This window comes from Aquarana catesbeiana, linkage group LG03 (genome assembly GCF_042186555.1).
Source record: "Aquarana catesbeiana isolate 2022-GZ linkage group LG03, ASM4218655v1, whole genome shotgun sequence".
In the NCBI taxonomy this organism is placed as follows: Eukaryota; Metazoa; Chordata; class Amphibia; order Anura; family Ranidae; genus Aquarana; species Aquarana catesbeiana.
The window spans coordinates 713154530-713298708 of record NC_133326.1 but is presented as its reverse complement, the minus strand read 5'-3'; the positions used below and the strand labels follow the sequence as shown (position 1 = coordinate 713298708).

The following is a 144179-nucleotide window of genomic DNA, read 5'->3' as shown; positions in this document are numbered from 1 at the left end:
CCTAAACCCCCTTCCTGCCCAGACCAATTTTCAGCTTTTAGCGCTCTCACACTTTGAATGACAATTACACGGTCATACAATGCTGTACTCATATGACATTTTTATCATTTTTTCCTCACAAATAGAGCTTTCTTTTGGTGGTATTCGATCACCTCTGGGTTTTATATTTATTTATTTCTTTTTAATTAAAAAAGTCCGAATAAAAAAAAATACAAAACCGTTTTATGTTTTGTTAATAAATTTTGCAAACAGGTAATTTTTCTCCTTCATTGATGTACACTGATGAGTCTACACTGATGGGCACTGATAGGCTGCACTGATGGACACTGATAAGGTGACACTGATAGGCACTAATAGGTGGCACTGGTGGGCACTGATCGGTGGCACTGATGGGCATTGATAGGTGGCACTGAAAGGCACTAATAGGTGGCACTGATAGCTGGCACTGATAGGCAATGATGGGTGGCAGCGATGGGCACTGATGGGTGGCAGTGATGGGCACTGATCAGCGCTGGTAGGAGTCACTGATAGGCAGCACTGCTAGGTGACACTGATGAGGCACCACTGGTGGGCATTGATAGGTGGCACTGATATACTTGTGGGCACTGATTGGTGGGCACTGTGGGTACATATGAGGCAGCTTCGCCTCTCCCTGCTTGGGATCAATGTCCCTGCAAACAGAAGCCGGCGATCAGCTTTTTCTTCTCCTCACTCTGTCAGCGTGAGAAGAAAAAAAAATGATTATCAATCCTCTGTTTACATCACGTGATCAGCTGTCATTGGCTGACAGCTGATCATGTGGTAAGGGATCGACCCCTTACTCGGATCTGTGATCACCCGAGTCTCATTGACTCGGGTGATCACAGCGCGCGCCCTGCAGGAGGGGGGTGCGGCCAGATTGCAAAGGGGGGGACGTCTATTGATGCCCTCCCAGCAAAGCAGATCCGCTCTGTAGCCGTCATTTGGCTATAGTCCAGATCTGAAGGAGTTAATATATTACAACAATACCGCTCACCGCATCTTAATTTGGGAGGTGTTTTAAACTCGGCCTTCCAACCTAACCTGGATCACAGCAAACAAAATCAAAATTCAAAAACATTGTCAAAAACAACCATAACTCACATAAATAGTTTACAACTGATCGATTCCTGGAGAGCATTAAATGTCGGCGCTCGTGAGTATACCTTTTACCCTCACCCACATGACTCTATATACTCACCTATAGATTATATATTCTGCACTCCAATAATCCTAGCCGACTCCCGAGACCCCTCAATACACCCTCGTTCTTGGTCAGACCATCAAATCACAACTTTTAATACTCAATTTATAGGCCTTACCTCTACCCCATATTCATGGAGAATTAATGAATCAATACTAACAGACCCCACACACAAACCGGAGATTGTATCAGATATAAAAGATTATTTTACATCAAATTCTACCCCAGATATCTCTCCAGCTTCATTGTGTCTCGTCCATAAGGCAGTTTTCAGAGGCCTTCTCATTAAACAAGCTTCACGATGCAATAAAATAAAATGGGAAAACATTCCAAAGATCTTCACAACCTCTATAAAATTCATAGCAAGTCACACGACCTGAACACATACATATTAACCACTTCTGGACCGGCTCACGATGTTATACGTCGGTACTTTGAAGGAGGATATCGTTGTTATGGTAGCAGCTAACCCCGGTATCCTCGTCTTCAGTGAGCGGTCCGGTTTAAGATAAAAGTGTTCTCTGCGGCGGATTCACCGTGCCCTCCACCGCTTAACTGAGCCGTCGCCTGCGGATGAGGCGATCACATCTGTCCCCTGCCTGGGTATGGAGACGAGTGAGGGGAAGATGGCCCCCAACCGTCTCCATATCACTGCAGGGCGGAAGTGACATCAAAACATCACTTCTGCCCATAGCTCTTAAAGGGCCATTTTTTTTTATATAAACAAAAAAGTCAGTGCTACTACCCATACATCACATAAAAAGCAGAGATCCCAGGTGCTCGATCCACAGTTGCCGGCTGAGTAGGTAAATGAGGAAAAGATGATCCGCACTCCGGTGATTGCTCTAAGAAGTATAATATTTATTGACAAGCCACAGTGACCAAACGCAAATAAGAACAGTTGACGCATTTCAGCCTATAATTCCTTAGTCATAACCCATTTTTTTTTTTCATTTTTTTAAATTAAAACAAAATTTATTTATTTTTTTATTGCATTTCAGTGTAAATATGAGATCTAAAGTCTTTTTGACCCCAGATCTCATATTTAAGAGGACCTGTCATGCTTTTTTCTATTACAAGGGATGTTTACATTCCTTGTAATAGGAATAAATGTGACACAATTTTTTTGTAAAAATTTAAAAATGTAAAAAAAAAAAGTTTAAAAAAACAATTAAAAAAAATTTAAAAATTTAAACGCGCCCTGTCCCGATGAGCTAGCATGCAGAAGCGAACGCATACGTGACTAGCGCCCGCATATGAAAACGGTGTTCCAACCACACATGTGAGGTATCGCCACGATCAGTAGAGCGAGAGCAATAATTCTAGTCCTAGACCTCCTCTGTAAGTTAAAACATGCAACCTGTAAAATTTTTTAAACGTCGCCTATGGAGATTTTTAAGGGTAAAAGTTTGTTGCCATTCCACGAGTGGGCGCAGTATTGAAGCATGACATGTTGGGTATCAATTTACTTGGCGTAACTTTATCTTTCACAATATAAAAAAATTTGGGCTAACTTTACTGTTGTCTTATTTTTTAATTAAAAAAAGTGTATTTTTTCCAAAGAAAGTGCGCTTGTAAGACCGTTGCGCAAATACGGTGTAACAGAAAGTATTGCAACATCTGCCATTTTATTTTCTAGGGTGTTAGAAAAAACATGTATAATGTTTGGGGGTTCTAAGTAATTTTCTAGCAAAAAAAACCTGTTTTTAACTTGTAAACAACAAATCTCAGAAAGAGGCTCGGTCCATAAGTGGTTAATTTTCCCAAAAACATAACGAGTTAGACTCATTACTCACATATAAAGCAGAAAAGGCTCTTCGATGGTCAAAAGTAAAATGTGTTCCTGTCTAGTAATCCATATTCTACAATGTTTGCTCGCAATCTTAATCAATCCATAAAACCCACCCATGTTTATAAACTAAAAAAAATAACTCAAATCAATTGGTCACCCATCCCCAAGAAATATTATCTATATTCAAAAAATTATATTCCGATCTCTTCTCTACCTCATCGATCGCGCCCACAGCGATTTCCTGGATAGATAAAATCCCTATTCCAAAGCGAACCCAAAACACAAATAGAAGCTTTAAACGCCCCATGTACAGAAGAGGAAATACTTCTTATAATAAAATCCCTAAAAAAACTCAGCCCCGGCCCAGACGGATTCTCCTCATTCTATAATAAACAATATCAACAATTGTTAACACCAAATTTAACAAAATGATATAATAACATCCTTAAAGGAGAACAGTTCCCAAAGATTGGAGGGTTATTAGATCTCATCACAGGATGGACTGTGGAGGTCTCATATGTAGAGCAGTGCCAACGTCCTATTTTAAGCCTTAGAAAAAACGAAACAGATGGACTTTGTAGGCACCAATCATAAAAATCAATGTAAACTTTTATTTATACACAAATTTAAAAAGAATCACATAAACGTAAACATTTTTTAAAAAACGCAGTACATTGTGGAAATTGGTATTATATGTCACTACATAAATGTATGAGAACGGATCGAGGAATAGCCCCTATACCAGAGGGAGGGATAAACCCCTTCCGTTCCCATTAAATAACCTCAAACTTATATAGCTCGGTATGGCTCTACACGTTTCGCAAATTTGAATGCTTCTTCAGGAGCTTGTTTGGGTTACCTGTAATGGGAAATAATAGAGAAGGACATACACCAAAAAACAAAAAAAACAAACATACAGTAGCATATTAATATTATTTTTGCATAAAGACTTTTCAATAGTGCGTCTCAATCAGAACCACTGAGTACCGTGAGGAAGCGATCCCAAAGGCCCAAGATTCAACACGCATATGGTGACCTGTGATAACATGCGGGGAGTGAATAAGTGACCAGCACTTATTCATGGGTTTGCAAACCTGACATGTTTCGTGACCAGCACTTATTCATGGGTTTGCAAACCTGACATGTTTCGTGACCAGCACTTATTCATGGGTTTGCAAACCCATGAATAAGTGCTGGTCACGAAACATGTCTGGGCGTAGCCGTCTGGCAATCTAACACTTAGATTAGAGGAAGGAGTGACGGGTGACAGAGCGGGGTTCGGCCGAGGGATGGGTCGCTACAGGCCCGTGAGAGGTACTCCAGCTTCCATACTCCCTGGGTCCGCCGTGGCCGTGTGCTGTGGTTTCGCTTTGTATCCTGTTCAGTGTGCCGTGCTGTTTTCCATACTACTGTGAAGTGTGTTTTGCCTACCAGTTTTTATTTGAATGTGAGTTCATTTGACGCAGTTTTAGTGTGAATAAATTGATCTTTTTAATGATACTACACTATTGGAGCATTTTTTTTATCTCATATATGAATTCACGATTATGAGGAGGAAAGCCAGTGTGTAGCAGTGGAGATCTGGAACACATGTTAACCCCCATGAGAGTGGGTTGAGGCTCTGTTCGGCCAAACACGAGAGTGGGAGGCCTTAATAGCTGGTGAGTTTGAATTACAGAAGGGAGTGGAATCACGTCACTGAGGTGTGGTGAAATTTGCGTATCACAGCAGAACGATTTTGAGGACACCTACACTTTCTTCTTGGAGTGGTGTTTTCTTGTCACACATTTTCATCACTATTTTTGTGGACTATTTTTGGATTTTTTGGATTTCACTTTGGACTTTATTTATTTATTATATTATTTTATTTTTAGTTTTAGTTTTCATATACAATTTTATTTTTAGTTTTTATATATATTTTTCAAGTGATTATATATTGTAGGAACTATTTGTATTTTTTCACGTGGTGTATGGTAATATATATTCATCACATATTAGTTGGAATATTGGGGGGCATTTATTTTGTTGTACACACGGGAGTGTTCTATTCATTTAGATCACTAATACTTTATGTGTTATAAGAGTGAGTGCTAAGTTATGATTCATCACCTTTGAGATTCAGCACATCTCTAACTCACCCCAAGGTACTAAGAACGGTGGGGTTTCAAGCAAAATTTTTTTATTTTTTTTTCTCATCATTGTTATAGTCTGCACCATTGGAGGGTGGATTCTGTTTATATAACATTAGATTAGTTACAAACATAATACAAGACGCACATATCAACTCCAGATCTGTGTTATTACTTAGCCTTCATATTAATAAAGCATTTGATAGTATACATGTGCACTGACCAAAAATTTGTTTTTTTTAATTTTCATTTCATTCGTTTTTTTTCGGAAATTCGGAAAAATTAAAATTCGGATTTTCGAATTTCCAAATGTCGCATTTCCAAATTTCCAAATTTTTGAATTTTCAAATTTCTGAATTTCGAATTTTCGGATTTCTGAATTTCTGAATTTTAAATGATCGGATTTTCAAATTTTCTAATTTCCGAATTTTCACATTCCCGAATTTTCAGATTTTCGGAAATTCAAAAATTCGAAAATCTGAAAAAAAGAAAGATAATCAGTAAAATTTGAAATAATAACTAACTATTAAATTATAGGTATTTGAATTCCCTTTCAAATTTGGCTGTTTGGCATTCGTTATTTCAGATAATTCGTAACTTATAGCCTAACAGCCAAATTTGAAAGGAAATTCCAATACCTATAATTTAATATTTATTATTAGTTATTATTTTAGATTTTCGGGTTTTTGAACTTTCAGATTTTCATTCTTATTCTTGCATTTTCAAATTTCCAAATTTTAGAACATTTAAATTTATGAAATTTCGATTATACAAATTTCCAAAATTTCTAATTTTCGAAATTCCTAATTTCGAATTTCCGAAATTCCGAATTTTCGGAAAATTGGAAATTCGGAAATTCGAAATTGCGAAATTTGAAAATTCGGAAATTCGTAATTTTGTAATTTCAGAAATTTTGGAATTAACAAATTTGTCAAAATTTTTAAAAAACTAAATGGATTGCACATGTCTATTTAATGGTGTATCCTGGAATTTCCTCAATTTAGTGATGCAGAGATATGTCTTCATAGGTGAATTTCTCCAGGCCTTTCACACTCTCTATCATAACCCATCTACTAGGATTAGATTGGCTGTATTTCAGACTTTTTCATGTTGGTCAGGGGCACATGCCAGGGATGTCCCCTCTCTCCCTTACTGTTCACATTAGCGCTTGAACCCTTAGCTACAGCAATACGGCAACACCCAGATATCAAAGGTTAGAATTTAATAATAACACCTATAAATTGAGTATGTATGCGGACGATATGATTTTATTCCTCACACAACCCAATACAGCTTTACCAAATTTATGATATACTCTTAAATCATTCTCATCACTATTGGGCCTGACAGTGAATGTCTCCAAATCTATTGATATGCCCAGGGCCACTGATAGGCCAGTACAACTGGCCCTGTTGTACCGGGCCGGGCCAGCAGGGGGGCAACCTGAACACAGAACAAATTAATGTAAAAAAAAAAAAATCCTCCAGCCACCACGACCAAACATTGCCCGTCCGAGTCATCCCTCCCCCCTGCAGGTGGCGACAGGGGGAGGGACTATTTTTCTATTTTGGGCGCACAAGAATGTCTCTTCCGCTCCCCGCTCCTCATACTGGCTCAAGTCCCGGCCAGCACGTCCTTCCCTGGCACCGCGGAGTGATTCCTCTCCCTCTGCTCTGTTCTTCACTTGGCTCGAGAGAAGAAGCAGTCAGGCGAGCGGCAGCGCCGGCGGCAGAAGAAAAAAAAAAAAAACAGCTGGCATCTGACTGGAATAGTTTGTGGACACTCGCACTCCAGTCCAGACAGCAGCAGGATCAGGGAGGAAGTGACTCCTGGGGCCCGGCTAACAAAGGTGTGTGCTTGCTTGGGGGGATTTGAGATCTACTACTACTGCAGCAGCATCTATACATTACGGCATAGGCGGCATGGGTGGCACTGTCTGCAGGTAGCACATGCGTTATGGGCCATAATGCATGTGCTGCCCACAGACAGTGCCACCCATGCCGCCAACGCCGTAATGTGCTGCAGACAGTGCCAACCATGCTGCCAATGGCATTATGTGCTGCAGACAGTGCCAACCATGCTGCCAATGGCAGTATGCCATTGACGGCATGGGTGGCACTGTCTGCAGCACAATATGGCATTGGCAGCATGGGTGGCATTGTCTGCAGGTAGCACATGTGTTATGGCCCATAACGTATGTGCTGCCTGCAGAGACAATGCTACCCATCTCGCCAATGCCGTAATGTGTGGCAGAGACAAAATATCTGGCATTTATGAGCGTTTTTGAGCCTCAAAATTTTGTGGGAGTATAAAAAAAACGATGAAAAGCGCAAATGTTAAAAAAAAAACGCTGCTGCAAAATGCAGAAAAATTCACGTTTTTAAAGCGGCATTCTACAGATAAAGCTATTGGCGTTTATATCACATCCAGTGTACATGAGGCCTCAAAGTTCATCCTTACATGCTCCGATTTAATCGTTCCGGTGAAAGTGTCATTTCTCAAAAAATCACTCCCAGCTAATAGTCTTGGAAAGGTAATCCACAGGGACCACCGGGGACACAGGAAGTGAAGCAGATGGAAACCAAGCCTCCATCTCAAACAGGAAATGACACAATCCTGAGGTCCCGAGACTTGGTGTTCTGTTCTGTCAAAAGAGCCAACTTGTCAAAATCTCCAATTACGTCACTTCCGGTTTCTCTCCAGCAGTAGTAAATCCAGATTTTAATTACTTACCCCTTTTCAATGAACACCAGCAGCGTATACACTACAGTATATGAGGACTTGGTTGTTTTGTTGAACAATGAAAAATGCCTAAGCAGTAAAAAAGTTGTCCCCACCTTGGAGGCAGCCATGTTGTTGGTTAGTAGTGGGCGAAATAACAATGCCCACTCATTATATTGTCTACTGTAGTGTATACGCTGCCGGTGTTCATTGAAAAGAGGCAAGTCGTCAAAATCTGTGTTTACTACTGCGGGAGAGGAACCGGAAGTGACGGAATTGGAGATTTTGAGGAGTTGCCTCTTTTGATAGAACGCCCAGAAGTGCCAAATAATCAATCATTCCCGGTCGGGGACAGGCACACATGGACCCCAGCAGCACCACCCCACCCCCCCCCCCCAAATATCACTTTTTGATTTTAAAAGGTGTTTATTTTGATTTTGTAACATAAAAACAATAAAAGAAGGACTGTAATTACAGATGTGTAAAGTGCACATAACAGAACCACTTACATAGTAGGGAGAGTGGATCAATTTTAACAGTCCATAAGAAACTGAAATACCCCAGTAACACAAACTCACACATTCATACTTGCACTCACTCAAAGGACCCCATGAACAATGCGGAAGAAGGCGTGGGCTGAAAGGGGGCCCACATCTTTCCAGTGCAATAGGATGGTTTTACGTGCATAAAATAATAGTATACATAGCAAAGTCCTGGATTGGGTGTGGTGAACATGGTCGTTGAGGATTCCCAAAAGTCCCACCTCCGGGGTGTGAGGTATCGGTAGACGTAGTTTGTGGTCAAAGAAAGCAAATAATTCCTTCCAGAAGGTTGAAAGTCCGGGACAGGTCCAAACATATGAAAAAAGTCAGCAGCATTCATATCACATCTAGTACATGCAATATCCTGTCCCAGACCTATCCGGACTAGCCTGGCTGGGGTGTAATGCAGGTGGTGTATAAACTTAAATTGTACCAGTATGTCAGCAGTGCTAATTATGTCCTGAAAACATATCTCAGTTGCTTCTTCCCAGTCTTCTTCAGAACGCTCAGGCATAGACAATGGTCATTTGCGATGAGAGTTCTGAAAAGGATCAGCTCCCACCAGCTGGAGGCGACCATAAAAGGTCGTCACCAGTTTGGCAATTTCAAGGAACGACAGGAGGTCTTCAATAGATGTTTCCGTGGGCTCAATGGCTGTGACCCAAACTGTGCCCAAATGGCGTGTCTGAGCAAGAGATATTTGAAAAAGAATTTATTATCCAGGTCATATTTGAGTACATCAAAGGGTAGTAAGGTATTCTCTTCAACTATGTGGGTCAGATGTGTAATACCAAATCGACTCCACCATGTTGAGTCTGGGTGACCGAAGAGCTCAGGGAGGTTGGGGTTCCTCCACAGAGAAATCTGTGGCGAGATATCCAGCGAAGACTGTGTCAGAGTTCCCCCCTCCCTCCAGGCAATAAAGCTAACCTCAACAGGGTAGAATCTGGAACCACCCGATCTTTTTGATCTATGGAGTTCATCCCACAGAGAGGTAGGAGGTTCAAAGAGGGTCAATAAAAGTGGCATAGCAGGAGTCAGTGGGTCAGAGTGTAACCAAGCATGGACATAGGTAAGTTGGGAAGCAAGGAAATAATTTCTTAGGTTTGGGCAAGCCAGGCCACCCGCAGCCTTTGCCGCCTGTAAGGAGGACCTGGCTATACAAGGTTGGCGGCCATTCCAGACAAAGGCGGAAAGAGTGGAGTCTATTTTCCCAAAGAACTTTTTAGTGAAAAAGACTGGGGCAGCTCGAAAACAATAGAGAAAATTTGGTAGAAAAATCATTTTAAAAATGTTTGTGACCAAGATTAAAGGGCAATGACGACCAGGTATGAAACCTATCTATCATTTGTTTGACTATAGGAGTAACATTAGGTTCTTCGTATTTAGAAATATCAGCATGTATTTGAATACCTAGATATGTAAACGAGGATGTCAACTGAATATGCAACCCTTGTAGATAATCAATGGGGAAGGGGGGCCTATAAGAAAGGCCTGAGATTTTTCCCAACCCACCTGTAGTTCCGAAAACCACACCGAACTCCTCTATGACACACAGCAATTTATGAATCAAACTCTCTCTACCGTTCAAATATATAAGGGCATTGTCCACATAGAGAGAGATCTTCTCCTCTCTAGGAGAGCCCGCCCCTTGTGGCGTCACATGTCAGAAGGGGCGGGCTCTCCGGACGACATCATTGGATGGCCACCTCACATGCCTATATAAGAGGCGTCGGACAGCAGGGAACATAACAACTGAGAAACACAGCTTTGTGACAAGACCAGCTTTTTTTTGTTTTTTAGCGGGTAACCGGTGACTGGCGAGGAAGAAGAAGACGGAGGCGACGTGAGGAGGTGGAGGAAGAAGACGACGACACCGGGAGATGACAGCACGGGGAGAAAATTATGACAGAAAAAGGCGAGGGCACCGGCAGAGACGGCGACTCAGAGCTATTTTACTAATAAAGAAATTGTCAAAAACAGGCTCTTGTTTCACTGCTTTTTTGGTGAATGGGTAGGGGTACGATGTACCCGATACCCATTCACATAGGGTGGGGGGCAGGATTTGGGGGTCCCCTTGTTAAGGGGGGCTTCCAGATTCCGATAAGCCCCCCGCCCGCAGACCCCAACAACCACCAGGCAAGGGTTGTCGGGAAGAGGCCCTTGTCCTCATCAACATGGGGGCAAGGTGCATAGCCCCCCTGCCCCAAAACACCCATCCCCCCATGTGGAGGGCATGTCACCTGGTATGGTTCCGGAGGGGGGGGCGCTCGCTCGTCCCCTCCCTTTCCAGTGCTGCCGGGCGGCATGCTCGGATAAGGGTCTGGTATGGATTTGAGGGGGGGCCCCACACCGTTTTTTTGTTTTTTTATTTTGGCGTGGATATCCTCTCTGAATCCATACCAGACCCAAAGGTCCTGGTATGGACTGGGGGGGACTCCACGCCATTTTTTTTGCCGGCAAATTTTTTTCAATTCAGCTTTCAGCGGGGGATCAGGAGTTCAAAGGCCTTTGTGGTGGACACACTGGTGGCCCTATGTGATCAGTTCCAGCTAATATACATTTCAGTGGCAGCTGGTGGTCAAATATTTTGGAGGGGGGCGGCCCCTCACTCGCACCAACCGCTCCCCAAGGCAGGCTCTTGCACTACATAGTAGTTGGCAGATCTATAGGAGATTGCACAGACTGTATTGTTAGGGTTGCCACCTGTCCGGGATTCACCCGGACAGTTTGGGTTTGGAATCAGGCATCCAGGTTTCAGACTGCCTAAAACCCGGACACATGATTCAGACTGGACTATGGCCTCCCAGCAGGGTTGCTGGCTGCAGTTGTCTGAGCTGAGAGTGTCTGTTACACTCTCTATCACACTGCCCAAAGCCAACACTAACAGTTCCCCCCACATACAGACGGGAGAGGAGAGAGGGCTCGATCTGCTCCTCTTCATCCTGTCCCTACCCCTCTGTGTCTGCCCACACTCCAATCCCCGGCGCTGTGCCTCAGAAGTGGGGGGCTGGAAATTTGAAGTCCAGCAGCCTCAGATACAGCTGGATATCAGGTATTGACTGCCAAGGGGTGAGTGAGCTCACTATCCATCCCTGTCTGTGACTGAAGTCTCCCCCTTCTATCTCCTGCCTCTGAGTGAGTACACTAAGGTAAATCAGGGTTCTCAGAGCACCCCTTATATCACAGATCCCCTTTACACCGGAGGCCACAGTGTTCTCCCTTACATCAGAGTCCTCACTGTGCATCAGAGTTCTCAGTTTTCCCCCTTAAATCAGGGTTCCCAGAGTATCCCTTATGTTGGAGTCCCCAGAGTTTTCCCTTACATCAGAGTCTGCAGAGTCCCCCCTTACAATGTAAGGTTACTCTGCGGATTCAGATGTAAAAGGGGAACTCTGCAGATTCAGATGTAAAAGGGGAACTCTGTGGACTCTGATGTAAAGGGGGAATCTTGTGATTAACTTCATATGATTAGAAATGTTATTTAATTGCAAAATAAATGTATAGTTTATACTATAAAAAAAATAGCTGTGCGCCACTAAAGTGTTTGAGTTTGACTTGAAGAATGAGTGTGATGTGTGCTGATAATGAATCAAGTGCAATCAATGCTACGAAAGGTCGGGTAGCACCATGTGATCAGGTGACACCTTAAAATACATATATATATATATATATATATATATATATATATATATAGCAATAACTCTCGGTGGAGCTGCTGGTTTAAAGCGGGCCTGTCCTCTATGCTCTTCACCCTTCTTAAATTGTTCAATCCCCTTGACACAACTGTAGTGCAGTGTTGTAATAATATGAATATCAACTTTAACCCACAATACACTCTTATAGTTATATTTACCTCTACCTGGGTGCTGGTGACTCCACCTGCAGGAGAAATAACAACACTGCACACAAACTTCAATAATAACCAAGAATAACTTATTTCTTTGAGTAAATAATATATTTATATCAAGAGTTATTACAATGACTATACTATCACACCAACGTAGTGCAACAGTATAGGAAATGGTTATGACAATTGGTAACATACACAAATTTACCTAATTATATATATATTTGTACCAGAGAGCTCCCCCTGCTCTAAACCGTAAAGTCACTATTCTTTGTAACTAAATGCAGGCCCCTGCAATAAAAAAGATAGTCTTGACGTCTTCAGTCTTCGCTAGCTAAGAACTTGTAATTGTAATCCACAGGGGGTTCCTCTTGGGTGTTGCGCAGTGTAAGGGAATACACTAAAGCAGTAATAATCCGGCAGACTGACTAAGTGTTCTTATATAAAGAAGACAAACATCTAGCATCCGCTCTTGAATACTGAAGTCTATGCAGATGTACTGTTATTCCAACTTAACTTGTTCTGTGGGACTATCAGTCCCAGCAACACTCTGTAACAGTTCTAAGTGTGTGTGTAGTATTAAACAAACTTCCGGGTGTTAACCCTCTCACCATACGGGATCCAGGCAAATGGATGTCTCCGTTTCAGCAGTTCTCAGTTCGTATGAAGGCACCACCACGCCGTCACACTGTTCCGTTCACTAACGACTAGGAGTCCTCAGTTACCTCCCCACGGGTCTCTGGAACGATCACTTCTGCTGCTCCAGCACACTGTGATACTATGGCAGGATCCTTGCAGCTGCTCCGCTCCTTCACAAAGTAGGCCGCAACCCTGTGGGACACACACACCCACAGAGTTCTGCTGGCAGGCCACGCGTCCCAGGAACAAGAGACCTAAGATGGCCGCTCCTTACCCTTTTGTATCCTCCCACAATGCAGTTCAGTTCTCCTCTTGTCCAGGAGCATTGTGGGTGGGTCACAGCTAAAGTTCCGAAGTAAACAATCAATCACCTCCATGTCACTTCACTTAATCATGAAACGTAAAAGTATTGTACCTTTTCAATTATCCACAAGATGGCACTATACAACTTATGTACTGCATAACAAACATATGTCTAAAAACAAAAGTTGTCAGCGCTACATACTCCCCCTGCTTTAAATCTTTGGTCCCCAAAGATATGTAAGACCTTGTTCCTGCTACACATCTTAGCCTCTAAACGAGTGCACAGGACCGACAGAGGAGCCTCCCACCAATTCTCAGGTGTTGGAAAGCTACTCTGTGTACCCACAACTGTCACCTTAGTATCAGATACAGATGTGCCAAGGGGTGAAACAGGGCTCTCATTATCCAGATTGACTAAGGAGGAACTAGGCTCATCAACATTTCTTTTGCTGGTAACCTTTGTTGTCTCAGAACACTCGCCCAATGTATCGTATGTTAGTCTCTTAGGTGGGCGAATGTTCCTCTTTCCCCTTTGTTCTTTTGGTGTGTCCTCTATTTCTGGATGGACACTATTCTCTTCTACTTCAGTGGGAGATAAACATTTCTCAGCTTTTCCGGACAATGGCACAAACTCTGGAGCTTCTGGCCTGAGAGCCTCACTACTCTCCTCGGCTGTTGGTGATGAAACACTTGCTTCAGTTTCGGGTATATTAGATGACCACAACCAGCTAATGTCCATGTCTCTCTCCTCACTGTGTTCAGTTGTCAAAGCCCCAGACTGGAACCTAGTTACAGGCCATTGTGCAACTTCTGATGTAGATGATAACTCCTCCTGGGGAATTATCCTGACTGCATCAGTTAGGGGCGAAAGGTGATTCCGATGCCAAGTTTTTGTTGGTCCAGCACTTCCTTCTGGCCTAATTTCAAATACTGGAAGTCCTGGGAGCTTGTTACATACAACATATGGCTGTGATCTCCAGCGATTCGCCAACTTGTGCTTGCCAGGAATTCCTTAATAGGACTCGGTCACCGGGTTGAAGATCTTGAACCCTCACTTTGAGGTCAAATTTTCTTTTATTTCTACTCCCTCTGCTGTCTGACCTAGTCCGAGCCCTCTCGTAAGCAACCTTCAGACTCTTCCTCCTATTTGTATATCCTCGATGAGAAGCCTCTGAGGTGTGGTCCAGAGAAGGTGATTATCCTGTGATGTCACTCTTGGTGCTGTTATATGCATGTACTAAAGTGGCAATATGCTTACTCCAGTTGGGCTTTTGCTCAGAGTTTAGTGTCCCCAACATATTAAGAAGAGTTCTATTAAACCTCTCCGGCTGAGGGTCTCCTTGTGGGTGATAGGGTGTAGTTCTGGACTTTTGAATTCCCAATAGATCCAGCAACCTCCTGATGAGTGTACTCTCAAAGTCCCTTCCTTGATCTGAGTGGATCCTCTGTGGTAAGCCGTAATGGACGAAGAACTTCTCCACTAATGTCTTTGCCACTGTGACTGCCTTCTGATTCTTCATGGAGAAAGCTTGAGCATATCTGGTAAAATGGTCTGTGACTACCAGAATATTTCCTTGCCCACTCAAGTCAGATTCTAGACACAGGAAGTCTATGCAAACTAAATCCATGGGACCTTGACTTGATAAATGACCCATTGGGGCTGCCCGTTGCGGCAGAGTCTTTCTCTGGATACACCTATGGCAGGAGTGACAGTAACTCTCCACTTCTTTCCTCATGTAAGGCCAGTAGAATCTATCTCTTATCAACTGAAGAGTTCTTTCTGACCCCAAATGTCCATGACAATCATGTAGAGCGATTAACACTGTCTCTCTGTGCTTCTTTGGCAGAAACAGTTGCCACTTCTGCTCCGGATCTTCAGAGGGGCCCCTTCGGTAGACCACCCCTTGCAACAACTGCAACCAATCCCACTCTTTGTGTAACAACAGAGTTTCTTTTCGGGCGCTTCTCAAAAGTGAATCAGGGTGTTTACCCTCCAGAGCTTCCAATACCAAGCTGCAGAGTGGATCTTCTTGTTGATCTTTCCTAAGATCTTTCCTTGATAACTTAGGTAAACCGTCTGCAGCAATCTGGGAGACATTACAGTAATACCTGGGTACTCCTGCTGTAGTCACTCCAATCTCTTCTGCTCTAGCTCTACCTTTCTCCTGCTTTTCTGCTCCTTCACAAAGGGCTCTTACCCCTTCGGGGGCAAGTTGAGTTCAATCCTCTTGGGAGCTCAGGGGACTGTGGGGTCTTCTTGACAGCGCATCTGCATCTCTGTTGCCTACTCCCGGTCTGTATTTCAGGCTGAAGGAGAATGTTGAGAGAGCAGCCAACCACCTATGGCCGGTGGCATCCAATTTTGCGGTGGTGAGTAAGTATGTGAGGGGGTTGTTATCTGTTTTAACTACAAATTCGGCACCATACAGATAATCTCTCAACTTGTCTACCACGACCCACTTCAAGGCCAGAAACTCAAGTTTATGAGTTGGGTAGTTCTTCTCAGCAGGAGACAGGCTGCGGCTCACATAAGCAACAGGCCTTAAATGTCCATTATGATCCTGATAGAGTACTCCGCCCAGCCCATCTCGGCTGGCATTCACATGCAGTTCATAGGGCTTGGTAGGATCCGCATAAGCTAACACTGGAGCAGTTGTAAGACTTTTCTTAAATTGACTGAATGTCTCTTCACATTCCTGAGTCCACTGATCCAGGATAGATTCCCTTTTCTTCCGAGGCCCTTCTTTTTGTCTCCCAGGTTTCTCCGAATCCACATCAGCCTCTTCCTGATTCTTCAGTAGTTCTGTAAGTGGGTGGGCTATCTTTGTGAACCCCTCCACAAACCTCCGGTAGTAGGAGCAGTATCCTAGGAAAGACCTGAGCTCAGTCACATTCGTGGGCCTTGGCCAAGAGGTAACAGCTTCCAATTTCTCAGGGTCAGTTGCTATCCCTTCTTCAGACACAATGTGCCCCAGATAGTTTACTGAAGATTGATAGAACTGACATTTCTCCATTAAAAGTTTCAAACCCTCTTCATGTAGCCTCTTTAGAACCTTTTCCAGTCACTCTTCATGCTCTTCAACAGTTTGGCCAAATACAATGATATCGTCTAAGTATACTAAGACCTCAATTAAGTTCATGTCGCCTACTGTCTTCTCCATGAGCCGCTGCAAAGTTGCTGGGGCCCCAGACAGACCTTGTGGCATCCGGTTGAATTCATAAAACCCCACGGGGGGTGATGAAAGCAGTCTTGTCCTTATCCTCAGGACTCATGGGGATCTGATAATAACAACTCTTCAAATCTAATACACTGAACCACTTCGCCCCTGACAGGCTCTGTAGGGCATCTTCTATACGAGGGGTAGTGTATTGATCAGGAATGGTCTGTCGGTTCAGAGTCCTGTAGTCGTTACACAGCCGGAGTGACACATTTTTCTCCCTCACTACCACTATCGGGGAGGCGTATGGACTCCTGGACTCCTTGATAATCCCAGTCCTTTTCAGCTCAGCCAGTTGTTCTCGGAGTTCTTCAAGATCTCCCAGTGGGATCCTCCTGACCCTTTCCCGAAAAGGTTTGTCTTCTTCCAGCCGGATCTTGTGCTCTGCACTCTTGGCATACCCCACATCAAACTCACTCTTTGAGAAAACTTCCTTCCATCTCAAGAGCTGGGCTTTGGCCCTCTCCATCCAAGCAGGCGTAAGGGAGGTGTTCTTCGGTTAGAAATTCTCTATGGGAATCTCCTCTTCGGGTCTCCTTTTCACATCTCTTGACGAAACTGGGGTTGCTTGATTCGCCTGCCCAAGCAGCATTCTTGCTGGTATCTTCACAGGCAAGGCTGTCGTGTTCCGAACACTAACTGAGACTCTCCCCCTGCTTCTCTTAAGTGCCTTAGTAGATAACACTTTTGGGAGTATCTCCAGACCCACATCTTCTTCCTGAGTGTCCGTCTCCAAGACAATGAAAGGACCAGGTTGTCTCCAGCTCAACTTGACAGAGGCTCTCATGCATACCACTTTGCCCGGTTGTAGCAGTTCTTCACCTCAGTCTAAACGCTAAACTTTTCCCACCCCTTCTGGTGGGGCCTTCTGTTCGTGTACTATATTCTTGTACACTTGGGTTAGCATGGGATGCACCTTCATGGCCAGGGGACTTTCCTTCTGTACAAGCGGTGTCAGAAATCTTCTGACCAGATCAGTATTTGTTCCGATGATAAGGGAACTTTTATGAGCCCCAGGGGGCCGAGGACACCCAACTGCCAGGGTGTCAAAAGTCTCTGCCTTTCCAGCCACACGCGGGTCAAAGGTAAGTTTGATAGGGATATACCCCTCATAGGGGAAGTTCTGGGTACCTAGGCCCCATATTTCCAATTCTTCCAACTTTTGCAGGGGCAGATGCTTGAGATGCTTCATGTAGAAATCTTTATACAATAAGGTCACTTGGGCTCCAGTATCCAACAGTGCCTTGGCGTAGATTCCTTCTACCTGGATGGGGATAATCGGGGAGGGCCCCACTAAGTTGAGGGGAAATTCACCATGAGTGTGGGTCTTCCTTTGCTGGTTAGTGCACATCTTGACTCCTCGTTTCCATGGCCGCTCACTCAACTTCATTCCTCCCCTTACTCCCAAAACTTTGGGAACTTGGGTTTCGTTGGAGTTGTCGACAGTTACAAGGCGCCCAGCTGACTCCTTCACTGGGGCCCTCTGAAGTTTTCCACCGGCTTTTGACGTTGTACTGCTGCCCTTGTACTTGGGCACACGTTCCCGAAATGTCCAACCCCTCCACAGTTGAAACAAAGTCCAGATCGGCTTCTGAAGGTGGGCTCTGATACTCTCTTCAATTTTTTTGTTTCTCCATTGGGTGGATTTGGGGGTTTGGTGGTCAGCAAAGCCATAATTTCCATTAACTGAGCCACCTGAGTCTTAAGAAGCTCAATCTGGGGATCATCCTCCATCACACTAACTGTTCTGACTCCAACAGTGTGCTTTGGTTCTTAAATGTTCTCCTTCTTCCTTTCTAGAATAGCTTCTTCCTCCTGTACAATCCAGATTAGATCTGAGTACTTCAATATGCCTCCATCTTGGCAAGTTCTTAACTGGAGGGTGATTGGGTCCAAAGGCCGGGCACCCCTTAAGACTTGTTTGGCTCGAATTTCATCCACCTTACAAGGATCTAATCCCTTCAGTAATATCTGGTGAATAATCCTGTCCAGCCGTCTCATATATTCTGACAACTTCTCTCCAGATTCCTGATAGGTGTGTTCTAATTGGTAAATTAGGTCAGAAACCTTTTCAGTACGTCCAAACACATCTTGCAGGATATCGAAGTAGTCTTGGGCTACACAGTTCTGTTTGCTGAGCTTTAAATTTCGAATGGCCTCAGAAGCAGGCCCTTTGAGACTCTCAGTAATCCGCTGTTTCTTTTGTGTTTCAGGGATGTCCCACTCATCCAGCACCTGCGTGGTCTGTTCCAACCACTCTTCAAAGGTGTCTTCACCTTTGGGTACAGGCCGTTGGCCCGAGAAAATGACCCAGTTTTCGGTACCCAGCCCCTGAATAGGTTGGGTTCCCTTTTTGACATTGGGACACCAAATTTCCCAGGGCTGTGATGAGTTCTGGCTCAATTGAAGCTGGTGCTGACTGTGATGGAACCTTGATTTCTGCTGAACTCATTTGGGAGAAGGTGGCAAGTTTCTTCCCTTCTTCCCTTGGGTGGGTCAGATAAAATTTGGTCTTGTCAGCAAGTTCAACACTTGCACCCTTGAAATGTTCCGGAACTCCCTTCCTCCACTCCAATAATGCATAGGTGCGGAATGTCTCATGATCGGGCCTTACTGCGACCACCTTGGCTCTTTGTCCTGGGGATAGTGTTTTTACCACTTGGTTGATGTGTTCCTTCTCCCAGATATCTCCCCAGAGTTCCATGGCCATGCTCGCTTCTGAGCGGGCGCCTTCTGCCTCACACCACTGTGCCACAGTGGGGGGATCCATTGTAGGGTTCTTAAGGGGGTGCTTGGCTTTAGAGCGATAGTTATCCCGGATGAGCCCCCACATGTTGCAATAACTCTCGGTGGAGCTGCTGGTTTAAAGCGGGCCTGTCCTCTATGCTCTTCACCCTTCTTAAATTGTTCAATCCCCTTGACACAACTGTAGTGCAGTGTTGTAATAATATGAATATCAACTTTAACCCACAATACACTCTTATAGTTATATTTACCTCTACCTGGGTGCTGGTGGCTCCACCTGCAGGAGAAATAACAACACTGCACACAAACTTCAATAATAACCAAGAATAACTTCTTTCTTTGAGTAAATAATATATTTATATCAAGAGTTATTACAATGACTATATTATCACACCAACGCAGTGCAACAGTATAGAAAATGGTTATGACAATTGGTAACATACACAAATTTACCTAATTATATATATATTTTTAACAGGGAGCTCCCCCTGCTCTAAACCGTAAAGTCACTATTCTTTCTAACTAAATGCAGGCCCCTGCAATGAAAAAGATAGTCTTGACATCTTCAGTCTTCGCTAGCTAAGAACTTGTAATTGTAATCCACAAGGGGTTCCTCTTGGGTGTTGCGCAGTGTAAAGTAATACACTAAAGCAGTTATAATCCGGCAGACTGACTAAGTGTTCTTATATAAAGAAGACAAACATCTAGCATCCGCTCTTGAATACTGAAGTCTATGCAGATGTACTGTTTTCCAACTTAACTTGTTCTGTGGGACTATCACTCCCAGCAACACTCTGTAACAGTTCTAAGTGTGTGTGTAGTATTAAACAAACTTCCGGGTGTTAACCCTCACACCACATGGGATCCAGGCAAATGGATGTCTCCGTTTCAGCAGTTCTCAGTCCATATGAAGGCACCACCAAGCCGTCACACTGTTCCGTTCACTAACGACCAGGAGTCCTCCCCACGGGTCTCCGGAATGATCACTTCTGCTGCTCCAGCACACTGTGATACTACGGCAGGATCCTTGCAGCTGCTCCGCTCCTTCACAAAGTAGGCCGCAACCCTGTGGGACACACACACCAACAGATTTCTGCTGGCAGGCCACGCGTCCCAGGAACAAGAGACCTAAGATGGCCGCTCCTTACCCTTTTATATCCTCCCACAATGCAGTTCAGTTCTCCTCTTGTCCAGGAGCATTATCTGTGGGTCACAGCTAAAGTTCCGAAGTAAACAATCAATCACTTCCATGTCACTTCACTTAATCATGAAACATAAAAGTATTGTACCTTTTCAATTATCCACAAGATGGCACTATACAACTTATGTACTGCATAACACACATATGGCTAAAAACAAAAGTTGTCAGAGCTACATATATATATATATATATATATTTATTTTATTTATTTCAGGTACTTATATAGCACCGTCAATTTACGCATCGCTTTTACATATATATTATACATTCACATCAGTCCCTATACCCTCAAGGAGCTTACAATCTAAGGTCCCTAACTCACATTCATACCTATACTAGGGCCAATTTAGACAGGATCCAATTAACAACCAGCATGTTTTTGGAGTGTGGGAGGAAACCGGAGTACCCGGAGGAAACCCACGCAGACACAGGGAGAACATGCAAACTCCAGGCAGGTAGTGTCGTGGTCAGGATTCGAACCAGCGACCCTTCTTACTGCTAGGTGAGAGTGCTACCCACTGCACAACTGTGCCACCCGTATATATATGTATACTTTTGTATTTTAAGGTGTCACCTGATCACATGGTGCTACCCGACCTTTGATAGCATTGATTGCACTTGATTCATTATCAGCGCACATCACACTTGTGTTTTCACAAACACTCCTAACACTTCCACTAACCTTCTGCACATTTCAAGACAATTCTTATTGTGCAGGTCCCCTTTTTCCCCTAGGTTCATACCTGGGGTACATTTGTATCTCTAGCGCTGCACTTTTCCCATTACACATTTACACACAATTTAGTCTTATTGTTGGTGCTGGCAGCTCATCTTTTCTATATTAGTAGCGCAATAATTTTCTATATTACTGCATTGTATATGTTCTGCTGAAAAAAAGACATTTGGACAGAGTATGGCCAGCTTTAGGACAATACCAAGAAATAAACAGTTTTCATATAGGAACAGTGGTGGCCCGTCCATAGGGGGTGCTTGGGCGGTCTATGGGAAGCTTCCCGGCCTGCAATCAGGCTAGGAAGCTAATTTGCCCGTGTTTAGGGCGTGTGCAGGGCGCAAGCTGTGCGCCTGCACACACTCCCACTCTACTTTGATTGGTCAGTATGCCTACAGTAGTGGCTTGAATTGGCGCGGCAGGTACCGGAGGAGAGGAGAGTGGGCGGTACTATTTGCGTCACTATGGGGGACAGGACACCGGAGGAGAGGACAGTGGGCGGTACTATTTGCGTCACTATGGGGGACAGGACACCGGAGGAGAATAGAGTGGGCGTGGGCGGTGCTATATACATCACTTCCTGTTTCTAGGCTCGGATTCTGAGAGAGCGGCGCTATTGAAGGTAAGTGCTGGCCATCTGCTCTCCTGAAACCCGGGCTGCGGCATATGCTCTAGCCAGTTACCTCCAGCCCCCACTGCCAGCACCAGCAGCACCCCCCCCCCTTGCCCTGGAGCTGCGTCCACTCTCCAGAGTCCCGCCAGCAGTGCACACTCTCCGATCGGCAACACCTGTGACCTTCCCCCGCCCCCGATGGCTCCCGTGACTTCAGTGGTGGTGACTGCTGCTAGACACACAAAGGACAGTCACCCGGAGACAGGTGAGAGCCTAGGGGGCATGAGGGGTGTAGGTGTCCAGGGGGCATGAGGGGTGGTAGGTGTCCAGGGGACATGAGAGGTAGTATGTTCCCAGGGCTGGAAGCTAGCAGAGTATAGGGAGCCAGGGCCAGCAAGTGCAATGTTCTGTAGACTTGCCAGTATAAAGGGCAATGTTCTGCAGATATCCATTATATGGAGCAATGTGCTGCAGAGTTATCACTATAGCTGCCTGGCTGGTGAGATACTCTGCAGAATACAGTATATTACAATGAGTTTGTTCACATTGCAATGAATGTTCTGCAGATATGCCACTACAGAGAGCAATTTTCTGCAGATATGCCACTATACAGAGCAATGTTCTGCACATATGCCATTATACAGAACAGTGTTCTGCAGATATGCTATTATAGGGAGCAATGTTCTGCAGACATGCCCTTATGCGGAGCAATGTTCTGCAGACATTCCATTATACGGAGCAATGTTCTGCAGACATTCCATTATACGGAGCAATGTTCTGCAAACATGCCATTATACAGAGCAATGTTCTGCAGATCCTTCACTGTATCTGCCTGGCTAATAAGATACTTTGCAGCATACAACATATCACAATGATTCTGCTCATTGCAGTGTTCTTTATATATGCCATCATACAGTGCAATGATGAAGATGGCAGGTGTAATATATGGGGATAGGGATGATGGGTGTATAATATGGGGATAGGGATGATGATTGTTGGTGTATATTGTGGGGATGGGGATGATGGGTGTATTATACCAATGAGAAATGCTATATACCAGGCTTAGTGAGACATGCTATATACCAGGCTTAGTGAGACATGCTATATACCAGGCTTTGTGAGAAATGCTATATACCAGGCTTTGTAAAAAATGCTATATACCAGGCTTTGTGAGAAATGCTATATACCAGGCTTTGTGAGAAATGCTATATACCATAGAAATGCTATATGCTATACTCTGTGATTCTGGGCTGTATACTCTGTCCTGTGATGAGCTGTCCTGAGCTGTATACTCCTGAAACTATGAGTGGAAGCAAGTGGAATACAGGGGATGGAGTGGGTGGATGCTATAAGGGGTGGGGCTTATAAGTGGGAGGGGTCAAAAAGGAGGGGCGGGTCTGGCACCCCCCCATCCTAAAACTTCACCAGCCACCACTGTATAGGAGAGTGGAGGGATAGCCAGGATATACACATATATTCACATATCCGTGATATCAGCTGTCGTGTACTCTGGCCTTCCTATTAGGCATTTGATTTACTCGGAAATGCGGAGCATGTGACTTTTATTCGAGTTTAAATGTAGCGACATCTGATTTGTAACTTGGGGAGGCGAATATTCCTAACAACTAGGAGTAAGTCCATAAATAGTTATCAACAGTGATCCCCCCCCCCCCCCACGGCTCTCGATCAATCACAGTGGCAATCCGCTCCGGGGTAGGACTCCTCCTAGAAGAGCCTGCTGCTGCTGTGGCCGATGCTTCTCCTCCCGGCCGAACAGGAGGCGGGTCCTGAGACCCGTTCTAAGACTCCCGGGTCTCAGGACTGGCTTCCTGATTGGCCAGGAGGAGAAGCAGGAAGACATTAATGAATATTAATTTGCTAATGTCACACAATTTGGTGGGCTCAGGGCACAGTGCTCTGCACCCCAAGCCCACCATTTTTTAAGCCAATCACGTGCTTAATCACGTGCTTAAAAAAAAAAAACCCACATTGGAATCTATTTACCTGGCACCCTGCATGTAGATTAGGGGACTGGACGCATGGATAGGGGGGGCGGCACCCCTGTGCCCCTAATGGATGGGCCGCCACTGATGCATTTTTTATTTGCTACAGATTTTCTCTCAACAGCTTTGCAGGATCGAGATAGAGGGCATTCTAGCCATCTTAGTGGAACCATTTTGGCCAAGAAGGAGTTGGTATTGGACACCCTCCAATTCCTGGGAGACAATCTGTGGTCATTTCCAGACCAATCAGACATGCTGTCTCAAGGACCAGTGTACCATCCTGCTTCATGGTCGCTGGCTTTAACACTTGGCTTTAAAAACCCAAGTCATGAGTGTTTAAGGTCTCTCTGACTCTGTTATTTCTATGCTGCTTAAGGCTAGAAATCAACCTCTCACAAGGTCTATCACCTTGGAGGGCTCTGTATAGCTTCTCTGGAACAGTAATTCCCTTAAGCACCCTGAAGGGTCAAGTCTTAGCATTCTCTTTCAGAGACTGATGGTCACTTGTTCCTTTTTTAACCACTTAAGCCCCGGACCATTTTGCTGGCCAAAGACCAGAGCACTTTTTGCGATTCGGCACTGCGTCGCTTTAACTGACAATTGCGCGGTCGTGCGACGTGGCTCCCAAACAAAATTGACCAGGGCCGGACTGGCCTACCGGGATACCGGGAAGTTTCCCGGTGGGCCGGCTGCCTGGCTGCCCCTGAGGCCGCAGTGAGGGCAGCGGCACCTGAAAAAAATACGGCTGCGGGGCCGGGCCGATATGCAACTGCGCAGGCGCCAGCACTGTTCCGAAGCTAGCTGTGCTCAGGAAAGCCCGTACACGCTTGGCAATTTTCGAAAAGGCGGGCGCATGTGCAGTGACATGATGGCACAGAGCGGTGCCATTTTTAAAATTAAAGCAGTTAGAGCGCTCAGTGAGGTCTCGTCTGGTGGCTTGTGCCTCTTCCTACATCCCCCCACAGCCTCTAACCTCCTGTCCGCCCCCCCCCGCAGCCTCTGACTTTCTGCCCCCCCGCAGCCTCTGACCTCCTGTCCCCTCCCGCAGCCTCTGACCTCCTGTCCCCCTCACAGCCTCTGACCTCCTGTCCCCCCCCAGCCTCTGACCTCCGGTCATCCCCTCGGCAGCCACTGACCTCCTGTTGTCCTCTTCGCAGCCTCTGACCTCCTGTCATCCCCTTCCGCAGCCTCTGACCTCCTGTTGTCCCCCCGCAGCCTCTGACCTCCTGTTGTCCCCCCCGCAGCCTCTGACCTCCTGTCGTCCCCCCTGCAGCCTCTGATCCCCTCCCCCCTGCAGCCTCTAACCTCCTGTGCCCCCCCGCAGCCTCTGACCTCCTGTCCCTCCCCCCTGCAGCATCTGACCTCCTGTCCCCTCACATCCTTTGACCTCATGTCTCCCCCCTGCAGTCTCTGATCCCCTCCCCCCCGCAGCCCCTGACCTCCTGTTCGCCCTCCCGCAGCCGCTAAACTCCCCCCTGCAGCCTCTGACCTCCTGTCCCCCCGCAGCCTCTGACCTCCTGTCATCCCCTCCGCAGCCTCTGACCTCCTGTCCCCCCCCCCGCAGCCTCTGACCTTCTGTCATCCCCTCCGCAGCCTCTGACCTCCTGTCATCCCCTTCGCAGCCTCTGACCTCCTGTCATCCCTTTCTGCAGCCTCTGACCTCCTGTTGTCCCCCCCGCAGCCTCTGACCTCCTGTTGTCTCCCCCGCAGCCTCTGACCTCTCCTGTTGTCCCCTCCGCAGCCTCTGACCTCTCCTGTCTTCCCCACCGCAGCCTCTGACCTCCACTGTACCATCTTCAGCCTCTGACCTCCCCTGTACTATCTGCAGCCTCTGACCTCCCCTGTACCATCCGCAGCCTCTGACCTCTCCTGTACCATTCGCAGCCTCTGACCTCTCCTGTACCATTCGCAGCCTCTGACCTCTCCTGTACCATTCGCAGCCTCTGACCTCTCCTGTACCATCTGCAGCCTCTGATCTCTCCTGTACCATCCACAGCCTTCGACCACCTCTTGTCTTATATCACATCTGCAGTCTGGAGAGGAGTCAAGAGTGGAGGTGTGGCAGGGAGGGGGGCCATGGGAGAAGTCAGACATGTATGGACTGTGGAGAGGAAACTACGGGATAAAACCAGAGCCACCGAGCTGGAGCCGACTGACTGAGCGCTGTGCGGTGCACCTGAGAGGAGGTCAGTGAGAGCGCCGCCAGGTCAGCCTGAGGGGGGGTCACTACAATATTGTAAAGGGGCACTGATATAAAGGTATATATCAGTAAACCCCCTTACCTTAGTGTTTTCTTTCTGCGGAAGGTGGTGTCTGGTCGCCAGAGTCCTCCCTACATTCCCAGAGTTCCCCTTTACATCATAGCAGGTGCAATGCTAGGGTGGCAAAAAGAAAAGGGGCTTCAGCCCGAAGTCCAAGGCTGGCACAGTGGGGGGGTGTTTCTAGTGGTGCTGGGTATTTTGGCTGGGCGGTGGGGTTTTGTGGCGGGGGGGTAAGCTCACTTGCTGGTTGCTGCCTGGCTTAACAGTGCCCATCAATGCTGACCACTAAACTGACCTACCTACCTGACATACACACACTGACCTACCTGACATACATACACTGACCTACCTGACACACACTGACCTACACTGACCTACCTGACATACACTGACCTACCTGACATGCATACACTGACCTACCTGACCCACACTGACCTACCTGACACACACTGACCTACATACACTGACCTACCAGACACACACTGACCTACCTGACACGCACTGACCTACCTGACACGCACTGACCTACCTGACATGCACTGACCTACCTGACATGCACTGACACACACTGATCTACCTCACATACACAAACTGACTGACCTACCTGACCAGGAGGAGACAGACTTCATGTGACCAGGTACTGCAGCAGCAGCTCAGCCGTGGTGCTGGTGTGTGAGGCAGCTAGAGGAGAGGAGGAGAGTCGAGCGCCCAGCAGGGATTGATGTGGCACGGAGGCCACAATGTAATTCCTGCCTTTTGGAGCCTTCTTTTGGAGCCTTCTTCCTGTTCCAGTCACAGCAAGAGGACTGAGGTTGGAGGAGTGCAGGCTCTGAGAGGCGCCGGGGATGCTGGTCAGGGTGGCGGTGTCTTCTCTCTCTCTCTCTTTCTGTCTCCCTCCTGGACTCTTCCCTGTTTGATCCTGCTGCTCTGCACTCCACGTCACCACTGGACCAGCAGTGGGACACTCCAGTCCATGAGTTGCAGGCCAGGCCCCACGAGCACTAGTGAGAAGGAGGAGGAGGAAGTGCAATCCTCCTCTGCTTTGAATGCTGGGCAGTGTGGGCACAGTGGGCAGGAAGGAAGTTGCGGTCGAGATGTCTCTGGTTGCTAGCCGCTAGGCGGCTCTGGCAACCAGTGACCAAGAGTAGAGTCAGGTGGAGATGGGGGCTGGAGCTGGAGCCAGCGCTACCACGGCTCAGTCCGCCCCTGTCCCCTGCATTCTGGACTGGGACAAGAGACTGGGGGCTATGGGCCCCAGACTCGGGGCTGTAGCCCCAATAGCCTAGTGATGCCTATGCATCATAGTCTACAGGATTCCACCTTACAGTGCAAGGGGGAACTCTGATGTAAAGGGCAATGCTGCAGACCCTGATGTAAGTGAGAACTCTGATGTAAGGGGGAATGCAGTGGACTCTGATATAAGTGGGGTCTCTGGTCACCAATGCCCCCCTTTTATATCAGAGTTCCCCCTTAGATCATGATCTGTAATGTTCCCCTTTATGTCAGAGTTCCCTTGCACTGTAAAGGGGAATCCTGCTGATATAAGGGGGAACTCTGTGCTGGGTTATACTAATCTGACCTTCATGTAAATGGAGAAATATGGTTTTTGACTTTTGTTTAACTTAAACACATTGCTAATAGCTTTAGCTACATGTCTATAGTTTAAATATTGATATTTGCACTGAAAACTGCCATTTTAGGCACCTTTTTTTTGCAGGGTCAGTAAAAAATGTGCCAGTAAATGCCATGATTTTTGCCAGTAAAAAATTGGTGCTGTTTGTAAATTCAATGTCTCTCTTATCTATATATAATACACTCTTCATGTGCTTTAAAATGCATGGTTTTCCCTTTTGTGAACAAGAAAATAATGACGTTATGCGGTTGGGCTGTTATAAAATGCTATGGGGCTGGTATGAAATTATTTGCAGGGCTGGTTTTTATTCCCAGTCCGGCCCTGAAATTGACGTCCTTTTTTCCCACAAATAGAGCTTTCTTTTGGTGGTATCTGATCACCTCTGCGGTTTTTATTTTTTGCGCTATAAACAAAAAAATAGCGACAATTTTGAAGAAAATGCATTATTTTTTACTTTTTGCTATAATAAATATCCCCAAAAAATATATTAAAAAAAACATTTTTTTTCCTCAGTTTAGGCTTATCCGTATTCTTCTACATATTTTTGGTAAAAAAATCGCAATAAGCGTTTATTGATTGGTTTGTGCAAAAGTTATAGTGTCTACAAAATAGGGGATAGTTTTATGGCATTTTTATTGATATTTTTTTTACTAGTAATGGCGGCGATCAGCGATTTTTATCGTGACTGTGACATTATGGAGGACACCGGAGAATTTTTACACATTTTTGGGACCATTGGCATTAATACAGCGATCAGTGCTAAAAAATGGCATTGATTACTGTAAAAATGTCACTGGCAGTGAAGGGGTTAAACTGTAGGTGGCGCTGTAGGGGTTAAGTGTGTTCTAGGGAGTGATTCTAACTGTGGGAGGGGGAGGGGCTGTGTGTTACACATCACTGATCGCTGCTCCCAATTACAGGGAGCTGTGGTCAGTGTCAGTGTCACTAGGCAGAACGGGGAGATGCTTGTTTACATTAGCATCTCCCCGTTCTTCCTCACCGTGAGAGGATCACGGGTATCCCCACGGACATTGGGTCCGCGGGACCCGCGGTCATGGTGAGGCGCATGCTCGCAAGCCGCCTCTTAAAGGGCAATGTACAGGTAAATTATCTGCCTGTACGTGCCCTTCTGCCGCAGTATATCTGCATGAGGTGGTCAGGAAGCGGACTTTGTTTAAGGGGTGGCTCACATTGCTTCCACTTTCATTCACCTGTGTCACAACGGGATCTCAATTTGGTCATGTTCGCTCTACAGAAGCCTCCCCTTGAGCTCATTCAGGATATTCCCTTGGCTGACTTTACTTGTAAGGTGGGTTTTATCAGTGTATCATGTCAATGAGACAGATTTCAGAATTAGCAATCTTATCCACTAAGGAACCCTTCCTTGTTCTTCACAAAGAAATGGTGGTCTTTAGTCCCTGGGCCTCCTTTCTCCCTAAGGCAGTAGCGTGTTCAGCCCCATCCAGCTGCAGTGTATGTCAGCCTTTCAACAGGCTGCAGGAAGCAGGTCTAGATGCTGCACCTGTGGCTCCTGGGAACACTAATATCCCAGAATTGGACACACTTGGACTAAACGTCTAGTGTGCAAGGGGCCTTAGGCTTCATGTAAATGGGACGTTTTTACAACCTCTCCTGAACGTTTTAACTTGTCAAATACAGTAGTAACCCACGTTTAAAACATTCGTTTGCCACGTTTACTTGCCGTGTATAGTGGCATTTTGCCGCGTTTGCATTCAGAAGAGCTTAAAAAAAAAATAGCCGAAGTGCGCATGCGCGAGAGCTCCGTAATGGCCGCCTAAGCCCGGAGCTCCGCACCACCCCGGACCGACGAGCGGCATAACCCTGGCCCCAGCAGGCGGAGGACCCTCTCAAGCACTCCCCCTGCTCGCGGAACAGCGGGGGAATACGGTGAGATGGCCGGCACACAAGCTCGCTGAGATTTGGGCCCACAATTTGCAGCAGTGGCGGCGGACGGGTGCACCAAGATGGCCGCCGACGGGGACACAGCTAGGCCTAACCCAGCCTCACTTTACAAGGGGACAGAGCAACGTCCCATTCTCACCCCCCCGACCCTGACCTATGCCCAGGCAATACAGGGAGGCCACAACACGCTCCAGACTGCGCATCAGGGCATGCACCAGCACCAAGCCTCACAGGGTGCTTACAGAGAGACTCACAGCGGTGAGCAGGGGGAAGATGGCGCTTCTCCCTCAGGCATATCCCCTCACCTCCCCTCTTCTGCAGGCACCCCACCTGGATACACATTTAAGGACATCTCTGTTATACAAGAAGAGCTTTTCTCCAAATTCTCTACCCTCTTAGAAAAGGGCCTGGCCAACACAGCCTCCCAGATCACAAATGCTATTAAATCAGACCTCTCTAGCCTGGGCTCTAGGATGGAGGCTATGGAAGACAAAATTGACCATACAGTCGCCAGAACCAACCAGAATGCCGCACACCTACAGTCAGTCCAAGAACAGCTAGAAACGGCCCTATCAAGAATTGATGAACTTGAGAACAGGTCCAGGAGGTACAACTTCTGAATTAGAGGCCTTCCTGAATCCTTTACGGATATCCCCCTCACGGTGCAGGACTTTATCTCGGACCTCATCCCCAACATCCCGCCGCACAGGCTAGAGCTGGATAGGGTGCACAGAGCCCTGGGTCCCCCGAGGAAGGACGGGTCCCCAAGGGACATAATAGTAAAGCCACATTTCTACGCTGTCAAAGAGGAGGTAATGAGACAATCTCGCCTGAAGCCCAAGCTCCAACATCAGGGTCACCAAATTCAGGTCTTTGCGGACCTCGCTCAATCCACCATCCAAAGAAGACGCACCCTCAAACCCCTCCTGTCAGTGTTGTTGGAACGAGACATCAAATACCGCTGGACATTCCCCTTTGCAGTAAAGTTTTCCATACAAGGCAAGACCTACACTTTCTCCAATCTCCCGGAAGGTGAAAAACTTTTCCTCTCCCTCAAGCTGATCTCCCAGGAAGCCCCCATGGAACTCTCCTCATCTGCCACGGGCTCATCCAAACGCCCCCCCCCCCAGGCAGCCCAGTCTCCCCTCTCTGGATCAAGGGCCCCTCTAAGAGGAGCAAGGACGGCAAGCCCCCTTAACGGAGCGCGAAGGTCCCCTTCTTACACACCCAGACCTTCCACGGTCTTTCCTGTGAGGGACGGCCCCCCTCCTTTGAATGAGCTAACGCTCCTCTTTCTAATCCCAAGACCCCAACGGGGCTTCGGTCACAGGTCATTGAATTTGTTTTTACAGATGGGACAACATCTGCTGTTGAAATCTCCTGAAGTGACTAACCTACGGAGAACAGTTCCCGAGATCCCTTTGCCTTTTCGAAGCGGAAGAGAGATCTCTTTCTATCCCGATCTGAGATTTAGAACACTGAGACTTCAGTTCTCCATAGCTCTCAGTAATCAATTTTCTTTTCAGATCCAGGCACAAGGTTGCAGGTCGCTCACAGCAGATGGTCATACTTTTCCCATGTTATTTAATTATCTTTTCCTCGTTGTTTCCTTTTTATTATTATTTTTTCTGGGTTCTTAGCTCTGCCTGAATCCTTTTTACAGTCATCGCAAAAGTTCGTATTGTACTGAGATAGCAGTATAAAATTGCACTTATTGAGACGAAGATCTTACACCACGTTATGCAATTAGTGTTTAGTTACGGTTACTTAGAAGTATGGGTCCGGGGTGGTACCCATGTGCCTCCTCTCACTTCAAGGGCAACCACTGTGCTCCCGAAGAGTGAGACTTCTCTCGCCCATTACGGACGAGGGAAGATTTAAAATGGAGTTTAAGCGGTCAGACACACCGCTACCCTCCACGGGTCCTTCTAGAAGGCCCTTGTCGCTATTGTTATTGTCATTATTGTTGTTGTTTTTCTTGTCTACTTGTCTCTCCTTCTTCCCTCCCTTTCCTCTCTCTTCTTCTTTTTCTCCTAGCTGGTTGTTTGGAGATCCCCCGGCTCCTCCCACACGCTGTTATAGCACGGACCCGTCCCCCTTCTCGTACTCGAGGAACACACTCCAACATAAGGTAGGCGGCTGCAGTGCCGGTGATCACTCTCCTCTCTGTTCCCATGACTGATCTAGTGTCTAAAGGTCTGGATCTCAGGGTCGCCTCTCACAACGTTCAGGGGCTCAACTCACCTAGGAAAAGAAGGGTTGCCTTGGACCATTACAAATCCCTCAAACTAGATGTAGTACTCCTACAGGAGACGCATTTTCCGATTCGGTACAGTCCCAAGTTCTTACACGCCTACTACCCATCTTTCTTCCTTGCCAACGCGCCAAACAAAACCAAAGGTGTAGCAGTACTTTTTTCTAAAAATAGTAAATTTAACCATATCTCTGATCTTAAAGACCCAGAGGGCAGGTTCATTCTTGTAAAGGGCACTCTGGAGGGAGTACTATACTCCATAATTTCTTATTACGCCCCTAATAAGGGTCAAGCATCCTTCTTCCAGAACCTCTTTGCAACACTCAGCCCCCTCCTGGAGGGAAAAGTCATTTGGGGTGGGGACTCAAATGTAGCGTTTGACCAGGGTCTGGATAAAACCAACCCTCTCAAAGGAAGACTAACACACCCCACTAAACAAAGCACCAGAATAGCTAAAATTATTCACTCCCAGGGGTTAGTAGATATTTGGAGGGAGCTGAATCCCACGTCCAGGGACTTTACTCACTTCTCCTCTCCCCACCAGACCTACGCAAGGATAGATCACATACTTATTCAGACTAATCTCATCCCTCTTTCCTCTAAAGCCAAAATCTTAGACATAGTCTGGTCGGACCACTCAATGGTCCTCCTGACTTTGAAAAATGTGCTATCGCGTAGCGGGGGCTCTTACTGGAGACTGAACGAGTCTATTCTGGGGGATCCAGTTCAAGCCAAATTAGTAGCAGACGCGATTAAGGAACATTTTCGGATAAATGATGTGGGCAACATCTCCCCCGAAACACTGTGGGCAGCCCACAAGGCCTCGGTCCGTGGCGAGCTCATCAGATTAGCCACTAAAGTTAAAAAGGAGAGGCTGATAGACATTCTTAGGCTGGAACAAAAATTTATAGCCTTAAAAATTGAACACAAAAAATCCCCGTCTAAAGATCTTAACGATAAATTAGACACGATTAGATTGGAACTCAATCTAGCTTTAACAGCCAAAGCTGAAAAACACATTAGATGGAGCGGTGCTAAATTTTACTGCCACAGGGACAGAGTCCGGACAATGCTAGCCGCGAAACTCTCCCCCAAGTTCCAATCTCGCACTTTCCCCAAAATGCGCATAGCCGGTCAACCTCCCACGGCCAATGCATCCAAAATCATGACAGCTTTCCACGAATTTTACAAAGCCACGCAAACACAGAGCGACAGTTCGACCACCTCCTTCCTCTCGAATATTAAACTACCCTTTCTTTCCAAAGACCATAGAGACCTGATGGAGGAACCCTTCTCCTCAGACGAGATAAAGGTAGTTATCAAAAACCTCAAGACAGGCTCGGCCCCAGGGCCGGATGGCTTGTCAGTCCCTTACTACAAAAAGTTCGGGGGAAATACTGGCCCCATATATGGCCAAATTTTTCAACTCTAAGAGAACGGGTTCCCCATTAGACCCCCACCTGAACACAGCTTTCATAACAGTAATCCCCAAACCTAATAAAAACCACGAAGAAGTAGAGAACTATAGGCCCATTTCCCTTATCAATAATGATCTCAAGATACTCACTAAAATCTTAGCCAACCGACTAGCCTCCTTTATCAAGCAGTACGTTCACAAAGACCAGGTAGGCTTTATCCCAGGGAGGCAGGGTCCAGATCAAATTAGGAGAGCGGTAGACATTGTCTCCATTCTCCAATCAAATTGGGATGGGGGACCAAAACAAGCAGGTATGCTGTTGTCTTTAGATTTACATAAGGCCTTCGACTCGATGGAATGGCCATACCTATTCTCCCTCCTGGAGAGATGGGGTTTCGGGGCTAGCTTCCTAGGGGTACTGCGATCCCTCTACTCCAACCCGGCAGCAATAATCTGACTACAGGGGCAATACTCCAAACCCCTTCAAATAGCGAGAGGGACGAGACAGGGTTGCCCTCTCTCCCCTCTCATTTTCGCCATGGCCATCGAAACACTGGCAATAGCGATTAGATCAAACCCCAATATCCACGGCGTATCCTGTGGGGAACAAGTCCACAAGTGTGGGCTCTTCGCTGATGATATGCTCCTTTTTATAACGTCCCCTATCACCTCACTCCCTAATCTATGTAAACTATTGAAAGACTTCTCTAGCACCTCAGGCCTCAAGGTGAACTATTCTAAATCTTCAGCTTTAAATATCTCCCTGCAGTCGGATACGGTATCCGCACTCCAAAGCTCCTTTGATTTCAAATGGAATGACCAATGGATAGATTATTTAGGAATCAAACTTCCAGCTAGAACGGAACAACTATACCCTCTAAACTTTCCGCCAATGTACCGGAAATTAACAGCTGATCTGGGAGCTTGGTCCAAGGGTGAGATTTCTTGGCTGGGCAGAGTTCACGCAGTGAAGATGACTGTTCTGCCCAGACTACTATACCTTTTCAGGGCCATCCCGATAAATATAAACAAAGAACATCTTTCCAATTTTCAAAAGAAGATCACCAAATTTATCTGGGGGGGGAGAGGACATAGATTTCAACAAAAAACCCTATTACTTCCAAGAGATCAGGGTGGCATGGGGGCTCCTCAGCTTCTCTGGTACTTTCAAGTGGCCAGGCTGGCCCAATTGTCCACGGTTTACTCCAAGGCAGAAAAGCCAGATTGGATTCAGATAGAGAGACAGGCTGTCCCCACATACACCCTGGACTATCTCCTCTGGACTCCACACAAACAGAGACCCCCAATTCTTTCCCCATCTTTATCTCAATCATTTCACATATGGGATAACCTAAGGAAAAATTTGGCCTTAATCTCAGGATGCCTTCCTCTAGCACACATCTTCAATAACCCTGACTTTCCCCCTGGGTTGGATATTAAGGCTTTTCGTTGGTGGTTGGACAAGGGACTGTATCGAATCGGACATTTTTTTCACAAATGAGGGTCCTATCTCCTGGGAGCAAGGTGTAAGGCAACTGGAAATTCCGAACTCTGAGCACTTCAGATTCCACCAAATTAGACATTTCCTCTGTCAACGTTGGAGAGGAGGTATCCCCTCACACACCGCCTTTACGCCATACGAACTATGGTGTGGTCGCTCTTTTGAACAGAGGGGGGGGATTTCCGTCATCTACCAGTCACTAGCCTCTCACCCCCAAAAAAGCCCCTATATGCTTGACTGGGAGAAGGATCTAGCTTTTGAATGGGAGATCTCTAAATGGAGATGCTCCTTTGACAGAGCCTTTAAAGGCATCAAAAACATTTCCTTAATCGAAGGAAGTGTCAAGGTTATGACAAGGTGGTACCTCACACCTGTCAAGCTCTCCAGAATGTTCCCAACAGCTGACCCCAAGTGTTCTCGAGGGTGTCAGCTCTTGGGCACAATGGCCCACATCTGGTGGGAATGCCCCAGATTAAGGCCCTTCTGGAATAAGATATTCTCCCTGATACGGAAAACGACACAGATCCAAATCCCGAAATCCCCGACCATAGCTCTTCTTAATGATAACTTTCCCAGGATGCCGAAGAGCTCACGTAAACTGATACACTTCATCCTCTTAGGTGCAAGACTCACCATCGCTAAGGCTTGGAAACAGCCCAAAGTCTCGGTGAAAGCGACAATCCACAAAATCTCGTGGATCATGGCCCAAGAGAAACTGGCCAGCATCCTAGATGATAAAACTAAGCAATTCAAAGCCATATGGGAGCCCTGGGCAAAGTTCATCGGCATCTCTCTCATACCAGGAGTCCCACCCCAAAACTAAAAGGGGTCAATTTAGGAGGCGGGGGCCCCTCTAGACAGCCGGCTAACCTTCCTTTCTCACTTTTCCCTTTTCCTCTTTTTCTCTTCTGCTCTTTCAGTTGTACTTCTCGTCGATCGTGTCCCTCTGCTGGGGGAAACTAGGACAGATCAGCATGTAATGGTTGTATTGTTTTTTCTGATCAAAATTCCTTCATATTGAGACAAACATCACTCTTTTAGTTGCATGGTTCTCACTGATAGGTTATAATTTTCAGTAATTAAATTGTATAGATCCTTGAGACCCTAGGGCCCTAGGTCAATCCCTGGTTAGGAGAGGAGGGGGGCTCACACTGTGCACAGCATGATCCCGTTAGGGGTGCCGGTGGGATCCCCTAGTGCCTCTCTAGTCGACAGACAATCCCCTCAGGGGTCTCTTTCTATGTTTACACCAGTTACAAGGTCTCAAGCATTTGTTCCTATACGCCATGGTCGGACATTCTCAATGGGCCATATAAATGCAAATTTTCTAGCCCCAGCAGGCGTATCTTATGTATCAGCGGATGTTACATGATATGTGATTTCAAATCCTGTTTTTTTTCATTTTCTCTTGTTTTTGTATAAAACCAATAAAAGATTTTGAAAGAAAAAAAAAAATAGCCAAAAATAAAGGCCTGTAAACTAAACGTGGTAAACGCGAGTTACCGCGTTTAGAAGCGTTTTGCGTTCCTAAAAATGCCTCTAAACTTAACTTCCTAGAAAGGACTATAAACGACCCTGTGTACATGGACAGATAAGATAACATAGAGGAGGGTTCAGGGGCTGTAGAAAAAAACTGCCAACTGCTCCTAAACATCCATCTACCAGCAGCAGTGTACATGAGGCCTTATGCCCCGTACACACGGTCGGATTTTCCGATGGACAATGTCCGATCGGAGCGTGTTGTCGGAAATTCCGACCGTGTGTGGGCGCCATCGGACATTTTCCATCGGATTTTCCGACACACAAAGTTGGACAGCAGGAGATAAAATTTTCCGACAACAAAATCCGTTGTCGGAAATTCCGATCGTGTGTGGCCTGTTCCGACGCACAAAGTGCCACGCATGCTCAGAAGAAATTCCGACACGGGACAGCTCGTTCTGGTAAACTTAGCGTTCGCAATGGATACAACACTTTCATCACGCTGAAATGTTAAAAATGGTTTAATACAGCGCACTCTCTTCTTCTTTATAATGTGACAAGAATTAAGTAGTTTTGCTGCTCATATTCACACACACTTCTCACAAACTTTTCTTTGTGTTTTTTTATTGGGATTCCCTCAATATATTGTTATTAGTTGTCACATCTGACAGTTTTTTTTTTTTTGGATTTTCAGCCTTTTTTTTTCTTTAATGTTTGGATTTTTTCCAAGGTTGATCTTTGTTCAATGTTATTTTTATTTTTACTACAGAATATTTTTGTGTGTGTTTTGTGTGTCAAGTTACCCCAACACCATTGATATATTTTATTATTTAATCTCCAGGAGATTGTTTGGTGTTGGTGTCCCTTGTTAATTTCACATTGTATATTTGAAATGTACCTGAACCCTCACAAAAAAACTGTCATTTTTGAACTAAAACACATAGGAGAGTATAATTCCAAACAAAAATCCTTTATTAAGGGATCAGAACCAAACAAAGAGGAAGGCAACACTGGATCAACAGGAGAAATTAGTGAAGCCTGGGACCCCCACGGCAGACAACAATTCTTCAACATCAAAATTGGTGGCCTGAGGAGTCCATATCTAAGGGAGGGCAGTCTGGTCCGGGATTCGCAGAGATCTGGAAAGCAGCAGATGACATCGGTGTCCCCAGGCTGTGGTACCACAAGAGGCTGCATCTTTTGGCCGACCAGACTGAACCCAGGGCAATCACTCTCTGGTCTTCCTTCCACGCTTCCTTCCGGGCTGTGGCTGTGCAGTTGGAGATGTGGCAGGAGGAGGAGTAGGACCTGGAGGAGGAGGAGGACTGGGAGGACCTGGAGGAGAAGGAGGAGGAGGAGGAGGACCTGCAGGAGGAGGAGGAGGAGGAGGACCATCCCAAAGGTGTGTCTGAGGTGTAATTTGGCCCCTCATACCTTTCTCCAGAGCCTCCGATATGAGGGCCTCACACATTACTTTTTGGCCCTCCTCCATCCTCTGCATTTTATATGCTATGAAGGCAGCAATGTTCTCCTGCATGGTGTGGGGTGCTCCCAGGACCTCTGTAGCCCTCCAAAAGAATCCTATAGCAGCCTCCTCTAGGGTACTCCTCCTACTGCCACTTTCTGTTTTCAGGGGGGGTGGAGGGACCTTGATATCAGCCAGCCGGCTCGGCCCGGCCACCTCCTGGCTGAGACTTCCCTGTGTATGAAAAAGGGACATGGTTGTAATGTTTTGCATCATCAATCACAATCCTAAATTAGTACTCCCAACTAACATCTAGTTAACATCATTGATTGTACAAGCAGAAATATTTAAAAAGAATGCTATACCTGGCTCAATCTGGGCTCCTCCACATTTCGCCTGGAAGGCCCAGGTTGGGCATCAGAAGCCTCAGCCGGGGGGGAAGGAAGCGTGGAAGGAAGACTTGAGAGGGATGGCCTGGGTTCAGTCTGGCCTGCCAGAAAGTGCAGCCTGTCGTAGTACAACATCCTGGGGACATAGATGTCATCTGCTGCTCCGGGTCTCTGTGAATCCAGGACCTTCTTGCGCTCCCTCAGATATTTACTCCTCAGGCAACCAATTAATTTATTTAAATAAGTGATGTCTGCCGTGGGGATCACCTGCTTCACAATTTCCAACAATTGCTCCAGTGCTGCCTTCCTCTTTGCTTGGTTCTTGAAATGGGGGTGGTTAATCTCCCACAGACAGGGCAACTCCCTTAGGATCTCTAGGAATACTGACATGAAGTCATTATCTTTGAGTAGCATATCCATGTTCACTGCAAGACACAACACAAAACAAAGCCTAATGTCAGACAAAACTCTCCTAATCTTGTTACAATATAGGCCTCAATGTAGAAGCAGTATAGGCACAAGTTTGTCTCTTACCTTCGTTCTTACGATCGGCGCGTCCAATGCTCCTTCCTCCGCTCACAGATCGTATGTAATACGCACGCGTGTTACGCTTTATACACACTGCGCATGCGTGTAACTCCGCCCGCCCCTGACGTTCTTTCTAGTCTATTCCCCGCCACTTTTCGTTCGGCGCAGTGGGTGAAGAGCATGATGGCGGAGTTACAGCAGGTGCATGCTAATTCTAGCAACGAGGAGGAGGAGGAGGAAAGCCCGGATCCAGGCACGTCCCGATCCAGAAGGAGACGTTTTAAGGCCACAAATATGTCGTTTGGGGAGATGTTGGAGATGGTCGACATCATGAGGAAGTCCGACTATGATGGAAAATATGGGCCTTACCCCCACCCCAACATCCGAAAGGCCAAGATCATGGCGAAAGTGGTCAGGAGTCTTGAGAGGAATTTCGGGGTACAAAGATCTAAAGATCAGCTCAGGAAGCGGTGGTCGGACCTGAAGTTGAGAGAGCCAGAGCAGTACCGAAAGATCCGGAGAGTGCTGCAAAAAAGTAAGTAGTTGTGCTGTGTTCCTATTCTTTCTGTCTTTATTCCGTTCGTTCTGCTCCATATGCTTTTATTAATTGTAACGTTTAAAAGGGCAACTTTAATGTTCATGGGCCCATTATTCGTTCGTATCAAACATTTTTCTTTCGGCCTCTAGAACACCATTGTTTAGGCCATATGCATTTTCACACATTTTTTGAGGCCTACTTGGATGCCAAATATTTGTTTGTGTAGATGGGTTTGTTACTAGAATGAAATGCCAACTAGATTGTGTGTAAGGAGAGGACACTGAGCAGCTGTTTTCACATCTGGACACTGGAGCACTAGTGTGGGACACAAGAACACCATTTTTATTAGGGGGGGCACACAGGTGCTCCAGTGTATACTATAGGGGGGGCTACATCTGTGAAGCTTGTACCAAACAGGTAAAGTATTGCAGCTTGACAAAGGGCAATAAAAAATATACATCTTGGAACTCGGCTAAAATAGACAATTGTACCCCACTTCCAAGCAATGTTTCCTATTTCTAGTTCTGACATCAAATATCTGTGTGCTAAGTATACCATTTTTGTTTTACATAGGGGAGAAAAGACTCGGAGGACACCCCTCATCCCAGGAGAACACAGACCCCCCACCTATGGAAGAAGGGGAAATAACACCAACCCAAGAAGAAGAGCAGGAGGAAGAAGAAGATGTGGTGGAGATTGGCACCACAACAGGTGAGTGTCTGCGACCACAGACTCAGGTAAAAGAGATGGATGGTGGCAGATTTTTGAGACCTTTTTTTGTTCTTTATCTCTTTTTAGGTGATCGTGATGTGAGGGAGAGAGAACGTTTCACATCTGAAAGTGCCCAGATACTGATCGGGGAGATCATGGGGTGTAATCTCGAATTGCACAACATCCAGCAAAAAATCAGTGATGTTATTAAAAAAAATAATAACACCATTGATGTTTTGGGGCGAATTTAAACTCCACAAAATCACCTGTTTTCTTGTGGTCCAATCTTCCAAAAATTTTTTCAATGTTTAGAAAAGCCAAATTTGGAGGATGCACACAGTGTGCCAACATGTGCTATCTGCCATCACGGGTGATCAATGGACACATTTTGGGGGTGCAACCCCTTCCTCAATTATAAAGTCGCGTTGAGGAAGGGCTTGCTCCCCCAAAACACGTCCCTTGATCCCCCCTGATGGCAGATAGCACATGTTGACATTCGTAAATTGGTGTGCATCTTCCAAATTTGGCTTTTCCAGGGGTGAGTTCCCCCCATCTGAACGCTATATCAAACCCAGTTCCTAAATACTGATGTCTGATATAGCCTTCAGGTTTTACCTAATGTGAACTTTGTAAGTTCAAGTTTTTTGGCTTTCTTGTTGGTTTTACACAGGCCTGTTTTATCTGAAATGGATATTTCGATTTTTGATAATGCTACTGCAAAAATTGTTATACAACAAACATGTTGGTTTGTTTTAAAAACCTTTCCTAAATGCACATGTGATTGTGCAGGTATAAAAAAGTGGCTTACTCAAGAATGTGTGGATTATTGTCTCAACACTACAACACTTTTGGGGTGATATAATTGCTGTTTTATGCAAAAATGGGGGTTGTTTCCTAAGGGCAAATACACTTTGCACTACAAGTGCAGGTTCAGTGCAGTTGCAAGTGCACTTGTAGTGAAATGTGTTTTTGCATTTAGGAAGTACCAGCCAACACTATTTTTTATAAGGTTACCCAATCACGACATTTTCTGCACTCAACACATTTCTGTCAGGGTCAGCTAAAACAAACACAAGCAGTAAATGTCCACAAAGAATTTCTTTTGGTTGTTTTTTATTTGAAAAAGGTGTCACAGATTGTCTGGCATATTGATAGCCCCCCTACCCGCAAAGAACTCCAGGTATCGTAACCGGACATCACGGGCACTCAGGGAGGGCAAGCCAGGACGGCCACTTTCAAGCGCCGTCAGTGTTGATGGATTTGGGATTCCGGCCTCAGGCCCACCTGAGCCAGCATAGTTGGCTGAATGTTTTCTTAAAAAATTATGGAGAACACAGCAGGCAAGTATTATATGGTTCAGTTTATACTCCGCCATATGGATGGTGTCAGAAATAATCGGAACCGGCTGGCCAGGATTCCAAATGTGTTCTCCACCACTCTTCGGGCTCTGGCCAGCCAGTAATTAAAAACCCTCTGTTCCGGGGTGAGGGTCCTCATCGGGAATGGCCGCATCAGGTGGTCCCCCAGCGCAAATGCTTCATCAGCAACGAACACAAATGGGAGACCTTCAACATTGTCCTCTGGAGGTGGCAAGTCCAAGCTGCCATTCTGGAGACGCCTGTAGAACTCCGTCTGGGCGATCACTCCACCATCGGACATCCGGCCATTCTTCCCCACGTCCACATACAAGAACTCGTAATTAGCCGACACCACCGCCAACATCACTATACTATTAAACCCCTTGTAATTATAATAGTACGACCCCGAGTTGGGTGGTGGGACGATGTGGATGTGTTTCCCATCAATTGCCCCTCCGCAGTTAGGAAGGTCCCACCGCTGGGCAAAGTGGGAGGCCACAGTCTGCCATTCCTGTGGCGTTGAAGGAAACTGTTGAGGAAAAAACAATAAACATTACTATTTTTTCACAGAAACATGGCAAGCAGATTATACACAAACATTATGGGGCAACCTCCAGATAGCATTTATTAAGGGGAATTTAACAACAACAAAGTATAAGGTACACCTATCATATTCCCCCTCCCCCCCTCATGGGCCATTTCTAACATTATAGGGGGGGAACTCTTGGACAGGTAACCCTCTTCACTTCATTTAGAGATGAATGCCTAAATACAGGGTATTACTTGGAACAGCCCCTCCTTAGTTACACTATTGGCAGACCACTGGACAGGTAAGAAGTGTCATAATACAAAGATATAAATACACACTGTACACATTTGAGCACATTTGAACATTCTGCTATTACCTATCAAGATAATAATAGGATACAAGAACTTTAAACAGTACCATTGGAAAGTATACAGGCAGGCCCTTGCACTACATGCTTTGGGTAATTCATCCATAAATCTGACCAGTAAAGAGATGGGTATAGCGTGTATGGGTTTGGCAAAGTCAGCAGATAGATGATTGAGGATAGAGAATTGGGATCAGCTGACTTAGCAGTTGGGGGGAGGGAGGGTTACAAAAAATTTGGGGACACCACAAAAAAAAGCCTCTGCCACTCTGCCTGAATTTAAATAAAAAATAAAATTTCCAAACATTTTAGGGGGTGTTTGGGGTAAAGCACTACTATAGAGCTCATAGAGCTCATAAAATATTACTTGGAACAGCCCCTCCTTAGTTACACTATTGGCAGACCACTGGACAGGTAAGAAGTGTCATAATACAAAGATATAAATACACACTGTACACATTTGAGCACATTTGAACATTCTGCTATTACCTATCAAGATAATAATAGGATACAAGAACTTTAAACAGTACCATTGGAAAGTATACAGGCAGGCCCTTGCACTACATGCTTTGGGTAATTCATCCATAAATCTGACCAGTAAAGAGATGGGTATAGTGTGTATGGGTTTGGCAAAGTCAGCAGATAGATGATTGAGGATAGACAATTGGGATCAGCTTACTTAGCAGTTGGGGGGAGGGAGGGATACAAAAAATTTGGGGACACCACAAAAATAAAGCCTCTGCCACTCTGCCTGAATTTAAATAAAAAATAAAATTTCCAAACATTTTAGGGGGTGTTTGGGGTAAAGCACTACTATAGAGCTCATAAAATACATTGTTAAGTGACTACATGAGGTGAATATAGGGCAGGAGACACCATGCTGGGGAGGTTAGTGAAGGGCAAATATGTATGAAGGACCTAAAATAATAATTACATAAAAATCCAGCATGCATGAGGACAAAGGGGACATTCACAGCATATTACAATCATGGTAATTAGGGAATGAGGAAAGAAATACAATATATTACCAAACATTCAATACAATAAAATGGGATATAAAAGGATAAAAATCTTACCTTCATATACTCCTTCTGCAGGACCTGGATGATGGCAGAACAGGTCTCTGGGATAATGATCCCCAGAGCCTGGGGGGAGATGCCTGTCGAGAACTTGAGGTCCTGCAGGCTTCTCCCTGTGGCCAAATACCGCAAGGTAGCGACCAACCTCTGCTCCGCAGTGATGGCTTGCCTCATGCAGGTATCCTGCCTGCTAATATAGGGGGTCAGCGAAGCCAACAAACGGTGAAACACGGGGTCCGTCATCCTGAGAAAGTTCCTGAAATCATCAGGATTATTCTCACGGATCTCACGGAGCAAAGGCATATGACAGAACTGGTCACGCTGAAGCAACCAATTCTTGGTCCATGAACTCCTCCCCACCCTGTTCATGGACTGGACTTGTGTCAAGGTCAGGACCCCAACACCAAGCCCCTGCACAGCACGAACTCTACGAGGAGTACGCATACGAAACATGGCTAGAAAACGGTCGGCTGCTCAGAACGAAGTAACAGAACGCACTGAAGAACAGCAAGGCCTGTGAAGAGCGACCTGAAAACCAGTAACGAACGAACAAGAATACAATGACTACTTAAAGTCACGCGGAACTTGCTTGCACGCACTGAAGAGCAGATACAAACCCACAAGCACAAACTGAACGGCAGAAAACGATCTGAAAGCCACGAGTCTGAAAAAGCGCGAATCGTCTCTCACCAAACTTTTACTAACACGAGATTAGCAAAAGGAGTCCAAAGGGTGCCGCGCTTGGTTCTGAACCGGCCTTTTCTAGTCTCGTCGTACGTGGTGTACGTCACCGCGTGGTTGTCGATCGGAAATTCCCACAACTTTGTGCGACCGTGTGTAGGCAAAACAAGTTTGAGCCAACATCCGTCAGAAAAAATCCTAGGATTTTGTTGTCGGAATGTCCGAACAAAGTCCGACCGTGTGTATGGGGCATTAGTGTGTTCTTCTTTACACCCATCTTTCCCTCTTTCTCTCAAAGTTGGGAGGTTTGATTATCTTTACTACTGTGGAAAAAAAACGTCCTTTTCAGTACTTTAACCACTTCCGGACCACCGCACGACGATATACATCCTTACTTTGAAGGGGGATATCGTTGTTATGGCAGCAGTTAGCTGCCATAACCCTGGTACCCTCTTCGTCAGCCGGCGGTCCGGTTTCCGATAAGAGTGGTCTCTGCGGTGGAATCGCCGCAAGATCACTTTTATCAGTGGCCGGAGAGGGCCCCCCTCCCGTCGCGCTCCGGTGCCCTCTGCCGCTTACCGGAGCCGTTGCCAGCGGCGGAGGCGATCGGATCTTTACCCTTGCTGGGCATGGAGATGAGTGAGGAGAAGATGGCCCCCACCCGTCTCCATAACAATGCAGGGCGGAAGCGACATCAAAACGCATCACTTCCGCCCACAGCTCTTAAAGGGCTATTTATTTTTTTAAATGACAATTTTTTTTTTATTGCATTTAAGTGTAAATATGAGATCTGAGGTCTTTTTAAATCCCAGATCTCATATGTAAGAGGTCCTGTCATGCTTTTTTCTATTACAAGGAATGTTTACATTCCTTGTAATAGGAATAAAAGTGACACAATTTTTTTAAAAAAAGAACAGTGTAAAAATAGAAAAATAAAATAAACGCGCCCCGTCCCTCCGAGCTTGCATGCAGAAGCGAACGCATACGTGAGCAGAGCCCAAATATGAAAAAGATGGTCAAACCACACATGTGAGGTATCGCCGCGATCGGTAGAGTGAGAGCAATAATTCTAGCATTAGACCTCCTCTGTAACTTAAACATACAACCTGTAGAATTTTTTAAACGTCGCCTTTGGAGATTTTTAAGGGTAAATGTTTGTCACCATTCCACGAGCGGGCGCAATTTTGAAGTGTGACATGTTGTGTATCAATTTACTCGATGTAACATTATCTTTCACAATATAAAAAAAAATTGGGCTAACTTTACTGTTGTCTTATTTCTTAATTCAAAAAAGTGTACTTTTTCCAAAAAAGTGCGCTTGTAAGACCACTGCGCAAATAAGGTGTGACAGAAAGTATTGCAACGTCCCCCATTTTATTCTCTGTGTGTTAGACAAAAAAAAAGGTATAATGTTTGGGGATTCTAAGTAATTTTCTAGCAAAAAAAAAACTGTATTTAACCTGTGAACAACACATCTCAAAAAGTGGTTGATAATACTGATCTGGATCAGCCTCACCCTGTGTAGGAGGAAGTGACCCTCCCAACTGCATTCTTCTCCGGTGTCAGAGATTTTCACTGTCATTTCTCTCTTCTACTGGCAGCGATGGCATCTGCTAACCTGAGAGCTGAGCTGGAATGTTCCGTCTGTTTGAACATTTATAGAGATCCTGTAATGCTGAGATGTGGACACAACTTCTGCCGGGTCTGTATTGATCGTGTGCTGGATACACAGGGGGTGTCTGGAGGATATTCCTGTCCTGAATGTAGAGAGAAGTTTCAGGATCGGCCTGCACTGCACAGGAACATAACACTACGTAACATAGTGGAGAATTTCATGTCTGCTCAGCCAGATCAGGAGGAGTCCGGGGTCTTCTGTACTTACTGTGTGGACTATCCTGTACCTGCTGTTAGATCCTGTCTGCTCTGTGAGGTTTCTCTGTGTGATAAACACCTGAGAGTCCACAAAAAGTCCCCAGAACACATCTTATGTGACCCCACCTTGTCCATGGAGAGCAGGAAATGCTCCGTCCATAAGAAGATCCTGGAGTATTACTGCACTGAGGATGAGACCTGTATCTGTGTGTCCTGCACTCTGGCTGGAGAACATCGAGGACACCAGGTGGAGATACTGGATGAGGCTTCTGAGAAGAAGAAGGAGACACTGAGGAATGTTCTGCAGAACCTTCTGATAAAGAGAGAGGAGACGGAGGAAAGAGTCCAGAGTCTGCAGGAACACAGGAGGAAAGTAGAAGAAAAAGCATCTGGTGACACCGAGAGAGTCACTGCCCTGTTTAGAGATCTCAGGAGACGTCTGGAAGACCTGGAGAAGAGAGTCCTGAGGGAAATCTCCGGGAGGGCAGAGCGGATCTCCATCTCCATCCGGGATCTGGAAATAAAGAAGGAGGAGCTGTCCAGGAAGATACGTCACATTGAGGAGCTGTGTAACATGACGGATCCACTGACTGTCTTACAGGAATCAGACACAGGTGACTTGTGTGATACTGAGGATGGAAATAATGAGGACAGAGAGAGACATGAGAAGCTCCTCCATGATGGAGGGGGTCTGGATGTGGATGGGATATCACACACATTACACACATTATCTGATATAATAACAGAGGTAAATGTATACTTCTATATACAGGGAGCTGCAGACATATTACTGGATGTAAACACAGCTAATAATATTCTCTATATATCAGATGACAGGAAAACTGTATCCATGTCAGATATAAACCAGAATCGTCCAGAAACACCAGAGAGATTTAAGGGTTATGCTCAGGTGTTGAGCAGTCGGAGTTTCTCCTCAGGGAGACATTACTGGGAAGTGGATGTCGGGGGATCAGATTGGTGGATGGTCGGGATGTGTTACCCCAGTATAGAGAGGGGAGGAGGGCAGTCACGGATTGGATATAATAACAAGTCCTGGTGTTTGTACAGGAAAGAAAATCAGTATGGGTTGATACATGACAGTAAATGGATCCCCTTACCCTCCAATATCTCCAGTAACAGAGTCAGGATATATCTGGATTATGAGGTCGGACGGATCTCCTTTTATGATCTGTGTGACCCGATCCGACATCTCCACACCTTCACCACCACCTTCACTGAGCCCCTCCATGCTGTGATATATGTCCAGAAAAGTTGTATAAAGATCTGTGGGGGGAATAAGGAATAATAGTAATAGTGAGAACTCCGCCCAGAGACTGGTGATGTCACAGGGATGGGTAGTGGGATTGGTAGAATATTCTGCCAATAGGATAAAGCAGTGGGTGGGACTTCAGTCAGTGCCCTGCAGATTTTTGATAAATATGAGATTTCTCCCTCTGTCCCTCCCTGTGATTGGGTAGGAGATCTCTCCAGTTACTGGAGTAACAGTGAATGACATGTTCCTATTTGTCAGTAAAGAGGGGTGTGGCCTATCTATCTATCTATCTATCTATCTATCTATCTATCTATCTATCTATCTATCTATCTATCTATCTATCTATCTATCTATCTATCTATCCCATGACAATTACTTTCATTGTAATCATTAAACAGAAAGTTATCACAGTGTGACATCACCAATCTCCCCCTCTGGCCCCTCCTCCTACTCTCTGCCCCTCCCCCACATGCAGTCACTCTGTGCGGGGTGCAGTGCAGTCGCTGTGATTGGATAGGATGGGGTCACCTCTCCTCTTTTTCCTCCTCCTATTCCATACAATCTATACTAAATAGAGATGAAAAGAAATGTAACAATCTCAGAGGAAATATATGAAGAAGGGATCTAGAGATTTACTGCTCAGACAATAAAATGTGATGTATCATTAAAGTGTATGTCCACCCATAATGTTTTCTTTTCTTAGTTTTCGATGGAGTGGGGAAGAGTTAGAACCCCTGTCAGGATTTTACTGCTATCCAGATCTCCGTTAAAGAGATTTCTCCTCACTTCCTGTCCCGGTGACAAGATTTTACCAAGCAGGAAGTGAGGAGAGCTCTCCACAATTATAATAAAATCTGACTGGGGCTCTAGCCTTCCCCTATTCTAATAAAAATGTATGTCTGGGTCCCCTTTGCTGATTTCCTCTCACTTCCTGCCCGGTACAATGTTGTCAGCAGGACAGGAAGTGAGGGGAATCCCCAGATAGCAGTAAAAACACAACAGGGGTTCTAATCCTCCCTCACTCCATCCAAAATTATAAAAAACATTTCTTAGCTTGGCATAGACTTTAATAGAATGTATCAGTAATATAATTGTGTTGGTGTCACTGTTATCAGCACTGAGATGTATATTGCTGTGCAGCATGTTCTCCGGTCTCACCCTCATCTTCCCCACCAGAGAGGACAATACCTTACAGAGACACGGCATACATTAGGCTGGTAATATGTAGAGTATACGGGAAGCCAAAGAGGGTGAGACCGGAGAACACAATCAGGGCTGCTGTTAGAAATCATGGGGCCCCGTACATTACCTGACAGGGACCCCCCAACCTGGATGGGTGTGTGGGGTCAGGTGTATGGCTCTGAACACGGCTTCAGCTGCATGAAGAAATTACTCATTTATGCGGCCAGAGTACCCTTAATTACATTTTTTTTACAATTGAATTTTTTTTCTTTTTTACATTTTTAACAGCCCTGTAAGGGGGAGAGGGGGGGGGGTGAAATATCAGGGGTCTAAACAGACTCCTGATGACAGAGGAGGAGATTGAGGGCAGGGATCCCCAATCCTTTCTCTGCAGAGAATGAATGAACAGGAGGTGCTCTGTACAGAGGCTTTCTGTTCATTCACAAACTGAAGCATAGTAAACACACTTCAATTATGGATGAACACAGAAGTGATCCGTATAAATCTCTCACTGTGTTCATTCAGGAAAGGAAGGGGCTGATAAATTTGACACATTTACTGGTCCTCCTCTGTGCTCAAAGCAGCTGACAGCCAGCGGGAGGGAGAGGAAAGGAAGCTGGAAGAGCTGAGGGGCACAGGGGGATCAGAGCTGAATGGAATGGGGATTGTAGACAGGAGAAGGGTGATCAGAGGAGTGGTTGGACAGTCACTGAAACCGATCCCCCTGGAGCAACCACCAGGAAGGAGAAGTCATCTGTATTGTGGGGGAGATGGTGGGGGCTCTGAGCTGATCTATCTATCTATCTATCTATCTATCTATCTATCTATCTATCTATCTATCTATCTATCTATCTATCTATCTATCTATCTATCTATCTATCTATCTATCATATAAGATTACAATATGTAGTAGAAATAAGAATATAATAAGTTTGAAGATTGTGTGATTCTTTTTCATCATATATCGCTGTCATCATGTATGATTGATAAGTGTATCTACATTATTATATCATATATTATATCACTTTTATAATGGATCCTAATATAATGTGTCCCCATAGAATGGATCACCAATAGAATTCTATGGGATCACTTTTATAACTACTGATTTAATATTGTATCACTTATACTGATTTTTAGGTTTTTTGTTTATTAGATTTTTAGATTTAAGTCACATGATAATTGCGCAAATGTTTATCAAAATAATATTTTTGCTGAAAATATAGGAAAATCATTATTAGCGGATACAAATACAAAATTCTCTCTAATTCTAGAACATGAACCTGTATTGAGCTAATAAATAACAAATATTTGTAAATTTTAAATTGTGTTTTTTTTGTAAACCAGTGAGAATTGAAGGAACACAGAACTGTAAATAGGCGACTTACACTGACCAATGGCGGCAGCCAGTTGGGATTGAGAAAAATTTTACAACACGCCCCTTTTATAGAAATCATTCCAACGATTGACTTCTGCTGAGCAGAGACGGCCGCACACTGATTGACATTGAGCCGATCCCCGCTGAACCGGCTGAATTTCCATCCATGTATGGCCAGCTTTAGGGCTCATTCACACTAGGGGCAGGGACTGACACTCCTTCGAAAAAGTGGTCCATACTCAGATCACTTTTCAGAGGTGTTTGACAATATCTCACCTCCTCACCACCCGTTTTAACCCCTTAAAGCAACGCCACCACCCTGCACCTGTGTGCATTACACATGGATATGGGGTGGTTGTAGAGTGTCCCTATCTACTGTAGAGTCCGGAGGGAAGGGTTCCTCTGGGCACGACCAACCTGGAAGCTGCAATCAGAATCATGTGATGGAAACCAGATCCTATGAAATCTATGAATGGGTCATGTTTGGTGGGTGGTGGTATCTGCCGAATGCAATAAAGGGGTACCTGCTTTGCTTCATGGCCACAACATGTGTACACCCCTGACTGCTGACTCTGCAGCTAAAGGAGGAGCAGTTTTGGGCTCAACCAGGGGGTTATACCGCCCCCCAACTGCTAGTGTGATCGATTCTCATGTGTGTTGGTACACCACAGACAGCCAATCATAAGCTGAGGAGACATTCCTCGCCCTGCAGCTGCACATATACATGTCCCTTGAAGCACATGGGGGGAGGGGAATCAGTGGACATGGGGGGGGGTGGAATCAGAGAAAACGGGGTGATGAAAGCCCATGGAGGATCAGAAGAGATGTCAGAGATCTGCAGAGAGGGGAGGACACTAACTGCAGCCAATAGAAAAAAGGAATGTTGCTAGCTGTGGGGGTTGGGGGATTGGGGGGTTCACTTTTTGAATGAATAGCTGTAATCGGCCATTTTTCTACTCACCAGAGTCTGGGGGTCACTTCTGATATAAGTTGAAGGTTAGAAATAGAAATGTTTTGAGGGACTAAGGACTTTCATGGTACCATTGAACTCACTACATTAAATACAGTGTAAAATCATTATGTTTATTACAAAAGTTATACAAAATCATGAATAAATACATCACACACCAGCGACAAAATGTAATAATATTAAAACAAGTAAAGGGAACCAAACCTCTTCAAAGACTGGATGTCTTCATATAGTTCCCCACAAATGTAAGGAACCTATAATAGATGTTAGTCCAGCCTTCCTGCCGACATGTTTCGCTGGGTTACCACTTCCTCAGGAGTTTTAGAAGGAGTAATAATCTGCAGAGCACAAGACATAAATCATAGCACACCAAGAAAACATGTATAGACATACAGTATGTGCCCATGTATACACGTATGATAAAATACACATACACATGTCCACACAAGATACACACACATAATAAATTCACTATATGCAATGCATCACCACATGCACTGTGCAAGAAACTCCAATGAAACAGGAGAAGGGGAGGAGGGGGGGCAACACTCACCCGAAAATTCACACAGACCCATCCAGGAAGGGAACGCCACATATGGTGGTCTCCCTGTCAGTGTGGAAGCCAGGTAAGGTGAGGGCTGATAAGCTCTGTTTGATATACATATTTCTTAATATTATAGCATTGTAAGGGTAGCCAACCAGATGTTGTACATAGTGTACAGAGTACTCTATATACACACCAAGGAGATGTAAGGATCCTATAATATTGCACACTGGCAGTGCGTGATCAAAGAAATAGTAATCCTTCAAAAGTACCAGCTGGTCAAAACCAAACCTATACAGATAAATAGAGAGAAATCACTAGAGATGGGCCAAACACTCCTGGGTTCAGTTCGCAGCAGAATTCCTGAACAGGGGAAAAGTTCTAACCCAAACGGTGAAACCCCATTGAAGTCTATGGGAGCCGACCAGGAAAAAAAATCAAAAGTCCCCATTTGAAAGGCTTATATGCTAGTAATTGGCCATAAAAGGGATATGGGGGCCGGGTACTGCCCTGGGGGATATGTATCTATGCAAAAATATTTTTAAAGTGCAACATAAAAAATGAAAAATTTCTTTAAATATATATTCCGGGGGGGGGGGGGGTCCCTTAGTCTGCCTCTAAAGTGGAGCATCTGTAGCATGTATAGAACCGGCTGCAGCAAAAATGACATTTCTAAAGAAAACAAAAAAGAGTCAAATCCCATTTAAATTGACTCGCGGTTGCAATTGCCGGGAAAAAAAAGAAAAAAATGGCATGGGGTCCCCCCCCACTCCATACCAGGCCCTTTGGGGGGTTTTTTACGATTTTTTTACCTGCAATTTTTTTTTTTATTCAGCTGTCAGCGGGGAAGCTCATTGACAGCTGATGACTCATCAAATGTTAAGGACGCCGCGGCCGGCTACCAGGCCCTGCTCCTTTACAACCAGCTTTTACTGCACCCTGATTGGGCAAAGCTTTGCCCAATCAGGCCCCAGAATGCACTGTGCAAACACCCACCGAACACCCTGCAAATTCAGGTGTTCCCAATATTTGGCCTGAACTCATGTTCAGCCTGAAAGGTTCATCCAACACTGGTAATCATTAACCCTTATCGAAAATTGTGGGCATCTCGGGCTCTATAGATGGACTTCATAGCTCACCTCAGAAATCAGCCTGAATCAGCACACAATGACAGCAGCCCTGAGGTTAGATGTATATAGCACTTGTAATGATGTCATAATCCTAAGCATATAATGTTCCAGCCATCCGTGGAGCGAATAAGTGTAATTCCATTAAAACATGTAAGGGTATAATTTATGTGCTGATAGTTTCACAGACTGAGAGATAAGGGTAAGTTGAGGGAAAACTATAATTGACAAACAGGACAACCATGGTAAGATACATATAAGTGAATTCAGCTGATCGACCGATTCAGGTAAGTCCCTTAAAACAAAATTACAAAGTTTCTAATCTTACCAACAGGTCCAAAAGATCACATATCACTGCCAGAGGGTCTGTGATAATTTTAGGGGAGCCCATCCCCCTATATATAGCCCTGGCTCTTGCCCAGCCGCCAGTGACATCACCGGGCCCGATCCCGTACTGCACATGCACCGAAAACAGCACATGAGTAGTGTCCCACGAGGGTTGCCATGGTAGAGAGTCCAATCCATTGGGCACCCTGGGCAATACAGGATATTGTCGTCACATGATGTCAACCCAGTGACACCTAGTGGATGGCAGATAGACTGCAAGGTGTCCGCAGTGTCTTGCATAAGGGACCACACACTCACTGGAGTAAAAACCAGTCCAGGCACCACCCCCACATCGACAGGAAAGGAAAACTAGTTGGGCCAGTCGGCACCTCATTGGCCAAGAGTTAAAACAACAACACAGTGCACTGAACCCACATATCTTTGGTTACAATACAACAGATAACAATCTCAGCCATTCGAAGACAAAAAAATATAATAACTACAAAAACAACAACCATGGGGACGTGGCCAAGATGGCACATTGAGTGGATGTCTGTGCTGGAGCTCTGCTGTTAAACAGGGCCAATCTCCTGACATCCGGCTCCAATATCGCCCGCTGATAGCTTGCTGACACCCTCATGTGATGCTGATCCTCTGGGGCAACTAAAATATGGGGAAAGAGGCTCCATTTTCCCCTATACCGAAGGAATCGTTCCCGGCCTGCGGGGACCGTGTGGAGGCATCTGCATGCTCCTTTGCCAGCATGAAATCCTAGACTGAGCAGGGGGGACAAACCTCTTCTACACAGCCGGGCCTGGCTGAAGTCCTGGCAGCCATAGCCACCTGTCAGGCTTCTACCACTACTCTAACATCCAAAGTGTATGCTGTGCAGCTGGATGTGGGACTATTCAGGCAGGACATGGACAAAGTGAGATCCAGGCTGTCCTCTGCTGAGCAAAGGCTGGGGCATATGCAGGACACTGTTGAAGACCATTCCAATGATCTCCGCTCCCTGCAAACCAAGATCCGTGCCCTGGAATACAGTGGGTCTTGCAGAAGGGGTGGAGTGTCCCCACCCGACAGAGTTCATGGAGAAGCTGCTGCGTACCCTCCTGCCTGTGGCCCAGTTCTCACCCTTCTATGCTTTGGAGAGAGCCCACCGTATTCCCCCAAACCTGAGCCCCTGGGGACACGGCCATGCACCCTAATCCTGAAACTCCCCAACTTTATAGACAGGGATGAGGTGCTCCGAGCTGCCAGGGTACAGAGGGATCTTGACTACCAGAACACTAAACTTTTAATCTTCCCAGATTATTCGGTGGAGAGATAGAAGCTGAGGCGATCCTTTGATCAGGTTAAAGCTGCCATGTGTACCCGGGGTATTGGCTACAGTGTCCTCTTTCTGGCCTGGCTGCGGGTCCAAGATGGCGAAACTACCAGGTTCTTTACATCACCCAGAGATGCATCCTCCTGGCTGGAATCTTGGCCACTGCACCGTGGAGAGGTGAGCTCTACATCCTTTTCCCAACGCCCTGCAGGAGTCTGTAAGCTTTGAGTCCTTTTTGGGTCAGGTGACTGCTCTTGACTGTTGATTTTCTGTGCAGGGTTGTTACCGGCTAAAACTGTTGCCTATGTGCACCACCAAGTTGTTATTTTGCACCTGTTGTTCCTACTGTGTTCCTCTCAAGTAACACACTGAAGAACTGTGCCCCTGGTAAACCCAGGTGTTTTTCAGGTTAACCTTGTATCTATCCCTGAACTGTGGAAGATCCTGCTGTATTCCATATGCTGTATTGTCACCTGTTGCCATTGGCAACCTCCTATGGGAAAATATGCTGATGTCTCCTTTAACAATGGAAAAGGGATGAGGAATTTTCTGTACATTCAAAACCTATGGTTGCAGCTTGACAAGCTCTGTTAAGGGAATTACAGGGTCCTTTTGTTTACAAGATCCCAGGGTACTCTTTTCTCACAATCACTGTTCTGCTGGGACACTTACCTTGGCTGCACGTCAACACGTCCTGTTCCTCAGCAGTTACCTTAAAGTGGTGTTCCGCCCAAAAAAAAAAAAAAATTAAAAGCCAGCAGCCACACATACTGCAGCTGCATAGTTGCCAACAGTCCAGATTTTCCTGGGACAATCCCAATTTTGGGACCCTCGTCCCGATTGGAGGCTGTCCCGAATCGGGATTTTCCATAAGGAAAATCGGGAATGTTTTTTTTTTGTTTTTGGAGCAGCTGGCTCCAGGAAAATGGCGGCCGGCGCCGCCGCTCAATCTTCCCCCTAGTGACAGTGAGTAAGTGGAGAGAGGAAGGGGGCTCAATCCGTGCAGCCAATGAAGCGGCTTCTTTAGCTGCGCGGCCCCTCCCCTCTCCACTGAAGCAGAAATCAATGGCGCCGCCGTCGCCGTGTCTTGCCGAAAGTTCCCCAGCCCCGTACTGCGCAAGCGCTGCGCCTGCGCAGTACAGGGGTCCTTACTTGCCGAGGGCAAGAACACCGGCCGCTTCTGCACTGAGCGGGGGGTTCCATTAAGGGGGGTCTGCACTAATAGAGGGGGGCTGCACTGAGGGGGGGAGGCTGCACTAATTGAGGGGGGCTGCACTAATTGAGGGGGGGCTGCACTGAGGGGGGTCTGCACTAATAGAGGGGGGCTGCACTAATAGAGGGGGGTGCACTAAGGGGGGGTCTGCACAAATAGAAGGGGGGCTGCACTGAGGGGGGTCTGCACTAATAGAGGGGGGTCTGCACTGATGGAGGGGATCTGCACTGATGGAGGGGGTCTGCACTGATGGAGGGGGTCTGCACTGAGGGGGTCTATACAGACTCTGCCGGGGGCACCTGATGCAAGGACAGACTCTGCCGGGGGCACCTGATGCAATGACAGACTCTGCCGGGGGCACCTGATGCAAGGACAGACTCTGCTGGGGGCACCTGATGCAAGGACAGACTCTACCGGGGGCACCTGATGCAAGGACAGACTCTGCTGGGGGCATCTGATGCAAGGACAGACTCTGCCGGGGGCACCTGATGCAAGGACAGACTCTGCCGGGGGCACCTGATGCAAGGACAGACTCTGCTGGGGGCACCTGATGCAAGGACAGACTCTGCTGGTGGTAGGTGACGTGGCTAGTGACACGATCAGGGATCCCACTGATTCGGCATTATGGTGAGTTGAATGATTTAATTTTATATTACAATGTAATAATAGAAATAATGCGCTTCAATCATCCTGACACCATAACAACCATGGTACCTGATGATTGAAGCGTTAACACCAGGCGTTTGGAGTATCTTTACCTGCTGATTGTTAAACTTTCTAGAATACACATATTTCTATTGTGTAGGACCTGGGGCTGCTGTCCCGTCATTCCCTTCTCCCCCTTTCCTTCTCCCCCTTTCCCTCTCCATCCCTCATTCATCTCAGACTCTAACCACACCCTCTTGAGCCACGCCCGTTTAAGCCACGCCCACTTTCACGTACGCCACGCCTATTTTTCACCGCGCTTCGCGCGACTCACTTGTAATTTTTTCCCTGAGCCGCGCCTACAAACCAATGCCCTGCCCCCTAATTATTGTACGGCTCCGCCTACAGCCAAAAAAGTGTCCGACATATTTTTTTTTGCAATGTTGGCAACTATGCAGCTGCTGGCTTTTAACAATAGGACACTTACCTGTCCTGGAGTCCAGCGATGTCGGCACCGCAGCTGGTGTTTTCATCAGCTGTCGGGTGCTGCCGCCACCATTGCAGGTAAGGGTACCCAGCAGTGTAGCCTTACGGCCTCACGCCGGGAACCCTACTGCGCATGTGCGAGGCCCCGCTCCTCTCTTTTACTGGCCCGGTGACACGGAGAGAAGGAGGGAGGATGAGGGAGCCCCACGGTGATGTCACGGGCCACGGCCCAGACTCCTGGAAGTGGGAACAGGATACCTGTCAAAGACAGGTATCCTGTCCCCCCCCCCCCAAAAGGTGCGAAGTGTGGCACCGGAGGGGGAGAGGAGACAAATGAGTGGAAGTTCCACTTTTGGGTGCAACTCTGATTTAATGTCCTGGATCATCCTTTCCCATCAACAGATTACACGTTTTTTCAATTTTTTTCTTGCCCATTTTCTTTTCGTTTTTATTTTCCTTCTCATGCAGGAGAAGCTCTCGATTTTATTCTATTACTGTTGTAATCCTTCTACAGTGGAGATTCCATTTCCTCCAAGCTGACAGACTCCACTACGAGACACTACGAGATTACACCCACTGGTCCACGCCTCCTATCACTAGGTGTAACATGTTTAAGGGTACATGCGGGGAGGGGGAGGTTTGGGATGTTTTGTTATGGGGTTTTTTTTTTTGTTTTTCAAAGTGCTTCATTTTTTTCTCTGTATGTATGATCTTGACATTAGAATGCTACTGTGCTTTGGGTAAGCAATACTATGTAATGTGTGCTATATAATTGTCTTATATAACTCAGGAGCTGGGCTGCTGCCCCTGTGAGCAGGTGTTTATCTCCAATGTATCTCTCCACACTCCCGATGTCTCAATTCATTGCGATTTCCTAGAATGTCCGGGGCCTGAATTCCGCTGTTAAATGGTCCTTGGCGTTCCGCTCGTAATCTCCAGCTAGCATAGAGTGCCTGTCCCGGGACTAGCTGGAGATTATGAGCTTGCCGCTCGTCAGAGATAAGGCACCTGTTTATTTACTGTTATGTGAGTACTTTATTATATTAATAAAAACAAGTTCTCAGCCGACAATAATACACTATTTGGGACCTTCCTTTTCTTTCATTGGTTACCCCCCTTATATCCATGGAGGGACTGAGCTTCTGCATGAGCATGTCGTTTATAAGATAAAAGGTTGCTACTCCCTAATACTAGTCGTACGCTGATACCCCGCTATCTGGAAGGACCAAGTTCCTGCATAAGGATAAAAGGCTTACTGCTAATACTGGTCTTATGCTGTTACCCCATTACCTGAAGGTAAGGGGCCACTACTTATAAGTGTGTGGTTTGTTGCACAAAGAGGAAGTATCACTATAGATTGGTTCCAGCCACCCCATTTTTTAAAGAGGACTGTTATATGTTCACTTTATTTGGACATTTTTGTACTTTTAGTCACAAGGATTTTGGTTCTGTTGCACGAGTCACTTTGTGTAGTGTTTGCTTGCTGTGTGTATGGCATGCACAGTATGACATTTAGATTGTACATTTGCACCTTATTTAAGCTATAATTTTATATATATTTTTTTACATTATTTTCACCGATTGGGTCTGTAAGTTGTACCCATACACATTTCACATGCTTTGGTCACATGTGTGTTATGTTTGTTATGTTACAGTCACTTATTGCTATGTGATATTATTAGCACTGTCACTTTATTTCACTTGCATCATCTTGTGTTTTTGATTAGTGTGTTTATCAATAGCACTGTCACTTTATTTTACTTTGCAATATTTCCCTGTTGGATTAGCGCAGCACCACACTTTATTTTTTGTTTTATTGGATGATTAGGGGCAGGGTGTACCCTATCCGGTGTAGGCAGCTTTTTCATTAGCTCCATTGCAATACATATGATAGCGCAGGAATAACCATATACAAGTTTTCAACAGGAACGCAGGAGAAAGTCTCTGAGATGTGACCAAAGGCGCAGGCATAGAAGAAGTGAGCTGGAGGGCTTTAAGTAGGCAGGACTGACGAGCAGATCATCAACAGCTGAGTCACTGTGGAGAGGTGGGAGCTGGCAATTAGCCGACAGCTGAGCGGCCAGCCCAGAGAAGGAAGGGATGACTATGTCGGAGTCCAGCTCCGACATAGTCATCAGTCCTCAAAAGGAGCGGTGCGGTGTGATGGCGCCAACTTCGGATCAGACTGAGATATCAGGAAAGAAGTGTGGAAGGAGTCTTACAGTACTTGGGCCTTCTGTGGTGAGCGGGCACTTGCCCAGATCAGTAGAGTGCACTGTTACTGTGCGAGTTAGTTGCAAACTGCGGTGAGACTTGTAGTCCCACAGAAGTGATCTCACTTACCCACAGGCTGCATGCGGTAGAACTTTAACATTTGTTTCTCTGTGATATAAAGTCCATGCGGAATTACACTCACTGCTAAGGGGGAAGTGTTATAAGTGCCTTATATTTGCAAGTACACAATTACCAGCACATCCTTATCCTACAGTTTGTTCTCTACTTGTTTCCCGGTTGGATTTACAAATACTGCAGTCTAATACCATAAGCTAGCTGAAGATTCTGAAGACAAGGAACTTTTATCACCGTTTACTTTGCATTTGGAACATTGCATTATCACCTAGGGGGAGCCCTTGAGTACAGGATAAATATATAGCATTGTGCTGTGGAGTTGGTGTGTGTGTGTGCTCTGGGGTTTCTGCGGGAAGGTGCTTAATAAAGCTGTTGATTAGTATTGAGTGCCTGTCCGACTGTGCACCTGTTTGTATATGATCCCCATGGTGATCCTTGAATCTATAGTTTCACATTCACATTGACTGTTATATTGCCATTTACTGTCTCTGAGTTATCACACTGTTCACTGTGTTGAACTTTCATCCCAGTAAATGTTTCAAATGGTTAATTGATATCCTGTGTGAGTATTTATCTTTATTGCAGCTGGTGCAGTGACAGGTTCCAAGGTTACAGTAAATATACTGTATAGTGTATACTTGCTGTGTTTCTCTCCACTGCTGGGTCCCATACTAATATCATTATACCGTTGTGCCAGAGGGGCTGAGACTGTTCTTGGGGTTGATAGGCAGGGTGCAGGATTGAACATTCATCTGTGGTGTTGGTGGGGATCTATGTTCCACCCCTAGCCTCAGTCTAGGTTCTACAGCTTATTATGCAAATTGTGATACAGATTGATATTAATGCGGTCTATCCTATGGGGGATTTCAGTATGGTCCCTTCCTCTGCTATGGATAGATTTGCATACTTCGGCTCGTGACTCTCCTGACCTCTGGCAGTGGGCTGCCACCTTTGCCCTCATGGATGTTTGGAGACACATGCATCCGAATTTGAGATAATTCACTTGTCACTCTGCCACGTACAAGACCCTGTCTAGAATAGATCTGGATATCTCTGATCATGCCCCCCTATGTCTCTCCCTTGCTCTGTCCACCCCCCTGAATCTCGCATTTGGAGGCTATCCAGATTTTGGGTGAATGATAAATGCCTACAGGAGCCACTAACTGCTTCTATTTGCAACTAATGGACAGACAACCAGGACTCTGCCTCTCCACCTGTGCTATGGGACTCCTTTAAATCCTGGGCTAGGGGGAATACATTTCCAAAATCTCACGTATCAAGAAGGAGGCTGCCCGTTCCCTGGTGGAGCTGGAGGAGAGAGTGACTACTGTAGACTGGCAACAGGCATTATGGGAGTTGTCTACCAATAGAGTAGCCCAGATTGATAAAGCCCTATTATATTCGGCCCAAAAGGTTTTTGAATTTGGGGGGGAAGAATGGTAGACTGCTGACATGGTTGGCGAAAGGCAGCATCCCATCCACACCCATCGGTTGTATTAAAAATGCAAATGGCCAATAGGTACATACCCCTATCCAAAACAGATTTGGACAACAGTTTAGAATCTTTATACACTAAACTGCTCACAAAATTCCAGACAGAGATGCAAAATCCACATGTACGTTATCCCAAGAAATCACAGTAATAGGTACAAGCACTGACCTGCTGGAAAATAAGCACGATGAATTATCAATTGCTTTTAATCACTTAAGGACCGACCCTCTTTCTGAGATTTGTTGTTTACAAGTTAAAAACATTTTTTTTGCTAGAAAATTACTTAGAACCCCCAAACATTATACATTTTTTTTCTAACACCATAGAGAATAAAATGGCGGTCGTTGTAATACTTTCTGTCACACCGTATTTGTGCAGCGGTCTTACACTTTTTTTGGAAAAAATACACTTTTGTGAATTAAAAGATAAGACAACAGTAAAGTTAGCCCAATTTTTTTTATATTGGGAAAGATAATGTTACGCTGAGTAAATTGATACCCAACATGTCACGCTTCAAAATTGCGCCCACTCGTGGAATGGCGAAAAAATTTTACCCTTAAAAATTTCCATAGGTGACCTTTAAAAAATTCTACAGGTTGCATGTTTTAAGTTACAGAGGAGGTCTAGAGCTAGAATTATTGCACTCACTCCACCGATCACGGTGATACCTCACATGTGTGGTTTGAACACCATTTTTATATGCGGGCGCTACTCACGTATGCGTTCGCTTTTGCACGTGAGTTCGTTGGGACGGGGCACGTTTAAAAAAAAAAAAATTTCTTATTTATTTTACCTTTTTTTTTATTTCTACTGTTTTTTTTTTCTAATGTCACATTTATTCCTATTACAAGGAATGTAAACACCCCTTGTAGTAGAAAAAAGCATGACAGGTCCTCTTAAATATGAGATCTGGGGTCAAAAAGACCTCAGATCTCATATTTACACTAAAATGCAATAAAAAAAATTGTCGTTTAAAAAAATTAAAAAAAAAAAATGTCTCTTTAAGAGCTATGGGCGGAAGTGATGTTTTGATGTTGCTTCCGCCCAGCAATTGTATGGAGACGGGTGGGGGCCATCTTCCCATCACTTGTCTCCATACCCAGCTAGTGACTGGACGCGATCGCCTCTGCTGTTGCCGTAAGCGGTGGAGGGCACCAGATTGTGGCGGGAGGGGGGGCCCCTTCTCCCGCCGCCGATACGAGTCGATACCGCCGCAGAGACCACTTTTATCTTGTAGTGGACCGTCCGCTGAAGAAGGAGATACTGGGGTTATAGCAGCTAGCTGCTGCCATAACAATGATATCCTCCTTCAAACAGCTGACGTAAAACTGCTGCAGGTGGTCCATAAGTGGTTAATGATCTCTCAAGAGAACATGAAACACTTTCATCAGCTTTTACACAGTTGCAAGCGCAGGTGGAGGATTTAGACAATAGAAACAGAAGAAGTAATCTTAGAATAAGAGGAGCCCCAGAATCTGTTACAGATTTAATCGCATACTCTACAAAATTATTCCAGTTTCTGTTGCCAGAGCAGGACCCCAGATCCTTCATATTGGATCGTAATCATCGTGTACTAAGAGCCAAACCCCCCACCGGATAAACCCCCCCAGGGACATTGTACTATGTATGAAGGATTTCCTAATCAAGGAAGAAATAATGTGTGCTGCACGGGGCATCAGAAATATCACTCTGGATGGAGTTCAGCTGCAGATCTATCCAGACATCTCGCAGGCAACGCTTGACAGACGCAGAAAAATGAAAGAAATCATCTCAGTACTTTCCACAGCAAGGATCCGGTATAGACGGGGTTTCCCTTTCAAGTTAACCCTTTCATGACTAAGCCTATTTTTGAAATTTGGTGTTTACAAGTTAAAATCCGTATTTTTTGCTAGAAAATTACTTAGAACCCCCAAACATTATATATATTTTTTTAGCAGAGAATCTAGAGAATAAAATGGCGATTGTTGCAATATTTTTTATCACACGGTATTTGTGCAGCGGTGTTTTAAACTCAAATTTTTGGAAAAGTGACATTTTCATGAATTTTAAAAAATCCAAACAGTAAAGTTACCCCAATTTTTTTGTATAATGTGAAAGATGATGTTACGCCGAGTAAATAGATACCAAACATGTCACCCTTTATAATTGCACGCACTCATGGAATGGCGACGAACTATGGTACCTTTGAATTTCCATAGGCGACGCTGTAAAAAATTTTTACGGTTACCAGGTTTGAGCTATAGAGGAGGTCCAGGGCTAGAATTATTGCTCTCGCTCTGACGATCGCGGCGATACCTCACATGTGTGGTTTGAACACCGTTTACATATGCGGGCGCGACTTCCGTATGCGTTTTCTTCGCTGCGCGAGCTCGCGGGGACAGGGGCACTTTAAAAAAAATTTTTTTTTTTTTTATTTATTTTATTTATTATTGTACTTTGTAAATTGTGTTTAAATTTTTTTTTTTTTTTTTTTTTTACTTTTATTGCTGTCACAAGCAATGTAAACATCCCTTGTGACAGTAATATGTGGTGACAGGTACTCTTTATGGAGGGATGGGGGGTCTAAAAGACCCCCCATCCCTCCTTTACACTTCAAAGTATTCAGATCGCCGAAAACGGCGATTCTGAATACTGTGTACTTTTTTAAATTCGGCGCCATTGGCAGCCGAGTAAACGGGAAGTGACGTCATGACGTCGCTTCCGCGTTTACAACAAGAAGGCTGGAACGAAGCCACTCGCAGCTTCGTTCCAGTCCGCCCCCAGCCGCCGAAGGCAGCCGAACGGACACCGGGCCTCCCGATCGCACGGGAGGCCCGGTAACAGCGGCGGGAGGGGGGGATGTCCCCTCCCGCTCCTCCGGTATAACAGCCGAGCGGCTTTTAGCCGCATCGGTTGTTATACACGGGTAGCCAATCGCCCGCTGTAAACAACGGTACCGGGATGATGCCTGCAGCTACGGGCATCATCCCGGTATAACCCCGGAAAGCCGAGTACGCATATATGCGTACGGTCAGCGGGAAGGGGTTTTATTCCTCATAACGATACCACCTACATCGCCACCACTATCACCGAAAGGTCAAGACATCCTGACAAAATGAGGCCTTCTAGAACCCAGCAACCCCCTACGTTCTCCATCTACACCTCGTCCAGATCCGATCTGGAATACCCCGGCATCACGAGGTGATAGACCCAGATACAGACATGAACCCGGTCAATGGAACTAGGAAGATCTTCAATTTTTCTCCTATAAAGGTTAACAAGAAGACCATTTTTTGCTGTATATAATTGTTAATTTTTGCAGTTTTCATATTATTTATTTTATTTTTCTTCTCGTTATTTTTATTTCTATTTTTCTTCGTTTTTGTATATAGCATTTTACCTAACAGGTATATGCGATCTCACCCTAACTAATTGATGAGACCTCACGGTTACATACAGATATACAAATGCATCAGTCTATTACTACGGTAATTGTAATATTAATCCAATCCAATACAATCCAATTCAGTGTGAAGCAAGCGTATTCAGATAAACTGACTAAACTCATCCGAATAATGGAACCAAACTGACATCTACTGTCGTAACTTGGTACAACAAGCCTTAATTATTTTTCTGTCCACAGATCCTTAAAGTGGAGTTCCCACTATTATTTTTTTTATTTTTTATTAATATCCATATATTTGGTTTATAATGCTTTTTTAAAGCACTGACATGTGTGTTATTAATCGGCGATTGATTGCCGATTTTAGAGAGGAATATATCTTATATTCCTGTTTTGTGACGGTTTCCATAGTGCTTGTGGACATGTGAAGCTCACAAGCACTATCTTCCGGGCTCTGGTGCAGCTGAGCGACCGGCATGCACCGCCCGTTCTCGCGCATGCGCCGCACACTTCTGACATTACCAATGAAGCCCTCGGCGCTGCCCAGTGACTCCTGGAAAATGATGACAGACATCTCCCAGGAGCACTAGCGAGCGCGGGCGGCGAGGGAAATGACGGCAGGCGCCTTGGAGAGGAAGAGGCAGATTACGAGGAACCCCCTAGCAACAGACCTGAAAAGGTGAGTAAAAAAATAAATAAATGTTTTTTTTCCAAAGGTTGTTATTTAGATTTAATGCTGCTGATTAATGTAAAAAAAATATGACTGGAACTCGGCTTTAATAGACTCAGAACCGTATTTTATATCTTCTATTCTATCACAACACTGCCATCTTGTGTCCTATAATGGTAAGGCGTATCTCAAGGAAAAGACTCAACACTGCCATCTTGTGTCCTATAATGGTAAGGCGTATCTCAGGGAAAAGACTCAACACTGCCATCTTGTGTCCTATAATGGTAAGGCGTATCTCAGGGAAAAGACTCAAGCTATGGACACTTGTTGCTTTCTTTTACGGATGCTTCTCACAACTCTCATTAGACATGTACTTATACAGCAACACGGTTTACTTCAGTAGACACATTCCTCTCTTTTTTAAATTATTCTAGAAACATCTAGATCCAACTCCTAGACATAAAAAAAAAGTCAAAGGTTTTCTTTGTTGACCCGCTCATATATGCTGGTTATTAACATGGCCTGGACGTCAGTGGAACAATATACCTGTTGGGCATAATAGATGATATCACAATAATACACTTCAATCTCTGGTATAGTGGTAGTAATATATATTATTCCCCACGTATTAGAAAACAATCATATCATTGATGTAAATTTGCTCTGAACCTGGTTGTTTTTCATCTCCACTTGATGTCTCGGCCACTTTTAGTTTTACCGGCTTTCTTTTCACAGTTGTAAATAACAGACACACCGACAGCGTCTTTACACTCGAGTATACTGGATAGAAGTCGCACAGTTATACATGTTCATGACATTGGAGGTGACGTCCCCCCTATGCCGACATGATTGGCCCCCCTCTCACTCACTACAAATTCTCTCACTAGAGACATTATTCCTGTTTTTCCTAAAAGATTATTTGTATATTTCTTCATGTGCCTCTTACTCTTATTTCTTGTTAGATTCAAAAATTTTGATTCTTCTACTCAAAGACGGAGTTTAACCACTTGACGACCGCCTCACGCTGATATACGTCAGCAGAATGGCACGGGCAGGCAAAATCACGTACCTGGTACGTGATTGCCTTCCCGCGGGCGGGGGGTCCGATCGGACCCCCCCGGTGCCTGAGGCGGTCGCCGTTGGTCTGGGAGCGTTCAGTGATGAGGGGGAGGCCATCCGATCGTGGCCCCCCCCCTCGCGATCGCTCCCAGCCAATGAGAATCCTCCCCTGCCTGTGTGTAGTACACACAGGCAGAGGATGTGATGTCATCTCTCCTCGGCTTGGCAGTTTCCGTTCTGGCGCCGAGGAGAGAAGACACCTGAGTGAGTATAAAACACACACACACAGTAGAACATGCCAGGCATACTTTACACCCGATCCCCCCCCCTGTCACACTGACACCAAGCAGTTTTTTTTTTTGTTTTTTTTTTCTGATTACTGCATGGTGTCAGTTTGTGACAGTTACTGTGTTAGGGCAGTTAGGGTTACCCCCCTTCAGGTCTAGGGTACCCCCATAACCCCCCCATATAAAGTTTTAACCCCTTGATCACCCCCCTGTCGCCAGTGTCACTAAGCGATCCTTTTTCTGATCGCTGTATTAGTGTCGCTGCTGACGCTAGTTAGGGACGTAAATATTTAGGTTCGCCGTCAGCATTTTATAGTGACAGGGACCCCCATATACTACCGAATAAAGGTTTTAACCCCTTGATTGCCCCCTAGTTAACCCTTTCACCACTGATCACCATATAACCGTTACGGGTGACGCTGGTTAGTTTGTTTATTTTTTATAGTGTCAGGGCACCCGCCGTTTATTACCGAATAAAGGTTTAGCCCCCTGATCGCCCGGCGGTGATATGCGTCGCCCCAGGCAGCGTCAAATTAGCGCCAGTACCGCTAACACCCACGCACGCAGCATACGCCTCCCTTAGTGGTTTAGAATCTGAACGGATCAATATCTGATCCGATCAGATCTATACTAGGGTCCCCAGCAGTTTAGGGTTCCCAAACTCGCAGTGTTAGCGGGATCAGCCCAGATACCTGCTAGCACCTGCGTTTTGCCCCTCCGCCCGGCCCAGCCCACCCAAGTGCAGTATCGATCGATCACTGTCACTTACAAAACACTAAACGCATAACTGCAGCGTTCGCAGAGTCAGGCCTGATCCCTGCGATCGCTAACAGTTTTTTTTGTAGCGTTTTGGTGAACTGGCAAGCACCAGCAGCCTAGTACACCCCGGTCGTAGTCAAACCAGCACTGCAGTAACACTTGGTGACGTGGCGAGTCCCATAAGTGCAGTTCAAGCTGGTGAGGTGGCAAGCACAAGTAGTGTCCCACTGCCACCAAGAAGAAGACAAACACAGGCCTGTCGTGCCCATAGTGCCCTTCCTGCTGCATTCGCCAATCCTAATTGGGAACCCACCGCTTCTGCAGCGCCCGTACTTCCCCCATTCACATCCCCAACCAAATGCAGTCGGCTGCATGAGAGGCATTTTCTTTATGTCCTCCCCCCACAAAAAAGATGTTGTGTCTGCAGCAAGCGCGGATATAGGCGTGACACCCGCTATTATTGTCCCTCCTGTCCTGATAATCCTGGTCTTTGCATTGGTGAATGTTTTGAACGCTACCATTCACTAGTTGAGTATTAGCGTAGGGTACAGCATTGCACAGACTAGGCACACTTTCACAGGGTCTCCCAAGATGCCATCGCATTTTGAGAGACCCGAACCTGGAACCGGTTACAGTTATAAAAGTTACAGTTACAAAAAAAGTGTAAAGAAAAAAAAACACAAACAAAAATATAAAATAAAAAAAAAAATAGTTGTTGTTTTATTGTTCTCTCTCTCTCTATTCGCTCTCTATTGTTCTGCTCTTTTTTTACTGTATTCTATTCTGCAATGTTTTATTGTTATTATGTTTTATCATGTTTGCTTTTCAGGTATGCAATTTTTTATACTTTACTGTTCACTGTGCTTTATTGTTAACCATTTTTTTGTCTTCAGGTACGCCATTCACAAATTGGAGTGGTTATACCAGAATGATGCCTGCAGGTTTAGGTATCATCTTGGTATCATTCTTTTCAGCCAGCGGTCGGCTTTCATGTATAAGCAATCCTAGCAGCTAATTAGCCTCTAAACTGCTTTTACAAGCAGTGGGAGGGAATCCCCCCCACCATCTTCCGTGTTTTTCTCTGGCTCTCCTGTCTCAACAGGGAACCTGAGAATGTAGCCGGTGATTCAGCCAGCTGACCATAGAGCTGATCAGAGACCAGAGTGGCTCCAAACATCTCTATGGCCTAAGAAACCGGAAGCTACGAGCATTTCATGACTTAGATTTTGCCGGATGTAAACAGCGCCATTGGGAAATTGGGAAAGCATTTTATCACACCGGTCTTGGTGTGGTCAGATGCTTTGAGGGCAGAGGAGAGATCTAGGGTCTAATAGACCCCAATTTTTTTCAAAAAAAGAGTACCTGTCACTACCTATTGCTATCATAGGGGATATTTACATTCCCTGAGATAACAATAAAAATGATTTAAAAAAAAAAAATAAAAGGAACAGTTTAAAAATAAGATAAAAAAGCGAAAAAATAATAAAGAAAAAAAAAAAAAGCACCCCTGTCTCCCCCTGCTCTCGCGCTAAGGCGAACGCAAGCGTCGGTCTGGCGTCAAATGTAAACCATGCATGTGAGGTATCACCGCGAAGGTCAGATCGAGGGCAGTAATTTTAGCAGTAGACCTCCTCTGTAAATCTAAAGTGGTAACCTGTAAAGGCTTTTAAAAGGTTTTAAAAATGTATTTATTTTGTTGCCACTGCACGTTTGTGCGCAATTTTAAAGCATGTCATGTTTGGTATCCATGTACTCGTCCTAAGATCATCTTTTTTATTTCATCAAACATTTGGGCAATATAGTGTGTTTTAGTGCATTAAAATCTAAAAAAGTGTGGTTTTTCCCCAAAAAATGCGTTTGAAAAATCGCTGCGCAAATACTGTGTGAAAAAAAAAATGAAACACCCACCATTTTAATCTGTAGGGCATTTGCTTTAAAAAAATATATAATGTTTGAGGGTTCAAAGTAATTTTCTTGCAAAAAAAAAAAATTTTTTCATGTAAACAAAAAGTGTCAGAAGGGGCTTTGTCTTCAAGTGGTTAGAAGAGTGGGTGATGTGTGACATAAGCTTCTAAATGTTGTGCATAAAATGCCAGGACAGTTCAAAACCCCCCCAAATGACCCCATTTTGGAAAGTAGACACCCCAAGCTATTTGCTGAGAGGTATGTTGAGTCCATGGAATATTTTATATTGTGACACAAGTTGCGGGAAAGAGACAATTTTTTTTTTTTGCACAAAGTTACATAGTTACATAGTAGGTGAGGTTGAAAAAAGACACAAGTCCATCAAGTCCATCAAGTCCAACCTATGTGTGTGATTATGTGTCAGTATTACATTGTATATCCCTGTACGTTGCGGTCATTCAGGTGATTATCTAATAGTTTCTTGAAGCTATCAATGCTCCCCGCTGAGACCACCGCCTGTGGAAGGGAATTCCACATCCTTGCCGCTCTTACAGTAAAGAACCCTCTACGTAGTTTAAGGTTAAACCTCTTTTCTTCTAATTGTAATGAGTGGCCACGAGTCTTATTAAACTCTCTTCTGCTAAAAAGTTTTATCCCTATTGTGGGGTCACCAGTACAGTATTTGTAAATTGAAATCATATCCCCTCTCAAGCGTCTCTTCTCCAGAGAGAATAAGTTCAGTGCTTGCAACCTTTCCTCATAACCAAGATCCTCCAGACCCTTTATTAGCTTTGTTGCCCTTCGTGTACTCACTCCATTTCCAGTACATCCTTCCTGAGGACTGGTGCCCAGAACTGGACAGCATACTCCAGGTGCGGCCAGACCAGAGCCTTGTAGAGCGGGAGAATTATCGTTTTATCTCTTGCGTTGATCCCCCTTTTAATGCATGCCAATATTCTGTTTGCTTTATTAGCAGCAGCTTGGCATTGCATGCCATTGCTGAGCCTATCAACTACTAGGACCCCCAGGTCCTTTTCCATCCTAGATTCGCCCAGAGGTTCTCCTCCCAGTGTATAGATTGCATTCATATTTTTGCCACCCAAATGCATTATTTTACATTTTTCTACATTGAACCTCATTTGCCATGTAGTCGCCCACCCAATTAATTTGTTCAGGTCTTTTTGCAAGGTTTCCACATCCTGCATAGAAGTTATTGCCCTGATTAGCTTAGTATTGTCTGCAAATACAGAGATTGAACTGTTTATCCCATCCTCCAGGTCGTTTATAAACAAATTAAATAGGATTGGTCCCAGCACAGAACCCTGGGGAACCCCACTACCCACCCCTGACCATTCTGAGTACTCCCCATTTATCACCACCCTCTGAACTCGCCCTTGTAGCCAGTTTTCAATCCATGTACTCACCCTATGGTCCATGCCAACGGACCTTATTTTGTACAGTAAACGTTTATGGGGAACTGTGTCAAATGCTTTTGCAAAATCCAGATACACCACGTCTACGGGCCTTCCTTTATCTAGATGGCAACTCACCTCCTCATACAAGGTTAATAGATTGGTTTGGCAAGAACGATTCTTCATGAATCCATGCTGATTACTGCTAATGATATCGTTCTTATTACTAAAATCTTGTATATAGTCCCTTATCATCCCCTCCAAGAGTTTACATACTATTGATGTTAGGCTAACTGGTCTGTAATTCCCAGGGATGTATTTTTTGTCACTAAATGATATATTGCTCAAACATGCCATGGGAATATGTGAAATTACACCCTAAAATGCATTCTGTTGCTTCTCCTGAGTACGGGATACCACATGTGTGAGACTTTTTGGGAGCCTAGCTGCGGAGGGGACCCCAAAAACCAAGCACCGCCTTCAGGCTTTCTAAGGGTGTAAATTTTTGATTTCACTCTTCATTGCCTATCACAGTTTCGGAGGCCATAGAATGCCCAGGTGGCACAACCCCCCCCCCCCCCAAATGACCCCATTTGGAAAGTAGACAATTTTTTTCTTGTCTTTCTTCATTTTCAAAAACAAATGAGAGCTGCAAAATACTCACCATGCCTCTCAGCAAATAGCTTGGGGTGTCTACTTTCCAAAATGGGGTCATTTGGGGGGGTTTTGTGCCACCTGGGCATTCCATGGCCTCCGAAACTGTGATAGGCAGTGAAGAGTGAAATCAAAAATTTACACCCTTAGAAATCCTGAAGGTGGTGATTGGTTTTCGGGGCCCCGTACGCGGCTAGGCTCACAAAAAGTCCCACACATGTGGTATCCCCATACTCAGGAGAAGCAGCTAAAAGTATTTTGGGTTGCAATTCCACATATGCCCATGGCCTGTGTGAGCAATATATCATTTAGTGACAACTTTGTGCAAAAAAAAAAAATTGTCACGTTCCCGCAACTTGTCTCAAAATATAAAATATTCCATGGACTCAACATGCCTCAAAGCAAATAGCTTGGGGTGTCTACTTTCCAAAATGGGGTCATTTGGGGGGGGGTTGTGTCATCTGGGCATTTTATGGCCTTCAAAACTGTGATAGGTAGTGAGGAGTAAAATCAAAAATTTACGCCCTTAGAAATCCTGAAGGCGGTGATTGGTTTTCGGGGCCCCGTACGCGGCTAGGCTCCCAAAAAGTCCCACACATGTGGTATCCCCGTACTCAGGAGAAGCAGCTGAATATATTTTGGGGTGCAATTCCACATAAGCCCATGGCCTGTGTGAGCAATATATCATTTAGTGACAACTTTTTGTAATTTTTTTTTTTTTTTATTTGTCATTATTCAATCACTTGGGACAAAAAAAATTAATATTCAATGGGCTCAACATGCCTCTCAGCAATTTCCTTGGGGTGTCTACTTTCCAAAATGGGGTCATTTTGGGGGGGTTTGTACCGCCCTGCCATTTTAGCACCTCAAGAAATGACATAGGCAGTCATAAACTAAAAGCTCTGTAAATTCCAGAAAATGTACCCTAGTTTGCAGACGCTATAACTTTTGCGCAAACCAATAAATATACGCTTATTGACATTTTTTTTACTAAAGACATGTGGCCGAATACATTTTGGCCTAAATGTATGACTAAAATTGAGTTTATTGGATTTTTTTTCATACCAAAAAGTAGAAAATATCATTTTTTTTTCAAAATTTTCGGTCTTTTTCCGTTTATAGCGCAAAAAATAAAAACGGCAGAGGTGATCAAATACCATCAAAAGAAAGCTCTATTTGTGGGAAGAAAAGGACGCAAATTTCATTTGGGTACAGCATTGCATGACCGCGCAATCATCAGTAAAAGCAGCACAGTGCCAAATTGTAAAAAGTCCTCTGGTCTTTAGGCAGCCAAATGGTCCGGGGCTGAAGTGGTTAAGGTGTCACCTGATCACATGGTACTACCGGACCTTTGATAGCATTGATTGCACTTGATTTATTATCAGCGCACATCTCACTTGTGTTTTCACAAACACTCCTAACACTTCCACTAACCTTCTGCACATTTGAAGACAATTCTTATTGTGCAGGTCCCCCTTTTTCCCCTAGGTTCATACCTGGGGTACATTTGTATCTCTAGCGCTGCACTTTTCCCATTACACATTTACACACAATTAGTCTTATTGTTGGTGCTGGCAGCTCATTTTTTCTATATTAGCTGCACAATAATTTTCTATATTACTGTATTGTGTATGGTCTGCTGAAAAAAGAGGACTGGACAGAGTATGGACAGCTTTAGGACAATACCAAGAAATAAACTGTTTTCATATAGGAAAGTGGAGGGATAGCTGGGATATACACATATATACACATATCCGTGATATCAGCTGTCGTCTACTCTGGCCTTCCTATTAGGCATTTGATTTACTCGGAAATGCGGAGCATGTGACTCTTATTCAAGTGTAAATGTAGAGACATCTAATTTGTAACTGGGGGAGGTGAATATTCCTGAAAACTAGGAGTAAGTCCATAATTAGTTATCAACATTCATTCCCCCCCCATCACAGTGGCAATTCGCTCCGGGGTAGGACTCCTCCTAGAAGAGCCTGCTGCTGCCGTGGCCGATGCTTCTCCTTCCGGCCGAACAGGAGGCGGGTCCCGTTCTAAGACTCCTGGCTCTCAGGATTGGCTTCCTGATTGGCCAGGAGGAGAAGCAGGAAGACATTAGCGAATATTAATTAGCTAATGTCACACAATTTGGTGGGCTCGGGGCACAGTGCTCTGCGCCTCAAGCACACCATTTTTGAATCCAATCACATGCTTAATCATGTGCTTCAAAAAAAACAAACACATTGGAATCCATGTTTCCGGTACCCCGCATGTAGATTAGGGGACTGGATACATGGATGGGGGGGGCGGCGCCCCTGTGCCCCTAATGGACGGGCTGCCACTGATGCATTTTCTATTTGCTACAGTTATTGTTATTGTCTCTCAACAGCTTTGCAGGATCGAGATAGAGGGCATTCTAGTCATCTCAGTGGAACCATTTTGACCAAGAAGGAGTTAGTATTGGACAACCTCCAATTCCTAGGAGACAATCTGTGGTCATTTCTAGACCAATCAGACATGCTGTCTCAAGGACCAGTGTACCATCCTGCTGGTTGTGGGCTTTAACGCTTGGCTGTTAAAACCCAGGTCGTGAAAGTTTGAGGTCTCTCTGACTCTGTTATTTCAATGCTGCTTAAGGCTGGAAATCAACCTCTCACAAGGTCTATCACCTTGGAGGGCTCTGTATAGCTTCTCTGGAGCAGTAATTAACCTTAAGCATCCTGAAGGGTCAAGTCTTAGCATTGGCCATTCTCTTTCAGAGACTGATAGTTACTTATTCCCTTTTAAAGGCCTTTCTTTAAGGGGTGGCTCACATTGCTTTCACTTTCATTCACCTGTGTCACAACGGGATCTCAATTTGGTCATGTTCACTCTACAGAAGCCTCCCCTTGAACTCATTCAGGATATTCCCTTGGTTGACCTTACTTGTAAGGTGGGTTTTATCAGTGTATCATGTCAATGAGACAGATTTCAGAATTAGCAATCTTATCCAGTAAGGAATAGGGATGAGCCGAACACCCCCCGGTTCGGTTCGCACCAGAACCTGCGAACGGACCGAAAATTCGCACGAACGTTAGAACCCCATTGACGCCTATGGGACTCGAACGTTCGAAATCAAAAGTGCTCATTTTAAAGGCTAATTTGCATGGTATTGTCCTAAAAAGGGTTTGGGGACCCAGGTCCTACCCCAGGGGACATGTATCAATGCAAAAAAAACTTTTAAAAACGGCCGTTTTTTCGGGAGCAGTGATTTTAATGATGCTTAAAGTAAAAAAAAAAAAAGTGAAATATTCCTTTAAATATCGTACCTGGGGGTGTCTATAGTAGGCCTGTAAAGTGACGCATGTTTCCCGTGTTTCGAACAGTCCCTGCACAAAATGTCATTTTTAAAGGAAAAAATCTCATTTAAAACTGCTTGCGGGTTTAATGTCATGTCGGGTCCTGGCAATATGGATGAAAATCAGTGAGACAAATGGCATGGTTACCCCCCAGTCCATTACCAGGCCCTTTGGGTCTTGTATGGATATTAAGGGGAACCCCGCACCCAAATTAAAAAAAGGAAAGGTGTGGGGCCACCAGGCCCTATATACTCTGAACAGCAGTATACAGGCGGTGCAAACAAGACAGGGACTGTAGGTTTGTTGTTAAGTAGAATCTGTTTGTAATTTTGAACATTTTTAACGTGTTTAGCTCCAGACAAAAAATCTTTTTAAAGCTTTTTGGAAAACATAGGGAAGGGTTATCACCCCTGTGACATTTGTTTTGCTGTCTTTCCTCCTCTTCAGAAGATTTCACCTCACTTTTGTCCCAATGACAAATGTTTTTTGAAAATTTGGGTTTTTTTGTGGAACAAGGATTGGAAAGCATCAGTGGAAAGGAGAAATGTTTTTCCCATATTAACTCTTACAGGAGAGAATTTCCCTTCCTACAGGTAGATTTCATCTCACTTCCTGTTGTCTCCTTCCGTTTGCAAGTAGGAGTCGTTTGTAAGTTAGATGTTTGAAAGTAGGGGCCTGCCCTATATACTCAGCAGAAATTTGGGCCTTAGGTGTTGTTGTGGCCACAACACTGTAAGCCCTCACAGGGCCCTGCTGTGAAATATTAGATCAAGAATTGTAATTACATGCCCCTGTTGAAACAGGGGCAGAAAAACTGGGCCTTTGGTGGTGGTGGTGCTGGTGCCACAACACTGTAAGTCCTCACTCGATCTTGGTGGGTGCAGAAATGGGCCCTGCTGTGAAATATTAGATCAAGAATTGTAATTACATGCCCCTGTTGAACAAGGGCAGAAAAATTGGGCCTTTGGTGGTGGTGGTGGTGGTGGTGGTGCTGGTGCCACAATACTGTAAGTCCTCACTCGCTGTTGGTGGGTGCAGAAATGGGCCCTGCTGTGAAATATTAGATCAAGAATTGTAATTACATGCCCCTGTTGAACAGGAGCTGAAAAATTAGGCCTTAGGCACTGGTGCTGGTGCCACAACACTGCAACCCCTCACAGACACTCTAGTTGGAACGCAGGAACGAGCCCTGCTGCAAAGTATTGCATCAAAAATTGTAATTACACGCCCCTGTTAAACAGGGGCAGAAAAATTGGGCCTTAGGCACTGGTGCTGGTGCCACAACACTGCAACCCCTCACAGACACTCTAGTTGGAACGCAGGAACGAGCCCTGCTGCAAAGTATTGCATCAAAAATTGTAATTACACGCCCCTGTTAAACAGGGGCAGAAAAATTGGGCCTTAGGCACTGGTGCTGGTGCCACAACACTGCAACCCCTCACAGACACTCTAGTTGGAACGCAGGAACGAGCCCTGCTGCAAAGTATTGCATCAAAAATTGTAATTACACGCCCCTGTTAAACAGGGGCTGAAAAATTGTGCCTTAGGCACTGGTGGTGGCACCCAGAACCAAAAATGTTCTTACAAGCTATCAGCGTGATCATTGAGGAGGAAGAGAATAATTACTCAGGGATAGTCACTCAGCATCAGCATAGGCAGTCTTTGAAGGGATCTGAGATTTCAAAATAATTATTCGGTTACATCAGCATCGGGTGCTTGGTAGCTGGTGGTGATCCAAGACTGATTCATTTTTATAAAGGTCAGTCGATCGACTGAGTCAGTGGACAGACGCACCCTGTGATCGGTTACCACGCCTCCAGCAGCACTGAATGTGCGTACCGAAAGAACGCTGGATGCAGGACAGGCCAGTAGCTCAATTGCATACTGTGCAAGCTCTGGCCAGTGATCCATCCTCAAGACCCAGTAACCCAGAGGATTTTCGGTGGGAAAGGTGTCCAAATCTGATCTTGCCCCTAGGTATTCCTGCACCATGTAAAACAGACGCTGGCGATGGTTGCTGGAACCGATCATACCTTGGGGCTGCGGACCAAAAAATTGTCTGAACGCATCGGTCAGACGGCCACCTTCTCCACCGCTCCTTCTTTGACTGACCGAAGCCTCAGCAACACGTTGTCCAGAAACAGGAGTTTGTAACCTCCCAGTCTCTGGGAACGCATTGCACAGACCTTTCTGCAAGGCCTCCCGAAGATGTTTCATCCTCTGCTCCCTCTGCAATGGCAAGATAAGGTCCGCAACCTTACCCTTGTAACGTGGATCAAGGAGGGTTGCCAGCCAGTATTGGTCCTTCTCCTTGATACCACGAATACGAGGATCCTTACGCAGGCTTTGCAGGATCAGGGAGGCCATGCAGCGTAGGTTTGCTGAGGCATTCGGTCCGGAGACCTCTGGGTCACTAAGGACGACATGGTCCGCAGGCACCTCCTCCCAGCCACGTACAAGTCCATGTGTTTCTTGGGACTGATCCCTTAAAGACTGCTGCTGATGCTGAGTGCCAGGCTCCACCTCCATACTGACACAATCTTCCTCCTCCTCCTCCTCCTCCTCCTCTTCCTGTGTCATCGGCGGGCACGCAGGAACACTGTCTGGATAAAGGGGGCCTTGAGAGCTAAGGAAGGCCTCCTCTTCCTGCCTCTGTTCTGCCTCAAGTGCCCTGTCCATTATTCCACGCAGCGTGTGCTCCAACAGGTGGACAAGGGGGACAGTGTCACTGATGCATGCACTGTCACTGCTCACCATCCTCGTGGCCTCCTCAAATGGTGACAGGACAGTGCATGCATCCCTGATCATGGCCCACTGGCGTGGGGAAAAAAAAACAAGCTCCCCTGACCCTGTCCTGGTGCCATAGTCGCACAGGTACTCATTGATGGCCCTCTGCTGCGTGTGCAGCTGCTGCAGCATGGCCAACATTGAGCATTGAGTTCCACCTGGTGGGCATGTCACAGATTAGGCGGTTCTTGGGCAGGTTAAACTCCTTTTGGAGGTCCATCAGCTGAGCACTGGCATTATATGACCGGCGGAAATGCACACAGACTTTCCTGGCCTGCCTCAGGACATCCTGTTAGCCCGGGTACCTGCCCAAGAACCGCTGCACCACCAAGTTAAGGACGTGAGCCAAACAGGGCACATGGGTCATTTGTCCCTGTCGGAGGGCAGAGAGGAGGTTGGTGCCATTGTCGCAAACCACCATTCCTGCCTTAAGTTGGCGTGGCGTCAACCACCTCTGAACCTGCCCCTGCAGAGCTGACAGAACCTCTGCCCCAGTGTGGCTCCTGTCCCCCAAGCACACCAGCTCAAGCACCGCATGGCATCTTTTGGCCTGCGTACTTGCGTAGCCCCTTGAACGACTACGGAGCACTGCTGGTTCTGAGGACAAAGCACAGGAAGAGGCCATGGAGGAAGAAGAAGAGGAGGGGGTGGAGGAGAGAGGTGTGTCACAATCATTAGCATTTTGGAGGCGTGGTGGCGGAACAACCTCCAACACTACTGCACCTTGTCCTGCATCCTTCCCAGTTGCCAGCAGAGTCACCCAATGCGCCGTGAAACTTAGGTAACGTCCCTGTCCATGCCTGCTGGACCATGAGTCAGCGGTAATATGCACCTTACCGCTGACCGCCCTGTCCAGCGAGGCATGGACATTGCCTTCCACATGCCGGTAGAGAGCCGGAATCGCCTTCCGTGAGAAAAAGTGGCGTTTGGGTACCTGCCACTGAGGAACCGCACATTCCACAAACTCACGGAAGGGGGCAGAGTCTACCAACTGAAAAGGCAGCAGTTGAAGTGCTAGCAATTTTGCCAAGCTAGCATTCAACCGCTGGGCATGTGGATGGCTGGGAGCAAACTTCTTTCGGCGGTGCAGCAGCTGGGGCAGGGAAATTTGCCTGGTACAATCTGACGTCGGTGTACCAAAAGCAGATTGCCCACAAGTACTTGGCTGTGACACACCTAATTCTACACCTTCATTCCTCTGAGTGCAGGTCTCAGAGAGGACTGAAGGTCTAGTGGGGTTGGAAATCTCAGCTGATGAGGAGCAAGGAGAGGTCCTCTTTGTTCTTTGGTGTGGGTCTTTTAGATACGCTTGCCAACGAACTGCATGGCAGGTCAACATATGTCTGGTCAAGCATGTGGTACCCAAGCGGGAGATGTTTTGGCCACGCGAGATACGCTTGAGACATATGTTGCAAATAGCAGCGGTGCGATCTGATGCACTCGTCTCAAAAAAGGCCCACACCAAAGAACTTTTTGAATAACGCGCAGAGACTGCAGCGCCCTGCACATGTGGAGCTTTGGGGTGTGATGCAGTCAATGTGCTGCCCTTAGGCTGGCCCCTGGAGGGCATCCTGCCTCGTTGGTGATGTGCCGCCTGCTCTTCCTCCTCCTATCAGGCACCCACGTTGAGTCAGTGACCTCATCATCCCCTCCCTCCTCATCACTGGCAGTATGCTGCAGCAGGGGGAGCATGACTGCCAGATTGCTGTCCTTCTTGGGCATCCACTCTGTCTGTGCTCATGTTACTGCCTTCATCTAGCTCAGTATCATCATCCAAGCCTTCCAAACGCTGGGCATCCTCCTGGAGCATGTACCCAACACTGTGGTCAAACAGTTCGAGGGACTCCTCAGGAGGACATGGTGGGGCTAGGGAAGGAGTCACTGATGACATTGAGCCGAGGGAAGAGGCCGATGCTTTGCCAGACAAAGTACCCTGGGCATGGGTGAGAGAGGATGAGGATGGCTTGGTCATCCACTCGACCAAGTCTTCCGCATGTTGCGGCTCAACACGGCCAGCTGCCGAAAAAAAGGCCAAGCGTGTCCCACGGCCACGTGCTGATGAGAATGCATCGTCTCCACGACCAGCACTAGACACAGAGTCTGCTTGCCCTCTCTTATTGGCTTGTGACTGTCTGCCTCTCCTTCTTGGCCTTCCAGACATACTAATGGCCTCTAGCTGCACTAAGTTGGGATATATATATATATATATATATATATATATATATATATATATATATATATGTACTGATACTGCAGCTAGCAAAATCAACTGCCTGCCTGTAGTATGAGAACACCACCAACCTTCTACAGGTAGCTTTAGCTGAACACTGTGAGCAGGACGCACCCCACTAACTTGTAGGTTTAGCAGAACACTGTGAGCAGGACATACCCCACTAACTTGTAGGTTTAGCAGAACACTGTGAGCAGGACGAACTGCACTAACTGTAAATAGTCTAGCTGCCTGACTGTGGTACTAATAGGATCAAAAGAACACCAGTAATTTTCTTCAGGTAGCTGTAAATACTGTTACAAGACAAGCCTGCCTGTCAGTAGGAAGATAACAGGAACAGATCTAGCTGAACACTGTGAGCAGGATGCACTGCACTAACTTTAAATAGTCTAGCTGCCTGACTGTGGTACTAATAGCATCAAAAGAACACCAGTAATTTTCTTCAGGTAGCTGTAAATACGGTTACAAGACAAGCCTGCCTGTCAGTAGGAAGATAACAGGAACGGATCTAGCTGAACACTGTGAGCAGGACGCACTGCACTAACTTTAAATAGTCTAGCTGCCTGACTGTGGTACTAATAGGATCAAAAGAACACCAGTAATTTTCTTCAGGTAGCTGTATATACTGTAACAAGACAAGCCTGCCTGTCAGTAAGAAGATAACAGGAACGGATCTAGCTGAACACTGTGAGCAGGACGCACTGCACTAACTTTAAATAGTCTAGCTGCCTGACTGTGGTACTAATAGGATCAAAAGAACACCAGTAATTATCTTCAGGTAGCTGTAAATACTGTTACAAGACAAGCCTGCCCGTCAGTAGGAAGATAACAGGAACGGATCTAGCTAAACTGAATAGTGTATATATATATATATATATATGCAACACCTGGGATGCATATATATACACAATACACTGTAAGTGCAGCTAACTGACTGACTGTCCTGCCTAATCTAGCTAACTCAAATGAAATGACACTGTCTCTCTCTCTCTCTATCTCTCAGCACACCGGAACACACTGCACAGGGCCGCCGTGCAGGCGGCCTTATATAGTGTGGGGCGTGTACTAAATCCCCTGAGCCATAATTGGCGAAAGCCTCCTTGGCTTTGGCCAATTACGACTCTCTGTTCAGGCGGCGCTGTGATTGGCCAAGCATGCGGGTCATAGTGCATGCTTGGCCAATCATCAGCCAGCAATGCACTGCGATGCCGCAGTGAATTATGGGCCGTGACGCGCCACACGAATTTGGCGCGAACAGCCCATATCGTTCGCAATTCGGCGAACGACCGAACAGCCGATGTTCGAGTCGAACATGGGTTCGACTCGAACACGAAGCTCGTCCCTAGTAAGGAACCCTTCCTTGTTCTTCACAAAGAAATGGTGGTCTTTAGTGCCTGGGCCTCCTTTCTCCCTAAGGCAGTAAGAGTGTTCAGCCCCATCCAGCTGCAGTGTATGTCAGCCTTTCGACAGGCTGCAGGAAGCAGGTCTAGATGCTGCACCTGTGGCTCCTGGGAACACTAATATCCCAGAATTGGACACACTTGGACTAAACGTCTAGTGGGCAAGGGGCCTTAGGCTTCATGTACACGGGACGCTTTTACAACCTCTCCTGAACGATTTAACTTGACAGGATAGTAACCCATGTTTAAAACGTCCGTTTTGCCATGTTTACATGCCATGTATAGTGGCGTTTTGCCGCGTTCGCGTTTAGAATTGTTAAAAAAAAAAGCCAAAAATGAAAAACGCCTGTAAACTAAACATGGCTAAACGCAAGTTACTGCGTTTAAAAGTGCTTGGCGCTTGAAATGCCTGTAAACTCAGCTTCTGCACGTCTTTTTTTGCATTCCAAAAAAATGCCTCTAATCTCAACTTCCTAGAAACGACTATAAACGACCCTGTGTACATGGACAGATAAGATAACATAGAGGAGAGTTTAGGGGCAGTTAAAAAAAACTGCCAACTGCTCCTAAACGTTCGTCTACCAGCAGCAGTGTACATGAGGCCTTAGTGTGTTCTTCTTTACACCCATCTTTCCCTAAAAAGTTGGGAGGTTTGATTATGTCCGGGAAATTTGGCTGTACCCTATGCACACAGCCATATCTCCTGTGCTCCTAAGCACACATTCCATCTAATGATATAATGTACCTTACCTATCATTCCATTTCCCTTGCATCCCCAAGTAAACAGACACCACCATCATAGCTTACGTTCTCAGCTCCATCAGCATGACTGCCTTTCTGAGCCGTGCATCTGCTTTTATTTACACATAAACAGGAAGCCACACACAGCATGTGACCTCAACACAGGATATGACCAAATAAGGATATGACAACACAGAAACTCTTGGCCCCAACAACCAATCACTTCCTCCATGCAAAATGACATCACAGTAAATGACACTAAAGGGGAGGGCACTCACAGGAAGGGAAAGGGGGAGGGGGAGTGCACACGCCCCGTCTTACCCACTTCAGCCCTGGAAGAATTTACCCCCTTCCTGACCAGAGCACTTTTTGCGATTCGGCACGGCGTCGTTTTAACTGACAATTTCGCGGTTGTGCGACGTGGCTCCCAAACAAAATTGACGTCCTTTTTTTCCCCAAAATAGAGCTTTCTTTTGGTGGTATTTGATCACCTCTGCGGTTTTTCTTTTTTGCGCTATAAACAAAAAAAAAGCGACAATTTTGAAAAAAACGTATTATTTTTTACATTTTGCTATAATAAATATCCCCCAAAAATATATAAAAAAATGTTTTTTCTTCAGTTTAGGCCGATACGTATTCTACATATTTTTGGTAAAAAAAAATCGCAATAAGCGTTTATTGATTGGTTTGCGCAAAAGTTATAGCGTTTACAAAATAGGGGATAGTTTTATGGCATTTTTATTAATAATTTTTTTTTACTAGTAATGGCGGCGATCAGTGATTTTTATCACGACTGTGACATTGTGGCAGACACATCGGACATTTTTGACACATTTTTGGGACCATTGTCATTTATACAGCAATCAGTGCTATACAAATGCACTGATTCCTGTGTAAATGACACTGGCAGTGAAGGGGTTAACCACTAGGTAGCAGTGTAGGGGTTAAGTGTGTCCTAGGGAGTGTTTCTAACTGTGGGAGAGGAGGGGCTGTGTGTGGCACGTCACTGATCTCTGCTCCCGATCACAGGGAGCAGAGATCAGTGACACTGTCACTAGGCAGAACGGCGAGATGTTTGTTTACATTAGCATCTCCCCGTTCTTCCTCTCCGTGAGTCGATCGCGGGTATCCCCGCGGACATCGAGTCCGCGGGACCCGCGACCCGACTCACGGAGCTTGCCTCATGTGCTCCCACAGGCTGCCCCTTAAAGGGCAATGTACAGGTACGTGATTCTGCCTGTACGTGCCCTTCTGCCGCAGTATAGGTGAGGCGGTCACCAAGCGGTTAATCAGCATGGAGCCTACTCAATACTGTTCAAAGTAAACAGTATCTAGTAAGATCATTCTACTTGTCCTTACAAGCTTGAGACAATCTGAGGGGACATTGCTACTGCTGTTGTCAATATACGGTACGAGTACACCGACAAGGCAGATATCAATGTCCTCTTATAAAAACAGATATGTATCCAAAAGGGGATAGCAAAGTCTGCAAGAGAGATATATGTTTCTCTGGTTATGTGGACTTCACTTCTCTAATGTGCATAGCCATCTGAAGGCAAGAAGCCCAGCGCATTGCGCTTGATACCTACAAACCAACAAACCTCCACACACACAGAGAACACGTCTCACATCCCATGAGAAGGTTTTCATAATGACCGTTTTTACCGCTGGTCTCGATTCAACCCAAGTGCGCTCTGCTAGAGCGCTCCTCGATTAAATCAGACACAGGGAGACAGATGACAATCTATAAAACACACATAATAAAATTTCCACAACAATTATCTTTACTACTGTGGAAAAAACCTTCCTTTTCAGTACTTTAACCACTTCCAGACCGCGGAACAACGATATACGTCCTTACTTTGAAGGGGGATATCGTTGTTATGGCAGCAGCAAGCTGCCATAACCCCGGTATGCTCTTCTTCAGCCAGCGGTCCGGGTTCCGATAAGAGTGGTCTCTGCAGTGGATTCGCCGCGACTTCACTTTTATCGGCGGCGGGAGAGGGGCCCCCCCTTCCACCGCGCTCCGGTGCCCTCCGCCGTTTACCAGAGCTGTCGGCAGCGGTGGGGGCGGTCGGATCTTCACTCTCGCTGGGCATGGAGGTGAGTGAGGGGAAGATGACCCTCACCCGTCTCCATAACAATGCAGGGCAGAAGCGACATCAAAATGTCACTTCTGCCCATAGCTCTTAAAGGGCTATTTATTTTTATTTATTTTTTTAAATGACAAATTTTTTTATTTTATTTTTTATTGCATTTAAGGGTCGGTTCACACTAGGACGACTTGTCAGGCGACCTAGCCGCCTGACAAGTAGCGTCCCGTTCTGTACAATGGAACCGTTCTAATCAGAGCGACGCAAGTCACTCTGACTTAGAAAAAGGTTCCTGTACTACTTTGGGGGCGACTTGAGGCGACTTGCATAGACTTCTATGTAGAAGTCGTTTTGCAAGTCGCCGCCCCTGTCGTGTCCAGGTCGCCTGAGGCAGTCGCGCTGCAAGTCGCGCTGCCTCAGGGTGAACCGGGGCTAAGTGTAAATATGAGATCTGAGGTCTTTTTGACCCCAGATCTCATATTTAAGAGGTCTTGTCATGCTTTTTTCTATTACAAGGGATTTTTACATTCCTAGTAATAGGAATAAAAGTGACCCATTTTTTTTTAAACAGTGTAAATATAAAAAATAAAAAGGTAAAATAAATAAGAAAAAAAAATTTAAACGTGCCATGTCCCGCCGAGCTCGCATGCACATGTGAGGTATCGCCACGATCGGTAGAGTGAGAGCAATAATTCTAGCACTAGACCTCCTCTGTAACTTAAAACATGCAACCTGTAGATTTTTTTTAACGTCGCCTTTGGAGATTTTAAGGGTAAAAGTTTGTCGCCATTCCATGAGCGGGCGCAATTTTGAAGCGTGACATGTTGGGTTTCAATTTACTCAGCGTAACATTATCTTTCACAATATAAAAAAAAATTGGGCTAACTTTACTGTTGTCTTATTTTTTAATTAAAAAAAGTGTATTTTTTCGAAAAAAAAGTGCGCTTTTAAAACCGCTGCGCAAATACAGCGTGACAGAAAGTTTTGCAACGACCGCCATTTTATACTCTAGGGTGTTAGAAAAGAAAATGCATAATGTTTGGGGGTTCTAAGTAATTTTCTAGCAAAAAAATTGTTTTTAACTTGTAAACAACACATCTCAAAAAGAGGCTTGGTCACTTCCAGACCGCCCACTGTATATATACGTCATTTTTTTAAAGATGGATATCTCGGTAACGGCAGCAGCTGCTGCCACAACCGAGGTATCCATCTTTTCAGCGGGCGGTTCTGTACACGATAATGGTGGTCTCTGCGGCGGGTTCGCCGTGAGATCACCGTTATCGGCGGCGGGAGAGGTGCGACCCCCACTCCCGCCGCTCTCCCGCACCCTCCGCCGCTTACCGGAGCCGTCAGTAGCGGCGGAGGCGATCGGGTCCTGTCACTTCCTCGGTATGGAGATGAGTGAGGCTAAGATGGCCCCCACCCGTCTCCATACCATGTGACGGCCGGAGCGACGTCATTACATCAGCTCCGCCCACTTCTCTTAAAGGCACATTTTTTCTTGTGTCATTTTTTTAAACGACTTTTTTTTTTTTTTTTGCATTTTAGTGTTAATATGAGATCTGAGGACTTTTTGACCCCAGATCTCATATTTAAGAGGACCTGTCATGCTTTTTTCTATTACAAGGGATGTTTACATTCCTTGTAATAGGAATAAAAGTGATCCAATTTTTTTTTTTTTAAAAACAGTGAAAAAAATAAATAAAATAAAGTAAAATAAATAATAAAAAAAAAAAAAATTTTTAAAGCGCCCCATCTCGCCGAGCTCGCGCGCAGAAGTGAACGCATACGTGAGTAGCGCCCGCATATGAAAACGGTGGTCAAACCACACATGTGAGGTATTGCCGCGACCGGTAGAGCGAGAGCAATAATTCTAGCCCTAGACCTCCTCTGTAACGCAAAACATGCAATCTGTAGAATTTTTTAAACGTCGCCTATGGAGATTTTTAAGGGTAAAAGTTTGACGCCATTCCACGAGCGGGCGCAATTTTAAAGCATGACATGATGGGTATCAATTTACTTGGCGTAACATTATATTTCACAATATAAAAAAAAATTGGGCTAACTTTACTGTTGTCTTATTTTTTATTCAAAAAAGTGAATTTTTTCCAAAAAAAGTGCGCTTAGAAGATCGCTGCGCAAATACGGTGCAAAAAAAAGTATTGCAATGACCGCTATTTTATTCTCTAGGGTGTTAGAAAAAAAACAATATATAATGTTTGGGGGTTCTAAGTAATTTTCTAGCAAAAAAACCTGTTTTAAACTTGTAAACACCTAAAATCCAAAACGAGGCTAGTCTTAAAGTGGTGAAGTGGTTAATACTGATCTGGATCAGCCTCCCCCTGTGTAGGAGGATGTGACCCTCCCAACTGCATTCTTCTCCGGTGTCAGAGACTTTCACTTTCATTTCTCTCTTCTACTGTCAGCAATGGCGTCTGCTAACCTGAGAGCTGAGCTGGAATGTTCCGTCTGTCTGAACATTTATACAGATCCTGTAAACCTGAGATGTGGTCACAACTTCTGTCGGGTCTGTATTGATCGTGTGCTGGATACACAGGGGGGGTCTGGAGGATATTCCTGTCCTGACTGCAGAGAGAAGTTTCCGGATCGGCCTGCACTGCAGAGGAACATAACACTACGTAATATAGTGGGGAATTTCCTGTCTGCTCAGCCAGATCAGGAGGAGTCCGGGGTCTTCTGTAATCACTGTGTGGACTATCCTGTACCTGCTGTTAGATCCTGTCTGCACTGTGAGGTTTCTCTGTGTGATAAACACCTGAGAGTCCACAAAAAGTCTCCAGAACACGTCTTATGTGACCCCACCTTGTCCATGGAGAGCAGGAAATGCTCCATCCATAAAGAAATTTTGAAGTATTACTGCACTGAGGATGAGACCTGTATCTGTGTGTCCTGCACTTTGGCTGGAGAACATCGAGGACACCAGGTGGAGATACTGGATGAGGCTTCTGAGAAGAAGAAGGAGACACTGAGGAATGTTCTGCAGAACCTTCTGATAAAGAGAGAGGAGACGGAGGAAAGAGTCCAGAGACTGCAGGAACACAGGAGGAAAGTAGAAGAAAAAGCATCTGGTGACACCGAGAGAGTCACTGTCCAGTTTAGAGATCTCAGGAGACGTCTGGAAGACCTGGAGAAGAGAGTCCTGAGGGAAATCTCCGGGAGGGCAGAGCGGATCTCCATCTCCATCCGGGATCTGGAAATAAAGAAGGAGGATCTGTCCAGGAAGATGCGTCACATTGAGGAGCTGTGTAACATGACGGATCCACTGACTGTCTTACAGGAATCAGACACAGGTGACTTGTGTGATACTGAGGATGGAGATAATGAGGACAGAGAGAGACATGAGGAACTCCTCCATGATGGAGGGGGTCTGGATGTGGATAGGATATCACACACATTACACACATTATCTGATATAATAACTGAAGGAAATGTATACTTCTATATACAGAGAGCTGCAGACATATTACTGGATGTAAACACAGCTAATAATAAACTACATATATCAGATGACAGGAAAACTGTATCCAGGTCAGATAGAAAACAGAATTATCCAGAAACACCAGAGAGATTTCAGCGTTATTCTCAGGTGTTGAGCAGTCGGAGTTTCTCCTCTGGGAGACATTACTGGGAAGTGGATGTCGGGGGATCAGATTGGTGGATAGTCGGGATGTGTTACCCCCGTATAGAGAGGGGAGGAAAGCGGTCACTGATTGGAAAGAATAAGAAGTCCTGGTGTTTGTGGAGGAAAGAAAATTACTATGGGGTGAGACATGACAGTAAAGAGATCCTCTTACCCTCCAATATCTCCAGTAACAGAGTCAGGATAGATCTGGATTATGAGGTCGAGCGGATCTCCTTTTATGATCTGTGTGACCCGATCCGACATCTCCACACCTTCACCACCACCTTCACTGAGCCCCTCCATGCTGTGATAGGTGTATGGAGAGGTTGTATAAAGATCTGTGGGGGGAATAGGGAATAATAGTCATAGTGAGAACTCCGCCCAGAGACTGGTGATGTCACAGGCATGGGTAGTGGGATTGGTAGAAAATTCAGTGCCCTGCAGGTTTTTGATAAATGTGAGATTTCTCCCTCTGTCACTCCCTGTGATTGGATAGGAGATCTCTCCAGTTACTGGAGTAACAGTGAATGACATGTTCCTATTTGTCAGTAAAGAGGGGTGTGGCCTATCTATCTATCTATCTATCTATCTATCTATCTATCTATCTATCTATCTATCTATCTATCTATCTATCTATCCCATGACAATTACTTTCATTGTAATCATTAAACAGAAAGTTATCACAGCGTGTGACATCACCAATCTCCTCCTCTGGCCCCTCCCCCTATTATCTGCCCCTCCCCCATGCAGTCGCTCTGTGCGGGGTGCAGTGCGGTCGCTGTGATTGGATAGGATGGGGTCACCTCTCCTCTCTTTCCTCCTCCTATTCCATACAATCTATACTAAATAGAGATGAAAAGAAATGTAACAATCTCAGAGGAAATATATGAAGAAGGGATCTAGAGATTTACTGCTAAGACAATGAAATGTGATGTATCATTAAAGTGTATGTCCACCCATAATGTTTTCTTTTCTTAGTTTTGGGTGGAGTGGGGGAGAATTAGAACCCCTGTCAGGTTTTTACTAGACTATCCAGATCTCCATTAGATTTCTCCTCACTTCCTGTCCCGGTGACAAGATTTTACCAAGCAGGAAGTGAGGAGAGCTCTCCACAATTGTAATAAAATCTGACTGTGGCTCTAGCCTTCCCCTATTCTACTAAAAATGTATGTCTGGGTCCCCTTTGCTGATTTCCTCTCCTATCTGGAATCGCCAGATAGCAGTAAAAACCCAACAGGTGTTCTAATCCTTCCTCACTCCATCCAAAACTATAAAGAAAAGTTCTTAGCTTGGCATAGACTTTAATAGAATGTATCAGTAATATAATTGTGTTGGTGTCACTGTTATCAGCACTGAGATGTATATTGCTGTGCAGCATGTTCTCCGGTCTCACCCTCATCTTCCCCACCAGAGAGGACAATACCTTACAGAGACACGGCATACATTAGGCTGGTAATATGTAGAATATATGGAAAGCCAAAGAGGGTGAGACCGGAGAACACGCTCAGGGCTGCTGTTAGAAATCATGGGGCCCCGTACTTTACCTGACAGGGACCCCCCAGCCTGGATGGGTGTGTGGGGTCAGGTGTATGGCTCTGAACACGGCTTCAGCCGCATGAACAAATTACTCATTTATGCGGCCAGAGTACCTGTGGGAAGGAACCCTTAGTTAAGTTTTTTTTACAATTGATTTTTTTTATTTTTTACAGTTTTTAACAGCCCTGTAAGGGGGAGGGGGTGGTGAAATATCAGGGGTCTAAACAGACCCCTGATGATTCACTCTTGTGACAGAGGAGGAGATTGAGGACAGGGATCCCCAATCCTTTCTCTGCAGAGAATAAATGAACAGGAGGTGCTCTGTACAGAGGCTTTCTATTTATTCACAAACGGAAGCATAGTAAACACACTTCAATTATGGATGAACACAGAAGTGATCAGTATCAATCACTCACTATGTTCATTCAGGAAAGGAAGGGGCTGATAAATTTGACACATTTACTGGTCCTCCTCTGTGCTCGCAGCAGCTGACAGCCAGCGGGAGGGAGAGGAAAAGAAGCTGGAAGAGCTAAGGGACACAGGGGGATCAGAGCTGAATGGAATGGGGATTGTGGACAGGAGAAGGGTGATCAGAGGAGTGGGTGGACAGTCCCTGAAACCGATCCCCCTGGAGCAACCACCAGGAAGGAGAAGTCATCTGTACTGTGGGGGAGATGGTGGGGGCTCTGAGCTGTGATCAGCAGCTTTTCGAACTGCCTGCACCATAAAGCTGCCCAGACCCCATACAGGAGGGCCGGTTCTACCCCCTCTGTGGCCCTGAACATGCTGAACAGCAATATACATCACAGTGCTGCTCACAGTCACACCAAACTGATTGGGTCTCACGCTCTAGGGTTCCCCAAATATGCCCCAGTCCCTGGGGGCCCAAATATTTCCCATTCTGCCTAAAAAAATCTAATATTGTCTGGGGGCCCCAAACATTTCCAAGGGTCTGGTGGCAGGGCCGAGCCAAAGAGTTACAGAAGAGGCGACCAACTTGGGTACTTCAGCGGGATGGAGGCACAAAAATGGCAGAACCTGCAACTTTTACCGCTATAGTTCACAGCTCATGGGGGGAGGACACTTTGATTTTTTGCCTTGGCTGCTAAAGGAGTCTGTCTGGGGCCCCAAGTGTGTCTCATTACCTAGGGATCCTATATGAGGCTTTATTGTTTTTATTTTTTTTGAGACCCAAGTATGTCACATTGTTTTGGGATGCCAAATGGTCTTAAAGAGACTTTGACACTTGTCCACTCAGGGCCCAACCCGACCCCTTTATATTCCCCAATATTGCTCTCCTCTGCTGCTCCATCCACCCCCCCGTGTAGGCTCCATGCTGGATTATGTCAGAACTTACACAGGATTGATGTTGTCACCCCTCCCCCTCCCTCATGTGACAGTATTCAAGCCTGGCAATTGGCTGCTTAGGCCTGAGCATTGTATGCTGGGAGAAAATCACATGATCCCTCATACCCGGGAAATTGAGAACCTAGCAAGGGCTTTGATGGAGCAACAACATATTGGGCAACAGCAAAGCAGAATATATAGGGGGGTTTGGAGGGTTTTCAAGAGAATCTCCCACTTTACCCTGAAAGGACAAAGTGGGTGGAGTCTCTTTATCCCGCCTCTGGGCTGGCCAAAGGTTCCTCAGTCAGTATGACTATGTTCAGTGGTAAGAGGTGATGGGGTGCACTGATCTGGCACTGATCTGGGGGTGCAGTGTTTACCTGGAGAGATGTACTAGTGGTGATCAGCGTGGGGGGTATAGGGGTGTCAGTGAGTCGGGGTGCAGGTGTCTGTGTTGATGGATCAGTGTGGGGGATGTTGCTGTGTCAATGAGTGGGGGTGCAGGTGTCTATTCTGACGGATCAGTGTGGGGGGTGTAGGGGTGTCAGTGAGTGGGGGTGGAGGTATCTATGTTGATGGATCAGTGTGGGGGGTGTAGGGGTGGGAATCTGGGGTCTGTGTTGACGGATCAGTGTGCGGGGTGTAGGGGTGTCAGTGGGGGTGGAGGTGTCTATGTTGATGGATCAGTGTGGGGGTTGTAGGGGTGGGGGTGCGGGTGTCTGTGTTGATGGATCAGTGTGGGGGTGTTGGGGTGTCAGTGAGTGGGGATGCAGGTGTCTGTGTTGATGGATCAGTGTGGGGGGTGTAAGGGTGGGGTGCAGGTGTCTGTGTTGATGGATCAGTGTGGGGGATGTTGCTGTGTCAATGAGTGGGGGTGCAGGTGTCTGTGCTGATGGATCAGTGTGGGGGGTGTAGGGGTGTCAGTGAGTGGGGGTGGAGGTGTCTGTGTTGATGGATCAGTGTGGGGGGTGTAGGGGTGGGAATCTGGAGTCGGTGTTGACGGATCAGTGTGCGGGGTGTAGGGGTGTCAGTGAGTGGGGGTGGAGGTGTCTATGTTGATGGATCAGTGTGGGGGTTGTAGGGGTGGGATGCAGGTGTCTGTGTTGGTGGATCAGTGTGGGGGTGTTGGGGTGTCAGTGAGTGGGGGTGCAGGTGACTGTGTTGATGGGTCAGTGTGCGGGGTGTAGGGATGTCAGAGAGTGGGGTGCAGGTGTCTTTGTGGATGGATCAGTGTGGGGGGTGCAGGTGTCTGTGCTGATGGATCAGTGTGGGGGGTGCAGGTGTCTGTGTTGATGGATCAGTGTGGGGGGTTATTGGTGTGTCAGGGAGTGGGGGTGCAGGTGTCTGTGTTGATGGATCAGTGTGGGGGGTGTAAGTGAGTGGGGGTGCAGGTGTCTGTGTTGATGGATCAGTTTGTGGGGGGAGCTGACTGGTCTCTCCCTTTAAAACTGTGTCCTAGTAAAAGCTGCCTACATACTGTGCATGGAGTCTGTACAATAGTTCTGGAATTTCTCTCTGAAATAATAAACTCTACTTTTTATTTCACTATAAAACTTGCCTCCTCTCTCCTTCTTAAATTGCAGCCCAATCAAGCTGATCACATATTCCTGCCACTGTACTATACATCTGGCTATTGTAAATAAAGAGTGCAGCGCTAAAAATATACTTGCAATATATAAAACAAGGCATATAACAGGTGCAAAGATTAATAAAGTGCATTCAGTGCAATCAATAATTTAGGAACAATATATAGGAAATCAATAGCAAAATATTGCATAAAAAATAAATATGCAAAAATTAAATAGAACATGTAATAATTAAAGTGCAATAAGTGCCATCAATTGTGCAAAACCTAAAATTCAACTAGAGATGAATTTCAAACATAAATATCAGTGCAATATATAAAAAGAGAGCAGATGTCTGCAAAAAAATCATATGGGACTAAAGTCAATGTGTAAAGTCCATTGCAAAACCATGTTGAAATGATGATCAAACACCCAGCTGTGTGACACCCATCACCAAAGTAAAAAATGGAGGCTTAACACGGACACCTTTATTGGGTAAGTTACTCCTGTGCCCACTGAAGTAAACTCAGTCACCTTTCTCCCCCGGTATGTATTGATTCTACAGGCCTGACATTTCCCATAAAGGTAATAATCTTCCAGATCTCCAAAAAAGGTGAGTCTACTAGAAGGGCTTAAGACATTGGGTGCTACTGTTTTTCTTAAATTGGGTGCTCCCCTGAGGAAGACCCGGGGTTGGTCAGGCATTAGAGCAGTCATTCTTTATAATTGGCAAGTGCCTCTTAATTATCCTCTTGATTGCCCAATGATGGCTTGAGAAGGTAGTAAACAAAGCTGATCCAAAATCATCCGAATTTCCACCTCGGACTGGATTATCAGTTATCAATTGCTGACGATCCCTATTCCCAACTTCCAGTATGAGGCAATCTAAAGCTTTTTCATTATAGCCTTTGGCCAAAAACCTGGTTTTAAGAATGGGTGCTTCCCTCAAGTAGTCATCCAAATGAGTACAGTTGCATTTTAAACACAAAAACTGGCCTATAGAAACTGCACTTACCCAGGAGGGATGGTGACAGGAGTCTAGTGGAATGTACCCATTCCTATCTGTCGGCTTGAAGAAGGTCGAGGTAACAATTCTACCCTCTTGCATCGAGATTTTCAGATCCAGAAAATGGATCTTAATAGGACTCTATGTATTAGAAAGAATATTGTAGTCCGACCAGTGGACAAGGGAGGGGCTATCGTATTTCTGGATCAGATAGTGATACATATACCCCTTTACACCATGGACAATACGTTGAAATTTAAAATGGAATTGAAATTACTTGTAGAGAAAGGTTTCAATATGGGCATTTTGAATAAAAAGGAGGAGGAACATCTGGTACCCCTGGCCCCTAGATTGCCTACTGTGTACTCGCAGCCCAAAATTCATAAAACCTTGGTAAATCCCCCAGGAGGACCCATCATCAGTGGCATCGATTCTATTACATCCCGAGTAGGCAAGTATATTGATTATTACTTGCAGCCATTGGTGATGGGTACTCCTTCTTTTCTTAAGGATATGAAACATGTTATTAATATTTTAAATACTATTGAATGGAAGCCCATGTATCTATTGGTGACTGCAGAGGTTGCATCTTTGTATACAGCCATTTCACACAAATTGCACTATGAAGCGGTCCAATGCTTTCTCTCTCAGGATTCCACTGTTCCCTCTGTACAAAGTAATTTTATTTTAGAATTGCTCGATTTTTCCATGTCACACAACTACTTCAGGCATGATGGTGTATTTTATCTGCAAACGAAAGGCGTGGCCATGGGGGAAAAATTTGCCCCCAGTATGACCAACCTTTTCATGTTGAAGTGGGAAGAGGACACAATTCTATGTAATAGACGTTCAGAGTAAATTATATTGAAAAGATTCATCGATGGGCGGCACAGTGGTGTAGTGGGTAGCACTCTCACCTAGCAGTAAAAGGGTCGCTGGTTCGAATCCCAACCACGACACTACCTGCCTGGAGTTTGCATGTTCTCCCTGTGCCTGCGTGGGTTTCCTCCGGGTACTCCGGTTTCCTCCCACACTCCAAAGACATGTTGGTAGGTTAATTGGCTTCTGTCCAAAAATTGGCTTTAGTATATGAATGTGAGTTGGGGACCTTGGATTGTTGGCTCCTTAAGGGTAGGGACTGATGTGAGGGTGTACTCACTCAGGTTGAACTGGATGGACTGGTGTCTTTATTCAACCTTACTAACTATGTAACTATGTAACTAACTATGTAACTATGATGTTCACTTCATAAGGGATGGTGATCTCCAATCAGTTAATTCATTTTTGACCTTTTTGAATAGCAACAATAGGGGCATAGTCCTTAGTCATGAGGCGAGTTCTATTGAGGTCCATTTTCTGGATCTAAAAATCTCAATACAAGAGAGTAGAATTGTTACCTCGACCTTCTTCAAGCCGACGGATAAGAATGGGTACATTTCACTAGACTCCTGTCACCATCCCTCCTGGGTAAGTGCAGTTCCTAAAGGACAGTTTTTGCATTTAAAACGCAACTGTACTCATTTGGATGACTACTTGAGGGACGCACCCATTCTTACAACCAGGTTTTTGGCCAAAGGCTATAATACAAAAGCTTTAGATTCCCTCATACTGGAAGTTGGGAATAGGGATCGTCAGCAACTGATAACTGATAATCCGGTCCGAGGTGGAAATTTGGACGATTTTGGATCAGCTTTTTTTACTACCTTCTCAAGCCATCGTTGAGCAATCAAGAGGATAATCAAGAGGCACTGGCCAATTATAAAGAATGACCGTGTCCTTGGTCCTCTAATGCCTGACCAACCCCGGGTCATCTTCAGGGGAGCACCCAATTTAGGAAAAACAGTAGCACCCAATGTCTTAAACCCTCCTTTTAGACCTACCTTTTTCGGAGATCTGAAAGGCTATTACCTTTGTGGGAAATGTCAGGCCTATAGAATCAATTCATACCGGGGGAGAAAGGTGACTGAGTTTACTTCAGTGGGCACAGGAGTAACTTACTCAATAAAGTGTCCGTGTGGCCTGGAATATGTGAGGCGCACAAATGCTAGAACATATAGCCAACATCCAAAAGAGTTTTGACAAACATGATGTTTCTAATTTTTATGATTTGAAGCATAACCGAGACTCCACGGGCACTACCTTTGTTGTCCTTGAAAAATATGTTCCCCACTGCCGCGGTAGCAATGGCAAACTGAATATTTCTAGAGCCGAGACCAATTGGATCTATAAATTGTGTTCTCATGTGCCTCGTGGCTTGAATGTGGGTTTGGACATCAACTGTTTTATTAATAATAGTTAATGCCCGCTCCACTATGTTAGAGTGTTCCCTTTGTCATGACTTCCATGTCTCCCTAATGGGGGTATTTATATCACAGATACAGGCATGTGTGCGTACCCCTGATGACGTCATTGATGACGAAACGATCGTCAGGACTGATACGTACACACGCTACTGTGCATGCGCGATCGCTATCTGGCCATTTACAAGGGATTTGTTTGGATTTTTGTATCTATCTGCCTGCATTTAACTAATCTGATGTAAGTGCATTACTTTTTATTAAATTTGAAGCTGATACAGTATCACACTATGTGGAGTCTTTTGTTCCATATATACTTCAGATGATCCATTGATGGTTTTTGGCACTACTTCCTGGTTTGTTGAGAGCCTTCTGGTTTACCAATTAAGGACACCTGAGAGAGCACCTGGGCCTTTCTTCAGTGGATCATAGATCCAGTCAATCGCTGTATGACCTCCCTGAGTAAGAGGGGGTGGGGGTCGCAGGCTTTCTGGTAAGCCTCCATTTTTTACTTTGGTGATGGGTGTCACACAGCTGGGTGTTTGATCATCATTTTAACACGGTTTTGCAATGGACTTTACACATTGACTTTAGTCCCATATGATTTTTTTGCAGAGATCTGCACCCTTTTTATATATTGCACTGATATTTATGCTTGAAATTGATCTCTAGCTGAATTCTTTTGCACAATTGATGGCACTTATTGCACTTTAATTAAAACATGTTTTATTTTCAATTTCTGCTTATTTCTTTTTTATGCAGTATTTTGCTATTGATTTCCTATATATTGTTCATACACTATTGATTGCACTGAATGCACTTTATTAATCTTTGCACCTGTTATATATTGCAAGTATATTTTTAGTGCTGCACTCTTTATTTACATATTGTTTGTGTCTGGTATCTGGGTTATAGTGCACAGCTGCTGTTTTGTTTTAGTTTCTAAATACAATACAATTTTACACTTATATACATCTGCCCCTGGACAAAGTCACCTTTGACGAAACGGCGTAGGGAGGAGCGGCATGCTGACGTCACCATTACAACGTGTAGTCCCGGAAGCAACGGGCGAACATTTGTAGAGCTGGCCGGCTCAAATGTTTTACAGGTGCTAATTTTCGACTATTTTGTAAGTGCAATCCTTTAATTAATAAAACGCATACAGTTTTACACTATGGTAGTTTTTCTTTTCAATTTGGCTATCTGCTGATCGTGAGGTATTCAGGGACGATCTGAGAGGAGGAGAGGTGCCATCTGGTTGACACACACAGAGACCTTGGCTGGGTTATAAGCCTAAAGTGGATGTGATCTCCCTAAAAAGAGATCTGTGCAGCTGGTAAGAGGCAGTCATTTTCCAGGTGGAGGAACCTTTCTATCCCAAATCACTTTTTCTACGGTGTTTCCTTGTTTTAAGTCACAAATCCACTAGTGAAGAAAAGACATTTTATATTATGAATACTTGGTGATCGGCAGCAATATCTGTTTAGAGAATCTGTGGTGATAAGAGTTTTTTCAGTGACTTTTTTTACGTTATTACATGGATGACTTCTAATGCACCCAGGCTCAAACATTGTGATGCAAGTTGTTTATCATTTCACTACATGTGTAAGAAATTTTTAGATTGGGACTAAATGTGTCCCTTTTTTGATTGGGATACACAATACTGGTGGACTAATATTATCATCATTCATGTGGTCTCATAATGCGCGGTTTTTCCTTTTGACTTATATACATCTGACTATTGCCCCTGAAATAAGAGGCTGTCATTTTTATTTTAGGATAAAAACTGCCTCATCTCTGTAATGTGGGGTTGGGGGTTAAAAGAGTTTTTGCGTGCTCTGTGTTGGTAATTGGTAAACTTTTAATGCCGTTGGTAGTGTGAAAAAAGGACATCACAAGCTATACTATGAAACTTTTTGTAGTATAGATTGGTACGAAGTTGGGGGATTTCGCTTTATTTTTTTCAGTAAAATATTCTTATAGATTTTTAGATCTGTTGTGACTGCTACTTTCACCAGTCAATTCTGAGAGCTGATAAAAAAATGAATTAGGTCTCTGGGCTGTACGGTACTTTTTTTGCATTGTCCATGTCCCCCGCCAGTAGTGCAAAGCTTCTCATGACCTTTCTTAGACAGCTCCTTGTCTATTACCCTTGAAAATTGCCAGAATTGATTTTCAAACTTTATTCCCCATAGACTTCAATGGGGTTCGTATTATATTTGTCAATTTTTGGACTTTATGGTGGGGTTGTAGAATGGCCTGCAAATTGTCAGCGATTGTGCGATCCACAAACAAGTGTCCAAACCGCCAGTCAGTTAATGAAGAGGATATTAGATAAGCCTGAGATACATTGATGACCTGTAAATTCATCTCAGATGGCCTGTAGACTCTCCTGACTTTATTTTATGGGATTTTATTGAATGTGAATCATCAGATCCTATGGTTACCGTGCATTAGACCAGTGGTCTTCGGCGCCATACCTCCAGGAAGCCTATCAGGGACAGTTTTTCAGTTTCCAAAGCTCCCGTATGTCTCTAATTTCCAGGGACGCTCCTGGTGTTGGGTTTGTCCCTGAACTGGTTTTCTAAACTCACCAACTACACCGTAAAAAAAATCTCTTTTTTATTAAATATTTTTCTAAGAATAATTTATGTATTTTTTTAAGATTGGATTTAGGATAATATAAGAACACAGATGTGTAACTCATGTTATGCCGTTCCTGTAGCACTGGGCCCTAAGACGTTCCACCACTGGGTTGGGGGCCATGACAACTGGAAAACATGTGAAAGGTTCCCGCTTTGGTAAACCGTTCACACTGCTGCAACCCCAAAGTTGTGTGAATTATTATTTTTTTTTTTTGCGATATCCTTGTGACTTCCTTGCGACTTTTTTGATTTGACATTGCAGTCAATGGCACTCAAATCACAGAAAAGTAGTGCAGGAACCGTTTTTTTTCGAGTTGCATTGATTAAGACAGCACCTAATGAAATGAATGTGTTTCGACTTGTCATGCGACTTTATGGGGTTGATTTACTAAAACTGGAGAGTGCAAAATCTGGTGCAGCTCTGCGTAGAAACCAATCAGCTTCCATGTTTTTTTGTCAAAGCTTAACTGAACAAGCTAGAAGTTAGAAGCTGATTGGTTATTCTGCACAGCTACACCAGATTTTGCCCTCTCCAGTTTTAGTAAATCAACCCCTCTGTGTCGCAAGTTGCATGATAAGTCGCAGCAGTGTGAACAGAGGCTTGTAAAGGGTCCTGTGATGGGAGTAAAGGGCCCTGGGATCAGTGGGAAGAGCCCTGGGCCCGGAGCAAAGGTCCGCGGGCTCGGAGGGAAGTGCCCTGGGACCGATAGAAAGAGCCCTGGGACGAATGGAAAGGGGGCCCTTTATGGTTTCTTGCACCAGGTTCTAGTTATACTTCTGATCTGTAGTCATGTCCACAGTCTCCAACCACAACTGTAAAATGTACCCAGTCCCTCACTGTCTTCTGTAGCAAATCTCCGGACTTCAACCAACCCTGTAGCATGTCCCAGTCTCCAACCACGCCTATAACATCCCAAATCTGTCCAAACATACAATTGGATCTGCTGATCTGACACCACAGTTCTAGGGAGTTGTTGAGAAAAGGCATTACATCAACACAGATTGATTGCCTTGTAGCCCATCTTCACATAAAGGATTTTGCCTCTCCAATGCTGCCCTCTTCAGATCGGGGAACCAACAACAACAAAAAAGACAAGGGGGCACAAAGGCCTACTGCAATACCCAATAATCCATTTATCAGATAAGAGTAAAAGCCAAATGCATACTTACAAAGTATCACAAGCATAAATGCATTGAGTACGCAACCCAAGTCTTTCAGGAACCAAGATGTGGCAGGGTTTCAGCAAGTCCTGGACATCTTACTGACATACATGCTAATGCATTTTGAGGGACGTGCCCTCTTCCTCACAGCTTAACTTGTGCACTGAGGAAGGGGGAATGTCCCTTGAAACATGTTGGCATGTATGTCTGTGAGATGTCCAGGACTTGGTGAAACCCATCCACATCTTAGTTTCTCTGAGTTTTGGGTTGCATGCTCAATTCACGTATGCTTAAGGCACCTTCTAAGTATGCGTTTGGCTTACTTTTAGCCAATAAATGGATTATCGGGTAATGCACTAGGCCTTTGCACACCCTTGTCTTTTGTTTTGTTATTCATCGTCAATCTCTCACTTTATTCTGCAACACAACCCCAGTCTCCAACCATACCTGTAACCTGTCCCCAAGCACCCACTGTCATCTATAGCATGTTCCCACTCCCCAACACACACCTGTAGTATATCCAGGGTGTCCATTATCTCCAAACACAACTGTAGTATGTCCACCATCTACAACCACACCTGTAGTATGTCTATTATCTCTTACCACAACTGTAGTATGTCCACCATCTTCAACTAAAATTTTTGTATGTCCAACATCCCCAACTATAACTCCAGTATGTCCACCATCCCCAACTATAACTGTAGTATGTCCACCATCCCCAACTACAACTCCAGTATGTCTACTATCCCCAACTACAGCTCCAGCATGTCTACCATCTCCAACCACAACTCCAGTATGTCTACCATCTCCAACCACAACTCCAGTATGTCCACCATTTCCAAACACTGCAGTCTGTCGACCGTCTCCAAACCATCACTACAGTATGTCCACCGCCCCTAACCACACCTGTAGTATGTCCACCATTTCTAACCACAATTGTAGTATGTCCTCCATCTCCAACCACAATTGTAGTATGTTCACCATCTCCAACCACACCTGTAGTATGTCCACTGTCTCCAGCCACAACTCTAGTATGTCCACCATCTCCAACCACACCTGTAAAATGTCCCAAGTCTATGAATGTCTTCTTTAGCATGTCTCAGTCTCCAAATAAATGTGCTGCATGTCTTCAGCTTCTAATTACACCTCTAACGTGTTGCAAGTTTCTCATTGTCTTCTGTAGCATGTCTCTAGTCTCCAGCCACACCTGCAGTATGTTCATTTTTCAACTACACCCGTGTCATGTCCCCAGTCTCTCACTCAGTAGCATTTCCCCTTTTCCAGCCAAATCTGCATTATATATTCACTCTCCAAACCCACCTTTATCATGTCCCCAATCTCTGATCATCATTTCCTCCAGTAAGTTAGTCTGCAGTCTCTCATGGTTCTTTGGTTAGCATTATAGGCCCCTTATGCCTTGTAAGTTGACAATCTCTGTTCTACACCATTCCTAACCATGCCAATGTGTGCCATTTGACTGGGGCCCCAAAACAAGAAGACATGCCTCTGAATCCTTTTGTATTAATATGCAAGTGTAGGCGCAAAAACTGAAAAAGAGCAGTAAAATAACCCTTATTCCATACGTTAAATAAAAGGAACAAGTCAATTACTGTAAACATAAAAACTATTAAAATTATTATTATAAAAACCATCTCAGATAATAAAATATTCCAAAACAATGGCACAAGACGGTCATAATGATAAATGTATATATATGTATAATAAAAAACCACGTATATACAGGAAAGTCCAAACCAGGACAGAGAGTCCACATGTAGGGCTGCCTTCAATGGGAACTGAAACTGGGTTCCAAATCCTGAGGAGAAACACAAAAGAGAGAGAGGCGCCTCTGGGTGTAGACTTTAAAAAACAGTTTATTGAATAATCTTGTGTCACACCTGATGTGAGGGGGAGCTCCGCCGGGGACACCTGATGTGAGGGGGAGCTCCGCCGGGGACACCTGATGTGAGGGGGAGCTCCGCCGGGGACACCTGATGTGAGGGGGAGCCCCGCCGGGGACACCTGATGTGAGGGGGAGCCCTGTCGGGGACACCTGATGCGAGGGGGAGCTCCGCCGGGGACACCTGATGTGAGGGGGAGCTCCTCCGGGGACACCTGATGTGAGGGGGAGCTCCGCCGGGGACACCTGATGTGAGGGGGAGCTCCGCCGGGGACACCTGATGTGAGGGGGGCTCTGCCGGGTACACTTGATGTAATGGGGGGCTCCGCCGGGGACACCTGATGTGAGGGGGGCTCCGCCGGGGACACCTGATGTGAGGGGGAGCTCCGCCGGGGACACCTGATGTGAGGGGGAGCTCCGCCGGGGACACCTGATGTGAGGGGGAGCTCCGCCGGGGACACCTGATGTGAGGGGGAGCTCCGCCGGGGACACCTGATGTGAGGGGGAGCTCCGCCGGGTACACTTGATGTGAGGGGGGGCTCTGCCGGGTACACTTGATGTGAGGGGGGGCTCCGCCGGGGACACCTGATGTGAGGGGGGGCTCCGCCGGGGACACCTGATGTGAGGGGGGCTCCGCCAGGGACACCTGATGTGAGGGGGAGCTCCGCCGGGGACACCTGATGTGAGGGGGGCTCCGCTGGGGACAGCTGGTGTGAGGGGGAGCTCCGCCGGAGACACCTGATGTGAGGGGGGGCTCCGCCGGGGACACCTGATGTGAGGGGGGCTCCGCTGGGGACATCTGATGTAAGGGGGGCTCTGCTGGGGGCACCTGATGTAAGGGGGGCTCTGCTGGGGGCACCTGATGTAAGGGGGGCTCTGCTGGGGGCACCTGATGCAAGGACGGACTCTGCTGGGACACCTGATGCAAGGACAGACTCTGCTGGGACATCTGACGCAAGGACAGACGGCTGGTGGCAGACGAAGTGGCTAGTGACACGCTCAGGGATCCCACTGATTCTGCATTATGGTGAGTTGAATGATTTCATTTTATATTACAATGTAATTATAGAAATAATGCACTTCAATCATCCTGACACCATAACAACCATGGTGCCGGGATGATTGAAGTGCTAACACCAGGTGTTTGGAGTATCTTTATCTGCTGATTGTTAAACTTTCTAGAATACACATATTTTTATTGTGTAGGATCTGGGGCTGCTGTCCAGTCATTTTCCTCTCCCCCTCTAATCCCTCTCCCCCCTCTCCCACTCTCCCCCCTCTCCCCCTCTAATCCCTCTAATTCCTCTCCCCCCTCTCCTCCCTCTCCCCCTCTAATCCCTCTCCCCCTCTAATCCCTCTCTCCCTCTCCATCCCTCATTCATCTCAGACTCTAACCACACCCTATTGAGCCACGCCCATTTAAGCCACGCCCACTATGACGCGTAAACCCCGCCGCACTTGTATTTTTACTATAAACCATGCCTACAAACGAATGCCCCGCCCCCTAATTATTGTACGGCTCCGCCTACAGCCACAAAAGTGTCCCACTTTTTTTTTTTTTTACAATGTTGGCAACTATGTGGATGGAGGAACAGGCAATCCTGGTTAACAATAGGCTAAGCAACAGCACTCGATGCCAAGAAGCAGCTGAAAAAGCAAATACAGTCCTGGAATCTATAGAGAGAAAGATAGAAACACAGGAAGCAAGTGTAGTATTATGTATATAATAGGACTATATGTATACTATAAACCAGAGGCTCTGGGTGGACAGTTGGAGAAATGGTTCTATATTTAGGATATATCTGGTCTATAAACCAGAGGCTCTGGGTGGACAGTTGGATAAATGGTTCTATATTTAGGATGTATCTGGTCTATAAACCAGAGGCTCTGGGTGGACAGTTGGATAAATGGTTCTATATGTAGGATGTATCTGGTCTATAAACCAGAGGCTCTGGGTGGACAGTTGGAGAAATGGTTCTATATTTAGGATGTATCTGGTCTATAAACCAGAGGCTCTGGGTGGACAGTTGAATAAATGGTTCTATATTTAGGATGTATCTGGTCTATAAACCAGAGGCTCTGGGTGGACAGTTGGATAAATGGTTCTATATTTAGGATGTATCCAGTTTAATTTTTGGACTTTATGATGGATTTGTAGAATGGCCTGCAAACCGTCAGCAGTAGCAGGATATGCGATCCACAAACAAGTGTCTAAACAGCCGGTCAGTTAATGAAGAGGATATTAGATAAGCCTGAGATTCATTGATGACCTGTAGATTGATCTATGACAAAATGTACAGTAGGCCTGTAGAGTCTCCTGACATTATTTTATGGGCTTTTATTCAGTTTGAGTCTCTCTGTACCTGTCAGGCCAACCAGAACCACAAGATGGCGATATCATATCATCAAATCTTATGTGTTTTGTTTTTTTTTGTTTTTATTTTTAACAGAAAAGTCAGATCTTATGGGTACCGTGCATTAGACCAGTGGCTTTCGGCACCATACCTCCTGGAAGCCTATCAGGGACAGTTTTTCCATTTCCAAAGCTCCCATATGTCTCTAATTTCCAGGGACGCTTCCGGTGTTTGGTTTGTGCCTAAGCTGGTTTTCTAAACTGGCCAACTACACCATAAAAAAAAATTCTTTTTTTATTGAATATTTTTCTAGGAGTAATTTATGTATTTTCTAAGATTGCTTTTAGGATAATATATGAACACAGATATGTAACTCATGTTATACAGTTCCTGTAGCACTGGCAGAACTACCAGAGTCACAAAGGGGGGGGGGGGGGGCAGAAGACATCAGGAAGGGATCGTGCTGCAGAACATGTGAAAGGGTCCCGCTTCGGTAAACCGTTCACATTGCTGCTACCCCAATATTGTGCAACTTGCTTGTGATTTCCTTGTGACTTGCTTGCGACTTTTGTGAATTAACATTGCAATCTATGGCCCTCAAGTGGCATCAAAGTCGAAGAAAAGTAATGCAGGAACCTTTTTTTGTTTGTTTTTTGTTTTAGTCGCTTGGTTAAGACAGCACCCATTAAAATGAATGTGTTTTGACTTGTCATGCGACCTTATGGGGTTAATTTACTAAGACTGGAAAGTAGTGATGGGCCAAACACCACCAGGTTTGGTTCGCACCAGAACTCCTAAACCCTATTAAAGTCTATGGGACCCGAACTCTAAAAAAAAGTCCCCATTTAGAAGGCTTATATGCAAGTTATTGGCCATGAAAAGGTTATGGGGGCCCGGGTACTGCCCTGGGGGACATATACCAATGCAAATTTTTAAAAAAATATATTGTTTTTAAAGGAGCAGTGATTTTAAAGATGCTTAAAGTGAAACAATAAAAATGAAAAATTCCATTTAAATATAGTGCCGGGGGGTCCCCTTAGTCTGCCTGTAAAGTGACGCATCTGTACCATGTATAGAGCCTGCTGCACCAAAACCGAAAAAAAAAAAAGACATTTAAATTGATTTTCATGGCTGCAAACATTCCTGAAAAAAAAAAAAACATTGCTGGCACTAGAAAAATGTAAAAAAAAAAAGATGTAGGGCCCCCCAAAATCCATACCAGACCCTTAGGTCTGGTATGGATTTTGAGGGGAACCCTTGTGCCCAAATTTTTTTTAAAATGGCATGGGATCCCCCCAAAATCCATACCGGACCCTTATCTGAGCATGCAGCCTGGCAGGCCAGGAAAGGGGGGGTGGTCTAGAACCTCCCACCCCCACCCCAAAGCACCGTGTCCCCATATTGATGGGAACAAGGGCCTCTTGAGCGGTGACTGTGAGGGTCTGCTGACAGGGGGCTTATCGGAAACTGGAAGCCCCCTTTAACAAGGGGGCCCCCAGATCCCACCCCCCCATGTGAATGAGTAGGGGATACATTGTACCCCTACTCATTCACCAAAAAAAAGTGTCAAAAAGAAATAAAAACACACACACAGTTTTTGACAATTCCTTTATTAAAATAAAAAAACAATGTCCCTCGGTGTAGATCCATCGTCAATCACGACGCCCGTTGCACCGCTAGACCTGAAAAAAAAAGCTCAGCCCGCGACAAAGGCTCCCCATTGACTGCCTGCTCAGCCCTCTGACAATTCTTAAATAGGTAAGGGGCGAATCCACCTGGCAACATCACCTCTTGGCACCGCCCCCTTGTGACGTCACCGTAAGTATGCATTTGGCTTTTACTTTCATCTAATAAACGGATAATTGGGCAATGCACTAGGCCTTTTTGCTTCCTTCTTTTTTGTTTTGTTGTTGATCCCCGATCTCTCACTTTCTTCTGCAGCACGACCACAGTCTTCAACCATACCTGTAACCTGTCCCCAATTACTGTCTACTATAGCATGTTCCCACTCCCCAGCCACACCTTTAGTATATCTCGTTTCCAACTACACATGTAATATATCCCCAGTCACTCACTGTCTTCTATAGTATATCCCTAGTGTTTAACAACACCAACAGCATGTCTCCAATATCCAACCAAACCTCCAGCAATAGCTGCAGTCTCCAACCCTACCTGTCTCCTATAAGATGTCCACTGTCTTCAACCACACCTGTAGTATGTGCACCATCTCCAACCACACCTGTCGTATGTGCACCAACTCCAACCACACCTGTCGTATGTGCACCATCTCCAACCACACCTGTCGTATGTGCACCATCTCCAACCACACCTGTCGTATGTGCACCATCTCCAACCACACCTGTCGTATGTGCACCATCTCCAACCACACCTGTCGTATGTGCACCATCTCCAACCACACCTGTCGTATGTGCACCATCTCCAACCACACCTGTCGTATGTGCACCATCTCCAACCACACCTGTCGTATGTGCACCATCTCCAACCACACCTGTCGTATGTGCACCATCTCTAATCACAACTCTAGTATGTCCACTCTCTGCAACCACAGCTCTAGTATGTCAACCATCTTCAACCACAACTCTAGCATGTCCACCATCTCCAACCACAACTTTAGTATGTCCACTGTCTACAACAACAATTGTATGTTTTTTCTCTGCAACCACAGCTCTAGTATTGTCAGCTGTCTCCAACCACACCTGTAGTATGTCCACCATCTTCAACCACAACTCTAGTATGTCCACTGTCTCCAACCACAACTCTAGCGTGTCCACTGTCTTCAACCGCAACTCTAGTTTGTCCACTATCTCCAAACACAACTGTAGTATGTCCACTGTCCCCAACCACAACTGTAGTATGTGTGCTCTCTGCAATCACAGCTCTAGTATGTCGTCCTTCTCCAGCCACACCTGTAGTATGTACACCATCGTCAACCACAACTCTAGTATGTCCACTGTCTCCAACTGCAGCTCTAGTATGTCCACTGTCTTCAACCGCAACTCTAGTATGTCCACTAATTACAAACACAACTGTAGTATGTACACTGTCTGCAACCACAACTGTAGTATGTACACCATCGTCAACCACAACTCTAGTATTTCCACTGTCTTCAACCGCAACTCTAGTATGTCCACTATCTCCAAACACAACTGTAGTATGTACACTGTCTGCAACCACAACTGTAGTATGTCCACCATCTCCAACCACTAATACAGTATGTTCACCATCTCCAACCACAACTGTAGTATGTCCACCATCTCCAACCACAACTGTAGTACTTTCTCCAACCACATCTGTAAAATGTCTCAAGAATACCAATGTCTTCTATTGGATGTTCTTCAGTCTCCAACCAAACCAGCTGCATGTCTCCAGACTCAAACCACACCTATAGTAAGTTCAGTTTCCAATTACACTTGTATCATGTCCCCAGTCTCTCACTGTCTTCTGTAGCATATCCCTATCTCCAGTCAAACCTGCAGCATATCTTCGGCCTATAAACCCACCTGCATCATGTTCCCAATCTCTAATCATCATTTCCTCCAGCATGTCTGCAGTCTCTCATGGTTCTGTGTTCAGCATTATAGGCTCCTTATGCCTTGTAAGTGGATAACAACTGGTCTACACTATTCCTAACCATGCCAATGTGTGCCATTTGACTGGGGCCCCAAAACAAGAAGACATGCCTCTGAAGCCTTTTGTGTCCATGGCATAATATTATACCCATATTGTGTTTGGTGTATTTCCAGGATCCACAGAATACGAGGGTGCTATATAAACAAAGAGAACTACTAATGGTGTTGGTTTTATAATAAGTATATAATTAAAAGGCAATATAGGCAGCTAACTGGAATCTGCAAATACAGTCCTGGAATCTTTAGAGAGAAAGATAAAAACATGGGAAGTAAGTGTAGTATTCCCTCTGTGTAAATGGTTTTATTATATATTACTCCTATGTATATAATAGGACTATATTTATACTATAAACCTGAGTCTTTGCATGGACAGTTGGATAAATGGTTCTATATTTAGGATGTATCTGGTCTACAAACCAGAGGCTCTGGATGGACAGTTGGAGAAATGGTTCTATATTTAGGATGTATCTGGTCTACAAACCAGAGGCTCTGGATGGACATTTGGATAAATGGTTCTATATTTATGTAGCAAGATCCCAGGCCTCTTTTGGTCTAATGAGGACCTCCAGGGTCAGGAATAGCTAACATCCTTCTGTATGTAGTAGGTTGTAAGGCATGGTGGGTGCAGAGTAGTTAAAGTTATTGGGCGCCAGACACTTCTTGAATACAAAAGAAAGTTTATTTCTCTTAACAATTTTTTTTGGAGGAAAGAGGGTTAGGGACAGGACACCCTTAGGTAGTTGCAAGATTAATTGGCAGACTTCGATAGGAAAACAGAAATGCAGGGAAAGGCATCCAGCAAGACATCACATCTGCATGTGCAGGAATGCTGTCTCCTATGGCAACAGTCTTTAACAGTTCATAACACAAACGTAACACTTCTTTTCTCTTTCACTACAATCCCTCCTTGTAGTTCTTCAGCCCGATGAGCTCCCGGTCTCTCTAACTAGATTAGATGATTCACTGCCACGAACCCCTTGAGCTCCTCCAATCGTCACTGTAGTATCTTCCTCAAGCATCACCCACTGCTTCTCTGCTGGGTCCCTAGCTTGGCACTCAAGATACCTCTCAAGCATCACCCCAACGGCACTTCTGGTTGCACTGCAAGCCGCAATCCCAACCCTGCGCTGCTCTCCTGGTTCTGGATAGGCCCTCAGACAGCCTAGCAGCCAGATGTGCCCGGGATAGGCCCAAACTCCTACCCGGCCACCTAGCGGCAGAAGAAAAAAGTGCAGCAAGTACAGGCTTAGCGTGAAATCAATTGATCCCTAACAATAGACCAAGGTAACTACACCTGGCATGTAAATTTAAGAGCAACCCTGCCTAAACACCCGGGTGCTACATCTAGAATATATTCAGTCTATAAACCAGAGGCTCAGGATGGACAGTTGGATAAATGGTTCTATATTTAGGATGTATCCAGTCAAATTTTTGGACTTTATGATGGATTTGTAGAATGGCCTGCAAACCGTTAGCAGTAGGAGGATATGCGATCCACAAGTGTCTAAACAGCCGGTCAGTTAACCACTTACCAACCGGCCCATAGCCGAATGACGGCTGCAGGGCGGTTGGATAACTCTGGGAGGGCGTACTATGACGTTTCCAGAGGACCCGGCGCATCAGGGATCCCGGTAAATGGGCGCTGATCGCGGGCGTTTACCATGTGATCACATGTAAACAGACCAGCGTCATCTGATGACGCCGATTCCTCTCCTCCCCTCCTGTGTACCGATCGGTACTCTGTGAGCGGAGAGGGGGATGGATGGATGGATGCAGCACTGTGGGCTGGATGTGTAGTGCCCACAGCGCTGCACAGAGACATCCAGCCATCCATCCATCCATGCTCAGCCATCCATAATGCTCTGCAATGCTGTGCAATACTCTGCAATGCCCTGCACTACTCTACAATGCCCCACAATACTCTGCAATACCCCCACAATACTCTGCAATACCCCGCAGCACTCTGCAATACCCCACAATACTCTGCAATGCCCCACAATACTCTGCAATACCCCGCAATACTCCACAATACTCTGCAATACCCCGCAGTACTCTGCAATACCCCACAATACTCTGCAATACCCCGCAGTACTCTACAATACTCTGCAATACCCCGCAGTACTCTGCAATACCCCACAATACTCTGCAATACCCCGCAATACTCTGCAATACCCCGCAATACCCTGCAATACCCCGCAGTACTCTGCAATACCCCACAATACTCTGCAATACCCCGCAATACTCTGCAATACCCCGCAATACTCTGCAATACCCCGCAATACTCTGCAATACCCCGCAGTACACTGCAATACCCCGCAATACTCTGCAATACCCCGCAGTACACTGCAATACCCCGCAGTACACTGCAATACTCCACAATACTCTGCAATACTCCACAATACCCCGCAATACTCCACAATACTCTGCAATACCCCGCAGTACTCTGCAATATCCTGCAATACCCCACCATACTCAGCCATACCCTGCAATACCCCACCATACTCAGCCATACCCAGCCATGCTCAGCCATACTCGGCTATACTCGGCCTCTGTATGTGGCCAGGCTGTGGAAGTCTGACACATGTGGTATCGCCGTACTCAGGAGGAGTAGGAGAATCTATTTTGGGGTGTCATTTTTGGTATGTACATGCTATGTGTTAGAAATATTGTATAAATGGACAACTTTGTGTTAAAAGAAAAAAATGCGTTTTAACCACTTCCCGCCCACCGGCTGTCATACAACGTCCTTGACTTTGTGCGGGGATATCTAAATGATGGGTGCAGCTACAGGCATCATTCAGATATCAGCTTTTTCAGCCGACGATTCTCTACACCATAAGAATGATCATAGCAGCTGTTCCACTGCTTGATCGTTCTTACGGGAGGCGAGAGGGGATGTCCCCCCTCCCGCCGCCCTCCGGTGCTTCTACCGCCTCACCGCTATGATCGAAGCCAGGATCTTTTTTTTTATTTATTTATTTATTTCAGGCTTCCCAGCCTAGAGGTGAGATGTGAGGTCTTATTGACCCCATATCTCACTGTAAAGAGCACCTGTCATGCCATATTCCTATTACGAGGGATGTTTACATTTCTTGTAATAGAAATAAAAGTGGTCAAAAAATTTTGGAAAAAAGCATCAAACTAAAATAAATAAAGTAAAATGAACAATAAAAAAAAAAATTTTAAAGCGCCCCTGTCCCCGTGTGCTCGCATGCAGAAGCGAACGCATACGTAAGTCCCGCCCACATATGAAAACGATGTTCAAACCACACATGTGAGGTATCTCTGCGATTGGTAGAGCGAGAGCAATAATTTTGGCCCTAGACCTCCTCTGTAACTCAAAACATGTAACCAGTAAAAAATTTTAAAGTGTCGCCTATGGGGATTTTTGAGTAGTGAAGTTTGGCGCCATTCCACAAGCGCGTGCAATTTTGAAAGGTGACATGTTGGGTATCTATTTACTCGGCGTAACTTCATCTTTCACATTATGCAAAAACATTGGGCTAACTGGACTGTTTTGTTTTTTTTTAAAGCACAAAACAGTTTTTTTACAAAAAAAAGTGTTAAAAAAATTGCTGCGCAAATACCGTGCGAGATAAAAAAGTTGAAATGACCACCATTGTATTCTCCAGGGTCTTTGCTAAAATAACATATATAATGTTTTGGGGTTCTATGTAATTTTCTAGCTAATAAATGATGATTTTTACATGTAGGAGAGAAATGTCAGAATTGGCCTGGGTGCTCCAGAACGCCTGAAGGTGCTCCGTGTATGTTGGGCCTCTGTATGTGGCCACGCTATATAAAAGTCTCACACATGTGGTATCGGGAGTAATAGCAGAATGTGTTTTGGGGTGTAATTTGTGGTATGCATATGCGGTGTGTGAGAAATAACCTGCTAATATGACAATTTTGTGAAAAAAAAAAAAAGTAAAAAAAAAACCTTGAATTTGCAAAGAATTGTGGGAAAAAATTACAACTTCAAAAAACTCACCATGCATCTTTCTAAATACCTTGGAATGTCTTCTTTCCAAAAAGGGGTCATTTGGGGGGTATTTGTACTTTTCTGGCATGTTAGGGCCTCAAGAAATTAGATAGGCCGTCAGTACTTCAGGTGTGATCAATTTCCAGATATTGGCACCATAGCTTTTGGACTCTATAACTTTCACAAAGACCAAATAATATCCACCGATTTGGGTTATTATTTACCAAAGATATGTAGCGGTATAAATTTTGGCCAAAATATATGAAGAAAAATTACTAATTTGCAAAATTTTATAACAGAAATTAAGAAAAATGCATTTTTTTACAGATTTTTTGGTCTTTTTTCTTTTATAGCGCAAAAAATAAAGAACCCAGCGGTGATTAAATGCCACCAAAAGAAAGCTCTATTTGTGTGAAAAAAAGGACAAAAATTTCATATAGATACAGTGTTGCATGACTGAGTAATTGTCATTCAAAATGTGAGAGCACCGAAAGCTGAAAATTGGTCTGGTTAGGAAGGGGGTTTAAGTGCCCAGTTGTCAAGTGTTTAATAAACAGGATAATAGATAAGCCTGAGATTCATTGATGACCTGTAGCATAGTTGCCAACATTGCAAAAAAAATATGTGGGACACCTTTTTGGCTGTAGGCGGAGCTGTACAATAATTAGGGGGCGGGGCATTCGTTTGTATGCGTGGCTTAGCAAAAAATACAAGTGTGGCGCGCGAAGTGCGCCGCGGTGAAAAATGGGCGTGGCTTACGTGAAATAGCGGGCGTGGCTTAAATGGCCGTGGCTCAAGAGGGTGTGGTTAGAGTCTGAGATGGAGAGGGAAAGGGGGAGAGGGGAATGACGGGACAGCAGCCCCAGATCCTACACAATAAAAATATGTGTATTCTAGAAAGTTTAACAATCAGCAGATAAAGATACTCCAAACACCTGGTGTTAACGCTTCAATCATCCCGGCACCATGGTTGTTATGGTGTCAGGTTGATTGAAGCGCATTATTTCTATTATTACATTGTAATATAAAATTAAATCATTCAACTCACCATAATGCCGAATCAGTGGGATCCCTGAGCGTGTCACTAGCCACGTCGCCTACCACCAGCAGAGTCTGTCCTTGCATCAGGTGCCCCCGGCAGAGTCTGTCCTCGCATCAGGTGCTCCCGGCAGAGTCTGTCCTTGCATCAGGTACTCCCGGCAGAGTCTGTCCTCGCATCAGGTGCCCCCAGCAGAGTCAGTGCAGACCCCCTCAGTGCAGAGCCCCTCCATCAGTGCAGATCCCCTCCATTAGTGCAGCCCCCCTCCATCAGTGCAGACCCCCCTCTATTAGTGCAGACCCCCCCTCTATTAGTGCAGACCCCCCCTCATTGCAGCCCCCCTCTATTAGTGCAGACCCCCCTCAGTGCAGCCCCCCTCTATTGGTGCAGCCCCCCCTCAATTAGTGCAGCCCCCCTCAGTGCAGCCCCCCTCTATTAGTGCAGATCCCCCTCAGTGCAGCCCCCCCTCTATTAGTGCAGCCCCCCTCTATTAGTGCAGTCCCCCCTCAGTGTAGCCCCCCTCTATTAGTGCAGCCCCCCTCAGTGCACCCCCCCTCTATTAGTGCAGACCCCCCTCAGTGCAGCCCCCCCTCTATTAGTGCAGACCCCCCCTCTATTAGTGCAGACCCCCCTCAATTAGTGCAGCTCCCCCCTCAATGCAGCACCCCCCTCAGTGCAGCCCCCCCCCCGTGCAGACCCTCCCCTCGTCCAGGAGCGGCCGGTGTTCTGCCGAGAAAGTTCCCCTCGGCAAGTAAGGACCCCCTATACTGCGCAGGCGCAGCGCTTGCGCAGTACGAGCCGGCGGAAATAGCCGAGCTGGGGAACTTTTTGGCAAGACACGGCGGCGCCATGTCTTCAGTGGAGAGGGGAGGGGCCATGCAGCTAAAGAAGCCGATTCATTGGATGCACGGATCGAGCCCCCTACCTCTCTCCACTGACTGAACACTAGGGGGAAGATCGAGCGGCGGCGCCGGCCGCCATTTTGCTGGAGCCAGCTGCTCAAAAAATAAAAAAAACAACATTCCCGATTTTCCTTATGGAAAATCCTGATTCGGCCTCCAATAGGGACGAGGGTCCCAAAATCGGGATTGTCCCGGGAAAATCGGGACTGTTGGCAACTATGCTGTAGATTGATCTATGACAAAATGTACAGTAGGCCTGTAGAGTCTCCTGACATTATTTTATGGGATTTTATTGATGCTGAGTCTTTCTGTACCTGTCAGGCCAACCAGAACCACAAGATGGCGATATCATATCATCAGATCTTATGGTTACCGTACATTAGACCAGTGGCCTTCGGCGCCATACCTCCTGGGAGCCTATCAGGGCCAGTTTTTCAGTTTCCAAAGCTTCGGTATGTCTCTAATTTCCAGGGACGCTCCTGGTGTTGGGTTTGTCCCTAAGCTGGTTTTCTAAACTGACCAACTACGCCATAAAAAAAAATGCTTTTTTATATAAGTTTTTTTTTAGGAATAATTTATGTATTTTCTAAGATTGTATTTAGGATAATATATGAACACAGATATGTAACTCATGTTATACAGTTCCTGTAGCACTGGCAGAACTACCAGAGTCACAAAGTTGGGGGGCAGAAGACATCAGGAGGGGATCGTGCTGCAGAACATGTGAAATGGACCCGCTTCGGTAAACCATTCACATTGCTGCTACCCCAATATTGTGCAACTTGCTTGCGATTTCCTTGTGACTTGCTTGCGACTTTTGTGAATTAACATTGCAATCTATGGCACTCAAGTGGCATCAAAGTCGAAGAAAAGTAATGCAGGAACCTTTTTTTTGTTTTGTTTTTTGTTTTGTTAAGACAGCACCCATTGAAAAGAATGTGTTTTGACTTGTCATGCGACCTTATGGGGTTAATTTACTAAGACTGGAGAGTAGTGATGGGCCAAACACCACCAGGTTTGGTTCGCACCAGAACTCCCAAACATGTAAAAAAGTTTGGACCAGAACCCTATTAAAGTCTATGGAACCCGAACTCTAAAAAATACCCCATTTTGAAGGCTTATATGCAAGTTATTGGCCATGAAAAGGGTATGGGGGCCCGGGTACTACCCTGGGGGACATGTACCAATGCAAATTTTTTTAAAAAAAAATATCGTTTTTAAAGGAGCAGTAAATTTAATGATGCTTAACCACTTCTGGACCGCCGCACGCCGATGTACGTCCCTACTTTGGGGACAGATATCGTTGTTATGGCAACAGTTAGCTGCCATAACCCCGGTATCCCTGTGTTCGGCCAGCAGTCCGGTACAAGATCAAAGTGGTCTCTGCGGCGTATTCGACGCGAGATCACTTTTATCGGAGGTGGGAGAGGGCTCCCCGCTCCCGCCGCGATTCGATGCCCTCCCCGGCTTAACGGAACCGTCGGCAGCAGCGGAGGCGATCGCGTCTGCCCCCTGGGCTGACATGGAGGCGAGTGAGGGCAAGATGGCCCCCACCTGTCTCCATGACACTGCAGGGTGGAAGCGACGTCAAAATGTCACTTCCGCCCATATCTCTTAAAGGGCCAATTTATTTTGTTTATTTTTTTAAATGATAATTTTTTTTTTTATTGCATTTTAGTGTAAATATGAGATGTGAGGTCTTTTTGGCCCCAGATCTCATATTTAAGAGGTTCTGTCATGCTTTTCTTCTATCACAAGGGATGTTTAAAACAGTGTAATAATAAAAAGTAAAAAATAAAATAAATAAGAAAAAAAATTAAAACGCGCCCCATCCCGCCGAGCTCGCGTGCAGTAGCGAACGCATACGTGAGTAGCGCCCGCATATGAAAACGGTGTTCAAACCACACATGTGAGGTATCGCCGCGATCGGTAGAGCGAGAGCAATAATTCTAGCCCTAGACCTCCTCTGTAACGCAAAACATGCAACCGGTAGAATTTTGTAAATGTCGCCTATGGTGATTTTTAATGGTAAAAGTTTGTCGCCATTCCACGAGCGGGCGCAATTTTGAAGCGTGACATGTTGAGTATCAATTTACTTGGCGTAACATTATCTTTCACATTATAAAAGAAATTGGGCTAACTTTACTGTTGTCTTATTTTTTAATTCAAAAAAGTGTATTTTTTTAAAAAAAAGTGTGCTTGTAAGACCGCTGCGCAAATACGGTGTGACAGAAAGTATTGCAACGACCGCCATTTTATTCTCTAGGGTGTTAGAAAAACATGCATAATGTTTGGGGGTCCTAAGTAATTTTCTAGCAAAAAAAAAACAGTTTTTAACTTTTAAACACCACATGTAAAAAAAAGGCCCGGTCTTAAAGTGGTTAAAGTAAGTGAAACAATAAAAATGAAAAATTCCTTTTAAATATAGTGCCTGGGGGGGTCCCTTAGTCTGCCTGTAAAGTGGCGCATCTGTACCATGTATAGAGCCTGCTGCACCAAAACCGACATTTGTAAAGAAAAAAAAAATGACATTTGACCTCCCTGGCGGTATGATTATTTCAGATTTTTGCGTCTCAAAGCGGTACAATTATTTTGCATAGAAATTTGGCGTTTTATATTGTAGGCCTGTAATTCTGCAATAACACACTTAAATCTATCCACCAAGAGTCTAGTAGATATCCCGGGTATGATGAAGTTTGAAACACAAAATCATAAATTATAATATAATAAATAAATAATTTAAAAAAATAAGAATATAATAATAATAAAATAAATTTCCCCACGATTCACTATCGCTCAATTCTGCAAGTGTTCTAATTTACTATCGCTGTTTTCTAGCTGGTCTAAAGCCACTTTTGACGTAAAGGGACACTTTTTGGTTGCTATGGACAATCTCAAATTTCCAGGCAGAAAGAACAGTATATTTAATATAAAACTGCATGCAGGGCATTGGACAAAGCATTGGGGACAAAAGGGATGTGAAATAATTGCATACAGTACTGTAGTCTGTAAGATTACAGTGTACTGTATGTGTTATGATTTTTAATTTGCCGCCCGGCCCCGCCCCGTGCTTCGCGACGCTCGCAGGGAACGGAGCCTGGCACAGATAGGCTTTGGGAGGAGGACAGAGCCCGCAGACACTGTGGGGGGACATCGCAGGATCCTGGGGACAAGGTAAGTATACCGCACCAGGATCCTGCAATGCAATCCCGAGTGTGGCTCGGGGTTACCGCTAATGGTGCTGAAACTTAACCCCGAGCCACACTCGGGAATACCATCAGGGAGGCTACATTGATTTTCATGGTTGCAAGCATTCTTGAAAAAAAAACATTGCAGTCAATAGAAAAATGTAAAAAAAACGATGTAGGGCCCCCCCAAAATCCATAGGCAAGATAATCAACAGAACCGCGCTAGCAGATAATTAATGTGAAAACAAACGGTGATCTAAACAATATGAAAAATTACATCCATAAATAAAGTATAAAAAATAACAAAAACACAGTGTGTATCCGACCCAGATAAGGATACCTGGATCCTTGAACAGTGAGATCCGCAGAAGGTGATTAAAATTCATCCATAAACACCCAGTGAGATCCACCACCTATGAAGATGTATGCCTACCAGAAGTAAGCTTTTAAAACAGCTTATATTGCAAATCCACTCAGCGGGGACACCACCATCTGTATCATCTAGGCACGCGGATGACAGGAACTTTCCGTCCAGGGAAAGCGAATGGTCAGCAAGGGGAGCCCAAAGAAATGAAAAATACATTCTCCATAGTGTGAATCCGTATATTCAATTTATTAAAATAAGAAAAATTGCACTTACATAGGAAGTAGGATTAAAAGCATGTATACAATACAGCCGGCCGGCCTGCATGCATACGTTCACAGTGGGATGGAAACGATGACGTCAGCGCGTCTGCCTTCCGACGTACGTCTCGTCCTAATGGACGTTGTCATAGGAACGGGCGACGCGCTGATTCATCGCTCCTTAAATAGCATTAAAAAAACCAAGCCTCATTCTGAAGCTCTGGTGGCCACATCATCACCTACATGGAATCCAGGAAGTAACTCCATGGAACCAAGCCTCACTCGAGAGCTAAGGTGAAAACACTAACAAGTCTCACAGCGAGTCCGGAAATGAGTCCGCACATCCCTATATGCATTGATATACTCAACACTAAACCTAAATCAAAGATATGAAATTACAACTAAATAGGATGAGATTTTTTATATATATATATATATATATATATATATATATATATATATATATATATATATACTATACGCGATTGGCTAAATCTAGAGAAAATTAAGGATTAATGGGTGTAAACCACCAATACCTTAACTCAATGGAAAATCCTATAAGCCATCTAATGGAGAGATAGGAAAGGGCACCCATCTCTTTACTCAACACCATCTCATAGAATGAATACAAGAACAATAAAAAAGCCGAGATCGGTTAAAAATCGGTTAAAAAATTAGTTAAAAAATTAAGAAGTTTAAGGGCAACCCCCTATATATGGATTCTGATGGCCTCACAGGTGTCCACTACGTATATTAAACATATTTTACCAAAACAAAGGCCCCATAAATAATGAACCCATATAAGTGTATTAATCATGAAAAAATAAATGGCTTAGAAGTAAATAGGAAAGAATTAAAAAACAAAATGAATACAAAAAACTAAAGAAATCTATAGGCCCCAACAATACCAATGGACCTTCATATATAAGTGAAGAATATTATTAATATCTAATATTCTTGTATCTCAGAGGCATTTCCGGATGAATAGCATTGATAGTCAAACTGACTTAAAACAAAGTGTGAGTTTATTGTCACACAATTGGCATCATAAATACAACGTAAAAATTATAATAGTTCAGTTCAGTGTGGGTAAAAATATATGAAATAGAATAAAAAGTTATAAAGCTGTAATAAGCTTATGAAAGCATGTGTGCTTCATGGGTGCTGTCTGTCTCCATGCTGTCTTGTGTGTCGTCCAAGAAGAAACAGGAAATGACGTTCTCAGTCTTCTGGCAGAATTGACAGCTGTTCCAACTTATCAAAGTGTCTTGTGAACATGTCAGTATCATCTATCCTAGTGACTGTGTGTGTGTGTCTGTGTGTGTGTGTCTGTCTGTGTGGAAGCATTGGCTTTATATGTTACATGTGAACATGTGAACGTCATAACCTCACACCAACTTAGAACCTTGTATGGCACATATTCATTTCTGCTAGCTTCAGTATGCTACCCAAAAGAAGATTCTAACTCAGAGTCATATATGGCATACGATTGACAAGCCCACATGTAACACTCCATACTTGAAGTAATATGCTGATCATGTAATGTCATATAACCAAACATCAATATAATATTAACACATATAACCAACTTTACATTAAGTTACTATATACTAGTACTTATTAATATGACTGGAACTTCAAACTAACTTAACTTAACAGGATATAATCCACAATGTATATTCCTTTAGCTACGTGGACACGTATCTATTTTTGTCTTCTCATGACATTCTATACCAAGATACCTTAAATGTCATACTCAAATTGGCTACACCAGAAAAATCCAGCAATGCTCAGCTTTAGAAGAAGAATCATGTCAAATCAATTGATCAAGGTCATTCACACATACTCTATTTATTATGATTAATCATAAAACCAAATATGTTTTGCAAGCTTGCCATGAATATAATATAACACCTATAAGTGCCGAATTATGAATTTGGAATAATATTCTAACAATCCCCCCTGAATTATGATTAATCATATCAAATTATTCTAATACATTCAAAACATCATTCATGTCACATTTACACTTCCTTGTATCAAATGATTGAACACAATATTCCTCAGAACTGAAGCAGCTAGAAATAACTCTCCTTCTAATCACTTTTTTCTTTACTTTAACTTCTCTTAGATCTATCTATGCAAAATGTTAAAATAATGATATAGAATTTAAAAATGTATAACAAAATGATGACTCATATCTTTAATTACTATTATTAATAATAATAACAATAATTATTATTATTATTATTAAAATAAATTATGCAATAATATATTTCCATATTTGTGCTCAAATAATATTTTAGCTCTTTGGAAATATACTTTACACTCTAAAACTTGTCATAACTTTCCATAGTTCTATTAGGAGTGATATGTTTCTTAAGTTATGAACAAAAGATGTTCTATAAAATAGAATGAGTGTGCAGTTGTTACCTAAAAATATTCAATATATGAATTAGGAAAAATAAATAAAAATAATAATGATAATCCAAACTTAATATGAACATTAATATCAGAATAATCGGATTATCAAAAAATGTATATGTAGACAAATGTTTGAGTCCCAAATTGTTTATCTATAGTAGATAAAGTTTCTTCTGATTAATTTTTTCTTCATGAAATGTCTTTAAAGTTTCTTCTTCAAGTTCTGTTAGATTAGAAAAAATCTTGTTGAATAAGATAAAACAGTCATAACTCTGAAGTATAAATCTTTTGTCCAATATTCTTCCCTAGAGGATTCCTTCTTTAACTTTGAATTTTCCTGATATTCTCTTTTCTCTTCATATGAGCTTGTTATCTTCCATATGTATTTGATTTTAGATGCCATTTCTGTAAAAGAAATGCAGTATCATTAATCAGGCATAAAATATTTTCATTAAATTGTTGTAACTTTTTTCCAACAAATGTTAAAACATTATGAGACAATAACTTTGTGAATTTGTTAAACTATATGTAAAATAACACTATCCTATATTTTCCTTCAAAGAGAACTTCTGTATGACAATGTACTGTCCTTATCCTGTCTAAGATGGCCTAAACTATAAATCATATGTAGTGTGAAGTTTAGGTATGACAGGACGCAACACCTCCTTTGGTCATGATACAAATCTCTGTTTTCACAAACAAAAGAAAAGTTTTGTACCACCCAGAGATGACAATGGACTATGCCTTTGTTCTCATCTCTAAAAGATTAGAAATGTGCGTAACTGTATTCTGTGTTGAAGCTCTTATTCTAGTGTTAGACTGTTCTGCAGTAACAAGTACTGGCTCTATGTCCTTCTCTGTTCTTATGCTGGAAACCTGAGATGAAGACTTCTCAGATGCAGCTGTATAAACATGTGCTGGTGTACATTCCTGAAGATGTCTTCCTTTTATATCTATCTGAATGTGTTTGGATGATAAAGCTCTGAACCATAGAGGATATGTTTTACGACATTCTTTAAAACTATCTTCCTCAAAAATACCTTTTAGTGAGCAGTCAGGTGTCTGTACAATGATTTTGTTTGATTTCACTATGCTCTCTGTAGCTTTAATTGCATAGTAAACACTTAGCAGTTGCTTTACACCTGACTCAAAAGTTTTTTCCAAAAATGATAAAACTCTGGAGAAATAGGCAATTATTTTCTCCTTACCTTCTTGTAATTGAGACAACGTTACTGAGATGGCATTCTCAGATACATGAGTTTTCAAAACAAAAGATGCTTCAGAACAAACCTCTATTGTACTTAATGCTGGAGCATTCTGCAAATCTTTTTTCAACATTTCAAAAGCATTTTTCTCATTTGGACCCCATTGGTCAACTATATTACCTTTATTTCTCAAAAGATTATATAGTGGATTAATTTTTTCTGTGAAACAGTATACAAATTCTTTGCAATGATTTATTTTATGCAAAAATTGACGCAATGCCTTATGAGTTGTTGGAGGTGGGATTGCAGTGATCTCTCTAACTGTTTCTTGCAACAGTTGTCTCTTTCCTTGACTAATTTGCATGTGAAGGTATTTCACTTGACTTTTCATCAGCTGAACTTTTGTCGTGTTTAATTTTAAACCTTCAGCTTGTAACATCATAAACAACTCAGACAAAAGAGCCATATGTTCATCGATATTCTGAGTACTCAGCAAAATCGTATCCACATGCTGACAAATGCAGTCTGGCCTAGAAAATTTTGAAAGTATTTTTGCTATAGATTCATGAACTATACCATCACCAATACCTAGGCCAGGTATTAATCGAGTGAACGTATAAGTCTCTTTTCTGAATGTGAATGCGAGTTTGTACTGGCTGCTAGTAGTTAAAGGAAGGGAAAAATGACTATTCATAATTTTTAATACAGAGAACACTTTGTCCTCAGCATTCAAATTTAACTTTAAGTTAGATTTATCAGGAAGAACTGGGTTATTTGTGATATATTTATTCAATGTCCTTAAGTCAACTGATAAAGAATATGAATTATCAGTATTTTTTATAGGCCAAATACAGTTATTTACCACTGATTTAGCTTTCTTTACAATTCCAAGTTGTACAAACTCTTGAATAATGGCAGAAAGTGGACCAATTGATTCTATTGGTAACTCATACTGATTAAGGGGTTCTGGATCTTTTCCCTCAATATTCAATTCAGTATTTTTCAAAGTTCCAATGTCACTTTTGAACTTTGACCACAAACTTGGAAAACGTTGTACCACTTCCTTTAAAGCACAATTACCATCAACATCAGGCCATATTTGTTCTGTAGACATATTGGTAATGGAACCAACTTTACTGTATACAGAGGGATCAATAAGCACTGATTTGGGCCTAGATGGATCTTTCCAAATACTTTTATTAGCCAAATCGATCACCCATTTTTGTTCATTGATTACATCAATGCCGAGTATATTCTCTGCTTTGGGACATACCCAAATGTTAATGTTAGTTTTCACTAATCCAGGTACTTCAAATGTTACATTAGATACCTGTCTAGCAGTGGAATTACCTGTATTATTAAAACCCACTATATTACACATAGGAGAATTTGGTTTCACAGGTATGTTTTCTTTGGTAAGGCTAATCTCAGATCCACTGTCAATGAGACAATTAATGTTTTTACCATTCAGCAAACATTGTATATATGGCCTACCATTCTCATCCAAAATAATTGGTGCTACATATTGTAATGGCAGAGAAATTGAATCCCAATGTGATTCTATTTTTGGCAATGGCAATAAACCCTCTCTTTCAGTGACAGTGTTGTCTGAACTGATGTTAACAGTCAAATTACTGATCTGTTTGACTTCAGTGGCATAAGGCAATTCAGTCAAAATTTTATCTTGACATGCAAAAACAGGTTGTACAAAAGCTGATTTTTCATTCTCCATATCTTTAGTTTTTATTTGTGAGTCTCTCTTAAATTTACAGCAATGTTTTCTCATATGACCAGATCTATGACAGTAAAGACACGTGATAGGCTCTCCTTGCCTCACTTGTCTGCAGCTGTCCTTGTCATTCCTACTAAGACCTGTCGTTTCTGACATGTCTGTAGCCTGACTATTTTTGTCACATTGAATTATAGCTATCTCATGTGTGAGATTGCTTTGATTCAATTGTCTCCTAATTTTATCAATGAAACTTACTACATCATTTAAATTTTGACGTTCCTGCGCTATGGCTACTGAAGTTGGGTCAAGGTATTTAAATTTTTTTATGAAAGCTGTTTTTAAACCTGGGTCATTGTCATCATCTACTCCAAATATCATTTCATAAACCTTGCAAAATTTAATTTTAAAGTCAATTGGATTTTCTTCTGCAGTAGTCTGTAAAAGATCTAACATTTCTATGGTCGGTATTTGCTCACCGGTCATACATAGCAATAATTGTCGCAGTCTATCTGTCGCGTCATTTTGTTTTTCCTGACCTTCGTCATCAATAACAGGTGTGTTAATTCGTTTAGCGAAATTAACAGGAACCCACAACTGAAATATGTAATTGCGTTGATCATTTGACAGATTAAAACGATCCGCAAACATTTCAAATAAATCCCAATTGGAAAATACAGTTGCCTCAGTGTCATAAATAGGAAAGTCTTTTAAAACTTTCATAAGTTGGTCATGTATTTGCAACTTTAGTTTTGCAGTTCTACATAATAAGTTTTTATGTTTCATTTCTTTTTCATCAGTAGCATCAACATTCTCCATATCCGAACTTTCCGGAATATAAGAGGATTGTTGCTTACATTTGGATTCAGTCTTTTTGTCATCTGTAATTATTACAGCAATCTGTCTGTTATTTTGTAACTCTGGCAAAATCATTTTTTTAGATTCTAATTGCTTTTCAAGATTCTCTATGTAATTACAAAAAATCTCACAGTTTGGACAACTGAGAGAATCTTGGGACACATTTTCATGTATTCCTGTGTTCTGTACATTGTTAGTTTCTGTCTGCTTTAGTGTACACACATTTTTTGCAGGTAAATCAACATTATTAATCATTTTGTTAAATATTCTCACTAAGCTTAATACATTATTTATTTTCTTACGTAATTTATGTACAGTGAACCTGGATTATTCAAACTGTGTATTGGCATTTAAGCATTCATTGTACATATATCTCCACAAGTGACTGTCATTTGGATATAAAGACACATCTTTAAACTCTAGCTTGCTTTCTCTCCCTATTTCATCAATAAATTCCATAACTTTTACTCACCGTATTTAGAAGAATTTCTCGTCTTCAACCGGCTCAGTTTCTTGGACCTCTTATCCACATCTGATGCAACACAAACGCCTCTTGGTTGATAGGTTCTGAACCGTCTTTTTCTCGAGACTTGAATATTCGCAAAACTGCGCTAATCTTTCCCCCCTCAGCAAGGATCGAGATTTCCGTAAAAATAGAGATATGACGGCAGTTTCTGGCTCGCCAAAATGAAGAATATTATTAATATCTAATATTCTTGTATATCTCAGAGGCGCTTCCGGAAAAATAGCATTGATAGTCAAACTGACTTAAAACAAAGTGTGAGTTTATTGTCACACAATTGGCATTGTAAATACAATGTAAAAAATATAATAGTATAGTTCAGTGTGGGTAAAAATATATGCAATAGAATAAAAAGTTATAAAGCTGTCATAAGCTTATGAAAGCATGTGTGCTTCATGGCTGCTGTGCTGTCTTGTGAGTCGTCCAAGAAGAAACAGGAAATGACGTTCTCAGTCTTCTGGCAGAATTCAGCTGTGCCCACTTATCAAAGTGTCTTGTGAACATGTCAGTGTCATCTATCCTAGTTGCCGTATGTGTGTGTCTGTGTGTGTGTCTGTGTGTCCTTCAATATGGAAACGTTGGCTTTATATGTTACATGTGAACGTGTGAACGTCATAACCTCACACCAACTTAGAACCTTGTATGGCACATATTCATTTCTGCTAGCTTCAGTATGCACTTATAGTCATATATGGCATACGATTGACAAGCCCACATGTAACACTCCATACTTGAAGTAATATGCTGATCATGTAATGTCATATAACCAAACATCTATATAATATGAACACATATTATCAACTTTACATTAGGTAACTATATACTAATACTTATTAATATGACTGGAACTACAAACTAACTTAACTGTATATAATCCACAATGTATATTCCTTTAGCTACGTGGACACGTGTCTATTTTTGTCTTCTCATGACATTCTACACCAAGATACCTTATATGTCATACTCAAATTGGCTACACCAGAAAAATCCAGCAATGCTCAGCTTTAGAAGAAGAATCATGTCAAATCTATTGATCAAGGTCATTCACACATACTCTATTTATCATGATTAATCATAAAACCAAATATATTTTGCAAGCTTGCCATGAATAAAATATAACACCTATAAGTGCCGAATTATGAATTTGGAATAATATTCTAACAGGGGGGCAGTAAAATCCTAATCCCCAGCCCCTATATCAGCTTGGAGTGTGTGTACTATAGTAAAGCTGACTGTCGCCTTTCATCTGGAAGTGTCACAAGTGGCTGGGAAGCCGCCTATCACTTCCACCACTGACACAATGTGCAACCCCCTTCACCATGTTTACCGGGCACTACTGTCCCACCTGCGGGCCCGGTGCTGTCATGATGGGTGGCACTGGGAAGGGCATCCGTAGCTCAGCAGACCTTCATCCACTCAGCCACCCTCCTGTACACAGACTGGGAAGTGTCATGCATGACGTCAGGGGCAGGCTGGGCCGGGGGGGCAGAGTGCCCCCTAGGCCACTCTAATCTATGTTGAAAACAGCTGGCAGCTGCTGCCCGCTGCCTTTTTTTTTTCTTCTGTAGGAAATTGGGCCGGCGGCCCAGCCGGCTGCTGTTGCATTCCGGGAGTTGTAGTCCACGCTCAAGCTCCCGAGCAGGGCAGAGGAAAGTACAACTCTGGTGAGTCTGCATTGATGGGCACTGATGAGGCTGCATTGATGGGCACTGATAAAGCTGCATTGATGGGCACTGATGAGGCTGCATTGATGGGCACTGATGAGGCAGCACTTGTGAGGCTGCATTGAAAAACTAGGTGGGCATGGATGAGCTGATTTGGTGTTTCAATGGGCCACTTGACTGGACAGGCTGCCAGCCCTCCCCTGTATGACGTCGCTTCTTGGACCAGGGATAAATAAACAAAAATCCTTGCACTGGCCCTGCACAGTTTGTTGTTGCCATTTAAAGGGGGACCCCACCTTCTCTCATTTTTTCGAGTGCACTCGAAAACAATTAGGAAACTGCTATTCCTTTAAACACGTTTAGACTACAGTTGTGTTGCTAAATATTGATTTACCTTTTCTCGTATTGATTTTTTTGCTATTAATAAAGAGCTGCTTTTATAGATATATTTGTTTACCTTTATTACCTGAGGGTAGTTCTACTCTGCTTTGTGAACTGCATTTTTTATCATTTATGCAAGTTCCTAATTCTAGACAAATAGTGTCTACCACTAAACACGTGTGTAATTGTTTATTGCCTATATCCTACAGTAAGGTGAAAGGTACTATACGCTACGTGTGTCTGTAGTGATTCAATCAACCAGGTGTGTCAGAGGGGCTGAAGGTGTTCTTGGAGTTGAGGCGCAAAACAGGGAACCCAAAATTACCAAGCGGCTCCTTCAGGGGTAGTGCTACACACATTACCCCAGTTTTGACTGACAGGGGACCTTAACACTGCTGTGCTCAGGCAGCATTAAGAGCCCTGTCTCACTTAAGCGTGCCGAACATCTGACCTGCAGCCCTTTATTTTAGAGATGACAGGACATCTTAATGCCGCTGTATGCAGGCAACGTTAAAAGCCCTGTTACACTCACTTCTCGCGTAACCTAAGACTCCTGATGTTCTGCCTACCAGCCAATGAGGAGTGATGTTGCGTCTGCGCACGTCACTTTTCCCATCCACCGCACGAGCATCTCAATCTGGGAAGGCCTGCTGCATAGTTCAAGGGCATCAGTGGGGATTCATGTTGAAGTTTTGCCTAAGGCCTCACAAAGCCTAGAGCCTCCTCTGTAATACACTATATAAACATTAAATAAACAAAAAGAAGCAGCGCTATGATTTAAATAATATAGGTAGAATCTTAAGTAGTGAATAGTGATAAGTAAACTCATAAAACAATCAAGTGACAAAATAAAGTCCAATAAATGGAAGAAAATCTTCAAAGGTGCAATGGATAAATCGGACAGCTAAGTCTCTTATAGGCAAACCCAGATGGGGCTGGATGGACCTTCACCACACCACAGTGTTACGAATAAAATGGGCGCTTACCAAATGGCAAGCTTAAGAAGCTTGTGACCTTAACCCGGTCGGGGCCTTTAGTGAGATGGAAACACCGTTAAGACACTTCCTCAGACTGTAGATAGCTCACTATCTTCCACAAAAAGAGCCCGGGATGCAGAGAGGGCTATGCCCATAACCTAGAGTTGTTCTCACAAACAATGCCCCAAAAAAAGAAGGAAGAGCAACATAGCGTAATCCTGGATGGATATTTATTTAAAAGACATAAAAGTACACTTACAGTGTGTAGAGTAAAAAACAGCATGGAAAGCCGGCCGGCTAGCACGAACACCCGTCCTACAGACGGTGGATACGGCACGTCAGCACGTCAGCACGCCCGACGTACGTTTCGTCACACTTCTGACGTCGTCTGGGGCACGGGCGACGCACTGACGTGTCGCTCATAAGTAGCAAACAGATACAACCAAGCCTCGAAATCGACAAAGGCCGGAAATCACCTTGCGCTCCGCCGAGTAAGGGCGGAAGGTATAGGAACGCCATCTTAACTAAGGGATCCCATATTATTATTACAGATACCGATTTTGTTAATGTGATAAACATTGTAAATTGATGGGAATGGAAAGGGGAAAGGGAAGAGACAAAGAAAAGCCAAATAGACTCACCCATATCACATATGGGCACGGATGCCAATTTAATTAAATTAAACTTAAATAAAGATTAAATTCATTGAATTGATTTTACGAGGGCCCAAATCACTACCGGTGAGGGGCACATCAGAACCCAGCCAAAACGCCAGGATCAATGTATATGATGGTTGATCCAACTTTTTTTGGCATAATCAGGGGGCACCACAAAGGGACAAAATTCTAGATAACACAGCCGGAGGGAAAGATGATTTCTCAGCCTCATATAACAAACAATTCAGAAATAATAAACAATAACTCATTTATTTTTAAATAAATACATATGAAAAGCAAAAATAAAAATACAAAAATGTATAAAAATGTATTATAACCATGGTGGATAAATTTACCTCCTCCAGTACACAAGAGGAGCATGACATAAAACCCTTTATCACCTGTACCACAGAGGGGGTCGTCTACCTACTACAGTGCCCTTGTGGCCTACAATATGTGGGTAGGACTAGACGACCCCTTTCTGTTCGTTTGAATGAACATATTACCAACATTATTAATGGCTTTCCTAAACACTCTGTTTCAAAACATTATTTGGTTTCTCATAACAAAGATCCCTCTAAAACTTTGTTTTTAGGGATCGATAGGTATCGGCCTCACTGGAGGGGGAGTTCCCTGACTAGGAGCATTTCTAAACTTGAGATGCTGTGGATACATAAAATCAGGTGTTACGTCCCACATGGACTTAATGTTGATACCGATACCAATGCCTTTATTGATAACTCATAAAAAACCCCCTGGTTTAGTCCATTGGTTTTACTATTGACCAATAACCACTGTTGTATTTATCATTATTGGTTTATACCTCCCTCTAGAAAGATTTTTTTGGGTGGTATATATCCCATTGAGGCTGGTTCTGGTGTTTATGTATTTTCCTTATACCCTGACCCCTATCTCTCATTTGTTCGATTCAGGCTCTCTTTGGGTTGGTTCACATCCCAATGGGGCTTGTTTTGGTGTTTGTGCACTTACCATAAGCCTTGTCCCCAATTCCATGTTTCTATGTGATTAGAGTTCTATGCCATCCACCATGGTTATAATACATTTTTATACATTTTTGTATTTTTATTTTTGCTTTTCATATGTATTTATTTAAAAATAAATGAGTTATTGTTTATTATTTCTGAATTGTTTGTTATATGAGGCTGAGAAATCATCTTTCCCTCCGGCTGTGTTATCTAGAATTTTGTCCCTTTGTGGTGCCCCCTGATTATGCCAAAAAAAGTTGGATCAACCATCATATACATTGATCCTGGCGTTTTGGCTGGGTTCTGATGTGCCCCTCACCGGTAGTGATTTGGGCCCTCGTAAAATCAATTCAATGAATTTAATCTTTATTTAAGTTTAATTTAATTAAATTGGCATCCGTGCCCATATGTGATATGGGTGAGTCTATTTGGCTTTTCTTTGTCTCTTCCCTTTCCCCTTTCCATTCCCATCAATTTACAATGTTTATCACATTAACAAAATCGGTATCTGTAATAATAATATGGGATCCCTTAGTTAAGATGGCGTTCCTATACCTTCCGCCCTTACTCGGCGGAGCGCAAGGTGATTTCCGGCCTTTGTCGATTTCGAGGCTTGGTTGTATCTGTTTGCTACTTATGAGCGACACGTCAGTGCGTCGCCCGTGCCCCAGACGACGTCAGAAGTGTGACGAAACGTACGTCGGGCGTGCTGACGTGCTGACGTGCCGTATCCACCGTCTGTAGGACGGGTGTTCGTGCTAGCCGGCCGGCTTTCCATGCTGTTTTTTACTCTACACACTGTAAGTGTACTTTTATGTCTTTTAAATAAATATCCATCCAGGATTACGCTATGTTGCTCTTCCTTCTTTTTTTGGGGCATTGTTTGTGAGAACAACTCTAGGTTATGGGCATAGCCCTCTCTGCATCCCGGGCTCTTTTTGTGGAAGATAGTGAGCTATCTACAGTCTGAGGAAGTGTCTTAACGGTGTTTCCATCTCACTAAAGGCCCCGACCGGGTTAAGGTCACAAGCTTCTTAAGCTTGCCATTTGGTAAGCGCCCATTTTATTCGTAACACTGTGGTGTGGTGAAGGTCCATCCAGCCCCATCTGGGTTTGCCTATAAGAGACTTAGCTGTCCGATTTATCCATTGCACCTTTGAAGATTTTCTTCCATTTATTGGACTTTATTTTGTCACTTGATTGTTTTATGAGTTTACTTATCACTATTCACTACTTAAGATTCTACCTATATTATTTAAATCATAGCGCTGCTTCTTTTTGTTTATTTACTGTATAGTGTGTGTATCTCACATATAAGCGGCTGCTCTTTTTTCAATTGCCTGTCAATTATATATTTGCTTGATTGTTCTTTTTTGTATAGATCATATAGCGCGGTGGTTTCCTCTTTTATTTATTTACTATATAAACATAACATATATGCGGAATGACAGCATTACATTAATAATTCCTTTTTTATTTCATTCTTAGTTGGAGACAATTTAGAATGTAATAACATCATCTCAAATTAATACGAGGTGTATAGTATTTTTATGCATATAGTATTCGCTTGTATTATAACAATGCTATAGAGAGAACCATAGTTGGATGGATGGGATGCTGTGCGTCAGCTCGGCACTGTCCACAGAGGAGAGGGCGGGGAGGGGATGATACCTGTGATGACGGCACTGAACATTCCTGCCTCCTTAAGCTATTTAAATGAATTGGTCGTGTTGCGTGGCCACGCCCTCTGAAGACGTAATGACGAAACGCGTGACCACGCGACCCAACAGCCAGACCTAGAACACGTCATCCCGGAACTCATCCAAGTGGGCAGGACGTTTACTCTTCCTTCCAGTGGTGAGCTGATGTTTCTTACGGACAGGCTGTGTTTTAATCTAAGAGCTTTTTATACTTTATATACTGGTTATACTGGTAAGCGCAACATTGTAGCAGGGAGTTTGTTATATTTTAACCACTTGCCGCCCGTCCTATTACATATTGACGGCAGCAAAGTAGTTTAATAATCCTGATCAGACGTCATATGACGTGATCAGGATTATCCCCTTTTGCGCGCCCCTGGGGGCGCGCACCACGGCGATCGGGGATGACACTTGTCCCTCGGACACAGCGCATCCCCGATCAGGGTGAACAGCCAATGAAATGGCTGTTTACCCATGTGATCGGCTGTGTCCAATCACAGCCGATCACAAGTATAAACACTGTGGCGGTTTCCAGGGATCTCTCCTTCTCTCTCCTTACACACCGATCGTGTGAGGAGAGAGAATGAGAGATCGGATCAGTGAGTAAAACATCTATTTCTACTGTCTACATCTGTTCTATAGTCTACTGTCTGCACAACACGAACCCCCTCTCATCAATAAAGAGAACCTGTCACAGCCCATCAGGATCTGTCACAGCCCATCAGAACCTGTCACAGCCCGTCATCGGTACCGCCATCAGCACCGGTACCACCATCAGCACAGCCACCGACATCAGCACCGCCACCGACATCAGCACCGCCACCGCCATCAGCACCGCCATCAGCACCGGCACCGCCATCAGCACCGCCATTGGCACCATCTGGATCTGACAGCCCATCTGTCACACAGGCCGCCATCAGTACCATTAACGGTACCGCTATTAGTACCGCCATCGGTAACATCTGAATCTGACAGCCCATCTGTCATAGCCCATCTGTCACACAGGCCCGCCATCACTACCATCGCACAATCCCGCCATAAGTACCGCCAAAAGTACCACCATCATGTCCCAAAGAGTTTATACACCTGAGGAGGCATATAACATCCTTACCATGTCAGATGATGAGAGCAGCGGGGAGCTCTCATTATCCAATTCTGGTTCGGAATACGAGCCAGTGGAGGATAGCGGATCGGAGTCCGAGTCAGCGGAGGAAACCGCCCCTCCTAAAAGAGTAAGGAGATCAGGACCGAGATCAGAAAACCTGCCTACCACCAGCAGCGCCAGACCCCAGGAAGAGGAGCCCAGTACAAGTACTGGAATTGCACATCCAGCCCAAAGAATCCGGGCCCAGTCCTACCTTCCCGATGCCCTGGCAAACCGCTTATGGTTGCTTGCCAACTCAGGATCCGCTACAATCCCCCCCTTTCACTGCACAGCCAGGTGTGCAGCTGAACACTTCTAATTTTTCATATTTGGACTATTTCCATTTGTTTTTCCCAGAAGATTTGTTGCAGTACATGGTGGACCAAACAAATCTCTATGCAGAGCAATTTTATTGCTGCCAACCCCAGTTCGTCCTACGCCCGTATGTTCCATTGGCGACGTCTCACACTAGACGAATTCAAATTGTTCTTGGGCCTTCCTTTTAATATGGGGCTTACAAAGAAAAACGAACTGCATGCCTACTGGTCCACCCACCCCATCCACCACATGCCCCTATATTCTTCTGTTATGTCCAGGACACGGTACGATATAATAATGCGTTTCCTACATTTCAACGATAATTCGCAGTGCCCTCCCCAAGATCATCCCAACCACGACAAATTATATAAGCATCGCCCCCTAATAAATTCTTTTACCAAACGATTTTCTGAAGTCTTTATCCCTGACCAAAATATTTGTGTAGACGAATCCCTTATCCACTTTACTGGCCGGCTGAATATCAAACAGTATATCCCAAGTAAGAGAGCCAGGTACAGAGTGAAATTGAACAAATTATGTGACCGAGCCACTGGTTACGTGTACTCATTTCGCATTTATGAGGGAAAAGACTCCCAGCTCCAGCCCCGTGAGTGCCCCACATACATAGGAACCAGTGGTAAAATTGTGTGGGACCTTGCATACCCCCTGTTCAAAAAAGGTTACCACTTATATGTAGATAATTACTACAGCAGCCTGCCTCTTTTCCATCACCTGTATTGTGAAAAAACCCTGGCCTGCGGTACCTTCCGAAAAACAAAGGAAGGGCTTCTCACAGAATTTACTAGCAAAACGGCTACAAAAGGGGGAAGCCGCATTCATGAGGAATGAGGAGGTGTTGGCCATGAAGTGGCGGGACAGGAAGGATGTTCACATGATGACTACCATTCACAATGACACCTTGGTGGAGGTTCAGAGAAGACGTGGCCCCGTAGTAAAGCCTGAATGTGTCCATGACTACAATCTGTATAAGGGGGGGTGGATTTAAATGATCAGATGCTGCAACCATATTTGTCAACCCGCAAGTCCAAATATTGGTATAAAAAAGTTGCATTTCATCTGTTTCATATGGCCATGTTCAATTCATTTGTCTGCTATTAAAAATCACCCGAAAACCAACCCATCACCTACCTCAAATATATTGAAAACATTGTAACTGCCCTTATTTACCAGCAAGGACCCGCCCCAGGAAGCATTCGCTCTGATAGTGTAAGTCGACTTCATGAGCAACATTTTCCCTATAACATTCCCCCTACAGAATCCGGAAGAAGATGCCAAAAGAGATGTCGTGTATGCTCAAGTGGAGGAGCTAGAAGAGATACAAGTTTTTATTGTCCCCAATGTCCCTCCCAACCTGGCCTGTGTATCGGTGATTGCTTCAAAAATTATCACACATCCATCAGATATTAGTTCCCCTTATTAGTAACAGACTGCCATTTCCCCATTTCAGTTACCTGTGTGCATCATTTGCCTGCCACCATGTTTCTACCTTCCATGTTAACTGACCCTGGCCTGTTTACCGACAATGTCTTTGCCTGCCGTTTTAACCACGTTTGACTTCCATGTGCACCGACCTCAGCCTGTTTAACGACGATGCCTTTGCCTGCCGTTTTAACCACCTTTCTGACTTCCACGTGCACCGAGCTCGGCCTGTTAAATCGACCATGTTTTTGCCTGCCACTTGGACTGATCTTTTGCCCTTCTACTTCAGTACACAGGGGTCTCACATATGTGAGGGGCTTCAGAATAGCGTTCTAAGTAGAGAAAATCAGTTTTTGGTTTTCTGTGTTCCCAGAACAGGGTCTGGTTGCCCGGAGGCTTCAAAGAGATTTGGGTGGGAGAAGCCTCTACCCCTGTCCCCTGGCCCTAAGCTTGATGGTCCTTCCTGCTGCCTGGACCAATACTTTGGCTGTGCTGACCATATCGCTGCCTGTAATGACCCAGGACTTTATGGACTGTTTATTTCTGCTGCCTGGACCAATACTTTGGCTGTGTTGACCATATCTCGGCCTGCTGCCTCTATTGACTATAGACAGTATTTTTGCCTGGACATCTCTGCCTGCTACCTGGACAAATGCTTTGGCTGTGTTGACAGTATCTCTGCCTGAACTAACTATGGACAGTATTGCTGCCTGGACGATTGCTTTTGCTGTCGCTGACCACATCCCTGCCTGCTGCCTGGACCGATGCTCTCCTCTGTGGACCACTAAAACCACAGGTAATCTTTTGTTATTTGGTATGTACATGTTTGTATTAGAAATATGAAGGGCCTTCAAAAATATGATCGGTAGTCATGAAATTATATGTGTAATTTATGCTCCTAGAACGACTGGAGGTGCTATTTGGATGTTGGGCCTCTGTATGTGGCCAGGCTGTGTAAAAGTGTCACACATGTGGTATCGTTAAACTCAGGAGGAGTAGCAAAACGTATTTTGGGGTGTCATTTTTGCTATGTACATGCTATGTGTTGGAAATATCTTATAAATGGACAATTTTGTGTAAAAAAAAATGCGTTTTCATTTTTTTTCCCACATTTCCAAAAACTTCTGGAAAAAAATGAACCGTTCAAAAGACTCATTATGCCTCATAGATTATACGTTGGGGTGTTTGCATTCCAAAATGGGGTCATTTTGTGGGCGTTTCCATTGTCCTGGTGCTCCAGGGCCTTCAAAAGGGAGATAGGTAGTCATGAAATTATATGTGTAATTTTGCTCCTAGAATGCCTAGAGGTGCTACTTGGATGTTAGGCCTCTGTATGTGGCCAGGCTGTGTAAAAGTCTCACACATGTGGTATCGCCATACTCAGGAGGAGTAGCAGAATGTATTTTTGGGTGTAGTTGCAAGTATATGCATGCTGTGTTCAAGAAATAACCTGTCAATACAATAAGTTTGTGTAAAAAAAAAAAAAAAAAAAGTCTTCATTTTCCCAAGAATTGTGGGAAAAAATTACAACTTCAAAAAACTCACCATGCCTCTTACTAAATACCTTGGAATGTCTACTTTCCAAAAAGGGGTCATTTGGGGGATATTTGTACTTTCCTTGATTGTTAGTGTCTCAAGAAATGAGATAGGCCTTTAGTACATCAGGTGTGATCAGATGTGATCTATTTTCAGTGATTTGCACCCTAATGCCCCGTACACACGGTCGGACTTTGTTCGGACATTCCGACAACAAAATCCTAGGATTTTTTCCGACGGATGTTGGCTCAAACTTGTCTTGCATACACACGGTCACACAAAGTTGTCGGAAAATCCGATCGTTCTGAACGCTGTGACGTAAAACACGTACGTCGGGACTATAAACGGGGCAGTGGCCAATAGCTTTCATCTCTTTATTTATTCTGAGCATGCGTGGCACTTTGTCCGTCGGCTTTGTGTACACACGATCGGAATTTCTGACAACGGATTTTGTTGTCGGAAAATTTTATCTCCTGCTCTCCAACTTTGTGTGTCGGAAAATCCGATGGAAAATGTCTGATGGAGCCCACACACGGACGGAATTTCCGACAACACGCTCCGATCGGACATTTACCATCGGAAAATCCGACCGTGTGTACGGGGCATAACTTGTAGACTCTATAACTTTCACACAGACTAAATAATATCCACTAATTTGGGTTATTTTTACCAAAGATATGTAGCCGTATAAATTTTGGCCCAAATTTATGAAGAAAAATGACTTATTTGCAAAATTTTACAATAGAAGCTAAAAAAAAGTGGGTTTTTTTTCAAAATTTTCGCTCTTTTTTCGCTTATATCGCAAAAAAAAACCCAGCGGTAGTTATATACCACCAAAAGAAAGCTCTAATTGTGAGAAAAAAATGATAAAAATTTTGTTTGGATACAGTGTAGCATGACAGAGTAATTGTCATTCAAAGTGTGAGAGTACTGAAAGCTGAAAATTGGTCTGGGCGGGAAGGTGTTTAGGTGCCCTGTATTGAAGTGGTTAAATAAAGGATATAACACTATGGCAAGCATCCCCTCTCTTTACTTATATGACACTTAGCGAACATGGAGAATTGACCTACACCAGCGGGAGCAGAGCAGTTCATCCCTGAGGAGAAATATCACAGGCAAACCTGACCCCGACCGCAGAATCGATCATGACAAGCGGGAGCAGAGCCGACTGACCCCAGGAGAGATATTACAGGCATATCTTATCTAGACCTCTGGTGAGCATACACACAAAGGGGTTTCTCATGAGGTGACATGGTGAAGGTATAGAGCCAAACAAAACAAAAGATGCACTGGGGATAAATCAAAGAGTGGACCGCAATCCATCAGATGCATGCATGGGTTATTATCCTAAAGACTTTCTGCACTAGTCTTCTTATATGTTCCACAGAGATGGCGGACTAGGACTTTTTGTGGTTTTTATATTACTTGTTGACTACTACTAATCACACTTATGGTTGCAAATCCATTTCTAAAGCGCTGTTAATATTTTCTCATGTGGGAAGATATATTTATTTCATTATTTACTATATCATGTTTTATTAGTTATAATAGCAGCTTATAAGTGTAAAAAATATCTACTATTCATCCATTTTCAGCGCTGGGATCAGGGATTCCCTCATTTTTTCTCAGATTTGTTTTTCCTTTTTATAAAAAATTGGTTGAAGACGATCGAAGTCCTCTAGTTAATCAATCCTGATGAGGACAAATAGGAAAGCCACCACCAACACCCAATACTACTGACTCTTACCGTCAGTGTGTAGGGTACACACATTAAATGTATAGGTTATGAACCCAGCAATTCTCCTCCACAGATCAATCGACTCCACGGAAGATCAAAACATCTCATTCAATAGGGAAATAAGGACCTCCAAAACTTTCTCCATGGAATGTAATTCCACTGATAAACTCCAGTATCCACATAAATATAAGAAAGAAGACCTCTCATTGCGCAGGCATCCAGAAAACAAAATTTATTTAAGGATAAAACTGCTACACTCACATGGTTGACAAATATGACAGGCAAGGGGAAACAACCTGTGTTTCCAACCAACAAAATGGCCGCCGGGTCCCGGTCAGCGTCCTACGTCACACATCCTTATCTCCACCCAACGTTTCGTCATAAACTTGCATCATCAGGGGCGTGGTCAGGGAGTGTGCGAGGCTCTTGTTTATAGGGACAGGCCATAAAAACCGGAAATTAGGTGCGTTCCACAGGCCGGATCTCAGACCCAGAAATCACACAAAATTCTTATTACAAACTGTTAGTAATGTGTATATATATATGCTATAAAAACATATTAAAAACAGTCACTCAAAGGTGATTAGCAAGCAAAAGGACAGTGTAAATCTGAGACTAAAAAAATTTTTTTTAGATAAAAAGTAGGACAAACGGACTCAGGAAGCGGCAGCATCTTGTGGTGAAAAGCGAGTATTACAACAACATAAGATAATAAACAAATTCACACAGAGAAATACAGGGCAACTCAGTACAAGAAATATAAAAAAAATTGGTTATAAACCAAAGGAGGTTTTCATACTGGAAACGAGGTGGATTTATCAAGCCCAGACATTCACTCCATTTGGAATAAATGTTGAATGGGATATAAATTCCTTCATCAACAATGGATAATGTTCAGTAGGGATTGCAGTATTTGTTGCTGCTATTTTCAGCATTTTTTAATGTCCGTAGTTTTTATATACATGTTGTTATTGTATATTGTTTATGATTTATAGTTCCATCCTTTGGTTTATAATAGGGTGCCCACGTGTCCCGGATTGCCTGGGACAATCCCGCAATTAGCAGGTCTGTCCCGGGCACCTTCATTCCGGGACAATACAGTGTCCCGGAATGATACTGACAGAGTGAGCAAACCCCGCTGTAGCGCTGGTGCTCACTCCGCCTCCACCTGATACTCTACTGGCCACTGGTTGCTACAGCGGCCTGGCGTGTATCAACCAGTGACGTAATAGATGCGACTCCCTGCTCAGTACTCAAAGCGGAGGAGGAGTTAACTTCCTCCTCCTCCTCGCCTAGTGCTCTCCACCACGCTGGATGACCTCCCACCTCCTTTATCCTCTGGCAAGTGACACGGCATCTGGGCCAGGTGTCAGTGGGGGCCCCACTCACGGCATCCCAAAAAAGAGTCTCTGCTACCGCACTTCCAGTCCCCATAGAGATCTCTACTGGGCACCTGACCAATCACAGTACAGAGCAGCTGACACCAGCGATGTTCTCCGATCAGTGCGATCGCACAGTGAGTGTTATTCTAGTAGGGGGGGGAGCCGCCAGCCTCTGCCCACAACATAAGGAGAATCGCTGGGGACACTCTGGATTGTCAGAGGGACTTGTAGAAGTTCTATAAAGCTGTCTGTTAGATGGATGAGCCTCCTTGTCAGTCCATTTCTTCACCTCCCCCCTCCCTAACCTGCCAGCTTGAAATGCTCCGCGGGGGCCGTCCTAGAAGAATCATAAATCACTGTGAGAGGACCATAAACCAGTGCTCAGGAGGGAGAGGGGAATGTACAGCTGTCAGTGTGTTTGTACATGTCTACTGCCTATGTGTGCGACACTGAGACATGGGACAAAACTGGCTGTGTGCAGAGAGACCCCTCACCCACTCACAGCATGTCACTGTACACAGAGAGACAGTCCCTGACCTGGAGACCAGTCCCTCTCCTTCACCCACTACTGTGTATGGCATTATCCCTGATTAATAGGGACAGTCCCTGACCTGGAGACCAGTCCCTCTCCTTCACCCACTACTGTGTATGGCATTATCCCTGATTAATAGGGACAGTCCCTGACCTGGAGACCAGTCCCTCTCCTTCACCCACTACTGTGTATGGCATTATCCCTGATTAATAGGGACAGTCCCTGACCCGAAGACCAGTCCCTCTCCTTCACCCACTACTGTGTATGGCATTATCCCTGATTAATAGGGACAGTCCCTGACCTGGAGACCAGTCCCTCTCCTTCACCCACTACTGTGTATGGAATTATCCCTGATTAATAGTCACAGTCCCTGTTTTATAAACAAACCCCTCTGTCCTTTTATTGTCTTCTGTCCCTCTACCAAGTGTAACTATCGTAGTTCTAATCCCTGTTTGGTAAGCAGTCCCCGATGTACAGAGAAGGTCCACGTTATAGACAGTCCATTAAAGAAACGGTCCTTATTATCCACTTGCTCTCCGAAAGATTTACCCCTCCTTAATGACCAGGCCATTTTTGCAAAAAGTCACTGCGTTATTTGAACTGACAATTGCGCAGTCATGCAACGCTGTAACCAAATAAAAATGAAAGATATCCTTTTTGTTCCCACAAACAGAACTTTCTTTCGGTGGTATTTGATCACCTCTGCGGTTTTCATTTTTTTGCACAATAAACAAAAAAGCGCGTCAATTTTGAAAAAAAAATATTTTTTTATACTGCTATAAAACATCCAATAAAGAAATTGAAAAAAAAAAAATTCTTCATCAATTTAGGCCAATATGTATTCTGCTACATATTTGTGGTAAGAAAATCCCAATAAACGTCTATTGATTGGTTTGCTCCTATATGTTTATAGCATCTACATGGAACATTTATGGAATTTTTATTTATTTTTCTTCTACTCGTAATGGTGACAAACAGCGACTTCTAGCGGGACTGCCATGTTGCGGCGGACAAATTGGACACCCTGCATCTGGTGGCAAGTGACACGCTCAGGGCTCCCACTGATTCTGCATTCTGGTGAGTTGAACTATTTCATTATATATTATAATGCAGTAATAGGAATAATGTGATTAGATCATCCTGACACCATATCAAGCGTGGTGTCAGGATAATTAAAGTGCCAACACCAGCCATTCGCCCGACAAACCACCCGCTGCCAAATTCCCCGTCAACTCCCGAGACTACATACCACCTCGCACACCACCACCCATCCGCCAGTTGCCTCCACCCCCTGGTAATTGGCAAAAGTTTTGTTCCATGAAACAGGTACCTCAAGAAAGGAGGGGGGGGGGTGTCCCTGAATGGCAGTTTGGAAATGTGGTCACCCTAATGTCAGCCTTTCGACAGGCTGCAGGAAGCAGGTCTAGATGCTGCACCTGTGGCTCCTGGGAACACTAATATCCCAGAATTGGACACACTTGGACTAAACGTCTAGTGTACAAGGGGCCTTAGGCTTCATGTACACGGGACGTTTTTACAACCTCTCCTGAATGATTTAACTTGACAGATAGTAACCCATGTTTAAAACGTTTGTTTTGCCACGTTTACATGCCGTGTATAGCGGCGTTTTGCCGCGTTTGCACTCAGAATCACTTAAAAAAAAATAGCCAAAAATAAAAAACGCCTGTAAACTAAACCTGGCTAAACGCAAGTTACCGTATTTAGAAGTGTTTGGCGCTTGTAATGCCTGTAAACTCAGCTTCTGAGTGCATTTTTTTTGCATTCCAAAAAATGCCTCTAAACTCAACTTCCTAGAAAGGACTATAAAGGACCCTGTGTACATGGACAGATAAGATAACATAGAGGAGAGTTCAGGGGCTGTAGAAAAAAACTGCCAACTGCTCCTAAATGTTCGTCTACCAGTAGCAGTGTACATGAGGCCTTAGTGTGTTCTTCTTTACACCCATCTTTCCCTCTTTCTCTAAAAGTTGGGAGGTTTGATTATCTTTACTACTGTGCAAAAAAACTTCCTTTTCAGTACTTTAACCACTTCCGGACCGCCGCACGCCGATATCCGTTCTTACTTTGAAGAGGGTATGGTTGTTATGGCAGCAGCTAGCTGCCATAACCTGGGTATCCTCTTCTTCAGCCAGCGGTCCGGTTTCCGATAAGAGTGGTCTCTGCGGCGGAATCGCCGCAAGATCACTTTTATCGGTGGCGGGAGAGGGCCCCCCTCCCGTCGCGCTCCGGTGCCCTCCGCCGCTTACCGGAGCCGTTGCCAGCGGCGGAGGCGATTGATTCTTTACCCTTGCTGGGCATGGAGATGAGTGAGGGGAAGATGGCCCCACCCGTCTCCATAACAATGCAAAACGTCATTTCCGCCCATAGCTCTTAAAGGGCGATTTATTTTTTTAAATTACAATTTTTTTTTATATTGCATTTAAGTGTAAATATGAGATCTGAGGTCTTTTTAAATCCCAGATCTCATATTTAAGAGGTCTTGTTATGCTTTTTTCTATTACAAGGGATGTTTACATTCCTTGTAATAGGAATAAAAGTGACACAATTTTTTTTTAAAAAGAACAGTGTAAAAATAAAAAAATAAAAGGTAAAATAAATAAGAAATTTTTTTCTTTAAACGCGCCCCATCCCGCAGACCTCGCATGCAGAAGCGAACGCATACGTGAGCAGCGCCCACATATGAAAACGGTGGTCAAACCACACATGTGAGGTATCGCCGCGATCGGTAGAGTGAGAGCAATAATTCTAGCATTAGACCTCCTCTGTAACTTAAACATGCAACCTGTAGAATTTTTTAAACGTCGCCTTTGGAGATTTTTAAGGGTAAATGTTTGTCACCATTCCACAAGCGGGCGCAATTTTGAAGCATGACATGTTGGGTATCAATTTACTCAGCGTAACATTATCTTTCACAATATAAAAAAATTGGGCTACCATTACAGTTGTCTTATTTCTTAATTCAAAAAAGTGTACTTTTTCCAAAAAAGTGCGCAAATAAGGTGTGACAGAAGGTATGGCAACATCCGCCATTTTATTCTCTGTGTGTTAGACAAGAAAAATGTATAATGTTTGGAAGTTCTAAGTAATTTTCTAGCAAAAAAAACCTGTATTTAACTTGTAAACAACACATCTCAAAAAGTGGTTAATAATACTGATCTGGATCAGCCTCCCCCTGTGTAGGAGGAAGTGACCCTCCCAACTGCATTCTTCTCCGGTGTCAGAGATTTTCACTTTCATTTCTCTTCCGCTGTCAGCGATGGCGTCTGCTAACCTGAGAGCTGAGCTGGAATGTTCCGTCTGTCTGAACATTTATACAGATCCTGTAAACCTGAGATGTGGACACAACTTCTGCCGGGTCTGTATTGATCGTGTGCTGGATACACAGGAGGGGTCTGGAGGATATTCCTGTCCTGAATGCAGAGAGAAGTTTCCGGATCGGCCTGCACTGCAGAGGAACATAACACTACGTAACATAGTGGAGAATTTCCTGTCTGCTCAGCCAGATCAGGAGGAGTCCGGGGTCTTCTGTACTTACTGTGTGGACTATCCTGTACCTGCTGTTAGATCCTGTCTTCTCTGTGAGGTTTCTCTGTGTGATAAACACCTGAGAGCCCACAAAAAGTCCCCAGAACACGTCTTATGTGACCCCACCTTGTCCATGGAGAGCAGGAAATGCTCCATCCATAAGAAGATCCTGGAGTATTACTGCACTGAGGATGAGACCTGTGTCTGTAGGTTTTGTGTGATTGGAGGACACACAGGACATAAGATGAAGTCACTGGATAATGCTTCAGAGAAGAAGAAGGAGACACTGAGAAATGTTCTGCAGAACCTTCTGATAAAGAGAGAGGAGATGGAGGAAAGAGTCCAGAGTCTGCAGGAACACAGGAGGAAAGTAGAAGAAGAAGCATCTGGTGACACCGAGAGAGTCACTGTCCTGTTTAGAGATCTCAGGAGACGTCTGGAAGACCTGGAGAAGAGAGTCCTGAGGGAAATCTCCGGGAGGGCAGAGCGGATCTCCATCTCCATCCGGGATCTGGAAATAAAGAAGGAGGAGCTGTCCAGGAAGATCCGTCACATTGAGGAGCTGTGTAACATGACGGATCCACTGACTGTCTTACAGGAATCAGACACAGGTGACTTGTGTGATACTGAGGATGGAGATAATGAGGACAGAGAGAGACATGAGGAACTCCTCCATGATGGAGGGGGTCTGGATGTGGATGGGATATCACACACATTACACACATTATCTGATATAATAACAGAGGTAAATGTATCCTTCTATATACAGGGAGCTGCAGACATATTACTGGATGTAAACACAGCTAATAATTATCTCCATATATCAGATGACAGGAAAACTGTATCCAGGTCAGATAGAAAACAGAATCGTCCAGAAACACCAGAGAGATTTCAGGATTATTCTCAGGTGTTGAGCAGTCGGAGTTTCTCCTCAGGGAGACATTACTGGGAAGTGGATGTCAGGGGATCAGATTGGTGGGGAGTCGGGATGTGTTACCCCAGTATAGAGAGAGGGATGGGATTGCAGTCAGCGATTGGATATAATAACAAGTCCTGGTGTTTGTGGAGGAAAGGTGATCAGTATGTGGAGAGACATGACAGTAAAGAGATCCCCTTTCCCTCCAAAATCTCCAGTAACAGAGTCAGGATATATCTGGATTATGAGGTCGGACGGATCTCCTTTTATGATCTGTGTGACCCGATCCGACATCTCCACACCTTCACCACCACCTTCACTGAGCCCCTCCATGCTGTGATAGGTGTAGGGGGAGGTTATATAAAGATCTGTGGGGGGAATAGGGAATAATAGTAATAGTGAGAACTCCGCCCAGAGACTGGTGATGTCACAGGGATGGGTGGTGGGATTGGTAGAAAATTCAGCCAATAGGATAAAGCAGTGGGTGGGACTTCAGTCAGTGCCCTGCAGGTTTTTGATAAATGTGAGATTTCTCCCTCTGTCACTCCCTGTGATTGGATAGGAGATCTCTCCAGTTACTGGAGTAACAGTGAATGACATGTTCCTATTTGTCAGTAAAGAGGGGTGTGGCCTATCTATCTATCTATCTATCTATCTATCTATCTATCTATCTATCTATCTATCTATCTATCTATCTATCTATCATCGTGTGTGACATCACCAATCTCCTCCTCTGGCCCCTCCCCCTACTCTCTGCCCCTCCCCCACATGCAGTCACTCTGTGCGGGGTGCAGTGCGGTCGCTGTGATTGGATAGGATGGGGTCACCTCTCCTCTTTTTCCTCCTCCTATTCCATACAATCTATACTAAATAGAGATGAAAAGAAATGTAACAATCTCAGAGGAAATATATGAAGAAGGGATCTAGAGATTTACTGCTAAGACAATAAAATGTGATGTATCATTAAAGTGTATGTCCACCCATAATGTTTTCTTTTCTTAGTTTTGGATGGAGTGGGGAGAATTAGAACCCCTGTCAGGTTTTTACTGCTATCCAAATATCCGTTAAAGAGATTTCTCCTCACTTCCTGTCCCGGTGACAAGATTTTACCAAGCAGGAAGTGAGGAGAGCTCTCCACAATTGTAATAAAATCTGACTGGGGCTCTAGCCTTCCCCTATTCTACTAAAAAATGTATGTCTGGGTCCCCTTTACTGATTTCCTCTCACTTCCTGCTCGGTACAATGTTGTCAGCAGGACAGGAAGTGAGGAGAATCCCCAGATATCAGTAAAAACCCAACAGGGATTCTAATCCTCCCTCACTCCATCCAAAACTATAAAGAAAAGTTCTTAGCTTGGCATAGACTTTAATAGAATGTATCAGTAATATAATTGTGTTGGTGTCACTGTTATCAGCACTGAGATGTATATTGCTGTGCAGCATGTTCTCCGGTCTCACCCTCATCTTCCCCACCAGAGAGGACAATACCTTACAGAGACACGGCACACATTAGGCTGGTAATATGTAGAATATACGGGAAGCCAAAGAGGGTGAGACCGGAGAACACAATCAGGGCTGCTGTTAGAAATCATGGGGCCCCGTACATTACCTGACAGGGACCCCCCAACCTGGATGGGTGTGTGGGGTCAGGTGTATGGTCCTGAACACGGCTTACTTATTCATGTGACCAAAGTACTTGTGTGAATGAACCCTTAATTATGTTTTTTTTTAAATTTTATTTATAAAAAAAATTAACATTCCTGTAGGCAGTGGGGGGCTTTGGTGAAATTTTAGGGTTCTAAACAGTCTGCTGATGTCTCACTTTTAAGACAGATGAAGAGATTGAGGACAGAGATCTCCAATCCTTTCACTACATCTGAAGCTGCAGAGAATGAATGAACAGGAGGTGCTCTGTACAGAGGCTTTCTGTTCATTCACAAACTGAAGCATAGTAAACACACTTCAATTATGAATGAATACAGAAGTGATCGTTATCAATCACTCACTGTGTTCACTCAGAAAAAGAAGGGGCTGATAAATATGACATATTTACTGGTCCTCCTGTGTGCCCACAGCAACTGACAGCCATCGGGAGAGAGGAGGAAAAGCTGGCAGAGCTGTGGGGAGAAGAGGGCCACCATGGGATCAGAGCTGTGGGGAATGGGGATTGGGGACAGGAGGGGGGTGATCGGAGCAGTGGGGGGGCCAGTCTCTGAAACTGATCCCCCTGTGGCCCCCCTGCAGCAACCGGTGGGAAGGAGAGAAGGAGAAGTCATCTGTACTGCGGGGGAGATGGAGGGGGCTCTGAGCTGTGATCAGCAGCTTTTTGAAATGCCTGCACCATAAAGCTGCCCAGACCCCATACAGGAGGGCCGGTTCTACCCCCTCTGTGGCCCTGAACACGCTGAACAGCAATATACATCACAGTGCTGCTAACAGTCACACCATCTGATTGGTTGCTCCGGGTCTCACACTCTGCACTACTGTGCTGAATAAGAAGAGATGTATTATGGGAAAAGGAGAACACGGGGTTAATCTGTTACTTTATCTTTCTGAAAGCCTACGAGGGAAGCCGGGGGCCCAAATACTGTATATGACATTGTCTGGAAGCCACAAAAATATCACATTGCCTAGGGGCCCCAAATATATCATATGGCTTGGGAACACAAATATGTGACATTCTCTAGGGTTCCCCAAATATGCCCCTGTCCCTGGGGGCCCAAATATGTCACATTCTCTGGAAGCCTGAAAAATCTAACATTACAGTACCTGGGGCCCCCAAACATTGCCAAGGGTCTGATGGCAGGGCCGAGCCAAAGAGTTGCAGAAGAGGCGGCCAACTTGGATACTTCAGTGGGATGGGGGCACAAAAATGTCAGAACCTGCAACCTATACTGCTATAGTTCACAGCTCATTGGTTTTTTTGCCTTGGGTGCTAAAGGAGTCTGTCTGGGGCCCCAAATGTGTCTCAATACCTA

At 44.5% G+C, this 144179-nt stretch overlaps 2 protein-coding genes across 2 annotated transcripts; both read left to right on the top strand.

Moving 5' to 3' along the window:
* The first annotated feature begins 45421 nt into the window (after positions 1–45421).
* LOC141134357 (uncharacterized) lies at positions 45422–90787 on the top strand. The gene is made up of 2 exons (XM_073623925.1): positions 45422–46993; positions 85059–90787. The coding sequence occupies exons 1-2, from the start codon at positions 45422–45424 to the stop codon at positions 86709–86711; spliced, it is 3225 nt and encodes a 1074-aa protein (XP_073480026.1). The 3' UTR covers positions 86712–90787.
* Positions 90788–140001: 49214 nt separating this feature from the next.
* LOC141133667 (E3 ubiquitin/ISG15 ligase TRIM25-like) lies at positions 140002–142039 on the top strand. Its single transcript, XM_073623163.1, has one exon. It carries the CDS (start codon positions 140018–140020, stop codon positions 141590–141592), a length of 1575 nt encoding a protein of 524 aa, XP_073479264.1. The 5' UTR covers positions 140002–140017; the 3' UTR covers positions 141593–142039.
* Positions 142040–144179: the final 2140 nt, after the last annotated feature.

Excerpts from the sequence above, each read along its gene's own strand:
- LOC141134357 (XM_073623925.1), top strand. The coding sequence starts at position 45,422 with ATGGCATCTGCTAACCTGAGAGCTGAGCTGGAATGTTCCGTCTGTTTG. Across the intron at positions 46,994-85,058 it reads TCTGTGGGGGGAATAAGGAA|GAGGATGTGACCCTCCCAAC; the intron begins TAATAGTAATAG and ends CCCCCTGTGTAG.
- LOC141133667 (XM_073623163.1), top strand. The coding sequence starts at position 140,018 with ATGGCGTCTGCTAACCTGAGAGCTGAGCTGGAATGTTCCGTCTGTCTG.